The following is a 114,598-nucleotide window of genomic DNA, read 5'->3' as shown; positions in this document are numbered from 1 at the left end:
TGCAATAGGTTCTTGTCTCCTGACTGTAAAGAGAAAATTATTTTTAAACAACAACACTGTAAACCCGAATGTTCAAAGAAATTAAACCGTTTAAGTAGTGTAAACTTAATTTTAAATATATATTTTACTTTTGAGTTAGTTTAACTTAATTTCAACAAGTTAATTCATGACGATTTGTTTGAGAATGAAATTCAGTTCCCAGCATGCTTTGGGTGAGACTGCAATAGGAAAGCAAATTTTGAAGTTTTAAGAAAGGAAAAAGTCTTGTCAATGATGAATGTTGTTCATTTATCTTGGATATTTAGAAGAGTTTGTTGTATTTTTGTATTTTGGGGTTACCCTCGTTCAGAAGAGTGGTGCTTATGCTTGGGTTGTGGGAGGTGCAATAGCAGTTGTGTGAATTGCGTCACTCTCTGTGTAGGCTGTTTGTTAATTGTTGATGCAGCTGAAATGTTTAGCTTTTCTTAAAACCCTTATTTTATTTATCTTTACATAAAAAAAGTTACTTTGCATGATGTTAAAAATTTTAAGGAGTCAACAACAGTACAACAAACTCAAAACTTAATAGTTCTGCTTGCTTAAAATTAGGAACATCATAATAAAAAAATTGATGTAACTGATTACTTCAGTTTTTTCGGGTTTACAGTGAAGGGTACAATTGTTTTAATCTTAGTTGTCTTTAATTACTTGTGTGTTGCAACGTTACATACAACAAAGTTGTGTCAGGCTTGTGCCATACTTAGATTTATAAAACCTTATCTCTGTAATGAATTTGGGCAATTCCAGCGTAATGGATGTGACATTTTCAGTGAAAACTTTATACATTTTAAAAGGTAGTATTTCTGTGAATTAAAATGTACTAACCAGAAGCGATAATACCCAACAAATGGACAAGGGATGACTCTTTATAGAACAAAATAGTTAAGGTTTTATGTGCTTATAAGGAATATGCCTTTTGGATGTGACCATTCACTTACCTGACTATGAAAAACTATACTCATGAGTATTCATATTGACAGTATTGTGAAAACCATTGGTAAAAAAATATTTTTCATCATAAGCTTGACATTTGCATGGAATTGCCCATTAACAAAGTACAAACATAATTTATTTTATACTAACATTTCAAATTACCCATCAGTGTCCCCAAAACGTCTGTGAATAAAATCATTGGATTGTAGAGAACAAAATAAAGTAAAATAAAATGAATACTCGAATCATAATGTAGGAGAAATGTCATTACCAAATTAGTTGATAAATACATAAAAATCAGTTTAAATTTGTTAGCAACCCCAACTTGTCCTCTAAAAAGTAAAAATGTCATTACCATCACACCCACACTTTAGTAAATCAATACCATGACATGGTATGTATACTACCATTCAAGAGTTTGGAAATATTTTTCATCATTTAAAAAAGTGACAGTAAAAAGTATTATAAAATTGTGGCAAAATATGAACAGTGCCATAATTTTAATTGTAACGTTAAGAATAAAGATAAGAATAATTGACCCCAAACCCTCAAGATTTTCTAAACAGTTACAGCTACAGTTTGTCATTTGCAGATGTTTTCATATCAATCCATTCAACAACATAAGCCCAAACCATTACTGAATCTCATGGGAGAAACTTTATAAATAATGAATCAAATCTCATGCTGTACATGTGAATGCAGGGGAGGGTATCTACACAGACCGCATGCCTCCATTGGCATTATGAAGTGAGCCTGAGAGGGAGTGATCCCGTCCAAGGTGCTCCATAGCTCTAGGGCTAACAGTGATGAATGGAGCCCTTAATGTCGGCAAACACTTTATCTCTGCTTCATCTATTTTCATTAGGCAGGACCAACCTTTGGCTTGGACGGAGCGCTCCAGCACTCATGGGACTGCTGAAGGCAAAGCTGAGGTGTGTATGAGCTTCTCTTTTTTTAGGCAAATTTCTTGTTTGAATGCCAAAGTAGACTTAAAACTCATGACTCTTGCTGTTATCTTAAAGTCAGAGAGGATTTGGGGCATAAATGTGATATCTGGCTTATCCAAAATAATTCTGAACAGTTGAGGTATTGTGGACCAGTAAGGGGTTAAATATTTTTTTTAATGCACTATTGAAATGATGGCAGTTGAGCTCTAGTGCTATTTTCTGCTCAACGTGGCAAATCCCATCTAACCAAACACTTTACCATATTCTTATCACGATAACTATGACGCTGTTCTCCTCTTAAATAAAACAAATGCAGGTTATCAAAGTTCAAGACATCAAAGAAAAACATAAACTGATAAAATGGACAACAAGACCATTAAGGTAATATGTGATGTAAGCTTTACTTTCAAATCCTGTTACATTAAGAACTGGCAATTTGAACAAAAAGAAATGCGAAACCAAGAAAACCAAAATACAAAACAAAATAAAAAGTACAAATGATCTAATTACCAGTTATTGTCGCAAACAACCCTGTACAGCCTTAAGAATAAAGTAATAAAAAAGCTTTATACAGCACATAACAAGTTTACTGGGTGCCAAATAAGAAACGAAACAAAATGATATTTGAGCCTTATTGAGTCGTAGAGTACAGCAAGAGATAAAGCAAACAGATTGTGCAGAGGAACCCGCAAAGCTAAATGCAAAACGAGTTGGTCTTTTTTTCCTCGACCAAAATAACGTAAGTGCTACAAACTAGAGATCAAGAGCAATTTCATGCATCTTTTGAAGTGCTAAAAGGTAGTCAATCCTGCGTGACGCAATGATGCTAAAACAAAAATCACTGCTTTCTGCAATTAGGCAAACAGAACGCCAAGTATTTATAAATACTGGTATTGGAACAGAGAGCGGTCTCTGTCGCGCTCCTCGCGCCCACAAAACTGAGCTTGATCGAGCAGCAGCCATGTTTTTGAACATGATGACAACATGGTGTTCCAAGGCAGACGGACAGAAGGATGTTGCCCATTGGACATTCCACTTGTATTCATTCTATCACAATGGGTCCTGAGAATCAGTTTTACATCTTCTCAGGCTCTCGGGCCACTCCTTTCCACCAAGTGGCACTGGAGCGCAAAAGATATCGGGCAGGAGCTTTATTAACAAGCAAAGAAGCTCCATTCAAAATACAACATAGCACTAGAACGCATGCTGGGCATTTACATGAAGAAAACGAAACAATATGGTGATAGCAAAACATAGAAGTGTAAAACAAGGATATCATGTAGAGCAAGGAAACTGTAACTCATCTTTTATGGCTCTACTTCTAACCTGCGTTTCAACTGGCCTTGAATACAAATATTGTCATTCAAATCTTCTCACTGGGCAAGTTATGGGTGTTGAGGCTTTCAAGGAATTTTTGCCAAGAAAGATCTTTTGGCAGGTCAAGGTTAATCTTCACAATTGAGGCTGTATACTTTTCTTTTGAAAAAAAATGGGCAATGTTTTGAACTGATGTCCATGTGTAAATGGGGTTGAAAAGCACTGTGTGGATATGATTCAGTTGATTTCAAATTATTGACTGGATTCTGTTTTGTTTAATCAAAAGTTTCATTTAAAAACATTTATCTACAACAAACAGTCTTTTAGGAATTGACCGTGTGCAAATCCTTGAGCTTTGCATGTTTTTCATGACATGGTGAATAGATAGATATATATCTAGACTAGCCATAGACTCATAATGGCTGATATGTGGCCTCTTATCTAGACCAGTATTTCTCAACTTTCAACCCTGAAGACGACCTAATTATTTAAAGTAAGACAAAACAAGCTTAAACAACTAAAAGTCAAGATTTTTACTTAACGGTTGGTTATTTTCATAATAAAAATGTTCTGATTATATCAAGCTGTGGGCCTTTTAAGTCAGAAGGTTGAGAACCACCGGTCTGGACCACACACATGGCATGTTCTTCATCTTGCGCTTACTAATTAACAATGTTTCTTATATTCTTAAAATATATCCGTCTAGCTAGTAACTATGCAAAAGTGCAAAGCAAACATCAATTTGTTACTGCTCATGTATTTTGGACTAGTCTTTGAAAGTAGATTTCATAGAGGTTAGTTTTTATTCAAAGCTTGCCAACATTATGGACAATACAGCCTCTGAGTGCATTAAATATATGCGTTCTGATACTTTGATAAAAAAGTGCAACTTTTAAAGCACTGTGCAAAATTGCTGTTAAAAATTTAGCCTGGCACTTTGGTGCCCAGGAGGGTTTTGACCTCAGCTGTCTGAATTAAACGTCATACTATCCAGCTTAACAGGGCAGTCAATCACAGCTGTTTGGCAAATACCTACATGAAGAGGTTTTGAATTCATTTTATCAACTACCGTGGCAGACACTGATAAATAAACTTAACATTAAGGTTGTCTGATGAAGTGGTTGAACTAATTGGTATCAAGAACATTTTATATTGGGTGCTATTTAAGTGCTATTGTTTAAAAAAAATAGTAAGTGCATTAAAAAAAAACGAAATCAAAAGGGGAACATAGATCTATGGTACCATGTTTGCCCGCTTATGGAAAGCCATGCTTCCACAATTCCATCTCTAATAATGGCTGCCTCCACATTGCACTTGAAAGCCATTTTCCAATGGGGTTCTCATAATAGTTTGTTAGTACAGGATATATATTTTTCTATATATATTTGTATTTTACATTTCAAAGGCTCTTTCAAAATAATAGTAAAAAATAACAGAACAAAATGTTTAAGACAGAGAAGGCCACCGAGATACCAATGTTTTTCCATGTTCTCTCTCGCCGTAGCCCAGCTATACCTTTGTATCACTTTAACATTAACCAACAAAAAGTACATTCATTCAAGTCATTTTGGAACAGTTTTTTACACACAAAATTACAAAAAAGCTCCAAAAAGCACCATTGAATCGGCCTTTGTGACAGGTTTTGGGGCAAAACCCATTATTCTGTCACCATCTTGTTTTAAACGCACAAGTGCGATTACATACCATAGCTATGCACGGGGGCGCTTGACTGGTCACTCATCTCATGCCTACAGGAGACGGCCATCTCACCTTGGGCAGCCATGGCACAATTTGTGGTGACCAATAGTACGACGAGGACAGTGAAAGGTTCAAGGCTGCATAATGGGCTGACGGCCACTAGGGAAGTGGTAATGATTGCTTTTGCCATTAGCATGCCCCAAATGGCTTGTATTGAGAAATGCCATCAGCTGTGCCTCGTAGGTTTCGTAAAGGGCCGTATGCTTGTTGTTGAGGCAAGGTGGATGTACTGCCAATGGTCTCACCATTCTGCAAAACCAGTCAATGCCAACAGGCGTTGGGGAAGGAGAAAATAAAGACTTCAAAACTATGTACAGTTTGATAAATTAACAAGTGCGTGGTCTGAGGCTTAGCTTTGGAAACGAGACTTGTTGGTTTTGTCGTGCCATACTGTATATATTTCATATCGAGCCCCTAACATGACTTCGAAAAACAATCGCAACACATAGCGAACATGCTGCATACAAAAGAAAAGCTAATCAATTGCAAGCTTATATGTTTGTTGTTTGCTTCTCCCATCAAAACCAATACAAAACTTCAATAGGTAAAGCGCTATTATTTAGATTCTGGGTCATTCACAATTGTTATAAGACCTCTTAAAAAAGAGCATTATTTGTATCGATAGAACAAAAAAGGTCTGATAGAAATGCCTGGAGGATTTCCACTGATAAATGAATGTCTTACTAGAATTTCTACCTTTTGGGCAGCATTTCAGCCCGCCTATGGAACAGTTTGTGGCATCTGTGATTTACTATATGAGGGAAGGGGAAGGGTAACCGCTAAAGTCAAATGGTCTTAGCTCTCTCTGTCAGTCCCAGGTATGCCAGGAAGGAGTGTTTGAGCGATGTGGGAGAAGGCGGGGACTGCGGAGATGAGTCGGACCGGAATCTGGAGAAGGGAGGTGATGAGTTTGAAGGGGAGGGGCTGTGGAATGTGAAGCGTCGGGCCGTGAAGAGAGTGGTGAGGGGGATGAGATGAGCCAGGTCACAGTTCCTGTACTGCTCGAAGTAGCGAGCTGCCAGCGTGGAGAAAGTGCCGTTGGCCGAGAGGTAGCGTGGGCTTGGCGTGCCGTCTTGCTGCTTGCTGGTGATGGAGAGGGCGACAGACTGCAAGGCTTGAGAGGCGGACAGGATCATCAGCGGGCTAGTGGTCCCGCTGTCCCCGCTCTCGCAGCTGCTCCCACCCCTCTCAGAATGGCCCGGGCGCGGCGTACCTGGCTGGCCCTCGCCTTCCTCCGCGCTTCCCTCTCCGCCCTGGTGCTTTTTAATATGTCGGCTGTAGACGAACGGGTGGGTGGTGGTAAATGGGCACTGGCCGCAGCCGAAGGTCTGTCTCGGCGCATGTTTGAGTCGTTTGTGGAGGTTGAGATTGTCCTTGCGTTTGCAGCTGTAGCTGCAGCGGTCGCAGTGGAAAGGCCGCTCACCGGTGTGCACGCGCACATGCTCGATGAGCTTGTTGGCCGTTTTGGAGAGATAGCCGCACTGCTCACACTTGTAGTGGTTTCCCAGGCGGTGAGCGCGCGTGTGCCTTTCCAGCTCTGCCTGATTGGCCCACACGGCTTGGCAGATACGGCAGCGGTACTCCATCTTGTAGTGCGTCTTCAGGTGGCCCTCCATAGCGACTGGCCTGTTGGTGGAGTAGATGCAGAGAGGGCACCTGGTCAAAGAGACAGGAGGAGCAGGGTGTAGGACACAGAGGTGGGAGACATTTAATAATGCGCCTCTCAAACAAGAACACACACACTGTTCTCTGTAATGAGATGAAGAACACACAGAATGGACATAGGGTAGGATGACAGATGCATTTACTGTGTGTTACCCTCTGTTGTGACTAAAAGCTAGAGTCTGTGTGTGCTCTGATACACGTGAAAGGGTGCATGACAATGTGAGTGTGTGTATGGCAGTGTGGTTGCGTACAGGTTGGAACGGGAATCAGATGAAGGTAAATGAATAAATGAGTGGCACTTACATTTAAATAGCACCTTTCATCTGCTCAGGGCCCCAAAGCGCTTCACAAACCCTGCAGAACAGAATGACCTCAGAAAGCACACTGTGAAGGGCGCCTCACTACCTCAACACTGAACTAGAGCACTGTCATACTCTCTCACCCTGACAACAAAAGCAGCTGGGCAGCTATAATATAGCAAACTTTTCTCTAACAATGGTTCATCTACAGTATTTACCGTGAGCTCCAAATGTATTTGGTCAGTACTTGGATTGTACGTAGTTTATTCTGCTTGCATTCATACTTGAATTTGTATTGTGCAACGACTCTGGGGTTTGACTAAGAGTAGAGAATAAGTTTTGAATGCCATGTGCGTTAAATGGTTTTAGAGTAAAAGTGAAACAAAGCAGGACTGAGCTTGTTTACTCCAAAGTCTTTAAGAGTGCTATGAAAGAGCAACCTCTGAGCTATAACATTTTCCAGTGAGATGGATCCATCGTTGCTGCTCTGTGTAATTCTCTATATTTGCATTCCTCATTCTTATCTTTAAACATAAAAAATGTAATTCTGTTAATTGTATAAAACTGTCAGAATCCACCAAGACTATATGTCTAAAATAATGACTCTTAGGTACTAGTGTATTTATATCCAGAAATATACAGTCAAGTGTGACACCTTGTATGGATTATTCATAAGCAGACATTAGTTCAGCCTACTGGAATCCTGCTGCGAGAGAAAGAGTCTGTGAAAAAAAAACATGCAGTGATTTGTAAGAAGTCAGCTGCTATACATATAGTGTTATATTAATGCCGACCACACACACTTAAACCCTAGAGTCACTGAACTAATACACATTCAAAATATACGAATTTACAGCAAATACGTCCACCGTCCAAGAAACTGACCAATATGCACTTTGTGCCTTAATATATGCAGATAAAAAAATGATATTGTTTATATTTTTGTTGGCTTGAGGATGACAAATAAAGAGAATTATAAACTTTTGGATTAGATACTGATTCCTTGAAAAAAACATAAATGATATCGCTATGCAGTTTTAGTGGAAATATCCAAATAAAACAATGTCTATCCCTCCAGGATTTTACTAATCTAAAATATCTTTGTCCCTCTTAACTTGTGGATTGTAATGGCTAAGCGCTCTAATGAGTGATAACTATAAGCTGCCAAATGTGTCTAGCATGGAAAAGCATAGCCATAAATGACAAGATGAAGCAATGAAATCTGAAATACATGACCTTAAGACATGAATTATGTATGTCAAACAACTAGACAAATACAACAAAAAATATAGAAAAGACCGGACTTTGTTCTTGTTCAGATATCGATCTTCGGAGGTGATGGGGAGTCAGTATGTCTTGTAAGTGCTTGGGAATAGGGTGTCTATCTGCCTTGAGATGGTTATTCATGATCTCTAAATGTGTTGTTGTAACTGTGGTGGCGGTTATGACAGGCTGAGAAAGAACAGTGTGAACTGTAGCCTAATGGTCTTGGCAGTGGAGCTGCTCAACAGATGGACAAACACTGACTGGCTTGTTGTGATTTCTTCAGCTATATTTTCGCATGCGGGACCAGACCTTGTGCAGTAATGTCTACCACAGACTTTGGAAGGGAGGGGGCTGGTTCCTGAAAGTGCCTGTGATTTAGGTGCATTTTCGTCTAAAATATGCCTCTGTCAATTGCAAAGTGGCAGAAACTTGTTTAAAACGTTTGTTGTTCATTAAAATAACAAACTGAAACAACTAATTTGTTCATGTTTAATACATAGAATCTTTTCTCAGAAGACAGAAAAAACGTATTATTAAAACGTATTTTTCCATTAAGGACTGCAACTAAATACCGGCAATTGGGAATCTGAATGAAAATCAATTGCTTTAATACTTTTTCTGCTTTGTAAAACAGTAAATAAAAAAATTCACTGTTAACTACAATTATATTTTAGCATTAGAAATACATCTGTGACTAAAGTGCTTACAGATACTGGTGGATTAACCATCAAAGAAACATAAAAATATTATTTTGGTAATAGTGCAAGGCAGCTGTGGAACAAACCTTACATTGGGTGGTTGTCCAAGACTACGTTCAGACTGTCGGTTCAAATCCGATTTTTGTGCAAATCCAATTAAAATCGGATCACATTTAGCAAGTGTGAACAGCAAAAAATCTGGATAAAGCCACATAAACAAGCCTCATCACTTCAGCAGCAGGAAAATTAGACATAGTAATCCAGCGCAGCGGCTACATGTCGTCATATTGTAAGAAAAGTTAACCGTTTTCAACACTACAGAGCACTGTTCTGACTAATCAGCGTATGACATCACTATACTGCGAGAGCAACACAGAGCAGTGTGCTGTGGAATCGAGAGGGCACAACGGGACACTCGAATTGGTTCTGAACAGTTGCTACACACAGTGTGGACAATCAATCATTAAAGTAAGATTTCAATCGGATTTGCACAAAAATCTAATTTGGGTGACAGTCTGAACAAAGCCTACTAAATTTACAGTATTATGCATTGTATTTAGTACCAGCCAGACCAGATCAAATAATCTATATTTGTTGACCCCGTCATTTGTTTTAGACACATTCAGGAACTTTCTATGTGTATAACATGCTTCTGTGTGACTCTGCAGAGATGTTACCCTGAAGCACTGCTCGATGAGCCCCGCTACTATCATCTGTGAATCCAGCCTGATCCTTGAACAGTGCTTCTGGATAGAATCCTGCCTAAAACCGGGACTGACTGAGGGGATGGGGACTGAGGTAAGGTGGGGTTTTGTGAGGTAACGGGATTGAGTGAAGGTGGGGCCAGGGTTTTGTCAGGCATTGGGGCGGATACTTAAGGTAAGGAGGGGGTGGGGTTTCGTGAGGTACCAGGGGGTGGGGGCACGTGCTGTACTTGCTTTCCTTACTTGAGCCCTCCAGCGGGGACAGTGTGGCACTTCTTGTGCTCCAGGAGCTGCTCGGGTGTCTTCATGAACTTGTGGCAGATGTCGCACTCAAACATGCGCGTTATCAGGTGGATCTGTAGGTGCCGCTCGTACATGGCCCGAGTTTTACACACAAAGTTGCAGAAAACGCATTCAAAACCTTCAGGGTCGGGTCAGAAAGAGAGAATCAACATGGAGTTAAACACCTAATATCATGATCTTATGTACTGAATCAACCCTTTCTTTTAGAATGATTGCAAACTCATAGATGCAGCAGTTCTATTTAAGACGATGAAATGTTCAATAAAATGTTACAGAGATAGAGTAAATAATAATCAGCTGCTCATGAAATCTAACTAAATGCACCTCTACTAAGTTCTAAGTTAAATTTATTACCCGTAAAAGTGCGCCTTACCTTTCTCTGCCTTTTCATCAGTTCCTGTGCCTGAGCTTGATTGGCTGCCTGCAGAAGAAGGCGGAGCCAAAAGGCTTTTCAGTTCTTCGTTACTTTGGGCAACATCCCCACCTTCAGAGCTGTTTAGGGAGTCACTGAGAGCCGACAAAGAGGAGGAAGTGCTCTTGGTCTCACTGAGAGGGCTTCTGGAATTGAGACCTACGTGTGTGCAAAGAAAAGAACAGAAGAAAAAAGAAGGGTCACTTCCCGAATAAAAGATGAACCACGTATTTGAATGACATGACGATATCAAAGACTCTGGCTTAGCTTTAGCCAGCCGAGAATTGGATAGGAGCATCTTTCAACACTGAAGGTCTGATAACGAGTTCGGTAATGAGTGAAGCAAAAGGCAGAAAAATCCTGCGATTGATCGAAATCCACCCAGTTAGCTAGATTGGAATATGCGTGCCCAGAGCGGTGTGATATTAAGCCTTAAAAGTCGGGAGGCGGGCTTTCTTTCCTAAGAGGCACTCTTGTGGGTTTAGCCTGACTTCTGTATCCAAGCAGCCAGAACACTCGAGCCTGCGCTCTTATTGATCTACACTGTTCCTGAGAGCGGCAGGGGAGGGGGGCTGCCTAGGTCAGGCCGCCACAGCTAAGATGGCGGGAGATTCTCAGGCCATGGCTCTCCCCTAGGTCTTCAGAAGCTCGCGAAATGGCCGATGCCAGCTCACGTGCACGCTTTGCTCACGTTAAGACTTCCGTTCCTTTCAAAGCATGTGCACGGAATACAGAGTAGGCCGTCATGTTTAATCTTTTGTCAGCTGCAATGACATCTTTGAATACAGATCCGCTGTGCGACTCGTGAACTCCATTTCAGGAAAACGACTTTATCTCAGCCAGTGAACTCCGCACCCTCTATTAGGCTCCTATGGGCGGCGGATGTTGCCCTAAATATCAGGATGAATTTATGTTCGAGTTTAGCCGAACAGCTGCAGTACACCGCAAAGCATTTCTGATGGAAACAACAGCTGCCAAGCAGGCACCCCTTGGTGACGGCCGCAGCTCCCTGTGCAGAAGACAAAGAAGTGCGAGCTGGTAGCCGCTGACCTGAGGGCAACCAATCTGTAGCAAGGTGTCTTTGGCAGGGCGCTAAATCGCAGTTGACAAACCAACTTGTTCTTTTGGTGTCACTCTGAGAGCTTAGATTTTTGAGGAAAAGGTTCACAGGCTTAGTCGGAACACAAGTGGCGCATGGGAGACGTGGTTGTGTAGGGCTTGCTTAGTTTTCGGGGACTATGGCTATCCATTTTTCAGCTTCCTTGCAGTTCAATATGACTACGCACTCAATCTGTTCCTAAACACTTATACCACTCGTTCTACCCGTCCCATCTATTGATTGGATAAACATGTAATCCCACCCCAAACTTTTACTATTGCTTCAGCCAGAAGTTAAAGCTCTAGTGTGTATTTTTGGGAGGATCTATTGACTAAGCATTATTTTTTATTACCTTAGAATGTGCTATATCTATTTACACAGACAGCGGGTCTCCTTGCATGTAATTCAACATGGAATTCTACAATGGTCCTAAGCAGAGAAACTGCTCTACATAACTTGTTTCATAAATACTTGATCTCCTTCAGCACAGAAGCGAAAACGCACGACATCTTAATGCTGCGTCAGTCTGTAGTGCTTCGAAAGGGAGGGATGGAGGGAGCAGTTGGTTGCAATTCACAACCTCACCATTAGATGCCACTACATTATATACACTGGACCTTAAACTTGATGGACCACTCCAACCACCCCAACAATGGGGTTTCTTAACTTAAAAATGACTTGCAAGATGCAAAAAAAAACGATTTGAACATAAAAAATGACTGAACCTTTAAAGTCTGAATAGGTTCAAACCCACAGCAGCTGATATGGTGCGGTCATTGTGTTTGCTTGTCCCCGTCTTGACAGCTGAGGAAATTTCTTATCTAATTTATACCATCGCTCTCGGTCTGTCAATAAATACCCGCTTGTGCAGTTACCTATACCGATAAATGCCAGCAGAAACACTCCCCCCTCTACCGCGACATTGTTACGAATTTATCGCAAGCTAACAGCTGTTGAAGTTCCAGCTACACCTTGCAAATTGACAAAAAAATGTTTAGGTTATTGATGCTGTAAGACCGTAATCTTGTTATCGGGGTGGCAAAACAGAACAAATATAAATAAAACAACCGGCTGTTATATGAATTCTCAAAGACACTCCAGGCATTCAGGTCATAATTAGTTGAAGCTTCAGCAGCTGCACTTCGACATTCAAAAGGAAGTGCAAATATTACACAGACCAAGTATGTAAAATAACAGACTGGTATGTTATGTATGCTGGAAGAAAGACCAGCTTGAACCAGCATAGTAGAATGGTGTTAGTTCAGCTGAAAGACTAACATGGTCATGCTGAGAAATAAAGTCTGGCTGAGAAGGCAATGAACCAGCATCTCATGACACAGTATACTAGTGAACATAATGGTGTATGGGTGAGATCTTACCTGCATGTCCTGCACTGATGTGAGTTTTCATCTCGGCTTCGTCCACACCCACATACTCACAGGTGTTACAGCAGAGCGAGAACATCCACTGCTCTTTGTCTACATGGAGTGACATGTGACTGACAAACTGAGCGTTAAACTCCGTCTGAAAGCCGCAGACATGGCAGCTATAGAAGTAAGGGCAGTTTTTGAGCTCTGGGCCTTCGTGGGTAACAGCAGTAACAATGTGATCGGCGTCTGTGTTCACCAGTTTGACCGAGTGGATGGTGAGGTGCTGGTTGAGGTTGGCACGGCACTTGGCCGCATATGGACACAAGTGACACTTATATTTCCTCTCTTCTGCAGAAACAAACAAATGAAAATGTATACGGCAGTAAGAAACATGAAGGTCCCTTTCCCTAAAATAAAACACTGGTAGAGTATGTAACCGATGTCTGATAATAAAAATATCAAAGATCTGTAATGATATCCTTGGTTCAGAGTTGGTTTACTTACAATTTTAACCAGTTGGACAGAACAAGTAGCCTGACAAGCATTAATTATTAAAATGTATCAATTATTAGCTTGACTAATATAAATGATACATTTTAAAATATGTACATTTTTAAAGAATCCTGATCCACCCACATTCAGACACATTCTCATAATCCAAAGGCAATATAATTTTTTTGGTAGTGCCGCCTGAAATGTATTTAGCTGGCTCATGATCAAACACTCGTTGATGCTTGTTGGGGACCAGCGGGATGCGATTGTTCCAGGATCAGGTAGGGCTGGTCATGACGGTGATGTGCTCCAGGGGAGCTTAGCGCTATGGGAGTCTTGGGCACTTTTCCCACCAGGACTAATCAGTAGTCTAATCTCTTTAAAGGAATGGGAATCAAGTCCACTGAACCTTATTTACTTACCTAGGGCATTACTTTCTCCCACAAAAGCAATGTATAACGCCATGGGACACATATGTGTGAATATTAGAAAATCATTCCACAAATCTTATTTGTCAGTAAGTGGTGGTGCCTGTTGCGCTTTTTGTGTAAGTCCAAATGTAGTATGAGACACTAAAGAAGTCATACATTTCAAGCTCACCTGTGTGTAGGGAGAGGTGTCTGGAGAGGGTCTGTTGGCGGCCAAACACTTTGCCACATATAGAGCAAGGGAAGAGTTGTTCGTTGAGTCTCCACTGGGCAAGTCCATTACCTGGCTCTCCACTCACCTTCTCTGAATCTACAAAGTCAAAGCAGAACAAAAACAGGATGCTAAACCTTAATTTTAAATACTAAAATGTTAGCCCTAAAGTTTTACAATTGGTTTCTTTTCAACTAAGTTTGATGTTAAAATATGACTATTACATGGGGAGCGTATTTACATCCAATGAAAATTTCAGTGTGGTTAGGGCAAAAGTGTGCATATAAATTTTGTATTTATTAACACAAAAACATACACATACATGTGTGTATATATATTTTTAGGAATTATAAAGATTTATTTATGTATATTTACCAATAATTTAAATTATGTGTATGTGTTTATAAATAAAAACTGAATATTCACAGAAAGATATATATTAAACAAACAAACTTGTATTCCGTATGTGAATAAACGTTTGACAGCACAAAATTACATGCATAATAAAATAACTCTTTGTGGACGACGGTAGTTAAAATGAAAGGGATAGTCCATTCTGTCATGAACAGAATTTTTGGGACATCATTGACTACCATAGTAGGGAAAATTAAAATGGTAGTCAAAGGGTCCTCAATTCTTCAAATATCACATTTTGTGTTCAACAGAACAACAAAATGATACAATCATTTTTCCTCCAATGGTAGTCAATGATGTCCCAAAATGTCAGTTGCAAACATTTTTCCAAATATTTTTCTCTGTTTAACAAAAACAAAGAAATGTATACATCGTTGGAATAACTGAAGGATGAGTATATGATGACAAAATCGTAATTTTTAGTGGAGTATCATTTTAATTGCAGAAATAGCTAAACTAGTTGTTGATAAATCTCCAGCATCTTTTTGTCTAAACGTACTTGGTTTAATATTTAATAATTTCATGTAATGCTATTCATTTTTTCAGTATTTCTTTAATGTTTAAGAAACATGAGCGACTGTTTATTGATAGAATTCTTCTGATTTCATACTCCTGACATCCCGTGTTTACAAATTGCATGCTACTCCTACTTTGGACCTTTGTTTGAAATTGTAACATTTCACTCTTGTAAGACAGACGTACAGTAACAATTACAAGTACAACCGAGTTCATCCTATTCAACATGAAGGTTGGCAAAAGGTCAGGTGTATGTTCTGTCACAGTGTTACATATTATGTTGACTAGTCTGTACATCCAGATGAGGGAGCCAACAAGGTGTTTTTATCTTGACATTGGGCTCTGTGCTTTTTTCACCTTTCATTAGTAGAGCGAGAGAGGGAGAGAGAGGGAGAGAAAGCATGACACACAAGTGGCAGAATTAACCTTCTGATGAAGGTGGTTGGCTCGGTTTCAAATTAAAATGCAGCGCCACGCCTTCTCTCACTCAAAAAGGAGAGAGGGAGACTGAGAGAGATAAATAAATGAATAGATAAATAAATAAATATATAAACCAATGAGAAATTCCGTCATCATGCAACATCGCCCCTTCAAATGGATGTCTGGTGCAATATGAACGCATGGCCATTATTCTTCTGTGCCAGACAGAGGGAGCGAGGTTGCCAAATGTTAAGCGGTGTTTCTCCAGGAGTTCAAACAGCAAAGAAGCATGTATAACAGCATTAAAAAAAACTAGATTTTTTTTCAACTGCATCGGACTATAATCATCTCAAGGCATTCAGAGATTCATGTTTTGTGTTTGTAGGTCATACCAATGACTTAAGAGGTTTTCAAAGTTATGCATGTACCACGGAATTCTGATCCGTTCAATAAACATGCAAGGGGCTTTTTGGATGTGCGGTGGGGTGGGTGTGTGTCCATCCCTTTGGCTTTGTCGTTTGCTCATAAAAAGGCACATTTTTTATAAATGCTGTCATAAGCAATGTAGCATCAGGATTGATGGGGGCACTGCAAGGAAAAGGAGGGGATCAAGTGGTTGGGGAGACAATTTTTTTTGGCGTATAACAGAGGATTTAATGGTTGCAATTAAAAAGCAGATGCACTGGCCTTGGATGCAGGACCTGAAGGACATATTCAATGGGATGCTCATATGTGCCAGCGACCAAACCCAGAATTCTAGACGGGAAGCGTCTCAAAGTGGCCCAATGGGAGGGGTCTTCTGACAAGATGTCATCATTTTGATGCTAAAAGTACCCCGTTGCTCCTCACAGTGATCTTGGATGAAAGGTACTTTTGAGGCAAATATACATCTAAAGGGCAATCTAATGTCAGGGTGTGAATTTCTTTGTTATTATTCACAAAAAAGCCAAAGGCTATTATTGGTCCTGGAGTACCCGTTAAAACTAATGCGAGTCATCTATCCGGTAGTACGTTCTTAAATCCATCCTTATTTTAAAAGACATAAGAATAAGTGATGTTTTACTCATCTGCTTTATTTTACTGCTGATGTATTGCTCACAGCTGAAAATGTGGCATAATACTTCAGATATTCAGTCAATTAAATTAATACAATAGTAGCTTTAATTTTTTTTTATAAAATGACCTACATAACATGTGATCGATATTAAATGAAAATTTGGAAAAAGCTTGGGCCCAGCCAAATAAATAAATACAATTCAAATAAATAAAATTCAATAAATAAATGTTTCCCATTTTGGAGAACTAGTCCTTTAAGGGAAGTCTTTAGACCCCTTTTACCAAATCCTCATACCTTTGACACCTTTAAGTACTTGTTTATATCAAACTTCCAATCAAAGAATAAATTAACCACATCTGAATCTTAAAGCATCAACATGATTACTAATGCCACACTACCAGCATGAATTAGCATAGCTAAACCACATAATTAAATAACTGTGCCATGTGTGTGCCATCTCCCAGCCGTCCCCCGCAATGACCTGCGCTGCACAAGAGCCTTAATTAAAACTACAGTGGGTGTTTTGCCCTCTGCTTCAATCTACGTGTAAGTTTAGACACAGGGCACCGAATCAGCCTTGTCACCCCGAGGCCCACGGTTCCACTGAGTCGCAGCGCTCATATGAACCTGTGCGACTGACTCACGTCCCACCAAGCGGCAGTGCTGCGTGATTTGACGTTGACAGCTCTAGTGTGACACAGAGCCTAGAGACTGCCAGGAAAATGATGGCACTTTCCCATAATGTCTTGGTGGAAGAATGGATACCTAAGAAATGCTTATGACTCTTTTTTCACTTAAATCCATCAGTGATGGTGAAACATGAGCTTCTTAAAATAAGCTTATCCAAAAATGAAGATTCCATCCTCATTAATTCACCTTCATTGTCTGGATAAATTAGTCAGGAATTTAAGTGAATCCTAAAACTAATTTGTGGATGAGTAATTTGGACTGTTTTGAACTAAAGGTCCAATTCAACAGTAATTTGTACACAGTCAGACATTTCTTCTTCTACTGCGCCAAAGAGAGAGATCACGAATGTCAATATTTTGAATAACGAATTTCTAGCTGTACCCCAAAGAAAATATAGAAATATAGAGCATAAGTCTTTTTAAAAGAGTAAAAAAGCCTTACCGCCCTTTAATTGTGAGTACAAAGAGAATTAAATCTCGTAAAATTTTGAAAACATCCTCTGGCTGTTCACAGAAGAATGAAAATCATATAGATTTGCAGTGACATAGACGTCAGTAAATAATAAAATAATTTTCCACTACTTTACGAGCTTATTTAAAAGTTTGCAGGTTAGTCACCAAGTTTGGGGTCAAATATAAGGGTTACGAGTTCATGACCCTGCAAAAAAACCAAGGTCATGAAGATTAATTGAGATTCTACAGCATGTACGTCAAAGCCTTGAAGTGGTTAATGGTTTAATTAGTGTTATTATAGAAAGATGAGACATAGCCTCCGCAGTGCAGCTGAAGTTGACTCAGGGCAAGAGGCGACGACAGAAGAGCAGTCTTACACGCGCACAAAGAAGCCACACATCCAACAAACTTACATTAAGAAACACAAGCAATAAAGCGAAAAATATCAAATTAAGCCGTAAAAGCAGACAATGACATTTTTAAAGCCACAAGCAAAAGAAGATTGTCGACAACAATGATCAAATTAGCCATAGACACACTAATTAGATACAACAAAAAACAAACACAGATTTAGTCTATCTTTGGCATGCGTACAAAACTATTTCAGACCATTTGTTTGACGGCCGATTGCGCTGTTAAATGTAAAAATAATAAATAAGAACGCTTTTTAACCTGGTGTGGGTGGGAGTTACCACCCACACCAGGTTATAAGGTGTTAGACACGTAGAAATGAAAACGGCTAAGAAAAAATGAGTGAAAGAGAGATAAAGCGGTAGGCAGAGGTCATGGCTTTCCATATGTGATTTGTGTACATTCACTTTGTGTCTGCGTATAAAAACGAATGCACGTCTGACTGCGTAGTGAAATAACTTTCACGCACCCTAGACACGAAAAACTCAATCATTTTTTCATTAACTGGTGTAGGGAATCGGGCCAGGCTAGCGCAAACTAATTACCCTTTGCCAGAGGGGCCAGTAGAGGGAGGCAGGGAGTGCCAGCTGCCCAGTCCAGTGGTCTCAAAGCTGGGTGGGAGCGCAAGGGGCCTCGGCAGGCGTAAGTTTATGAGAAAGGCGGATCGTGTGGATAGATCTATGTAGGATTGAGCGTATAAAGGGTTTTGGTTGGTGCAGAGGAGGTCTTACCTTGCTGGGAAACCCTGTTTGAAGAGCCAGCTTCAGCTGGGGAAGAGCTCTTGGAGCGTGCGGTGAAAGGTGATTGTCTAAAGCGGTCATCTAGGAAAGGGCTGAAAATCAGAATCATTATTACACAAAAAAGCAGCTAAATGGATGAAATGATCACGACAGGTGGGGTGCATGATGGTAAACCTACCTGTGTATACCGAATGACGCATTGTCTTTGTTTTCATTAGCTTTACTTACTTTTTCTGAAAAAGAAAAACAAAGTCTAGTTAAAACTTGGAAAAATATATATTTTTTAATTCATATTTTTATTCCTGTTCAATAGGTAGATGGTTAAATGGTTACATTTTTGTTTTTGAAAGACCTACAGGCTCAGAAAATGCAGTATGGCTAACATGCCAACAATAGTGACCAAAACATTGTGTTTCTGTTTCTTTACTTGCTACAAAACATTTGCTATGTTTTATACTATATATTAGGCCATTGCTTTGAACTTAATAAAGAACATTGTGTGTTCGATTTTAGAAAAAAATGCCCTCATCAATTCCAGGAGAAATGATGCCACCTTAATGTAAAGGTTCATTTCCAACACTGGCAAGAACTGCAGTGGTTCATTGTTTTACCACATTTTGCTTAACTGCACTCAATTTAAAGATTCACAGATAGCAAAAGAGAACAGTATCCAGTCAGTCAGTCTATCTGTTCTTTCTCTCTTCTGGTGGTCTGGTAATGACCTTGCTCCCTGGGTGGCACTTCCTAAGCTCCCTCTCCCTGACACCCTCTCAGTCACATGGCTCAACAGAGGATGGAAGGGCTCTCTGCGTTGCCATGACGATGCTGCACAGGAGCAAGAAGGAGAGAGAGAAAGAGAGAAAGACAAGGGAAGTGTGTGCAACCGAGTGTGCTTGAGCCAGAATATTTGAGAACAATCTGAGGGAGTCGAGGGTTGAGGGGTTATACATACACACTGTGCAGCTACACACCACTCCCATGGGGAGGGGGACGGTGGGAGGGTGCGAATGGCATGCTTAAAGGTTTGTGCGTGTGCGCGAGTGGGGGTTGGATTTTTTCGTGTTCGGCTTTCGAGGTGCTAGATGGCATTTAAAGAGAGCCGTAGCTGGCAGCTAGGAGCGCTGGGGGCAGGTTCGTCTCGGCTAATCCTCAGAATGCTCTAGGAAGAAATGCTCAATCCTGCCATCATTTAACACCACAAACATCCTTGCACTCTGTAGTGTTTTACTGCACCAATCAGACAAGTTGACGGAGATAAACTGAGATTTTTTAAATGCTCTTGTTGAGGGAGACATATCCACAATCCATTTATTATGTTATACAGACTCACCAGACAGCTTAAAAAGGAGCTCAGAGGCCATTTTGACTGAGATGTCCTGGGAGAAGAGGTCGTTTTGGGGGCGGGGCAAAGAATCTGGGAGGTTGACCATTGGCTCCTTTTTCTCGCATGCCCCTGAAGTGCTAAAGCCCTGTAGATGAGATGAGGGTGGATCCACTTCCATAGGCTCCGCCTTCACCATAACTTTCTGGAGGCAAGTGTCCTTATTGTTCTCTGGAAAAGTAAATGAAATGAATGTCAATTGATTTGCAAATGTCCAACATGATTCTGATTCTAATTAGCAGTGCTTGCTAAGACAAGATTCATAATTAAAAACCGTTGCATACCACGTATGAATATTTATTGTAGATCTTTGGTATTAACATTTACATTTACATTTAGTCATTTGGCAGACGTTTTTATCCAAAGCGACTTACAGTGCACTTATTACAGGGACAGTACCCCTGGAGCAACATGGAGTAATGTGTGTCTTGCTCAAGGACACACTGGTGGTGGCTGCTGGGATCGAAACAGCAACCTTTTGATTTACCAGTTCAGTGGTTTAACCCACTAGACCACAAATATTAACAATATTTTGAGTAGAGAAAGCTAAGTCACACCAATTTTATTTAGTTCATTTGGTGTTTTCTCCTTTTTGGGTCAATGAATCACAGTCACGAGTGTAGGGAGACAGAGAAAGGGAGTTTTTAACCATTGTGGCTCTTAAAGCAAAACTTCAAAGGTATGTAATTATAATTTACAATACAGCAATAATGTGTTGATTGATAAATCTCTCCCTATTTACCACTGACCTTATATGACTAAACTCCTACAAATAAAATCTGCAAATGAATAAAGCCGTCACATCTGTATTTAATTTTTTATTGCATTGCTGAAAATTGACTATATATATATATATATATATATATATTTTATATATTAAACATATATTTTGTCTGAGTCCTATTCTTGTGCCTTCTTGCTTGTGATTTAGTCAATCATTAAGGCACCTTACCCCTACTTGCTCCCCCGGGCAGTGATAGCTGCCCACTGCTCCGGGTGTACGTGTGTTCACCACTTGCTTTGCTTGTGTTCACTACTCACTGGATGGGTTAAAAAGCAGAGGTCACATTTTGGGTTTGGGTCACCATACCTGACAAATAGGTCACTTTCATTTTCAGATGTTCATTTTACGTTTAATGCAAGGGCCTTTCTCTGAAGTTCTTTTTGCTTTTGTCATGTAGAAAAGATTTTACTTGCTACTGAACTATTAGGCCCCTGACCTTAAAAAACTTTGGTGGGTACCTCATCATGATCACTTGGGCTAGGAACATGAATAGAGATTGAAAAATAGTTTACCATACAAATGTCAAAACTGTCACTAACCTAATCCAAATAGACCTTTAAATGTTTACAATACACCAACAAAACCATTTGGCCTGTGTTATCTGTTTGTTTTTAAAAAAGAATGGAAGAACAATGGAATTTTACAAGTGATGGCAAGTCTGTTGATGGCACGAACACCTCAGAATCAAGACCTGAGTGGTGATGTGACAATAATGCAATCTGTGCCAAGTTATCCCATCTTTATTATACAGCGCTCTGGAATACTTGATTATGATTGGCTAGTCACAACATTCTAAGGTTATGTTATTCCCTGATTACAACCGTTCAAAACGAACAATACATGGTCATCCGGGAACTACTAGTCATCTTGACCAGTGATCAGCTTGTATGGGATAATGTACAGGCAGCCAGATGTTATCGCAGAAAGAAGCCCAGACAGTGTGATCAGGACCCAACGCGAAGCGGAGGGTCTTGTATAACGCTGAAGGGGCTTCTTTTGCGTTTTATTATCCCGCTTATTACACGGCTACTAGCCACATGAGAAATAATCTGGACATGAAATGTGAATTTGAAATATTTTATGAGCTAATTTTTACCGAATGCAGACCTTCCGCGAGGAAAAGCCATTTAGTTTCGGTTTTAAAGTAAGAAATGACGTTCAAACTTCACGAACAGGCAAATTGGTTTATTCATGCGTAAATATATTATCACATATGTTATAAAAATACATATTTATAATCCTTTTTTGTGTAATATTAAACTGCCCCTCTCAAAATGATTTGTATCTGGGTTACAGGGTGTTATTGGTTTTGAGCGGTTGTTATTTGAAAAGAACAACACTTGGAATGTCGCGACTGGCCAATCAGAATCAAACATTCAAATGAGTCGTGTAATAAATTAATATGACACATAAATATAAATATGCTTAATTAAATATGCACTCATATACACAAATGATTAAATCATATTGTGTGTTCATCACGTTTGAACTTTGTGTCTTGCATTCGTTACAAATTAACTAATAATATATTTCAAATCAGTATTTTATGTTCAATAATTTACTCATCAGGTAAGTAGACATGTAATAAGTGGGATAATGTATAGCCAATTGTTTTTTATTGCAGAATAAACCCTTTCAGTGTGATCCAAACCCTCCGTTTTTCTGTAAGGCTGTATTTTGTGATACCAACTGACTGAATGTACAGTATTTTATATTACTAACGAAATGTCAAAGTAATCTTTTCTGATGTATCTGTAACAGAATTCATTTTCTTTTAATGTAAAGCCTACTAATAAGACTATTCCAAGTATTCCCTCACTTGCCAAACCTGGACATAAATTATATCTTAAATCATGGGCTTGTTAAGGACAAGTGTTCTATTGCCTGTTAAGGCAATCTGCTTTGCAAGGTAAATGGTCAAACATGAAAATTAAATTAAAAAATCTGAAAAAAATCTGATCTGTTCGAGAGACCTGATTTAAATCTAAGGACAGGAATATCTTTGAGACCTTTGGATGGGCTCTTTTGACCTGGGGCTTTACGTAACCACGTAAAATCTCAATTAGCAAGCCACAACACCTTGGCAATGTTTAGCACGGGAACAGAGTGCACATATTGCCTTTAAACAACTCTTAGGATTTACATTTGCACTGTTTTTTTTCTGTTTTGTAACTCACAAAACCCCTGGCCAAGCCAGAGCAGATGTCAACTGTCATGTGCAACATATTTAAATTGAAGCCCGGTTGCCTGCTTTTTGCTTTAACTGCCATGGAGACAAGGGCATCGTTGAGATAAGCTTTAACCAAAGTCAGTTAAAGTTGAAGCAGATGTCTGTAATTTTGCTTCAAAAAACAAAAAGGTTTGAAATCTGGTCAAAGTGAGTCAGAATGTTGTCTTCTTACTTACTGCTCTGGGCTAAGCCAGGGCCCAAAAAGAAAAGGCAAAAAAGACCTCATCCCAACAAAATACATTTCTAAACAAGACGACAGGAGGATACATGATCTCCTCTCATTTCTGTCCATCGAACAAAATGCTAAATTGGAAAAACAATTCAAAAACATGCTATAACTGGGTTGGACTTGAGGCGTTTGCATGTTTCTTCACATTTGTGGTCATGAAATGCTGTGGTGTTGACCACAACATAACAATGAGGGTTGACCCGGCCAGTATATTTACAAACATCTAAAGATCTTTCTATGGTTAGCCTAAATCTCGAGCTCAGAAAATATGCCAGTGCCATGACAGGACAAACTTCACACAGTCAGTGAGCTCACAGGCTTCTACGGTTATTTTAATGAAATCCAGCTCTCGTGAACTCACTCGACCTTTTTGGTACTGGAAAATGAAGACGTCTGTTCCTATCCTTTACGACTGTAAGAAAAGCATGAAGCAAGAAATCCTTGCCTCATTTGTATTTATCAGATTCTCGAATTAGGCACTTTTGACTACTTGACACTTCTTGAAACAAGAAGTTTCAAACATTTTATACATTTTCTAGATGAGATTGATGTGATCACTATCAAGTAGATTTAGTAGTAGATGACATGTGATGGTTTGATGGGTTTTTTTGTTGCATTTTTTAGTTGGAAAGCCTTCAACAATTTAGGATGAGGCGAGTTAGCTTTGATTTCATAAATACAATTAAAGTAAATACACATATTGAACTGTTCTGTTATATAAAATATATATAATTATATATATATAATACAAATATCTTTTAATTAAAAATGCTTAAAGGCTGACTAGAACAAAAGAAACTCTAGAATCAAGTCATGATGTAAACATTTCATGTAAATGTGATTTTACTGTTTTTCATTTACAAGATAAAGCAAAATTTCCCTAATTTTATAAATCTTTTTTTTTAAGTTGCTGTAATGCTCGTCCTCTATTTACAAATAAATAAATAAAAAAGACAAAAAGTTAATATTTTACCATACATCCTTTAAGACCAGAACAGCCGTTTTTAGCAGTGAAACAATTTATAAACAGAGGACAAAAGTTTCCCAAATGAATAACCCTCCATATACAGTTGAGCAGTAGATGGCATATGCTTCTCAGAGGTAGCCAAGCTTTATCAGACAGCTGGGGGTGGGGAGGAGGGGCATAATCATATGAATATCGTCTGGCCGGGGACAAGAGAGCAAGAGATTGTGGGTAGACCGGGTGACCTCCGCCCCTCCCATTAACAGAGGGTTGTTGGGCAGTGTCTGTCGTAGTTTTGTTGTGTGGCTTTGACCTAGATTGCATGCGAGTACAGTGTATGTTTACAGTGTGTGGGGGGCAATGGTATGCCCAGGTGTCAGAAGCTGGAGGAGGCAACGTCACACAGGGACACTGACAACCACTACCCCGCTAATCCCTTAATAAAGTGCCCGGAGCCAGATTGAGGATCGGGGTCATTTAGGGGACAGGCAGTCTCACATACACACAGTGTTGCACTCTCGCCTTGGGTTCAACAACATCCCTAACTGCTCTCAAATGCATTTATACACATGTACATAGAAACGGTTATGTAGAGAACAGCTCTACCTCTAATCTGCAGTTTTTGCAGGTCAAAATAGCCAGCCAGATTGTAATAATGTCATACAAAATAGCCATATGTGCAAATACAGAAAGGAAAGAACACACACACACAAACACACATTGAGAGCACACCGAGGTTAACCAGTGGCAACTATCTGTCTAGCCATCTGGTCTATCAAAGATTTCTCCCTGGTAAACCTTTGAGTCTTAAACCAGCATAGATGTATGTCAAACAGAAAACAAAGATATGATGGTTAGTGCATGTGCTCCATAAATGTGCTCATGTGGGATTTGAATGCTGTAGAACTCCACATGGCCAGATCAACTTTGTTTCAGTGCAGCTTATTAAAGAGACTATTCACCCAAAACAAAATTTTGTCATTGTTTAAACACCCTCCAATGTTTTTTTGTTCCTTTTATTTTGGAGTTTCTGTTTATGGTTCCAATAGAGACATAGACTTTAAACATAAAAAAACAAGAGTTTTCTGATGAACATCAGTTTATAGTCTCGTGTTTAGCGCACCAACATATAGCACCCACACACCCAATCTCCAGCCCAAGCTTTCCTGCCAGGTCTCAACTGTACTAAAAAAGCATGAAAAAGCCACCAAGAAATAAATAAATAAAAATCTAAACTGAAGATCATAAACAGCAAATCAGAGATCTATGACTCTTTCAAATGAAATTGTGGTTTTGGGTAACAAATCTCAAAAAAGTAAATCAAAATTCAAACACATATCATTGCTCATATAATATAAAGTCTCCGTGAACCAGAATAAGCAATCAACTTTACTTCAGTATTGTGAAGCAAAATAACAAATGGGAAAAATAGACTGCTTGTTTTTTTCCCTTTACAAATTCGTTGGATGTAGAAAAGTAGGCGTTTAAAGGAATAGTTCAACCAAAATGACATTTCTGTCGTCATTTACTCACCCTCTTGTCATTTTAAAACTGTATGACTTTCGTCCGCAGAACACAAAAGTAGATATTTTGAACAATGTTGGTAACCATTCGCTTGCAATAACTTTGTGTGTGTACAATACAAGTTAATGGGTTACAGCGTTGTTCACTTACTAACATTTTTCTAAATATCTTCTTTTGTATTGTGCTGAAAAAAGTCATACAGGTTTGAAATAACAAGATTAAATGATGACAGCATTTTCATATTTGGGTAAACTATCGCTTAAATTTAGAAATGAATCAGGCCGCAGACTAACATTTGGAGGGACTGATTGAAGGGATGTTCTACCCAAGCCGTCAAATTGACGTAATAAAATGCTTTGCCACTCATGAGCAATTTATGGTCGATTGACTTGCACAGCTGACCACAAAAGTAATGTACAAACAAAGTTAATAGGATCAACTTTCATGGGGCCTTTAAAAACTTTAGGAACTCACATTAATTATTCATAAGGCTTATCCAGTGCCTGGTGGGCCAGAGGTAGAATGTTTCTTCCTAACAGAAATAATCCTAGTTTCAAATCCCACTCTAGTTCACATTAATTCATCTTTTTGTAATCAACTAAACTTGCAGTACTATGCCAGTGGATGTTTTACAGGACTGGGATCAAATTTGGTTTCCTTTTCACTGACTTGATAAACTTAACCACAGAGCAGTAGTGAAGCCTTTTCTGTGCAGGTTTGCCACAGTGCAACTATCTATAGCTACGTCACATATATATCTCAAAACTGAAATACAGTAATTATGGTAATTTAAATTATAGTTTCGAAATAAACAACACAGACACGAACGTACACATATTTGTGTCACTTGAATTTAAAAAGTTACTTTTTTTGTCTGTGTTGTTATATTATAACAATATCTCAAAGGCAACATGGTGAATGTTGATAAAAGACACGCACCACAAACTTCATCACTCTCCATTATACAATGGAGGCATGAATCAACCATCATTCCCAAAGCATCAATTTGGCATACTAAACACTCGGACAGCCTGAGAGCATTAGTCATTCAACACATGCAAACCCACCACGCCACGTGTCCTTCGATGCATTGTACAGTAGCCTGAGAATATGAAACCAGATGTGAGATGGAGACAAAGAGAATTGATGCGCAGAAAAATGAGGAAGAGAAATAAAAGACAAAAGGCCACAGACAAACACAACCGCAGCTAATTATAACTCTCACACCTTCTGATAACCGGATCCGGTTTTGAACAGTGAATTTTTACAGTGATGACAATTTTAAAGCTTGTATGGCATTTATGTTTTTGTTATTGCATTTATGTGGGGGTGCCACTCCAAAAATCTTGCATTGTGTACAAGACATGAGAAACCGGAAACAACAGTATGAGACCTGCACCACAGAGTCAGACACAGGGAACAAAAAGCTAGAGGTGAAGAAAAAAAAGTAAAAAAAATAGGGTCATGTAAAGTCGGAGGAAAAGGATAGAAAACAAGGTTGTCATTCTGCACTACGTCTACTCTGGCCCGACAGAAAGGATGACCCGCTTAGACACAAGGTGAAGAGTTCAGGTGCTTCAAAGAGGTCCAGTGCAACCGCAGCCCGCAAAGAGACAAGGGAGAGCTGATCCCAGACCAGCGTCCAAACAGCTTCTCAATAATTCAGCACATCATGATGCAACGCTCACCTCAGCCAGCGAGACAAAATCAGCGGTCCACATGCCCCTGAACAGGCTACAGTAGGGTTGCTCGGCTTGTGCATGGAGAGAATTGTTAAATGGCCAGGCAGGATTCAGTTGTTTTATTTGATGTGGGGCAGCACGTACACCCTAGATGGTGAAGACTGTCTTATTGGAGGTCATAAAATACATTTTGTGAGGATAATGATTTAAATCAGGGATGGGTGAGGATGGGCATTTACTTCAAGAAAGCAGAAGAAAGCTGTTCGAGATCCTATTCATGTCAACTGAAAGCAGTGGTGACCGGCTACTTTTTGAGATGCACAGGATGTTTTGAATGCCCTTCGGAAAATATCCCTTTAGGTCTAGATGGTGTAGTTATGGCAGCTATTTATAAGCATTATATAATGCAAGGTAAAACTCCCCTGAAGAAGTTTTGAACTCATTCAAAAATATCAAACCACCACGTCTGTAACAAATAAAATTACACACAAATTTTGTTGTGAGCTGTAAGCTGCTGTAAGCAGTTCTCACAGACAGACTGCAGAGTACACAGAGTACAGACTGCAGTATTTTTGTGTGAATGATCATATTTGGTCATAAATGTTTATCACAAAAATACGGGAAATTCTGTAAAATAAAACGGTAAAATTCCCTAAAGTGTCACATCTCACTGATTATTTTCCTCACGTTTTTATGAAAAGTTCTATTTAAATAAATGTCTGCTCTCGTGATACTGTGATGTCATACCATGATCAATCTATGTAGTGCTGCAGTAGGTTGAGCGGACGCTTTCAGCTCTGACGGAGAGGTCTAGCCATGAATTTTAACATTGAGCAAGCAATTATAAATCAATGAGAGATAAAAGGGGTGGATTCATGGGATTTCACTTTTTCAATTTTAGAAGGAGGGCAGGGACTTCATAGAACCATGAACCCAACAGCCTGTTTCCTGAGAATTGATGGTGAAGAATTCAGGTGAAATATATAAAATATAAAGCATTTTTGAAAGATCTATTGTTGAGCACATCATAAACATAAGCAGACTCTGAAAAAATCAAGAAACGATCCCTTTAATCTGACAGTAAAAAACTGTCTTTGAAACCAGTGGGCTTTGTTTTTGCCAAGAACCCAGATTCAAAAGTCATGGTTTAGTATTGGTGTAAAACCACCATGACGGACTGTCAACCAAATACTGGCGCCAGATTATGGCACTGATCAAAGCTTCAAGTAGGGCTGGGCAATATGACCAAAATTGAATATAACAGTGTTTTCCAGATTTATACCGGTTTCCTTTCCATTGCGACGGGAAATATATATTTAACATAACCGCTCATGCGCGTGACGCATGCAAACATGCAAATGCACGTTTGCACAAAATTATGAAAGTAGTGCCGCGGCATACAAAGACGCATTCTGTGTGAATGGCCTGTCAAAGTGCAACAGTGAAAAGGGACCCCACTGAAACAGTTTCGCGCCGTGTTCCGCACATTGTTTAAGCGACATACACCTGTAATATTAAACCATTATACCATTAATTATCTCAGCTGTTTAATCAAAATGATGCATTTTTTAAGAAACCTACCCACATCTACGGAGTGATAAAAAACAGACAAATGAAGATAGAAGAATACGGTTTCTTTTGTTTAAAAGCTGATACTCTGTTCTTTCATTTGACATATTGTTTGTCCATATATTCTTTACAGAAAATTTACTGTGAGCCATTAAAATTGGGTGAAAATGTAAAAAAACGCTGTTGTAGGTTGGCAACTTTTTTTTAAGAGGCAGGTGGCGAATGAGTTAATTCGATTTATTTTATCCAAATTTTCTGTTCTCCTATTGTAGTGCGAGTCATAGACAGATTCAGTACATGTTGCTGTGAGAAGAGAAGGTTCACACAGTTCAAGATTGAGTGATTGACACCGTTATGCGATATTTCCACCCAACAATAGGCGTAATACAGTTTAGGTGTTACATGATGTTTTTTTATTGTTAATTTTATTGTTATTATTTTAGTTAATACAATTTTTCGTTACTACAACCTTTTGAAGTCGAATCTCACTTTTATATTTTATATTTACAAAAATACTGTAGGTTTATTTAAGGAGCCTGTTTGATTTGGGGTAAGTTTTTCATTTTGTTTAATGTTTTTATGCTTCTGAGCACTCTAGACTACATGCAGCTACTATCACTTGGATGGTGTTATAGATATATCATCATTTGTATCTGTAGCAAAGTTCACAGCAGGAAGGAAGGAGGTGGTGAACTGGCGAACATTAAACAAACTTTAATCAAAATAAACAAACAATAACACGTAAGCAAAACCTCACGGTCGACTGCCGGCCACAATAACATAAATACAAACTAAACACATGTCCGGGCCCGGTCCTCTCTCGTCCGTAGTCCTGTCCCTCATCCTTTTATGCTACCGATCTCCTCAATGAGATATTCGCCTCACGGCTCTTATCCCGCCTTCCTCGTTACAGTATCGTTATCGTAACAAATACCAGAAATTATCATGATAGAGTTTTAGGGCCATATCACCAATCCATACTTTAGACCCTTGTGACTTTGTCCATTCTGTTCCCCTATTGCTGTCTTTTTAACAGCAACCCTTTTTAAGACCATTAAATGTTCAATTGATGTTCATCCACGGACAACATAAAAAATTGTCTTAAAATGTTCAATATAATTCTGATTCATTTCAGTATGATTACGGGAGGTGTGATTAGTAAGGTCATGGCCACTCAGCAGCCTAACACAGCTTTCCTGGGTCAAACTGCCTTACTACCAAGCTGAAGTATCTAATTGGCTATGGGTTTAATAACAAAGGCAAAGAACTTAGCTAAGAAAGAGGTGGAGTTTACCAGGGCAAGAAAGAATCCTCATTGGAAAAGGTGCAGTTGGACATATTTCATTCGTAGGGGACAAAGACAGGTTGCGTGGTGAAGGATGAGAGGAAGGCTGTCCTCTTTAGGTGCGGCGTGTTCCCCGGAGCAATGCACCGCATCAGGTCCATCTGTTAAAGCCCAGGAACCATCAGTGTGGAGGGACCAACACAGCAGTTGTAATTAGCCCCAGGATGCAAACAGCTAGCATCAAACAGATGCAGGGAAGTCGACACGTTGTTAACTGGTATGATTGGGGGTGGGATAAGGTAGGTGACCTACTTTGAATCGAGTGATGCAATCATGCAACACCTCAAAATGGAAAGCTGCCATCTATACAGTGAAACCAAATAAACCACAGTCACTTCTTAAAGGGATAAAAATGATGTCATCACTTACCCTTTTATAGTTTCAAATCTGTAGATATTTTGAGGAATGCTGGTAACCAAACAACGGGACAGAAAGATGCATTGCAGCTTGCAGTGATCAAACCAGGAACGCGTCAGTTATTTGTCTGCGATTTAACCAATACCCCACATAACCACCATTGCATTTCATGTTGAGCCATGCTTGCTTTAAGACCTCGAGAACAAGACACCCAGGTTAGAGTCAGATTCAGGCAACCTTCCCCCAACTTACCTCCCAAGACTGCGCCTCTGCATCACATGTGTACACACAAAGAACCTCAGACGATGTCATTGTTTCCATGGCATTGATCCCCAGTCTGCAGCTAGCAGAGCGCAGCTTTTTAGATCCACTTGGTTGCATGTCTGCATGCGGCCGTGGTCGCGCTGAGATGGATCTGTGAGGCCATGTCGTGTAAAACTGCTTCACAGCTTGACAACAAACAGGCTAATTGGTCCCTGTTCCTGGCCTCAGGAGACGAGGAGAGAGAGAGGCTGAGGAAACACATCCTAAAGGTGGGGTATGTGGAAAAGGCGCTCTGGAGCGTTCTGATGTGGGAAGTCACAGAGACCCTTCAATGAGCTTTACACACATAAACGCTCAAAGACTCTGTGAGAGAAGTGTACTCCTTTTCTCAAGTCTTGCTACTTAAGGAACTCGTATGTGCAACCACGCTCAATTAGAAGTGAAAGCATGTCAGAATGTCTTCTAGTTCAGTAATTCCTAAAAGGTAGACAAACCTCAGGAGGTTCCCGAGTTCAAGGGAATACTGTATTTTCAAGATTACGATTTGCTATGTAACAAAAATGATGGCTGTCAAAAATGGATTCAAGTTTAAAAATCATGTGTTTACTCGTAGGCGCAGTTCCTATCTTGCAAAAATTATAATTCTATTTTACTGAAAATCACTTCACTATTGTTTATTGTTCCATCTGGATTTGTAACTTATAAATACATTTGCTGCTAATTTCTCTCAAAAGGTTACTGCATGGCTAGCCCCAGAACTATAAAAACCTGTGAAAGGCAAACAAGTTCAGGTGTCTCATTAAAGTGTTTTTCAACCAAAGTATCACTAGGTTTAGTCTAAAACTCAATCATTATAATAATGTGAACTTTAATAATACCGACACAGTGCTAAATTATGTTCAACATTATAAGTTTAATGGAACAGGTGTATGATTTGGTGTTAATGAAAGACTTGCTGATTGGACTGTGGGGGTAAACAAGACGGTTTACACCTAGTATTAAGATTTATCTCGGTAAATCCAATCACTACTGGTAAAGAAAAAAAGATTGCGGTTTACACCTGGGTAATATGGCCGTCACATGGGTTTACGTTTTAAAGGTCCATTGCATAAAATTTAGCGACATCTAGCAGTGAGATTGCGAATTGCAACCAACGGCTCACTTTACCCCTCCTTTTTCGAAACACTACGGTGGCTGACACAGGACTAAGATGTCGTCACATTTTCACTTCTTTCCCAAAGGAGCTAACATGTTAACGAAAGTTTGTGCGTTTAGGACTACTCTAGAAACAACATGGGAAATTCCATGGAAGGGGACCCAGGGTAAATATAGACGGAAATTTCTCATTCAAAGGCAGGGGTTCTCAAAGTTTATATTCAAAGGTCCGAATCTGAATCCTTGTCAACGTCAAAGGTCTGGTACAATTATTATTAGAAAACTTTAAACATTGAAAACAACTTCAAAATAATTTAAAAACAAATCAACTCTATATGAAGAGTTTATTTTGAAAAAAACAGATAACTTGGTATTGGAAATGGCGTTTTGTTCGGTCAGTTGAATGTGCTTCTATTTTTTCTACCAGTCGCTGCACAGATAGACCAAGAGAAAGATGAGCTGAATCGGCAAACGATGCACTAGAGGGGCTGTACCGGCAACATTTTATTTACGCGATTTACCTGCAGAAGTCAGTAAACACTACTAAAGACGCCAGACGTGCAAAAGCAGCGCATAAAACGCTCTCTGCCACCTGAAAACAATTAAAAAGAGGCGCGTCTAACAGCAATAAAGGCTTTTGACATGATCGGTCCGCCACACTGGTTTGTGCGCATGGCGCGCCTGTGTGTGTGTACAAGGGCTGTTATTAGGTAATAAAAACATTACATTATGTAATGTCATCATGAACCTTTGAGAACATAGTTATGTATATTATTGCATTTCTGTCAATAGATCCTACAAAAGATGACACACAGCACCTATAAAGAAAACCTTTTATGACCCCATAGATCAACCACTAGGTAACGTTGTTAAAGCGGCCCTAACACACAGGGTTTCTGCCAATCTCATATTAATCTAGAGTACCTATAGAGTAGTATTGCATACTTCATATCTTATATATCACATTTATAAAAGATAGATACAGCTATTCGATTACTTCCAAAATCATACGACGCATGCGGGGGGAGGGGTAGGCTGAACTAAAGCACATTGTCAACTAAACAAAGACATCAGTTTCACTCAACGCATGTGGTTCATGTCCGGCTTATTTGGATATTGTCCGGATATTTGGAGCGCTGGGGCGGCTCCAAATATCAGTTTCAGCTCCATATATCAGTTTCAAACGATCGCCAAATCCAGCGTTATATCCACAGTTTATATAACATTCATCACCCAGATGCAGTGAACAAACAAACACCTGAAGTTCGCGACCATATGCTCTCTCTCCCTCTTTCTCTCCTGCACAAAAGTGAAAGTGATGTCTGCGCCTTCTTCTCCTGCTCTCCATGCTGCCGTGTGCTTTTCCGGGAGGATTGTTCAATAAGGGACTAAGAAAAATTGTTACGAAACAGTTTTATATATTCGAAAAAAACTTTCCAAAACCTGACCGGAGTACAGAAATGCTAGGTAATACGCCCAACTCGTTTTTTGACAAGTTGACCATGTTAAGCATGAGAAGACAGCACGTTTAACATTGTAAAGAAGTCAGAATGCATGACACATCGCTGCAGCACCCCTTTAATGCATGTTAGAAGCATAAAAATGATGCACGCTGTTCTTGCTAAAATATATATTTAAGTAATCTTAGTGAAGCAACTATATTAGGTTAGCTGATAAATTAAGGCATAGGAAAGAAGCCCTATGAATTCTTATGTATATATATTTTGCGCAATTCCAAAACTTCAGACAAAACTTCACTTTCTTTTAAAGCCATGTGCAACCTGCAAAGTCTAAACCCTTTGTTTTAGTTGTGATAGTTGGCTGACGGGTAATAGGGATGCATCAGGATTAGTGCTGTGGTCGCATGCACTTGAATACCCAAGAATGAGATTTGAGTGACTGAGTTCCGGTCACAAAATATTTTGAGCCCCATTTGCAACCGTACTCGCGCTTTCAGCTTGCGATCAAATTGCCAAATACTTGATGTAAACCAGACCGCTCTCCAAGGAAACGTGACCTGGAGCTGTGCAGTCAGGAAGCACACGTGTTAAGACCGGCTCGCTCTATGAGCATCTGAGTCACCCTGAAGTGTAAGGCATGGTGGGGAGGGTACAGCAGCAGCTGGTGTGTGGTGCCCGTCAACTACACTGCTTTAGAGTGAATCACTTCCCATCATCCTCTGTAATAGACTACTCTAAATCTCTTTCTCTGGCAAGTGATTTTTTTCACTCATTTTGTGTTTGTCTCTCTCACAGGCTCTTTTATTACCTTGCAACCACATCTAAAATCTCACCCCTATGATCTTACAATTAGTGTGTCAGGGCTAGATATATAGGGTGAGACAAAAAAAGAAAAACGGGCCTTTTAAAATTCATTTATGGTTATTAAAATGTGAAAATTTTATTTCATTTTCTTCAGAGCTGTGGCTTAGGTGTTTATATGGTCATACGTGTTGAGCAGTTGCGCTCATGTAGGTGTATCAGCTTAACTGTCATGTTCTCTTATCCTTATCTTTATCCTATTTACACTCTACTATTGGGAAGAGTAGAGAAAAAATTATAATACAAAAATTTTAATAAATTGCAATTGCACAAACCGTTTCAGATACTTACAGAAAACCTGTCATCTTCTCTAGCGGATCCCAGAATAACCATTTTCTGACTGGTGACAGTTTTTGATCAGCTCTACTAAATAACAAACACGTTGTAGTGGAGTAGGCGGGGCGAGAACGTGAATCGAGGCCGGTGAGTGAGTGTTAATGAGGGCCTACTGTGCGCGCACCGGTCTCGTATCACAGAGGAGATCGGGAGAATAAGAGAACGAGCGACCGGACCGTCGATGAGAGAGGACCAGGCCTGGATTTTAGTTGTGGTTTGCTTTATTTTGTCGGCAGTCGTCCGTGAGGGGCTGCCGGCTGTATTTTTACTTTGTTGTCATGTTATTAAATGTTTAAATGTTTGCCGGTTCCCGTCTCCTTTCTTCCTTACTATCGAATTTAAATGCATATGCACATTTTAACAAAGTGTACCTTCAGGATTACCATTTTTATTCCCTTGTATTATATAGTTCAGATAAAGATTGGACCAGCAGCTCGACAAAGCAATCAATGGGTTTATTTTGGCAAAGGCTGCCTGAGATAAAAAAAAGTGCATTGACTGAACAACATGAAAAGGAATTGACCCTCTTCCTTCAGCCCACAACACAAGTGAGTGCTTGAGTAAAGGATGGATACAGCAGCAAGAAAAAAAACAAGCATGAAAGAAAAAAGCACGGAGGAAGACAAGCAAGACAGAAAATCAGGGACTGTCAGATTTTTACCAGATCCACATGGATTTTCTGCCTCAGAACTCTGCAAATTAGAGCACCCGTCATTCACAAACCTCCACACATGTAGCCTCTTGCACAATCGCCTTTTAAATATTTACACTCGTTTAATTACACTTTTCTTCTTTTTAACCTTCTTTTTAACCTCAGATTCCTCACTTAAGTAAGCCCAGAAAGTCCAGGAAAAAAGGAGCAAATAGAAAAATACTTTTAAAAGACCTGACACTAGAGCATTGTGAAAACTGTAAATATGACATAGTGTCAATTTTTGACGAAAGAAATGCAGACTTTTAAGAACACACTTTATAACACACACACCCACTCACTCAATCCTCCAGTTTTTGCATTTCCTCAATAGCATACTAGAAACAAGTACAAAGAAAGCACGCTTAGAACATAGACACGCATGTAAGCACTTGCACCAAAAAACATATGCTGACCTGAGAGCTTCATAAGCAGTTCAGAAGCCACTTTGACGTTGATGTCCTGGTTGAGAATGCTGTTCTTGCCTAACAGGGGGCTCCCTTCCTCCTGTGGCTTTGTGGCTGCTGGGGGCCCATCCTGGCAAAAGCTGAAGCTGGGTCCCCTCTGAGAGCGCAGGGGCTCTTCCGCCTGGGGTTCCTCCTTAACACAGAACGGACCCTTTAGGGCCTCCTTCTGATTCGCTGCTGCAGGGTAAAAGAAACAGAAAATAGGGTTATCAACTATTTTCTGTCTCTCGTTTTTTGTGGTGGCTTGGAGAACCTGTTCATCCAAATGTGATAACTCAGTCATATGATTATCTTCCTTAAACACATGATAGCCCTCTGCTATAGGTCTCTAATCTCACACAACATGCTTGCATGGAGTTTAAATACGTGCAAGATTTAGAAGATTTTAGCTACAGCAGAGATCAAGCAGAAGAAAATCTATGCATAATTTGCCTTCACTGGTGATGAATTTGTTTAGCAGTCTCGCTTTGACTTTTCAAAACAACAAGAAGGTAAATGGATGAAGCGGCAATAAGCTAAATTGTCTTTTCAGATTTCGTTGAGATGAGTTTGAGAATTGACTGAAAGACCAGCGGGATCCTTTTATGGGAAGTGATTTCCAATGTTATGAAAGACAGGGACCATGTTCTCTCTGAGTCTGCTGTGATGCTGTTACAGTGTATTTATGTCTGTAATTAGACATTAATGATCAGTGGTGTAATATTTTCCCAGGATTTTAAAACTAACACTGACCGTTTTGAGGATGAAGATGAAAGCAAGACAGATTTCTTTTCTCACTCATCATGCAGTAAAAGTGGGTCATTTCTAATCAGGCTCCAATGAATAATTAATATAAAGACATGGAGCCTCTTCCTATGAGTGCCTGAAAAAGAAGGCTCTATTGGCTTTTTAACAAACGCTTGTTTTTTCCGATCACAGCGGGAACTTCTTGTGGACTTAAAATTGTATCTTACAAAAACATACAGTAATTGTAAAGAAAATTCGATTTGATTTATATAGCGCTTTTTTGCAAACCAGTTTTACATACAATTCGGCAGTGGTTACTGTAGTAAAGAGATATAAAAATAAATAGATTAATAAACAAATTACAGAATATCTAGTATTATAATGCATGGTAATACTGCATTTTTTCTCAATACGATGTACATTGATGAAACTGAAATCCATATATTGAATTGTTAACCAGAAGCTGTCGGTTGTTTAAAATCAGATTAAATGTATAGTATTATGGGTCAATGACGTGTTTTGTATCCAAATTCATTATTTTCCTAAAAAGAATTTGAATAAATACATGTCATATATCAAATGGACTTACAATATGTCCTTTATAAGAAACCCTTTTCATTTTATTGAAATTCAATAGATTTTTTTGAGTTTTGGTGTTTGAAAGACCAAAAATGTCAGGTGGTGCGGCCGTCCGAACATACAAACAGAGAACAAAACTGAGAAATAAATGTTAATTTTCTCAATAAAATTCTTAATAAAATATTTTGGCATGATTTTATGTTAAATTTCTTATATATGAGGGGAAAAATACTCAGTGCTAAATACATTAAATGTATATTATTTTAATTAATATATGGTCGCACCACCTGACATTTTCTTATTTGTCATTGACCCTTATAACAATATCAGAAATCATCCTTAATATCATGATGGGTTATTTACAAAAAAAAAACTAACCCTAACCCTTTCGTCACTGGGGAAAAAGCAGATTGTACTAAAACGTACAAATGAGATTGTACAAATAATTGCAATAAACCTGCCCGTAAAATAATTACAAATGGGCATTAAATTGTGCTGCTGATATCTGCATCACATCTTCTCCTACTCTTCTGTCAGACTTTTTCACGCAAATGCCTACCCATCCTTTACCATGCCGCCCTCACTCCTCCTTTCATGTCTCTAACAGATCAGCAGCGATCACTCACTCCTCCATCTCTACCACAGCCCCCCAGCAGCGATCTGATCTCCTCTCTGCCCCGAAACCATGTACGTACACCATCCGCCGCAGCGCTCACCCTTCCCATCAATCTGCGTGAACCCACCGCCGCTCCACTCCGATGACTCTGATTAATGGTGACGTGTTTCCTAAACAGCGCTGAAGATCGAGGTTAGGGGAAAGGACGCGGCTACCCGAGATAAAGAGCGCAAGGAGCTATTGGAAGGGCTTGTGACCTTCACATGTAGAGTTCAGGCGGAGAACGAGGTGGTCTACGTGGGGGCACCGTCTGGAAATGTCACCAGTCAGATTTCAGCGGACGGACTTAGCGTAGCCCGGTCAGCACCTGGAAGGGCATCCTCTAATTAAGAGTGTGTCGGGTCGCGTGTCCTATCAGACAGGGACAGGGCACACGGAACACGCAGAAGCACCCTCTTTTTCAAAGACGCGCAGAAAAGTACAAGCTCGAGACGCTAGCGCGGAGATACAAAGTCACACCACTCCGGTGACCTTTCGGTTTGCCGCTAAAAATAGAGCAAAATTTCCATTCGAATTCATGTTACAGTGAGCACTGAATAATTTATCAGCTTAATCCTCCAGCCAAGTTTGTTTTTTTCCTCATAAATCTCAAACGGCTCCAAAATACCAAGATTAAGCTCACTGAAAAAGAGCGATTTCTGTTTACTGACTGCTTTATTAGACTTTCATAAAGGAGTAATCCCGAGTGCCTATCTTGATCTTTCCAATTCCGTGATGTCATCACATCACCTTAAACAAAAAAATGTGCTAATAAAAGTCTGTCACATTGAAGTCTTGCATTTTCATATTTCACTCGGCACCATTACCTCAACCTCATGTTATTCCAAACCTGTATGACCATCTTTCTGATATTCCCTTATAAACTTCCTTTTTAGCACTAAAAATAATATTGGAAAAGGTTTTTAATCTGCCTTTGCATCTATTTTAAAACCCAAGCGATTCTGCGCCCATTCACAGTAATTTCATTGCACAGAGTGACCAACACAATCTTGCTCTTTCTCTGTGTTCAACAAAACAAGAATAATAATATAGGTTTGCAGAGGAGGCCGAGTAAATAATGACAGAATTATAGTTTTGGGTTAAATTATTCCTTTAACAGTTCACCAAACAGCTGCCAACTCTCTCTCACACTAGCTGCCTCCATTCTCTATTCTTCTATTTCTGAGGCTGGCCTCACGCTCCCGGTCAGTGTTACATCAACACTGAGGTCTATCTCTGCTCTCACCGGTGAGGTTGTCATCTTCCGCTGCTGTCACCTGGCCTCCGTTTTTTTTGCCTCTGCCTCCTGTCCTCCTCTCTGCGGGCTGATTCGTCACTCTGTTGGGCTCTTGTCCAGTACGCTGTCACCTCTCAGTCTGCAGCGGCTGCCCACTATTGGACCACTTCATTAGCTTTCCACCTCTGTCACACAGCTCTGCTCTCGGCTTTGACAACTGGTCACCGCTCTCGCCAAGGCTGGCTTAACGTGGCAGGTTAAGGGGCCAACATCAGCCAACGGTTCGCTACGGTAGGCAAGCTTTGCAACAGGAAGCAGCAAGTGTGGAGATACACATCTCTGGATGCGGGAGTGGGGCTGCTCAAATGCACTGCATAGATGATGTCAGAATTGAAAAAAGTCCATTTGAAAAATCATGGTGGACACTACAAAGAGCAAATGAATGGAAGGTGGGGGATGGAGATATCGCTCCTCACCAATTTTAACACCTCCCTCAATTGTACTAGCCAATTATCTGCCCAGGACCATAGTCACACCCGTGTCAGTTTGTCAAAGAGGAAGAAAAAATGTGTGAACTGTTATTACTGAATTAGGTACAGCAAGCATGTGCAGGGGCCTGCATTTCAAAGAGCTTCCCTGGGCTTTCATCTCCAAATCAAAATGTGTATCGCAACTGGATGGCTGACAGTTGTGTCAGCGTGGAGGAAAATCAAAGCGGATTGGTCTAAAACTCAGAGGAGAACCAGGCAGTCCAAAGAAATGATAGGCCAATTATGTCAGAGGTCAGCGAGAGTTCACCCCATGCGTGTGTGAGGATGTGTGTTTCGCCTGGGGAACTCTAAAACACTGGTCTGCGATTTTTCACTTCATCTCCACCATCTAGTTCTGTAATTTCCATCCCATTTTTGCTTTTTTGTTACTCGCTGTTGAATGTCTCACTCTCCATAGTTTACTCAAGGTGGGTGTTTGACAAACCAATAGCAGAACACTACATTCACTTGCGTGTGCAAAATCAGAGCTTTATATATTTATAGATAATAGTTTTTTACTGTCACACCATAGGACACAATTATGGTTTATTTGTCAACTACTCCAAATTAACTATGATTTCACTGCAGTAACCATCTTTTTTGTTTTATTTGTTGTAAAACCACAGTAATCACAAATTTACCGTCGTCTCACCAAGTAACAATACAGTATTATTTTGTATTTGTAATTAACCAATGTTGTATGATTTTTGTAGTAGAACAATGGTTATACAAGTTGAAATTAAATTTGGTAATTCAATCACAATCCCCACAAAACATAAGAAATACACATTCAAATTCAAAATGGCAAGATTGCTCACTGCAAGCGATTTAAATTCTGGGGAAAAAATATTTTATTTTATTAATTTATAATTCACTATAGTTTTGTAAACGGCGGCAGTACTTTAAATTAGGTAAATGTAACATTTAGTTTATCCACACTAATACACAACACACTGTCCAAGAAGTCCTGACTCTTAATTCATCCTATTTAAAAACTATCTGCACAAAAAATATTAATAATTGACTAGTAAACTATCCTACCATATTCCTTAATCTCAATCTTAAAAGGTCATCTTCTCTAGTAGAGCACCCATTAACACATTCTTGAAATTCCTTGCTGCTGTCTCGAACACAGCAAAACATCTCAGCCGTCTATCAATTCCAGGTTGATGTTGCTGAGGTGCCTTTCTAATCCTCTGGGACTCAAACCCGCTTGTTTAGGAGTGTAGGAACATGGTGCCATGGTACGACGAAGGGGCAGCAGCATGTTGATTGTGAAATCTGCATGCTCCACCAAGATGCAGATGGAGTTAACTAAGCTGGAACAGTCCCTGCGCGTCCAAGCAAGAGGTCATGCGATGGAGCTGAGGGCGCTAATCATTTCCAATTACGGATTCTTTTTTAATTATGAATTATGCATGAATTTTTAATTAATGTAATGTTCCGAAGGTTTTCATTTTTCCCTGTGCAGAGATCTCAATCTAATTACTCTGCATTAAGTGCAGGAGCAGCGACCCTGTTGCAGACCTTTTGGGTAACCCCTGGTCAGCCCTCTCGCATCAATCTTGTAGCTGTCTCACAATTACCTTTTCTTTCCGAAATAACAACATGTAACTAATAGTCTGCAGTTTTGGTTTTGTTTATGTTAACTACCGAAGTTTTGTACTTTGTATTTTATCAGCCAAACTATGTGAGAATTCATCAGTCAACACCAGTGCTAATTATTTTCTGTTTAACTTTTCACTTTACCAAAGACAGTTTTGAAAACATAGTTTGAAACCTCATCCAGCAGTTCTTGGCCACCATTGATTAACATAGTATTATAAATAGCTTTGTTCTGTCTAACACAAAGGAAGAGTTTTTGAAGAATGTAAGAAAGCAAACAGTTCTGGGGCACTTTTGACTACCATTGTAATTTTTTCTACTATGGTAGTCAATGGAGGCCAATAACTGTTTGGTCACAAGGATTCTTCCAAATATCCTTCTCTGTGTTCATCAGAACTAATACATTCATACAGTTTGGGAATAACTCAAGGGTTAGATAAAGTATTATTTTGTGGTGAACTGTCCCTTTAACACAATCAGTTTCAGCTTGATTATGATATCACCTAAATGTTTACTGAATCTTGATTCTTATAAAATATTACGCAAAATTTAGACCTACTTTATCGGTTACTGTAAATACTATATATTGATTAAAATTAGACTCCTGTTAAACATGGCTTCAACAAGGACTACATTATCAATAAGTCACTGACTTCTGCGTTCCATTGAACATTTTTATGGCATCTTTAAATATGTCTTTAAAATAAACTGAACAGAAATAAAAAAATCAAGGTCTGACAGTACTGGGATGCAGGATGGTAAAGTATGGCTATAATAAACAGGCTCTCAATGGCAGATCTATAACTGAGGTTAAATATTAATCATGCAGAAACTCGGCCCTGGAGGATCTTAGCTACGGCTTCCCATCTAGCAAGACAATTTCTATTACCTTTGCCAATCCCTAATTATATTACCAATTCGGTCATGCTAAATGCAAATAATTGGATGAATTAAGTTGGTTTACGTAATCTTGCATATTTGGCAATTTTCTAATATTGTGGTTTAACCTTTAAAGGGGTCATGTGGCACGAACACACGTTTTTGGTGTGTTATATGTTGCCGATGCATGTATTAGACATGTAAAATTGCTAAAATTAAAGTTGCGGAATAAAAGGTGCATTATATCTGAAAGCTAATGCTCACCCAGACCTGCCCGAAACGCTTCGTGTAACCACACCCCCACAAATCTACGTAAGTTTGTGGTATGAGTTGACTAAGACTTCCCAAATTTATCTGCAAGTCAGTACTGTCAGTACACTTGCTTTGGAACCTGATGTGGTAAGAGGTGTTACATTTCCATCACACGCTTCATTCAACCAATCAATACGCACTGGTTCCTGGCCAATCATAGGACACCTTGCTTTTCGGAGCAATGAGCTTTGTGAAAAATCTGCGCAATTCAAAGCAAAGAAGAGATACCAACATGCACGGTATGTGTAAAAAACAGCGTATGTGAACCTTAAATCGTGTATACACATTGCATTACATCTAAAAGCCGTGTCATATCACCCCTTTAAACTGTGTGATATATTCTCTGAAAACACGGATGGAAAGATTACAGGACTGTATGTTAACTTTTTTGCACAATGCCCAGGTGTTACAGAGGTTGCAGTCTAGTATGTGTTGTGTGACTATTGGTTAACGTTGATTAGCTGCACCTGATGCGATTGGCTGATGCAAGCTAGACTCATGTTACTTGCTAGAACTGACGCTATGCTTGATTCCTGTCAGGACCACTGTCCTCAAATATGTAAACAAAAGCAATATTTAAGGTTGGTGGAATGAAAGAATGCAAACTCTCCGCCTGTTCATGTAGCCTTGTATGGACCGATTGCAGCAATACATGTCCCCCAAAACAAAATGATTGCCACCAAAACAACATCATTCCCTCAACCAAATTAGCATGTCTAAACAGCATTAACAACATGCCTAATTATGCAGACAACTAGGTTAAACTAGCAGTTGAGCTGGAAGGGGAAACATGCACCCTGTAGCTCTCACTATCATGATTGCATTCAATTGAAGGAGTTAACTACTATGCTTGCAGAAGGATCACATGATTTACCTGGACACACACTTTTAAATCTGTATAACTCGCGACATCCATGAACTAGGCAGAGAGCTTCCCTCCGTATTGGACCTCGCATGCTAAATGTAGCGTGGGAAATTTTTCCCCTCACTTTTCAGAAGCAGATCTGATATGTGATGTGAAAATTTTGAAGAGTGAAACCGGCGGATTCGAACTTGCTTTGCGGTAGAGTCAGAACTATATTTCATGCATCTTTCGCACTACACTACCAAAATTTCTTGCGCTTCCAACGTACATGTTCCTGCAATAAATACATCAATAAAGTATTACTTTGAATTGACCTGACCAGACAACCAAGGTATGGCAGTCACCAGCCCCCTCCATACCCAATTGACGCCCCTGGTGCGGTGTGTGTGAACTGCTTGATGTGTCTCACGGAAACTGAGAGCCCTATTGATGAGCTTAACAAAGAAGAGCGCAAACGGCAAGCACTTTATTAGAAACGCAGAGATTGTCACCCAAACGTTTTCTCTAGAGTAATACAATAAAACACTGTTGTGACTTATTGCTGCACGCGTATATGTCAAATACAATAACATCTAAGTTGATACTTTCTGGCTTGCAATATCTGAGACACGGTGTTTGCATTGTGCAGACAAGAGAAGAAATATCTTGCACTTGAGAGGACTGCTAAGTCTTGCTCTTTACATACACTCGACAGTGCGAGTTATTTTGAGCGACACATAAGCGGGAACAATATGCTATGTATAGACCTTACGCATGCTGAATACATAAAACATGACTGTTGTAGTTAACCAGCAGTCACTTTTGGAAATGTCATTTGTAATATGTATTCCTCGGTGAGCTTAGTACGGTCAGATCACTGCCGCTTGCTTAACGGAACAAACGCAGAGAGAAAAGCACCAAGGCTGGCAGCAGTAGCAAAAGTAAAACTAAAGATCATCCAGACAGCTATCCATATGATTTGGAATAGTGCATCGAATGTCCGAGCTAGTGAGCATATCGAGTAAAGTAATTCGTAAACGAGGGCTTAAACTGCTTACATACGCCTGGATGAGCTGCAACAACGTGGATATATCTAAAGAAATTGCGAGCTGAGAGAAGAACAAATTAATCATGAAAGGCGATGACAAGCAGAAGTGAGTGCGGCACGATTAAGCAGCTGATAAGGAGCAAGAAAGGCAACCTAAATAGGACTCAGTCTAGTATGTATTGTATGACTATTGGTAAACATTGATTAGCTGCACCTGATGTGATTGGCTGATTCAAGCTAGACTCATGTGACCAGCCAGAACTGACGCTACGCTTGATTTTCCATCTGAGTTTTCAGGTTAACAGGACTTTTATTTTGATTGGTTGTCCCGAAAACGTTTGAGTTTCACTGTGTTTGATTGTAGCTGTACTGAAACTGTAAAATGCTTGTGAAATAAACTCTCAGAGCAACTCTGGAGATGAAGTTCATGTGTTCATATCTTCATAAAGTGAGCCGCAGACAAATCCACGACTCTCACGCTTGTAGTATGTTAAACTGTGCAGCTCATTCACCCAGACCAGCCAGATGACAGATTTAAACAGCAGGATTGCGTATCCGCATCTAGTTTTATGGACTCAATGCAGCCAGAAAACGAGTTTCACTGGCAAAATAGACCAAAACTAAGTAAAATAGCGGTGCGCCATTGATTAACGTCACACACGAACAAGCAAAACGACAAACGCGCTTCACACAAAAAAGCAGCTGCCAAACTGTATTGCAGGTGTGTTACACTGGTAAATTTATTCTGCGCAAAGACCGATTATTCCATAGTAAGTTTTTAGGTAGCACTGTAGACCCATGTATGGTACGACTTTTGTAATGATTGTCACTGTTTATGGCAAAAGAAAGCCATCTATTTATTGTCTTTGAAGTATTTAAGACAAGTGTACACTTAATTCAGACTCCAAGCTCACAACTAAAAGCTAAGCTAAAACATAATTTATTTTGTCGCAGCACTGTAAATTAAGTGTCACCACAGGAAACACTATTTAATATGCTGTTCCTTGTGCAGACTGCCAGGCATATTAAAAGGTTAAAGGGATAGTTACCATTAAAATTCTTTCATTATTCATTCACCCTCATGTGATTCCAAAATTGTATGACTTCTTAGTCCGCTGAACACCAAATAAGACCTATTGACCAAACAACATTGGCTCCATTGACTTCCTCTGTATGGACACAAAACCACTGAGACATTTCCCAAAATATAATATTATGTGTTCCCCAGAGGAGAGTCTTAAACAGATTTCGCACGACATGATGCCGAATTAATGTTGACAATTTTTCTTTTCGGGTGAACTGTCTCTGTAATAACCAAACTTTATGAGAACCTTTTTGTTCAATTTAAAAAAAAAACATGCTTTATCCCAACCTACCTGAGAGCTTTATTAGGAGGTCTGTGGCCGTCTTGGTGGTGATGTCTGGGCTAAAGAGCGAGGCAGCTGTTGGTCCAGGGCCTGGTGGACTGGACTTAAGACCAGATAGATCCAGAGAACTATTGCTGCTACTGGGCCGTTCCCTACACAGGGCGAAGGGAGACATCACAGACACATCCCTCTCCTGGGGTTCCTCCTTAATCTGGACGTGGTTTGAGGGTTCTCCAGGGGAGGCCAGCAGACGTACATCAGGCTGGCTCAGTGAGGGAGACGTGGAAGTATCTGTGTTCAACACCTGATCGCCAGTAGCGCAACCATCCCCCATGAGCAGGCTCTCGCTCTCCTCTGTGTCAGTGCCGGGTTCATCTTTGACTTTAAGGTCGTGACGAGGGAAGTGCTGATGGCAACGCATGTGCAGCTTGAGGCTAAAGTGGCGAGAGGATGTGAAGGGGCAGAGTTCACACTGGAAGGTCTCCCCGCGGTCCTGGTGCTGATGGACCTGAGAAGATGAAAAAATTTGATCAGATGAAAAATAAGCATATCATAGAGGAATACTCTCACAGGGTTGCAGGATTATACCTGCTACAATTAAATATTATTGAATTATGTGTTTTGAAGAAACTTTAACAAATCAGAGATAAGTAAATTGAGAATTTAAATGGTTTGGCAAATTTAGTTAACAGGCATATCAGTCCACATTACTGTGTTTTCCTGTACTGTGCCAAACGAAATTGAGTTATAAACAAATATCACCTAAACAACAAGTAAGGGATAATCCACAGGTAGCATTCCATTAAACGGTTTAAATGTACACCTTCCAGCCAATCAGTATCGAGTGCAAACAGATTATGGTATACATTTTTTTTCAAATATTATTTACAATCATTTAATATTTCATACATGTAGTTTTATTGGAATACATTTTAGACCAGTGGCCACCAACATGGTGCCTGCGGGCACCTGGTAGACTGCATTAATTTTGTGGTGCCCGCCAAGCAAAGGGCTCAACAAACAAAAGCTACACATGAGTGCTGCATCGTCGTATCATTTGCGTGTTTTTAAGCTTTGCCAATGTAAATATATTCAAGTAAACAAATATGCAAAAGAGCACTAAATGTAATCACTGTGAATTTGATGTGCATTCTGTGCATAGACATATCACACAAAACGCAAAGACACACATTATACTCATTGTACACCATCTGGAATGCTGTTCTAAAATACTTTAGCCAAAGTCTGACAGGAAAGTGGATCACTATTACCTCCTATAAAAGACTTATACAGTGCGTTTCTAAATAGGTATTCATGGTCACCTCCGAAAGCCGCACATTTATTGTGTTCCATATGTGCGCTCTTAGTAGGGTTGGGAATTGTTTGTATTTTATCGATTCCGGTTCCAATTTTGATTCTCGTTATCGATTTCAATTCTTATCGATTCCCAGCTCCGATTCCACAGTTGAAGTAAAACATTAAGAAACTACCTATATGGACATTAAGCCTGCTTATTGACTTGTTTGCAATATATATACTGCATAAATATATATATATATATATATAATATGTACACTCACCTAAAGGATATTAGGAACACCATACTAATACTGTGTTTGACCCCCTTTCGCCTTCAGAACTGCCTTAATTCTACGTGGCATTGATTCAAAAAGGTGCTGAAAGCATTCTTTAGAAATGTTGGCCCATATTGATAGGATAGCATCTTACAGTTGATGGAGATTTGTGGGATGCACGAAGCTTCCGTTCCACCACATCCCAAAGATGCCTTATTGGGTTGAGATCTGGTGACTGTCGGGGCCATTTTAGTACAGTGAACTAATTGTCATGTTCAAGAAACTAATTTGAAATGATTCGAGCTTTGTGACATGGTGCATTCTCCTGCTGGAAGTAGCCATCAGAGGATGGGTACATGGTGGTCATAAAGGGATGGACATGGTCAGAAACAATGCTCAGGTAGGCCGTGGCAATTAAACGATGCCCAATTGGCACTAAGGGGCCTAAAGTGTGCAAAAGAAAACATCCCCCACACCATTACACCACCACCATAATTGCATTAATGAGAAATTGAACAGGTGTTCCTAATAATCCTTAAGGTGAGTGTATATATATGTGTATATATATATATATATATATACACATAGAACCATGTTTTACCTGATTTATTACAATTTGTATTACCATAGCTGAACTATATTATGGTTAAACCGTAGTAACTTTAATGAAACTATGGTTAATTTGTGGTTCCTGTGCTTTTTAATCCAACTACTATAGTTAAAATATGCTTACTTAAGTAAAAATATTGTTAATTTTTAGGGCTATTATTAAGATATCAGCAGATTACGCAACACGTTTACTTTTACTTTTCTGAACATATGCACACAGGAATTGATAATAGGAATTCAAATTATAATCTCAAGCATTCAATTCCTATTTCTTTTGTTTTTGATCCGATTCCTAGCCTTTCGATTCCGATTCCAAATTAGAATTGATTTTCGATTCCCAACCCTAGCTCTGAGCAGCAAATAATTTATAATATATAGCCTATTTATGAAATAAGACAACCTACAGTTATTCTATAGCAGAAACCTAAATTTTCCTTAGTGATTTTGGACGCCAAATTATAAAGAAGGTATGTTTTGTTCTCTTTGACTCACTTGACGGATACAGTGCTTGATAGCAAATGTTTATGTAGGCTAATTCTGTATGCGCAAATTCAAGTTAAATAAGTTTACTCCTCATGTGGATAACGTTACCAGCTAGACTAAAGACGAAAAACTATTTAATATGTATGATTAATTATAACTTAACCCTAAAATTTAAGTAAAATGAAAATATATTGCATCACATTATGCATCGCACATTTTACAGTTTGAAAGTATTTTCTTATTGTATCCAACAAGTAGCCCTCTTGATGATTTATCTCTTCAGGTAGCCCTCACTTAAAAAAAAGGTTGGAGATCCCTGTTCTTGACCATAAGACAACATACATATATTAAATTCACACCTAGTGACAAAACTAGAAGGTTCCCTATTATGATCAGCAAGTCACAAACAAAGATCTAGTTTAAAGAAAAGATTGTTTGTGGAGTGTACAGTTTCATTATTAATAGCGGAAATGTTTGCGAGAGAACAGAACTATGCAAATTCTAGAATTCAGTTTTTTCGACGCATCGGGATAATAATATTTGACACTGATGCAGAATTAATACATTAATCCACACTTGTCACAAATCATAAATAAAAATCATAAACTGAAAAAAAACTCTCTGTAAAATAAACTGTCCTCTCTCTCTGGAAGACTAAGATGGATTGAAATGTGACCATCTGAATTGTAAATAAATCGTAAGTAAAGCATTAGAGCAAATGAAGATTCACAGCTCTAAAAAAATATATTATATGATTATGTAAAATTGGTCTAAATAGTCAAAAATCATGATTCGAGTAATAAAATCCTGTGGCCCTACTTTCTATAAATTACGTTTTTCATTTGTGATTCTGCATGAGATGGAATTATCTACATATGGATGTCATACATTTTGGTGTGTGTGTTGCTTAGTGACTGGAGTCACCTTCATGTGTGACTTGAGATTGTCTTTACGAGCACATCGAAAGGGACAGAGGGGACACTGGTGGCTTTTCAAGCCTGTGTGGATCACCATGTGCCTCTTCCAGTAGCTCTTTCTCTTGATCACCAGACCGCATACTGGGCACTGAAAGGGTTTCCCTCCATCCTCAGGAGAACCTGGAGGGAAAAAATACTTATTGATCAGATTCTTTATAACACTGAGAGCTTGTGGTGAGAAAATTATGCTAAATATTTAAAACCATATTTTACGATTGCTATCATGATGGTTATACATTTTTAATGACTGTAATTTTTATATGCAAAGCCCTGTTCAAAGATGCCAGACTATAAGAGACTATTGATTGATATAAGAGAGATTAAAAAGGAGGAGACAAGACAATTGAAGAATAATTTTAAATTCCACAAAAATCTGATATTTGGACACAAGTAAAAGACATTTGTTCATATATGGCAATATATCAGATTTCTCTAAGGGGGGGCAGAAATTGTTATTTTTTATAATGCAGCAGTCTTTCACTCATAAGAATCTATTACCTTATAGACTGTATTGTTGATTTGACATGTTTTTTGAAGATTTACGTAATTACATATTGATGTAGTATGCCTAATACCAGCACAAAACATTACAGCACCTTAAATATACCTGCCAAGTGGACTAATTTGTCTTTTAAGGGAATTTTGGTAGATTTTGACTTTTTAAAACTATCTCACATTAAAAATATGTTGTTTTTATAAATAAAAAAAATTAGCTGATGCATCATCCCGAGGTGCAAATATAACTAGTAGAAACATAAACTAGTAGAAGGACAAAGACACTTAAATATTATATGTGCTTTAGGAACACAGTAACACATAGGCTAAAAAGCCTTTTACTCTTGTCACCTTTCCATCTATTCGTGTGAATGAGATAAATACTATGAGGCACGATTATGCCGATCAATGCCAAAGACACGTCTCACAAAGGAAGCCAAACACGAGGATGTTTTTAGTAAGCCGATTATTGTTGTTGGCTTCATATCCGGTGTCCATTAGAGCTTAATTGGTCTTATTAGAAGCTGGCATGATTGCATTACAAATTCTACTAGGGCCTGTCAGGATGGCTTAATAAGTATTCCAGTCGTGTTCCTCGAAAAACATCTGGTAATCAGTGTTTGGTGAAATTACCGCGCTCAGGCATTCATTGACCCGGGGTGTAAAACTTCGAGACTGCCTATTTGCAACAATAAACCACCATCTGTGGCTCAACCTCTCCCGGCAAAGGGATCACTGTGGAAACCGCTCGTGACGTACAATGACTGAAGGTCTTTGGTATCAAGGGAAAGAAACGCGAGCTGTTAGCGCCTTTTCTATTTTTTCTGCCTGGTTTGTACTGGACAGATATTTCTGTGGCGACCATCTTCCAAGCCAGGTGAAACTCAAATGGGATTTTAATTCAGTTAGTTTTATTTGGTATTTAGCCCATACATTTAAAAACCAAGCAATATCAGACTAACCATGTTTGGATCGCTGAGAGCATTACAGTCTCTCTTGTGTGTCAAATCCCAGCCATTCTAAACCATTTCAACTCTATTTCACTCTCCTTTCTACACTGACTAAGTTGAGTCTTTTATGACAGTCAGTCCTGACTCCAAGCCATATAACTTTACGAATTAGCCAAAGATCAGCCATATCTCTGGCACTTTATCCCAAGCCTGTGCTGAATGGAAACTCTGATGGCTGTGCCGGCTCTGGAGTCTGACCTAAATTCCGGGAGAATCTGCTGAGATGGTCTCCGACTGTTCAGGCTATAGGGAGCACACAAACTGCCGGCCTCCGTTTGGCAGGCTGCACATCCGCGGGAGATGAGCTGGGTCTGGGAACGTGCCGCCAACTCCAGCAAACCCCCACTGTGCAAACAGACCTTTCCCAGATTCAGCAGCCAACCTCTTCCAGACGAAGCATGACCTTATGGCACTACTGAATCACTACACAGTGCATTCTTCAGTTGTGTAATAATCAAAGCTATAGACACTATTACCTCAGAAAATAAAGAATAACTATTTATAAATGATTAAGGTCAAAAATATAATATAGGGTATATCCTTCCAGGATTGGGTGCTACACTGTAAAAAGTTTTGCTGCATTACATTTTTTAAAAGACTTATTTAACGTAATTTCAACTTTTAATAGTAAATATATTAGTCAAATTTATTTTACTAAGCTTGTTTTAATATTGGTGTTTTGATGCTAATAGCTGTAGTAGTTGTGGGCTCATTTTAAGCCAGTGTGATGTCATTAGTTTCATCCCACACCCAAAAAGACAAAATTGCATATATTTCAGGAAGAAACTCTTACCTGCTTGACTGCTGGGCTTTGCCCTTCCCTTGGGGATTGTTGGCAGCAGAAGGTCCATGGTCTGAGTTGGGGTGGGCACCTTCTGGTTCCTGTCTAACAGGGGCTTGACATCCTCAGTTGCTCCCAATACCAAAGCCGGCTCTTTCTTATCAGCCAGAAGGTTCCCTGCTGCTCGTGCCGCCACCTCCTTTAGCAGAGCTGCCGAGGAGGTCATGGAAACCAGGGAGAGAAAGGAACCAGCTGAGGCCTGATGCTCAGATGAGCCCACCTGCTGCTGACTCCTTTCAGACACCTTCTTTGAGAGGGCAGCCAGTGTGGAGCTGGCCGACTGGGGACTAAAGGGCGAAGCGAACGCTTCAAAGCGCACCGTGTCATCTGACCGGGTACCCAAGCCTGCCATTGAGGAGGAAGAGGTGACTGAAGAGGAGGAGGATGAGGAAGAAGAGGATGAAGATGCCGAGGTGGAGGATGCCACTGCGCACTTGTCCTGGAGCACGGCGTTAGCTGCTGCCTTCAACTTCTGGATTGCCGAATCTGGTGATAGACTGCTGCCGCTGGGCGCCGATGACCATTTGTCTGCCACGCCTACCCATACAAAGCCACTGCTTCCTGAGTTAGGGCCATTGCTGGGGCCAAATGGGTCACAGGGCTCTTGCTTGAGAGTCGCTACAGATGCGGGCGAGGCCGAGTTGGAGTTGCCACTGTTGTTGCTGCTGTTAGCCAGTCTCCTAGCGAGGGCACTCAGCTGCTGTGCGTGATGTGAAGATGGAGAAAGTACCAAGCTAATAGGGGGCGACTCTGGTCCTCTGCCTGTTCCACGGTCTACTCCTTCCAGCTTCAGCGAGCCAGCCTCTAGAAGACGCCGCAGGTTGCTGCTGAGGGGCTTCCCCAGGGCCTGGCTGGAATCTCCGTAAAGAGAAGACACCACAGAGGACAGAGTGTCCTGGGTCGAGAGGACCCCACTGTCCAAGCCCAGAAGCTCCAGAGAGGCACGTTGAACCGGCGTGGGGCAGCCCAGGGAGCTCTCTGCTGAGGTGTCATGGTCGGGTCGGGGGCCATTGTCCGGGGAACCCCGCAGCTCATCCTGCACATCACCATAGGACGATTCAGAGGGGCTGTCAGAGACGTTCCCAAACCAGCCATCTTCCTCGACTGAGCCACCTTCTGGTCCACCATCCTCTACCGTGTCCACATCTGTAATGCAGAAAACAATGAATGATATTCTAGCAAGACAATATAACAGTGTCTGCAATTTGACTTGTCTTAAGCAAATTAAAACTGTACATTATTAATAAATGCTATATATCCTAAAGGGCAAATTTGTTAAGACAAATTGCTGACAGTACTTCCCTTACAGCCATCCTTTGACCTTTTCCAACTGACTTTCTCATTACGACTAAAATGGATGGTGTTAAATAAATATTTTCTGAAAAGATGAGCAATGGAATCAGATTCAGATCTTCCTCTCAAGGCGTGCATAACTGGCTTTTTGTTCCTTTATAACCATTTTTTTCAGGGTCTAAGCGAGTCTAGTAAAAGAGTTACCATGGTGACAGGTCCTTCCGGGAGGCTAGACAGCAAAGATTAGGGTAATGGAGGTTACAGAACTGGATAAATATTCATGAGCCCGCCGATACCACCAGGGAGCCAATAAGGATAGGGTTAAGGTCACCAAGGGTCATTAATATACACTTCATGTATCAATATTCATAAGCAAAACATTACAGCTTGCCAGACAAGGGCGAACAAAAAATGTGAATATTCCTGATACATATTAACAAACCTTCCACAAGAGCATATTAAAAAAAGAAACAAGCTTGCATGAGGGGGATGTCAAAACTTATCAAGTGTGAGTTTTTTCTTTCACTTGAACAAATTAAATGCTTACGCCTCTGAGCGACAGAGAGAGAATAAGACCTGGAGGTAGAGACAAGACAGCCAGGGACTTCTGACTTCAAAATGTGATCAGTGAAAAAAATTCATTTGAGCATCTTTTCTTCGACTTCTGGTCGCACACATAAAAGCTGGTCTCACCTTGCTGACCCCAACATAAGTCTGGCGAGTAAAGCTCTCTGTTTACAGGGAAAAGGAAAAGCCGCTACCTGGCAACGGCATCCCGTCGAGCCATAGGGATCATTACAGTCAACACACATCTGGCCAGCACTGCTTACTTTGGTCCAGAGGGGTGGCAACCGCCACGACCTCGTACGATCGTGCACTATGATAGCGACAATGCAGCCTTTATCACCCGTAAGATCAAAGAAAATAAGATATAAACCTGACACACACAGCTTGATATATGGTTCTGTGTGCATGCAAGAGTTCTTGCCGGGCTGGAAGCTAGGGCTGGACCGTATTAGTGAACTTTAATGACTAAATCGCAATGATATAAAATTGCGCAATTTTTTGAATATTGCAATGATGGCGCAATGCGCTAATGATTATGCGCTTTTTATTTGACCATTATGTTTTTTAAGGTATCTGTCATTAGATAAGTTTTGCGACCCAGCGTCTCAGTGGTATGAGAACAAAAATATGTTTTAATAACATCTCTCATTCAAACTTTAAGCAAGAGTTGGTAAGTGTGATTCGCTTCCGCAAATGCGTTTAAACTGTCCGTTTTAATAATTAGAAGCAAAAGACAAATTTTAGGATTTCCTTGCGTCACTGATACAAAATGCTCCTATTTTTACTATACTGTCCTCTTTTTCTTTTAATTAACTTGGTACCAATGACTGTTTCATAACAACTGAAACACTGAGATGTTGTCAAAAAATTGTGATATCATTTGACCTATTCCAGAAAGCGCAAGTGCATTCTTCTTTCTATCTCCCATAATTCAACATTAAGAGGAGGGAGTTTGAACGTTTGTTACGTACTGCTGGTATGTTGAACTGACTGAGCTCACGGTCACCTGAACAAAACAGTGAAGTATGTGAGGCATGACCTATTTCCATGTGACACCAGGGAGGACAAGCAGTAATGGCCATAATGTTGTTAGTGAGAAATGGCTAGATTGTTGACCAGAGGTCTCTGGGGCAGTGGCAGAAACTCGGACTGAACCCTGCGCTTGCCACGCTAGGTTAAGCTAGGTTGTGCTACGCCCCGCCACTCTGGTTTCTTGCTGCACCAGAGAGGCAGACACAGCCAAGCCACTACGTGGGCGGCCTGACATTTCCCAAGGTCAAACCTCTGGCCCCAGTTCCGCATGGCTTTGTCTGAAACGTCCCCTCTCTGCCTCTAAAACACACTTGTACAGTTTCTTCATTTAAAAAGGGGAACAAAACCATACTATTTAGCTGCATTACTGGCATTATGGTAAGGATGAGTTTGTGTCCTCAGAAAAACTGCTGTAAGGCTTTGTAGTCCAGCTCCTATGAACCCAGCCACCACAAGTACAAAATACTAAACTCAACCAACTGAAATACAGAAAATAATGAAAGCTTATGTGTTATACACTAGAGCAAGGAGGTCAAACTCAGTTCCTGCACAGTTTAAACTTTGCAGAGCTGCGGCCCTCCAGGAACAGAGTTTGACACCTGTACCCTGTCATTGCTTGGGATTTACTCTTTATTTACTGCATTTATACTTTGTAACATGAACCCATTATAAAAAAAACAACAGTATAAATCAGATGACTGTACAATAATATTTAGTATCATGTTTATTTAGGTGCAGTTATATATATTTATGTGGCTAAATTATTGATTTAATTTAGTCTTTATTATGTTTATTAATTTCATAACATTTACACCAACAAACTCTTTGAAGAGCAGTCATTACAGGTTCAGCCTCATATGCTTGCGAGTTCTTATAAGGCAGGTAGTGTTTCGTGTGCACTTTGTTTTCTGTTCTCTCTTCTCATTGAAGTTGAATTGTGATCTATAAGGTAAATTATTTTGAGAAGTTCCTTGTGCTATACTTCACCACCCCCTCAGTTTCTGTCTGAATGCCAATAAAAAAAGTCTCTTCACCTGCTAGAATGCAATAGTGGTGGAGGTCTGGATGGAAGATAAAAGCATTACACAGTACAAGTCATGTTGACCCTCGAAATAAATGTCTCATATACACTATAATGTTTACTAAAAAGAATTACCCTCCAGGAACAGGTATATTTCTCCAGGAACTTGAAGCCTTTTACTTTTTATGACAATACCCTGGTTTCCATCACCCTCATTTTATGCGTATTTTGAAGTTTTGCATCAACGAGAAACGAAAACGGCTAATTTTGATATGAAAACCGTTAATTCACAAAAAAAAATAGTCTAGATTGAGGTGTTTTTACATTTTTTGCAAATAACAGTTCACACAAATAATGGGAAATGGAAACGCATTTGCCGAATAAATTTGGACGTAGTGAACGTTAAACCCACAAGACTGAGCGGTTGTTACCGATGATGGTGTCTTTCTGGTTTTCAGATCAATATCAGTTTCATCTGGTACAATAGGGATGTGGCATTTTACTTTCGGTTTTGAATTAGCGGCAATTCGGGAACGTTAATTGCTTGAATTAAAGCTCCAGTATGTAATAATTTTGTAATAAAATTTCAGAAAATAACTTGCACAGTGTGATATATTTCCTCCAGTTGTGTACTTACAATATTTCAAAAGTCTCTAAAGATTTTTTATTTCAGAGAAATTCCGATTTTAAATAAATGGCCGTCCCGGAAAAGAAATGTCGCCTCTCAGTGACGCAATGTCCGCTCTATACTTTGTTCCGGTGTAGACCAGAATATCACATGGTCAAATGCGGAAGTGGTTGTTATGGATCACGATTACTCTTTGGCGAGTATTGAAGTGCCAGTAAAACGGAAGCGTCCATATTTGGATACACGCAGACTGTGTGACAAACGGAGGAATAAAACCAGGATAAATATCGGCCAGGCGTTTTCGAGATGGAGAGAGCTGCGCGACAATCTTGGACTTGACAGAGACTCTGCTCTCGCGAGTGTATTGATAGACAGGTAAGCAAATCAATTATTTATTTTAGAACGATTGGTTTGAGCACGTTAAACAACACTGCATTAACCATAAACACGTAACACTGCACAACATTAACCCAACAAATCATTTAACAAATAGCTGTAAGTTGTAACGGGATAATATAGCATAACATTTCACGTTCCTTGCAGTTCATTAATTATGATGACATAAAATAATACGATCAGATATACAGGTAATACAAAAACAAATAAATTACCTCATCCGTGATCATGATTCGTTTATCCAATTTAGATACATCGCTATGGCGAAAACGCATTTAAAACGACATCTCCCATCGTCACCTGCTTCATAGCGTCATCAAGCTTCGCCTTTGTTATTGTTGGAAATGCGCCCTCTTGTGGTCAAATACCAAGGTTACATACTGCAGCTTTAATGGTGGGTTCAATGTCTTTCTTAATAAAAACACACAAAACTACAAAAACGTACAATGAACTTTGCTTATATTAAGCACACTGTACAAAACGAATAACCACACACTATGCCAAAAATAATAAACGAATATAAAAAACCTTAACGTCCGATAGGTTGCCTTTAACAAAACGAGTAATCACGGCACACACTGTGCAAAAAAACTAACAAATAAGAAACGAATAAGAAAGGAATAGCAGACACGAGAAACGCTAGTTAAATAAATAAGAAACAAATAAGAAGGGGAATACGAAATGAAAAACGTTTACGTTAAATAATTAAGAAACAAATAAGAAAGCAATAGCCGAAACAAAAAAAAATATGTTAAATGAATGGCAAAGCACCTGCTTTTTAAAATTAGAACAAAAATAAAATGTAAACATAACCGGCTTGATGACTGTGCTTACATATTCTTCTACGTGTTCTTTGAAAGAAAAGCCTCCGCCATCGTCTTGTCAGTCAGCACTTCACTCTCCTCACATGATGAATAAAATCTGACTCCTGCTGCTGATCTTTCCTGTGACACTTGTTCCGTTTACGCTAAATGCAGCAGCGGTGCAACAGTAGTTTGGTTTTAAGTGATTATTTATTACATCAAAAATTAAAAATGACGGTGGGATTCGGTGCCGCGGTGGCCAAGTGATGTAATCGGTTGGCGGGTGGACACCGTGTAAACCCTGCGCGGGACTGATTTTTTGAATCCCTCTCCCGGTGAATTTCTGACCAATCCCGCCCGCACCCGCAAATTGTGCGCTTGCTCCCGCCCGCACCCGCGAACAATTGAGCGAAACAATGTTGAGATATGCTAATGTTCATAACAACATACACAGAACATTTTCGCTTAAATAAACGCTCATTTTATGCTCGATAATCTTCATGTGATGGTTAAGCACCACGCTCTTCCATAATTTGACAAATGACGACATGTGACTAATTCAATTTTTTATTAGATAACACTTTTCGCTTCTGAGAGGCTATACGAACAACACCGGAACTCTTAGCCTTCAGCTGTGCCTATAACAGCACACACGCAGTATTCAAATGTAGCAATGTGCGTTGTGTATTAACACTTTTGCACATTTATTGCAATTTACGAATTCTAATTCTTAATCACTTTTGTCCGAAACAATACAGAAATGTGTCCGAATGTCGGACTTGACTTGCTTCCGTTTTGAGCAGTTAAGCCTCCCTTTAATCTTTCTCTCTCTACTTCGTTTACTCCATCGTTGCTGGCGGCTATAATTCACGGGACCCTCACTATTTGTTTTAACAGCCCAGTCCTGTCCGCGACAAAAACCCGCCGCTCCCGCGAGATTTACGTTGGGTCCCGAGCCGAACCCAATGCAGTCCTCTACCGTGTATCACCGGTGACACTGACTATGCCAACAAACCTAAGGCACAGGCATAATGACATCATAACAACGCAAATTGGCTTATAGCGTCACAGCAACGCATACAGTTCCAAACTCAACGCTAGTGATTAACCTGAGATAAGAAATATGTCCATCGTATGCTTTTATATGCCCCCTAAAAACAATCCAGAAACTAAAAATATAAACTAGAAGTCAGAGAGCAGTCATTTGTTATGTTAAAATCATTGCATTTTTATACATGGGGTCTAATAAATGGCCATCCTTTATTAAAAATGTTCACCCAAATCCAAAATCTGCCATTATTTAAAGGTTTTTTTCAATCATTTACAACAACATAAATTGCAGAAGTATGACAGAATTTTCATTTCTATAAATTCTGTATTCATTCTTTTGTGTTCTTTAACTCTGGTTTAACTGTATATGTGTTCATTGTCAACACCAGCCTTTAGTACTCATAAAGTTAAATCCTAAGTATCTCAACCGTGGGATACAATAAGCCAATAGGTCTTGGAGAAGCATGGGAGTGATCTCTATTAGAGCCAGCAGCCACATGACTTGCTTAAGGTTGCCTACCAATACACTGAGGCTATTCTGCGACTCAGCCGGGCATAAAAATCGGCCTGCCTGACCCAGAGGTCGCAGAAAGGGCACCAAGAGGCTCTACTGGGTGCTGGGTGGCTGCTTCAGCAAAGCGAAGGAGAGACGGAGAGGCCATTAGTCGATTAAGCCGGGGTGGAGCCATCAATATTCCACTGATGCCAATGAAAAGACACACTCATGCAGTCTCGCATGAGAGACCCGGGTCGAATGGCCCTAACGCTATCAGAGATATTGCCTTGCCTCAAAGTGAGCACTGCTATTGAATGTTACGGGCTAACTAACCACCACTTTGGCATCTATAGGTTCCCAGCATTTTCTGTTGATTGCGGAAGGTAGTGCCAAAGGAGTTTGATGGGTGGGGGTGTTGGGTGGTATTTGGAGGGGAAATAAGAAGTGGTGGTGGCAATTAAGTGTCCGAATCTGCCGCAGGCGATGGTAATGAGCCCATCCACCGGTCAGCGGTACCTTATTAGCCGGCGGCCAACAATATGGTTGAAAGAACATAGCACTACCGCCACCAGTCGCACGTTGCCATGAGTGACTAGAGCAGAAACCAGAGGTGTGGTGTAATTCTGTTAATTAGCACGCTCTCAGCATGACTCCAGTCCACATCTCGAAGAAAATAGGCGATTATCTAGATTAAATCTAGCTCACTTATTAGTGCATTTCGCTGGCAGAGCACAGGTTGTGGGTTCCATCCCACCGAACAAACATGCTGATTAAAGACATGTACACTAGGTAAGTTCTTTTGAAAAAAAGTGTTTGCCAAATGCATTATTAAAGTTTGTAAAAAGAGGACAAAACCACGCACATCCCCCTAAAATCGGTGCTAGACCAAAAAACGTTTTAAGTTTTATAGCATGGCTCTTCATCACTCAGCCTGTGTGCTCGAAAAGTTTACATGCAATGCTTTAGTCTTTTAATCAATACACTTTTGTATTTTTTGGAGGTTTGGTATGCCAACACCAAATATGTTGTATATAAAAAAGGATGTAGAAATTATTTAAGTATGTAGATTAAAGCAACAATGTGTCTTGATTGTTTATGTAGGACACGAAATTGTCCAAATATTTTTAAACTTGGATCTCATCCCATAAGAAGTCAATGTATTCCCTGATAATAGTCAAATTATGTTCTCACACTGAAAATAACAGACATCAAAATAAAAATTTAATTTTAATGGCCCTGTTCAATACTGATATTTAGATCTGATATCAGGTCTCTATTGTATAAGCGCTTTAGATAAGCATAGTTCATATTATCCGTCTAAACTGTGCATGTTGATTTTTAAATACTGTATACATTACTTATGCTATAAAACTTTCTTTCTTTTGTATAAAAGATGCATTTCATATGGCTGCCTTATGAAACCTCCGTTTCCATAATTCATGATTTTTATTTTTGCCATTAATCATTAATTATTATTAGTCACCCTTTTTTTGGCACTAGATTTAGCAAATTTCTAACCAATAACAGGATTAACAGCAAATTCTGACATTTTCAGAAAGACAGCAACAGTATGAAACTCAAAAATGTAAAGTCTTGTTTAATGCAGTTGTTTAATATTATCTCATACTATTGACACAGCAAGCAGGATAAGCAGGTGTAACTGTAAATACTAATATTTCAACCATTATTATTTGTCATTAAAAAATACTTTAAAAGTTGAATCGCTACTTGTACTTTTTGATTTGACATGTTCTTTTTTTCTCATTTGGGAGCAGAGCTATAAAAACCTTAATGGCCAATTTCCCAATCAAGATGAGCAGTCAATTTTCTAAATCTAAATGAATTTAATATACAAATCAGCATCGTATAATAAAAGTCTTACTTTCTACCGACAAATAATATTAGATACACGCCACAATCTATTTTAATAATTGGGGTATAGCAGCATATAAAAATAGAACCACAACAAGCATCATTTTGTGAACCCGTTATTATTGTAATACATATATAAAGATTTCCATAATATCTGGCAGTCACATCGGACGAATCCTTCGCCTACAATCTTCCACATTAGTACAGACCGTCATCAGCATGTATTAGCAAAGTATACTACATATCACCATCTGTGTATATTCCACATGGCCTCGGCAGTCTGTGGGCACGTTGGGCAGGATGCCAGAGGTGAAACAGGAAGGAGATGTGTTCTTGGAAGAGATCGAGACAGCTTTGGCTTCCAGACCTTTAAAAATTCCTCTTTGTAGATGAAGCGCCCTTTTGCCCTCTTGTTTATTTCCCCCAACTTTCATTTATGGACACTTAACAAAAACAAGAGAGCGCCTAGACTAGTCATCTCAGATGTACCATCAAAAACTAACTAATCAGGTTGGTGAATCTTTGTGTTTGAAGTCGACCACGAGAAGCACTGAGATTGTAAATAATGAGGTTGGCTGCTATGAGATGTTTCTTTAAGGATGTAAAGTGGGACATGTAGACCCAGCTCAACTGGGCTTGAAGATCTTACATTTCTACTAGAATAAGAAAGAATGGAAAACACTGGAGAGAAAGGATAATGAACAGATCGCTGTGCCCGCACCCCAAACAAAAAATGAGTGATGTTCTATGTACGTACCATTGGGGACAAGAAGCAGGGGTGGATTCAGCTAGGTGCTATGACGCTAATACCACAGTATGCTGTTGCTACAGCATTACTGCCGCCTACTCAGATAGACAGCAAGCACCCAGGTTAGAGCTGACAGGGAAACTCTCCAACTACTGTAAATCACACTTTGTCCCAGTAGCTCAGGCAAGGGATGCAGCCAAGCTTGACTAGCCAGCCACCCAGAGAGACAGAGAGACAGAGAGAGAGAGAGAGAGAGAGAGAGAGAGAGAGAGAGAGAGAGAGAGAGAGAGAGAAAATATGAGGGGGTGTGCGAGAGAGTGAAGGAGGTATGTGTGTAGTTGGGGCAGCGAAAGAAAAGAGATGGCTTTTTTACAGTTATACCGGGTTGACAGCAGCTTGGCAGTGGTGCCCACGCCACTGCCTGCTCAGATACAAGCCTGTCACTCAAAACAAGGGCACTAATCAGGATTGGTCCCGGTTTCTTCCTTACGAATGGGGGAGGCAGTTTTGCAGCTATTAGAGATGGAGAAGAGAGTGGGGGATAGAACTGTAGCACAGCATGAGAGGCTAACCTCATTTACATGCAGGTCCTGGAGGACAGCGAGCTGATTCCTTTTTCCAATCTCCATGTTAAACGGTGGCCAGGGCAGCCGATGGTTACCGTCGCATTGTTCAGTGCTAGCACTCTTTGTCACGCTGATACCCATCTTGGTTTGCAAAAGGTAAAGACACACACGCAAGATAACAACGACTGCTCCCTCGTACGACTGAAATTCTGCCATGTCAAAAGAGTAAACAGGAAGAGTTGTTCACCTCTCGTCTCTTCTTATGCGTCTAAGCAGTGAAACCAGTCGCCTCTTATTTAACCCCACAATATCCCATTGACAAATGACGGCAAAAAATATTATCACTATGACAACAGCCAACGTTGTGTGTCTAACCTTAGTCTTTACTTTAAGACTCTCTGCATAGAAGACTAAATGTCTGCAAGGGTAAACTGTACTTGTGAAAATGAGTGTGACTTACAGCTCTTTGAGACTATGAGAAAGATAACTAGTGTAAAGTTCACCATCTGTGGACTTTAGAACGTCTGTATACAAGTACATGTGTGCTAGTCTATAGTTGGTAAATGAATAAGTGCATAAAAATCAGCTATTACATCAAATCAATAATTTGAACAAAACCATAAAAACAGTTCAACAGTACAATCCGACAAGAATTGGGAACTGTTTTTACCTTACATTTTATCCACGTCAAAAATGAGAAATTTTACCTGACGCTTATATTCAAAGCGACATAAAGTTCAGTTATTACAGGTGAAAAATGTCTCCCCCCAGAGCAACCTGGAGTTCAGAGCTTTTGCTCGGTGGCAACAGGTAATAGCTCATGGATCACTATTGTGGCATCAAAACCTACAGCCTTAGTCAGCCTAGATTTCTAATCACTAAACCATACAATAAATAGCCAATGCAGATTAAAAGAATCAACAGAGTAACAAAATATGGTAACACTTCAGTATAGGGGGTAATTCTCACTATTAACTAGTTGTTATTAGCATGCCTGTTATTGGCATATTAGCTGTTTATTAGTTCTTATAAATCTCACAACTACCTTACTAACTATTAATAAGCATCAAATGAGTTAATTGGGGGAAAATTTGTAGTTAATGGTTTGTTAACAGCAATAATTGCTCCCTATACTGAAGTGTGACCCAAAATAATATTGGACAGTAACAGTTCTGAACAACCAATCTTTGAAAGGGCTAGAGTTAGGTCAATCACAAATTTGAATACCTGTACATTACACAAAAACAACTGCAATATTTTTCCCAATCTATCAAAATTATGCTGCACCTCCAGGTTTCTATGGTTCCCCACCCATAGAAAGAATATGTATTTCCTTCTAGTCCCTCATCAACATACAGGTAAGGGTGGACTCCTCAGACCATGCAGACGGTTGCAACAACTAAACCAGAATACAAGAGCTTCACATCAAGGTCGGCAGTAATCAAACAAGACTGTGAAGTCATCTGCAAATGCGAAGGACATCTTTTACACAAGGGCCCGAGAAGGTCTTAGGCACTCACCTACGTTTTAAGCCTCGTAAATCAGCGTAAGACATAGCGACAATAGCTTTCACAGAGATGACTTCACATCATGAATATAATATCTCGCCTTTGTAAAGCAGCCAAACACCTCGGCTCTTGCCGATGATATACCGTTTCCCTTGGAGGTTGTCAATACCTCAGGGTGCCACTACTCTGTGTCTGTTTCCTTCCTGGCACTTTTAATCTTCTCAGCTATAAAACAGCCCCGTCTCCAGAAAAACCCTTGGAGCACAGCTGTTAGTCCGCTAGTTAAACTCATTAACATGCTTACGCTCTCTGTGCTGGACACTGTAGTCTATCTTCGAGACATAATAGAGGTTAGCCTTGAGCTAGGAGAAGACTCAAATTTAAGGACCGATGTCCCACATCAAACACACTGGAATCATTTTGAGTTTGCACATAAACACATTTTCACTTTTCTATCTTGGCATTATGAGTGCCTCAAAACCTGGCGTATAAATGTATCCAATACGCTTTAAAACTACATTAGAATCCCAATATCTCTTGATGCTAATGATGAGAATGATGGTAATTGCCTTCATTATTATTGTTGCGTAATTACTATGATTATGATCGTCGCATAATTGTAAGCATCTCAGCATGTGTAAACTGTCTAGTTTAACATCTGAAAACTGAGTGAAACAGGCTACTCAAGCAGGATTTTTTTCAGAGCGTAAAATCCATCTTTATAATCGCAACAAGAAAATAAAAATAGGCTGCAATGCATGAATTTAAGAGGCCTTTGCTTGGTTTAGAAAGCACTTCTTGATATCTCCATTCTTTCAAGTTCTGAGTAGTGAGATTGATAGTGAGTTTCAGTCATTCATTTGTAATTAAAGTTGGCAATTTAGGTGATGTGAGTGACAGTAATCTTTCCCGCCATGATGTGGGTGTGTTCAGTTGTGAAGTTTAGATTTATGTAAATGAGCAAAAACAGAATAAGATGAATACAAATGAAGACAGTAAATAATATCTTTTAACATGCAGGGATGTCGTTTTTCAAATGCATGGAAACTTCAGAAATCTGTGGCATTTTGAGTAAAGTTGATTCGTGTAATGTTTCTCTTGTTCACTCATTGTGCTGAAATTGATAGGCAAATGACAATTTTATATTTGCAGGTGTTGTGTTAAAATATAAATGAGTAGTTGACAAATAAGCCATACATGTGTCCTATGGTGTGGCAGAGCAAAAATGTTGTTAAAAACTGACAATTAAGATAATTCTACACACACAGACAAGAGAATGGTGCTATATAGCACTAAAAGTGTTTTTTGCTCGTAATCATAGGGGAACCATTTTTAGTGCTATATAGCACCACATCTTGGTGCTTCAGAGGGTCTTCAGAGGTTCTTTGGGGTGACCGATGTGATATATAGCACCGTTTCCGTCTAAAGAAACCTGTATGGTTCTTCAGTTGTTCAATATAGCACCTCAGTCATCCCAAAGAACTGCTGAAGAACCACAAAAGCACCAAAATATAGTTTTATATTCTATGGTTCCCATATGATTACAAGGCAAGAACCACTTTTAGTTTTATATCATAAATATATTTGATATTAATATAAAAAAATATATTACTATTTTATTTTTCTTAGTTTTTAAAAATATAGGACACATGTAGAGTTGATTTGTCAACTACCCAAATGCTGTCGACTGCAACATTTTTAGCAGAAGACAACCAATTCATTCTCAGAAAACCATGACAGTTTATTTTACCAGCAATACACCTGATTTGTGATCTGATTTTCATAATCTTCAATCAGTTGCTATCCTCACAAATAAGGTTAGGTGACCTGGCTTAAAAAACACCTACCAGTAAACCACAGTGCAGCGACCTGGCGACCTCCAATGCTAAAAATGTTGTCAGAGTTAACACGACTTCTAAAACTGGCTCTAAGACACAAGAATTGAAAAAAAAATTTAAATGTCTTCCCTCTTCTCTGTCAGCTGCACATACACAGACTGCTCTTTGATTCTGCCCAGTAAGCCTCATCTTCTCTTTAAGACAGACACCAAGTACTAACTCATAAATCAAACCGCTGTTTGGCATTGCTCTGCAGCTCAGGCTTGTGTCAGGCCTGACCGTTCGATCCCTCGTGCAGCGTGGCCCAGCGTTAGCAGCCCGTTAAAGGTCTGTCCTGGAGGGGATGGATTCACTTGTGTGGTACAACACAGAAAAGTGCCTGGAGCTCTCCAGCAGAGAGCCCCCCCAATCCACCACCCACCCTTTCCCCAGCTGAACCAGCGAGCTGTTCCTTATGAACCGCTGCCAACAGAATGCCTGCTATGAGATGGTTATTACTCAGTACCGGGCTGCCACTAGCCAAAGGGCTGCTCTCCGAGCTGTAGATCTCCATGTTGTGACTTGTCAACATGCGGAAAATCGTTACCCAGCTCAGGCACTTTTATTCCACATAGGCTTTGATTGAGACTTGGGTGGGTGAAAGATTGTGTTTGGCCCTTTTTCACTAAAGACTCTGTAGTTCCTCATATAGCAGGCTGACAAAGTGTGTGTGTGCTGTAGTTACAGGAAAATAATACTTATCTATGAAGTCTAAAGTTAGGTGTATAAATTGGTATTTGCGGCTACGAAAGAGGTTTCTTAGCACAGTCCCATTTTGTTTGCAGTCACAGACTTACAATACTATCACAGGTCAAACCAGGCATCAGACTATCTGGTCATTTTAAAAAAATTTATTGGAGTCTGTAATAATACATTATACATCCGTGCACATAAATCTTCCACTTGATGAGGCGAGTCCGTCACAGTCATCAAGCCGTTCATCTCTTATTTTAATTATGTCACCACAATGCCTTTGACAGAGCATTCGCAGCTAGACTACACACCTGTGTGATGAAAGCCAAGGAAATCCAGCTAGCCAAATTAATCTAAATGTTCTGGTTCAGTATGTCTGGCTGAAGCCCCTTTCTGTGTAAGCACTTGTTCAGAAGAGTATCCACCACCCTTTCCCTGCCCTTTAATTCATTTCTGAGAGGAAAGCCTGTGTATCATTATTCGCTTGAGCTCAAATGGGCAGACACCGGTGAGAGAGGCTGATCAAGTTGGTGGGGCAGGGTGGAGGACGAGAGGGGGGGCTTCTTGGCAGATTTTCCCAACAAATCAGATGCCAAGAGCGAAATGGAAACCTCCCTTCATTTTCCTTTCCCCTTAATCCAATGTTTTCAAGCCCTGGCCCAGCCAAGGTCATTATAATCATAGATGAGTGGAAAGGAGCCAGTGACCCACCATTACGGTAAGGTGGAGAGTCACCCAGTCACACACACTCTGCCATCGGTGTGTAATGGAGAGCTGAAATCCATGCAATGCTCCAATTCCTCCATTTGCAAATGCAGATAACCTTAAAGATCATGTGTGTATAATGGAAAATGGCTGGCTCCCATTGGGAGACATTTTAGCTGATGGCAAAGGTCAGGGTGAAAGAATTATACCGGCTCTGTACTTCCACAAAATGGTGGCAGGCAAAAAAGACAAAGAACAGCACAGAGGGGAAAAAAGACGTAACCTCAGTCGACCTCTACACCTCAGAGACGAAGTCCAACGAATACAGTTTAACAAGGATGAAACATTTCAATTTAGGCTCCCTTTGCTGGATTAAATGGGTCATATGGTGCGAACACGTGTTTTTCTGTATCTTTGGTGTGTTTTGTGTTGCCGATGCATAAGACACCTAAACTCGCAAAAAGTAATGTGTCGGAACAAAAGATGCATTCTATCTAAAAGCAAAATCTCACCCAGACATGCCCGAAAAGCCTGGGGTAACCACACCCCCACAAATCTACGTCAGATTGTGGTATGAGTTGACTAAGACGGCCCCAATGTGTAAGCAAGTAAGGTGGGTTTACCTGTTAGTAAAATTGCTTTGGAACCTGATGTTCCAAATATGGTAAGAGGCATTTCATTCCCGTCACACGCTTGCAGTATTCGACCAATCACTATGCACTACTTAACTCTCCAATCATAGCACATCTCGCTTTTCAGAGCGATGAGCTTTATTAAAAATCTGCATTTTTCAGAGAGGCGGGCCAAAGAGGAGATACAAACATGCAGGGTATGTGGAAAATACAATGTTTTTTTTACCTTAAATCGTGTATACAAATTGCATTACATCTAAAACAAACGATAATTTATTAGTTTTTGTCGTCTCATATGACTCCTTTAATTTACAGGAACCCTTTACAGGTCAACTGTGAACTGTGACGTGCAGTTTGAACAAAATGAATGAATTCTTGAAAAAGGAGTGTGCATCAGTGTTATAAAAGCCATAGTTTTGTAAACCCATTGGATTTCATTGTTGCACTAAAGCCAAAGGTCATATTTAACTGTCAAGAAGATCATCTGACTGTATCAAGGCCTTAATGCCCTTTTGCAAGTCCTGACCCATGCACATCGTGACATAAATACTCATGTTCTCAGTATCTTTAAGAAAGGGAAGTAAAAGATTTACATGTCACAGCATTTACATAAAAAGCTTTATTTAAAAAAAATTGCAGACACAAGGCAAATTATTTGTTCAAAGAGCAAACAGGTAGTACACCTATTATGTGCGGTTTCTGAACTTTGTGATTTTGTTTCAAAAGCAGTATTAAACAAGTGCATGTGTAAGATCTATTAGGTCTGGTATTGTTATTGTCATCTGGCTCTCTGTTTGCAGGCGTTAAAGCATGCTGAATGCAAACAGAAAGTACAAATGTGAAGTGTGACATCACTCCTTCATGGCTGTGTGTAGTGCCACTTAACTTCACATGAGCTTATGCTGAGCAAGTGATTTCGCTGCAGCATTGATCATAGTGGATTTTAAGATATAATGATAAGCATCAATGATTTAATAAGATTATAAAGGTGCTTGAAAACATTAGTTGTAATAGACTAAGCTTCATATCCTGAGTTTCAATTAAGAGATGATTTCCATATTTCACCGTTACATTCAATGGAACATACTGATCAGATATTAAATACATTCTAACATCGTATTTGTACCTTTTGTTAAAGAAGCTAAAACGCATGCAGAAACTATTTCCTATTCCGAATAAAGCAACCAAACTCGCAAAAGAAAATATAGAACTTAATTTATGTTCGTGCATACGTTACTTTCGTGCTCTTAAAGCGCCATCGAGCCACATTTCACCAATTCCTCTGACCAATGCCTTCCACACACTACACCATACCCCATCTAGCGGCCGACACACGCAACTACAGTTCTTCACTGCCGAGCTGATAAAAGCACATCTTAACATCCAGTTACACCGGGTCAAATGAACAAATATCGTTATAAGTAATTCCAAGCGCAACCGGCGTAATGCAGCAGAAGCTATACAATTTTCGTCGTATTAGCCTGTGATGCGAAAAGAAAAAGCGTTTCGCGATTGTGCGTATCGATCGCAGACCGTCTGCAACGAATGGCTGCATGAGGAAGGAAAAAACCCTGAACTTCAGGTGACCGACCATGGCTTTGACACAGGCAGCCTGCAGACATGAACCCCGCTGAACTGGGAGGGGTGGAAGAAAATACCTCAGCTCAAAAAAATCCCGCTTCGCCCGCGAAGTGCTCGACAAACGAAAGAAAAAGTCGCGCGCCGAGCGTCACACACACACGACCGCGGAAGGGGGAAAGTTACACGAACGTGTTTTAGGGCGATTTTTCAAGTTGCGGACTGGTGCTAGATAGCGCTAGAGCTAAGTAAAAGCAGGGGCACGGATGGAAGGCTGAGTCTGGCTCTCGGTCTGATCCGACTGACCCTTCATTTTATTGCGACCAGCTCCACAGATCCTCCCCTTTCCCTTCCGCGAGTCTCAGCTTCGCTCGCGCGGATACATATAAGCAAAGACGCGCTGCTATAAGCGCCAAATAAGCGGCGATAACGCGAGCTTTACTGGCCGCAACCTTTAGGCGGAACGGGACCTTTATCGATTATCTGCAATTAAAGCCACCGCTAGTGCACTCGCTCTGCTAGCCCCCTCATCGCCAACATGGCTGCCTAGCACAGACCTAAAAAAGGAGAAATAACCTACGCCGTGCCTTTGTCTGTTTCACCTCTTTAACCCTAAACTACTGCGCAAAACACACGGAGAAGCGCTAAAACCGCGGCGATAGAGAAAACGACTTACGTGAAGGCAGGCGCTTGGGTTGCTCCTGTTTCCTCCTTGGCATTTTCCCCCTTTTATCACATTCTCCTTCTTGTTTAGGGATAAGAAGAAAAAAGGTCTTTTCCCATTGAAATTTCGCGAGGGAGCCTGATGGCAGGGACTTGTCGTGCACCTGGCTGTCCTCGGTTAAGTGTATTGTTGGGAATAGGGAAGAGTAGAGGAGGAGGTGCTGTTGTTGTTGCCGTGTCTTGACTATGGCTGCTCTCTGTAAGTGTGTGTCTCCGAGCCCCTAACTAACACTAATGCAGGGATCAAAGGGCAGCAACAGCAGAGCACACACGCTTGCGCGCGCGCGCACACTCGCTCACGGAGAGTAGAGCTCGCCCGCCCGAGCAACGAGAAAGGGACAAGGTGCCCCCAAGCTTTCAGGGTGTATACTTGACCGACCGCGAGGTTTTTTAATATGCATATATCAAATGGTTTATGCATATTTAAATCGATCGAAAAAAAATCTACGCAAATTCGCTTTTTGCAAATGTTTAAACATCACGGTGCGATATAAATATGAACAATTTAATGAACAATTTGGTTTTTTTTAGAATTTTGTATTAATGTGAAATATTTGGTCAGGTATTACATTAAGATTGAATAGATACATAATCCACATACACGCAGAAATCCCCAAAGCAGCACAATTTATTTTTTTATGTACATTAATCGTTTTTTTTATAATTGAATTGTAGAATAAATAAAAAATAGAGCAACAGAAACTGAAATAATATTAAAATAAATATTTGTTTATTAATACTCTTTATTACATGCAAGACCCAGTCCATTAAAATTATGTTAAACACAATTTGTAGCCCCCTCCCATCCACACACAAACAATATTAGGTTCTATGCATAGTACTGAAGCAGCCGGCTGTTCCCCACTCAGGGCTGGTCTCCAGCAGGCTGCATGCTGTTGGACAAGTTCGTTCTTTCACACCTCTCTGGTGTTAGGAGGACTGTATCCTCCCTCATGCCATGTTGCCATCCTCCTCGCAACCATCCACACATGCAGCTCGTTACCGTGGCAATTAGCACAGACCCAAATTAGCCCACTTCGCCTCTGCACAGGTGACTGACACGCACACATACTTTGTAGCTTGCTCATTAGAATACGGCTGTCTCATGAATCCTCTGCTTCGTGGTCCCTCTTAAAGTCCACAGAGGGGCTGCTCTGCTGACGTATGGACCTTGGTGGTACAGTGTCACAATCAGTGTCGTGAAGTTACTCTGAAAAAGTAATTAATTACTAGTTATTATTTACATATTCGATAATGTAATTTGATTACAATACAAATTACTCTCTTCAAAAAATATTTAATTACTTATTACTTTCTATATCCTATTTCTATATCAACCTTGATTAGTTGAGTGATTCAAGGATAGACATGAAACAGCTCTTTTAATTCATTCAAATAAATATTGTAAAACTACATAAAGTAGTATTATTAACTGACCAAAGGATTACAAATGTGAGAATTATACATTAAAGCACGGATTTTAAAGTTCGAATTTTGATGTCAATTCCACTACTGCACACACATATATTACACACAGTATTTAGTTTAATTACATCAGATGTAACTGTAATTAAATTACAGTAACTAATTACTTTGTAACTAGTTGCGCACAACACTGGTCACAATACTTTAAATGTGAAATAGGTATTCCACAAATAGAGCTGTTTTTATTTTTAAATCTATGTTTGTATAGCTCGATTCGCAAGACTTGTCAGTCCAATATCATTCCTTGCTATCTAAAACTAGTATTTTATATGTATTGCAGGTGTAATGTTAGACAACACATTTACATATATTCCAAATTTTCTCCTGTATGTGTGTGCTTGTTATTGTTTAAGATTAGTTTAGTCTCCATGGCGAGGTCACGGTCTGTTCTGTAACCCCACCGATGCCAGGCAGCTGAGGTAATGCGTGCGCGCAGACAATCTGCTGATAGTAGTCATGGCAACAGCAGCATGACCTCACACTTGGTAGCAACCTAAAGGTCACCCAACAGACATCATGTTTTGGTGGGCTTTGTACAGTTTCAACTGAATTTGACAGTGACAAACATCTGCAAAAGAAAGAAGACCGTTTCCAATGACATCTGTTTCCATTTGATACTTTTATCTCTTTTGTTCACTCTAGAGTGTTGCTTTACAAATTGCCCAGATAATTCAGACGTACATGCTTACAAACATTCACAAACCTTAATGAAAATAGAACTTCTATATTACACTGTCATAAGCTTATAGGTAATACCCTTTCATATTTTTCCTAATGGACAAGATGTTAATGGCTTACAAAAATACCATTCTGCTATTATTCATGCTAAATTAGTCTAATAACTTTCTTTGCCAAACAAATTATAGTTAGCCTCAGACCGTTCATCTTATTATGATTCCTTTACGTTATTGATAAGCATGATTGTTCCTTCGGCTTTTGAAAGCAACTCATTTTGTCTGTTGGCGTTATTACTACTTATTAAAATGGCTCCCCTGTAGCAGTCCGGGCTGTTAGTGCGCTAAATGAATTTCAGGTGCTTTAGTAGCGGATAAAGAAGGTTGGATAAAGAGATATATCTCTCCCTGAGGCCAGGCATAGTAGTGTGGGTTACCTCTTTTGCAAATCCTTGTTGCCTCTTCCTCTTTGTTAGGATGTTTCAAGATTGTGTTAGGAACTCTCAGTCAAGCATGCCATTAGAGGACTAGTGACGTGACAGGTTTTTGAAACGGATGAGTTTATTTTTTGAACCCCCACTCGTTATATATGCATTCAATTTAAAAACACTTCTGTAGCACTTATCACAATTCTGCATTGATGCAAAGCATCTTTGCATAAATAAAGACATCAGAAACAGAAGTAGGGGGGATTATGAAAGAAATCATTTATGTAATTATTAGATCATCAGAATCAGAAAGAGCTTCATTGCCAAGTATGTTTGCACAAGGAATTTGTTTTGGTGACGGAAGCATCCAGTACAAAGAGCATATAATACAATATAATACAGTACACAGATGATTTAAAAAAGGGCCTAAACATAAGATAAGATATAGAGAGAAAAGCTATGTGTGTATGTAAATATTAAAGTAAAACATAAGAATAGATTATTGTACAAGGTATATGCACAGCAGAATGAATGAAATATAATTTTCAGAAAAAGTTTTATAAAAATGGTTAGTGTGTTATCTGGAGGATATAATTAAGTAATTATGAAAGAAATATAAAAACTAAGAAGATTACATAGCAAAACTTTTTTAAGTTTATAAATTGAAAGTTTGTAACCGGACTGTCCTACTCGTAGTGGACAGATTAGCGCTTTATGTGTCAACGTGGTATAGTAAGGTGGCTAATAGACTCTATGCACAAAGGGTGATGACTTAAAATCTTAAAATTCTTAAAAATTCTGTCATCATTTACTCACCTTCCGGTTGTTCCAAATGTGTATAAATTTATATGTTCTGATGAACACAGAGAAAGATCGTTGGAATAATGCTTTAAACAAACAGATCTCTACCATAGTAGGAGAAAAACAATGCTAGTCAAAAGTGCAACAAAAAATGACTATGGTATGGAAAATTCTACTATGGTATTCAATGGGTGTTCAGATATGTTTGGTTATAAGCATTATTCAAAATCTCTTTCTCTGTGTTCATTCTCTGTGTATTCACATTTGAAACAACTAAATGATGACAGAATTTACATTTTATAGGTGAAGTACTACCAAGTGATAAGGCTGTCCTTACTATGAAACGTTTAAATTTCAGCGAATTGACAGCACTACAGCTCAGCATTGTTGAGTGCCTCTGTGATCAAGCCTTAAGTAAGTGCAAAAGTTTATACTTTAAACATTACTTTGTCAGGCTGTGTAAAAATGTTCACTGTAAATTTAGTAATGCAATCAATTTGTTGATATATCACCACCTTTTCTGTAGTGTATTAAGAGATGGACCTGGGTAACTAAAACTGCTCTTGAAAAAAAATGTTAGGCAGAAAGCTGGAGCCACTGTACTTCCCAACATGCCACCTGTCCCTGCTCCCTCTCTTCTTCAGCAGTATGACAGAAGCAGGTGGTTGCCCCTGCACATGATCTCTGACCTTTTGCACTACAACCACACAAAAGAAGCTACTATTCCTCGTCCTACAGACCCTGTTCAAGGAACTCGTCCAGCTTATTTTAACTGTTGCTAGTTTTGATATGACTGTAAAACACAAATTTTCTATGAATTAAGACAAAGTAATATATGTTTACGTTCCAATTTGTGTGTTTTTCTAAGCACAGTAGTTAATGACTGACGACCCCTGACCCATCATCTTTCCCCGTTCTTTGACCCGCTGCTACATTGGTTCACTGTTAAATAATATTAGCTTGCACTGATGTTGGAAATGATTATCATATTTTTTTGCATGTGTACAGTGTTGATATTAAGTTTGGTTTGGTGAGTGAGGTTTAGTGTTTTTAAGCTGCCACTCAGTTATGAATGTATCAGTTATCAAGAACAGTTATGTGTTAAAATAGTTCTCTAATACATCGAAAATATCCTTGTTTATTTTATTAAATAACACGCAAACACACACTATATAACACAAACATATCTAATTACTTTATTGAATTTAGAAATAATAATTTATATCAAATGTATTACATGTCACTTTTTATTCACAAGTACATAAATTAATAATATGGTACTGTCCATCTAATCATGACCTTTTTAATTTAGTCTAAGGCCTCTTTCTCTGGCCTATTCATGTTGCTCTTTAAAGCTCTGTGACCAAGAATAATGTTATAAAAGACAATTAGATTGAAGTCATTTATTCTACCTTATGAAGGGGCTGACCCTCGGAGACTTTAATTGCTTTAATTATTTGATTTCTATGCCACATTATATGCTTCTTTTTTCTGATGATAAGCCACTCAGGCAAAAACGTACTTTGACCTAAAAAACACCACAGATGACATGCAAATTTAGAAAATTTGTGCATTTCTGTTTTTGGCTTATGTATATGTGTATGTACTGTTTATGTGTGTGTCTGTGTGTGTTTGTGTGCGCATGCCTATGCGTGCATGTGTGTGTGTGTGTGTTTGTGTGTGTATTGTGTGACTTGACATCGGGATATAATTTTTTCAGATGAAGCTTAGATGACTGTTATTAATAATAAGAGGGCTTGGTGATGCTTGGAGTTTTAATGGATTCATTTCTTGGTTAAAATTTCCAAAACTACTAAAAATAGTAGAGTGTTCATAATAGGATAAAAAATGTGAAGTTAAAAAATAGGCTCAATTTGGATTGTTTGCATTTTGCAAGTGTTTATTTGCGGTAAATTAGTTCTCAGTTCAGTGTCTTTCTCTCTCTCTCTCTCTCTCTCTCTCTCTCTCTCTCTCTCTCTCTCTCTTATTAGACAGCTCTCCTTGGAAATCTCATCTGCTTCTATCAATTTCAATCAAAATCTACTGATTTAATACATTCTGAATACATTATACTGTCATATTGGTGACACGAACAAAATGGAAAACCTCTCAGCTGTGGATGCTAAGAAGCAGGGAACAATCTCATCCCATAAAACACACAACGCTGACATTTAGCAGTTGAATGCAGGCTCTATAAAGGTAATTATTTTAACATTTGCTATTCTTGCATCAATTTGACATTGGAGCAAGTGCACTTCTAAAAAATATTAAAATAATAGTATTTACAGAGTATTGCTGACATGTCATTCCAGTCCTTTGGTGGTTCGCATTGCTTTAATGTGTATGTAAATGACAGACTTTCCTTCTTATTGACCATTTCTCCAGGACTGTAAATGTGTCTGAATGTGTTGTTCTTGATTTGCATATGGGAAATACTATCAGTGAAGCCTATGGTGATTACAGTTCTCTTTTGATCCACACACTGTAACGCGAGTCCTCAAGCTTTTGTGTGGCTATGGCTTTGTCTCTCTGATGGGATTTCTGCCCTCTCTCCATTTCCCTTTGTTTCTCTTCAATTCTCTCCCTCTCTTCAAAGCTCCTCCTCTTCACTGGGCCCACCAATGAGAGACTCTTCAGGTGCTGACCTTATCAGGTGGAGGTCAATGCCAGGTCAGGGATCTGTTGCTAGGCTACCATCAGATAAGTGGCGGGAAGACTGAGCACCGGGTTGCGCTGTCATTCAGTGCTTGTCATGTAATCTCATTCATTTGCTGACAATTGCCTGAACGTCACAGAAGGTTATCAAGCCTATCCTGTCATAATTAAACACATTAAAATATTAAACCAACACAGCCAAGTGCTGGCAGCTCCTACCCGACTGAATGGCAAAATTAAGTTCTTAATTTAGATTTGATAGTATAATGGCCAGTATTTGAAATCGAGAGATCTGAAACATGAAAAAATGTCATAAACATGAGGAAATTTCATATAATCCATCCGTCAAATGAAAGAAATATTGCATTGATACACTAATAATGCATCATAAATGTTGTAATAGACTATCAGTGTAGACCAGTGAGTTGAACTGGATCACTGAACTGATCCGTTAATGAAGGTCAAATCAATCTGAACTTCTTATTAATAATAAATAACAGGTCAATTTAATCTGACTACATTTACGAATTAACATAAAGAAGGGATTTAAACGTATCTATGTAGTCATTTAAAAGTTTTTCAGAACACAGTGTACAAACTTTTCACCAAACAGATCTCATCCTGCATTAACTGGCATAGTAGGGAAAATAAATAACATGGGAGTCAATGTGGGATGAGATCTGTTTGGTTATTGACATTCTTCTAAGTATCTTCCTTTGTGTTCAGCAGAACAAAGACATTTTTACAGATTTGGAACAACCTGGGGTGAGTAAACGATGTCAGAATTTTCATTTCTGGGTGAACTGTCACTTTAAGAACCTTAGACATAAAGATTCTGTAGAACCAGAAATGATTCTTTATGGCATGGCTGCAAATCCTTTCAGTCCTTTTCAAAAGTGCACCTGAACATATGATTTAATGACCAGTCTCGATAAAAATGGTTCAACTTTTGATTGATATATGTCCTTCTAAATGTTGCAATTCACTTTTGAAGATACTGTACATGCATCTATATTCTTTCAGATACAGACAAACCCAAATATTGATAACACATCCTGCATGCATCACATTATTAGCCAATCAAATTTTGTTCACAAAATACAAAATAAAACTAAAGAAGGTCTAATTATTGATAAATAAACTATTCTCTCAATCTTGAGTTCCTTTCATATTTTATACACTATTCTAAAATGCAAATGTTTATGTAAAGCTGCTTTGTAACAATCCACATTGTGGGGTACTGTAGGAATCTTTGTCATGTCTAAACCCATGGCAAGCCTGATGCATGATAAATTCCAACATCATCTCATCCCTGTAGGTCTCCGTAGTCTCCCAGTAGGTCCTCTCCACGACAGAATATTCCGTCACTGTCGCTCTGAGTCTGGTGGGTTAACGGCAGGTCAAAGGATTTGGTGATCAGAGGTTCAGTGAGCCGTGAGCCCTGCTGGACAAGCACTTTGATAAGAGGACTGCTGCTTCTGTGCTTGCCCACTTCTGAGGCTCTAATGTGGAGCTTGGGTGAGACTGGCACGTTCTGAAAGGCTAAGTCTCAATGTCTGGGTACTTGCCAGCTGACATTCCACTAAGACAAGCTAAGCGAGAGACAGAGAGTGGGGTAGATTTATTGCGACATTGGACTTGCGGAATGTTCTGTAAAACGCCAGTTGAGAGAATGAAGAAATTAATGTCAGACACTGTGCTGTTCAACATACAGAATCTACCCATATGTACCTTGTTGAACACTTGCAAAATGAGCAACTTTAGGATCAAGTACAACATGACTTCCCATTCCAATGAATATTCTGATAGTACACACCCCTATTTGTCTGCTTCTGAGTCAGAACTTCTCTGTGGTAGGGAACACTGGTGGTCAAAAAGGCAGAGTGGGAGTTTGTGTATGTGAGTGTAGTGTTTATAAGAGAGATATAAGAGATAGAGAGAGAGAGACAGAGAGAGAGAGAGAGAGAGGAAGAGAGAGAGATACTTACCGAAGGAGAGAAGAGTGTAGGATTTGAAAGTCTAGCCTCCTGGCAGCCGGGAGTTGTATCTCTTTTATAGAACAACCAGTGAGGTGTTTAGAAACCAGAATACCATCGCTATGTTAGACGGTTGCCTATAAAAGCAGAGATGTTTCTCTCTCCTCAGAGGCTAAAGCTAAATACTGTAAAAATAAATATCAAGAATATGAGAAGAATGCCATGAAAGGATTTTCATATATTACTGCCACACTCCTGTAGTCAGACGCAAATTACGCACATCATTTTACTAATCCTGAGAGGATAAAAAATATTTTTAAGAGGTTGCTCTTTTATAGCTCAGGTTATGAAATTGAGTTATCTATTATAGATCTTGAACTGTATCTTCCATGTACCAGGTAAAAAAAAAAAAAATTAGCAACTATTGTTGACATAGAGTAAAGATCTGAGATGAATTGAAATAGCATTGCACAGTTCATTTGGATTTAACAAAGATGCTGGTTGAAATTAAATTCTTTAACTTCTTTAACTCAGTTTAAGAATCAATTTGAGCCGTTGAAGCGTTTTCTCTGGAGTAAAATGTTAGAAGCATAAAAAAGCAAAAATCTTTCATGTATATTTTTGATTTAAAGGGGATATGTGTAAGGTTTTGAAAGATTATGTAAAAGACCAAACACAATGAAGCGTTATGTTTTACTTTCCTTAGAATGAGCTATTTCTATCTTCATGCATTGCAGGTCCCCTTACATGGAAGTTGCCATGTTGTTTCCACAGTAGTCCTAAATGGACAAACTGCCGTACAGTGCACGATTCGTAAATATTTTATCTCATTCGACAAAAAAAGGAAAAACGTGACGATATCTAAGTTCTGTGTCAACCACCGTAGTGCTTCAGAAGAGAGGGATGAGCGATGGAGTAAACCGCTGGTTGCAATTGACAACCTCCCTCCACCAAACCATAAAAAAAAATGTATTTCATTTGTTATTTTTTTTCATCTGCTTTAAAACTTGGGCAATGGTTTCCCTGTACGTAGCTTTAATAGTATATCTTTTCTATGACCACAAACATTTTTGAAATGAGCAAACCTGATGATCTGGCAAGTCTGTAAAACTGTATGGGCAATATGTTACAGGATGTTAGCTGAACTCATCGTGGAAGTGGAATGAGGGGGCTTTGTTCCAAAATGTCACAATGCATATTTATGGCTGTGAAGTGCTCCTTTTGTATACTCAATCCCCCTGTCCTTCAGTCGCAAACATTTTTTCTTACATCACTGTCATGACAATTGCAATCAAACTATGCAGATACGCATGCTATGCATATACAGTGACTGAACCATCTTCCCATTAGCCTTTAAGAGAATAGATCTCAAGACTGAGCCATACCTTGTCCAAAGACCCAGACACTGCTCATCTTATATCTAACAGCCTTAACATTGGGTGGCCCGGCTTGAGTCCCACTCTCTGTGCCGTGCCTTTTGAGTGGGTTTGTGGTGAACCTAGTTGCAGGGTCTGAAACATTTGAAGCACTTGGCATTAGACTTGAATTTACAAGATTGAATACATCCCCAATATATCTTGTTTGAACATATAATGTTTTCTTTTAAGAATGAAACTCAAAATTATTTTTTGAACCTGTACACAAACAAAAAACATTACTCTAGCTTGTGGTAGCAGTGCAAAGGTTATGGGGACATTCAGTGCACATTTTGGATAAAATTACCTGGTAAATTAGATATTATTTAATTTTCAGGTTGTAAAACTGCAGGACAGCGCTTAAAATTAACATCAAGAGCATTCCAAAGATGCTTAAGACACAGTAAGGTCAAACAGATGCACGAATCAGGTAATAGTATACATAACAAAATCAAATAAATATCCAACATCTCATTGTGCCCTGCTGGTACAATTATTTGAAATCCACATAAAAAAACTCTGAATTGTTCTCTGAAAACTCTGAAAACACCTTCAGCGAAGGTGCAGAAGTCAACCATAAGCAGGTCTCTCAAGTCTCACGCATTCACCATGAGACGCACATTTCAGCCTGTTTACATGCCACACCTTGTATTTTTCACGCTGAGAAATAAGAGATAACTCGTACGGCAAGTGAAGATAAACGAAACGTGTCCGTTACAGCATCACTTTCACTTCAGATCACTGTGCATCAAAGATCTGTTCTGTGTCCACAGCGCTAAGGATCACAACCAATCATAGACAGAGCATGAACGAAGTAACCAATCAGAGGTTTAGATGAGTCACAGGCGTTGAGTTTTTTTGCAGCTCAGTCGCAGAGTACAGCAGACATGATCATTCAGACACAATTACTGTATTATAACAGGAGTTTCGTGCAGTCTGTTTAATCTTTTATTATGTGAGATTATAACTGAAGTTAATGTTTTTCACTTGCTTTCTGTTTATTCCCAGTTTAAATAAATGCTTAATTTATATGCTGCTAAGAGACAATGTTAAGATTTACTAATGCAAAAACTGCAATATAATCACTAATAAACAGTTTGTCTGCCAAACCTATAAGAATATGACATGCAAAATGATTTTAATGTGTCCTTATAATTACAATACCAAGAAAATATTTTTTATGTGTGTTTTTAAATCTTGCCGTTTGTTCTTTATAGCCTATTTATGACATGTGATCATATGCTTCTCTGACTCAAAGACACAGCATCAGCCTTTAAAGAATAGTTCACTCAAAAATGATTATTCTGTCATCATTTACTCACCCTCCAAACCTATAAATGTCTTTGTTCTGCTAAACACAAAGGAATGTATTTCGAAGAATGTCAGTGACCAAACAGATCTCATCCTCCATTTACTGCCATAGTAAGGGAAATAAATACCGTGAATCAATGGGGAAGCGATTTGTTTGTTTTTTGTCTTTTTCATCATTTATGGTTAATGTATATCTTGCACTTTAAATTACAATTAAATTACATTAATCTTACATTATGTAAGTTTGGTGTAAATATGGCACATTTGACCAACATTACCAACAGTAACAAACCATGCATGCTGGTGGAGTTTAAAGATTGCTTTTGTTGATGTTTATAACATTTAACTAGTTTGTCATTATTCTTATTTGTTGAAATAACTGATTCAATATAATAATTTGAAAACAATGCATGTAAAATACAATGCATATTTAACACTTTACCTGAGCTTTGGCTACCTTAAATTAGGAAAAGTACTAGAGATGTGTTTTAAAATTTTAAATTCCCCGGATTTTCAGCTAAGACTACATCTCTTTAAGCAGAGCACTCTGGTTAATATTTCAGTAATGTTTTACACAATCCTGCTGTATGTTTACAGTATGTACATGTACATTTTATTTTTGATAAATAATAAAAAAATATAAAATTATTTTATTTGGATTCATTTGTCTATCTTTTGTCAGATTTAGCAATTTGTAAAAAAAAAATGTGCTGGTCAATTATAACAACAGTAAAATTGAACTGCTAGAAAACTGAAGAGAATTGGGTGGTCTGAGGGGCCGATGCTGAAACTTAACAGATGTGATCTCACTCCAAACTTTTGATAAAACTTGAGAGCCCTGTTAAAAGCCCTGCATAACACTAACATAAAAATATCACAAAGAACAAAATTTCAACATTTTGGACTTTGGTAATATACAAAAATTGTTTAAGTGTCTGAAAACTTTTGCAAGGCACTGTATATTATCCACGCTAAAGATGTTAGAGTGCACAGAGACTAGTATATTGATGTGTCACATTAGCTTTAATTGGCAATTAGCTATTTAATTAGCAATTAGCACTTAAACTCACCAGTAGACAGACAGTGCTAATACTTCATTGTGAGCACTATGGAATATCTTCACTCGAGGTTAGATTCTGAAATGGCAAAATTAACGTTACACATTTCCAATTTTGTAAAATGTTAGACTTTTGTAAAAATGTGTGTACCTTTCAGCTAAATACCTTCAGTAAAATCTTGGTAATTCAGGTAAATGAAGGTAATTCAAAAACAAATCTAGTATCCAATATTTGTCATAGATTCGCTAAGAAAGGATTCCTTTATATAAGACTTCTAACATAAGACAGATTTCAGCGCAAATCATTTCTGCTAGGGATACGACGAAGGTCCAGTGGTTGCAACCAGTGTCTGAAATCACATTTGATAACGTGGCTGCAGTACAGATATATAGTGGGCGTGCATCTTGGTGTTAGAAAAGGTGAGGAAGGTTCCACTGCTCATTTTTGATCAAGGCAATGCTCCCCCATCATTTCCACACTATTACCCCCATGCAGTGCAGGGATTAGGGAGAGAGAAGGGGGAGGAGAAAAACTACACGCCAACAGCCAATCTGGATTTCATTTGAAAACTCCCGTGAGGTTTTTCCATTATCCTCCCTCCATATCCAACTTGACCCTGTAGAGAAAGCCCTGGCCTGCAAAGGTCAGCCTAGTCTAGACTCTCCTCTCCTTGCCTTTCTGTCTTCTTTCTGGGGACAGCCTGCGGCAACTGTGAGGTCCCTCCTCCCATCTCACACCCTTCAGCCTGATGTCGAAGCTGTCTCTGTAATCTTTTCATTTTTCCTGCACTCCCTCTCAGGTCTTTGGGGGCTTTGAAAGGTGAGGCAGGTTGTACCAGCAAATCAACTGTGCCACTGTCCATCTGAGCTCACCAGCATCTTGAATACAAGGTGAAAAGAGTCCCATCTGGTATTACTGGGCGACTATTACCCACATGTTACTGTTTTCAGAGTAGCTGTGGGGTTTTTCTCGGCCTCGCAGAAAGAGCAGATTGTCGATGCCGAGTAAATGTAAAAGTTTTTTCTTTCTCTTTGGTTAGTCAGTGTTGTATATCATAGTGTTCACAATAACATAACTGTATATTGCTGTAGATGGAGCATGGAGCTTGCAAGGTCATGGGTTTGATAATGTAAATCATCAAATATGTAAGACCTTGAAAGTACGCCATTGAAAATCAAAAGTACGTTCAATGTCTGAAAAACAGGTCAGTAAAGAGTTTCTTCAGTTTGGGCCACAAGTCAGAGAGATACATTCCCTGTGCTTTGCCAAGCAACAGGCACAATGATGAAGAAAAAAGCTTGTGAAACCCAAGATGTCTCTATTGTGATTTTTAGTCCGTATCCCTTAACAAGCCAAGTTGTTCTCGCTTTCACGCTTTTCCAGTTAAGTCAAGAACGTGCTGCAATGATACACCGAGGAGGTCATCACATCGTATAGAGCATATCACACCGCTCAAAATATCTGTAGACATTAAGCACGAAACAGAGATCGTCTGTTATTGAAAACTATGATCACATATGAGAGGTTTTGATTCAAATTATCACTTTGATAGAAATACACATTAGATCACTATTCCCTACTCGTTTCTCCCCTTCAGGACATGAACCCAAGATAGGCAACAGGGAAAAAAATACTCATTGAATATTCATTAACTTGTGCCTAGGTGTGTACACGGCTCTTAACCACTCTTGTTTATGACTTAAGGACTTGTAGCGCTGACCTTAGTTTAACACGGCGCCAGATACCAAATTAACCTCTAGCCTCCTCAGGGCTACCAATGCCCTGCTAACAAGCAAACTGTCTGGATGCGCCAGAAATGCTTTATGATTCTGTCTCACAGGTGCATGCCCTCCTCTTCCTATGAACAAAAGACAGCCTTTTCTTCCTCATATATTATATTTTGTTGGCCACTAAGGATATTCTTTCTCTGACTCTTTTCTCAGTTTTGCAACTAGCCAAGGCTTACAGTGGACTTAACAGTGCACATACATTTCTGTTTAATAACTGTAACTTGCATCACAGTTCATTTTGTAATAACATTCCTCAAGCAATTGAAATTGATTAAACAATCTAATTTCCAGATACAGCGAAGATTTTATGACCAACGTGGATCCTGCACATTTTCTCTTCGCTTTCTTAATGTCAGAATGATTGTTCCATAGCGGCTTCCGTACGATGACAGTTTAACGAAGCCTTTGATTGGCTGTGCGGTGTAAACACTATGTGAAATAGAGTAACGTTAGGCGCTTCATTCCATTGGTCATCAACACTCCGCTGAAACGTGCAGTATACGTCGGAAGTCGATTAAGGTAACGTTGCGTGGCTGTTTAATGTTGGTTAAATAAACGTGTTGTGGTTTATTTTTCAGGAGGTTAAAATCAATTTCACATAAAATGCAACACTTGTATATAAGTGTAAAGTGTTCATCGTGCGCTACTACTGTGGATTGTAAAGCTAACAGGCTAGGTAGCTGCTCATGCTAACAGATCGGTATTGTCACCTTTATTCGATTTAACGAATCCACCCAAACCTATTGACAAAATTATTTTAAATCTTGACTTGAATAGTCTTTTAGACATAGTTTTTTTAATAGCCAGGCACTGGTAAAATAACGTTACGAAGATACAAAACTCATTTTTTTGCTAGCATTGTAGCTGAGCAAAATATTTATTTTGCCAACGTGCTATTATTTCTTCTTTTGCAGTGAAAATGAGTCTCCGTAAGCAGACACCGAGTGACTTCTTGAAGCAGATCATTGGAAGACCAGTGGTGGTGAAACTAAACTCTGGTGTGGATTACAGAGGTAACGTTATAACCAATGTTGTTAAATAGCTGCCACCTTGCAGTTGTGTTCTTTTTTATTATATTTATATCTTAAAGAATGTAAGACCATTATAAGATGTTTATATGTGTTTAATGTTTGTGGGGAAAAGTTACACGGTAGTTAACACGATTACTTTACAGTCAAGTAGATTACAATTACTTACACTTACCCAATCACAGAGCAATATTTTGTCTAATATGACATGAAAGCTGCACATCTGCTTACCATGATATGTGCCTGACTGTCTTAACATAAACTAAATGCGTCCTATATTACTATACTAACATATTAGTAGTTTACAGGACAGGCTTTTGGGCACAGAGTAGACAAGCGCCAAACATGCTGATATGCTTTATACAACATTTCCACACTCCATCACATGCCACGCATGGCACTTTAACTCAAATCACCACTTTATCCTACATGGTTTATGGACTCTGATGTACTATGCAATGCACATTAATAATCCGCTTTGCCATCACGTACCTACCTTGTAACTTGTTGTACATGTGCATTGAAATATATGATGTGTACCTTGTATGTGTTTTTGTTTTGACTTGTATATTCTGTTATATTTATGTATGTTTGAATATATACCTGGTGAAGCACCTGCACAAAGCTACTGCTGTTGGCGATGTGATATTGATTTGGTTGAGAGAGTCCCCTTTTAATAGTTCCTCTGTTAGCAGAGATTGTATGATGGAACTGCTGCTGAACATTCTCCAACAGGCATTAAAAGCTTATCTCTAGTATGTCTCTTGTCCCCAGGGGTTCTTGCTTGCCTTGATGGCTACATGAACATTGCTGTGGAACAGACAGAGGAATATGTCAATGGTCAGCTGAAGAACAAATATGGGGATGCATTTCTCAGAGGAAACAATGGTATGTAATGTCTTTGTACATTTTTAGTATTTTTCCTTTAAATTTTGTATTTTAGCTTTAGTGTTTTATTTGTATTATTGTTTGAGTTCTTTTATCAAGCTACCTAGGCAGTCATTGTACTTTGTTTAAGGATAAGTCTACCCCAAAATTAAAATACCTTTGTTTACTTAAAGATTGGGTAACATGCTGTTTTATGCATTCTGATTTCATTACACTGTTAAACGTGCTGGCTTCTCATGCTTAACATTGTCAACTTGTTAAAAAACGAGTTGGATGCATGACGTAGTGTTTCAGAGATTGATACACTCCCCCAGCACTCCATCTTGTTTCAGAAAGTTTTTATATAAGTCTAGATCCCTGTTTCGTGACAGGGATCCTATTCCTTTTACTGGGCAATTCTCATTAAAAAGCAAGGCGAAAGAAATAGCCCACCCCACACAGCAACCGACGAGCGATAGTAAGACCCGCCTAAGATTGGCTGTGCTGCGTCAAAATCGGCTGCGCTGTGGGCCTGCAGCTTGTTACTCTTGCGATAGTGTAAAAAGTTATTTGTTTGTTCACGGCATTTCAGTGATGGATGTTATAAAAACGGTGGATATAACGCTGGATTTGGAGATCATTTGAAACTGATAGATTGTGCAGTTCCAGTGCTATAGATGCCTGCCATGAACCGCACTTAGTAGTGAAACCAAGTCATATGTCTTTGTTTTGTTGGCAATCGGTGCGTACATGTGTATAATGTGATAAACACAAAGGGATTAATGCGATGATGTAATGTTAGTGTGTGCTCATGCTCTAGTTCCGTACACTCTCCCTGCCTCCAGCAGCTCCTGTTTTTCAACCGTACAGCTGTGTCATTCTTTTATATATGCGATCAAACTAAACACTCTTCGAAGACATGGTGTATGCAGTACTACTGTATGGGTTCTTAAGATTAATATGAGATTGGCACAAACTGCGTGTGTTACCCGATCTTTAAATTTATGCAATTCTTAGTTGATATTTTCTTATTATTTATTTCTCTTGTCGTGCACAAATGACAATAAGATGTTCTTATTGTTTACTTTGTTCTGCAAAATATATTTTCGCATTTGAAACAGTATTGAGTAAATGAAAGAGAATTTTAGTTGTTGGGTGTAAATGCTCTGTATTTTTTAAATTTCTTTCTATAACTGATGTAATGTTTGAAAAGCATTTAATAGAAATGCATTTGCATTATTTACTGATTCATTTTTTTCCCCTTTCTTCCAGTGTTATACATCAGTACCCAGAAGAGGAAGATGTGAAGCCATTTTACTTGTTTCTTCATTCAATGTTAGATAATTGAATTATTGTTTACTGTATATTCTTAATCCTTTGTTGCATGACAATAATGTCCAAGTTTGTTTGATGTTTTGTAACACAGAGTTGGTGGTCTGCACAGTGTAATTCAGTAAATAATTTCTTTTCCAACCATGGATATTGTTTTTGGGTCTTAATAACTTCATATATTTGCTTTTCAGATGTTTCTGTGAATTTAAAGTTTTTGTGATTTATTAAGTCGTAAGAAATTAATTGATTCGCAAAGTCTGCAGAGAAACACATTGCCATTTATTTACTGGTCTGAGAAAAATTCTCCTTGTGTTTAAAACACTTTTATCATTAATTGTTAGACTTCGAACCCCAAATCTACTTTAGCTCATGTGGCCATTTCTATATATTTACTTTTTTAGGGGTCTAATAATCGTACAAATGATCTTGGCACAGTAAAGGTTCGGTAGGCTAATTAAAAAAATGTAACTCAAGATTCATTGGGCTCCTAATGAGCTGTATGGAAGCTTCAGACTTTTTCTTTATGTGATAAAGAGATTTACTCAAATGCATATCTTTCTCCATACACATATAAATGCTCTTTGCCCTCATTTAGGAAACAAAAGGCTGCCAAGGTCGGCCCTGAATGCAGGATGAAGGACACCGTATTGATTAAACCTTGTCCGTAACCGGAGTGAGTGGGGGCTTTCTAGCAGGAGCTCGGTATCATTATGGCGACCACAGCAAATGCTTTTCTACTGTAATCAAATACCAGAAACCCTCTCGCGAAGGTTCTCTGAACGCTGAGATTAATTAGCACTGTTCACAGTAATGACCCAATGACTAAATAGATTGAATTATGAGGGCTCCTCTAATGACCTACAGCAACAGTCTGCAGCATCATAACTGGCAACAAAGGCTGGCTTCAGAATCTGTGCAAAGGTTATTTTGGGGGTCTGCAATACTCGATTTGATATCGGAATTAGTTGGGTTGTAAAACAGACATATAGGTTGTCAATCTGCTCCCCATTGGATAATTCTATTTTGATGGTAAATCAACATAGTGTGTTTGATATGTATGAATAGCTTTCATTAGACTGGGTTGTTTTATTCATGTGAATGTTGGTTCAGACACTGAGGTCTGCAGCTCCACCAGGAGTTTGATCTTGTCACTGCACCAGAAAACAATGAAACAAATTGGAAAACAGAATTAATAATTTATTTTACAATGTGGGCATATATCCTAAAAATAATGTTTTGATTTTACTACTTTTCTATGAAATGCATAATGTGTATTCTAATCTTTTTTCTTTGTAACATTTTAACAAAAGTTAAAATCATTTCTGCTTATAGACAGTTTAAAAGCAATAACAAACGTTACTGTGCATACACACGATTGTTGTCCAAATTTAACTTTCGGTACAAATTCGCAAAAAATACAGTCCCTGCAGATTTTTTCTGAAAACAAGCAAAAGAAATAAGTAAATTACATTAACAAGCAAGTTAAAAGTATGTCTAGCCATTATTATGTTCGGTTTCCAATATAAGAACCTACTTTGCTAAACTTGTGTGTGACAAAGTTGCACAACCCATTCAACAAATTATTTAACAAAATATACAATCAAATGTAAAACATTTTTTAAATCATAAAACTGTTATTTATTATACTATTAAAAATATATAAAAATAAAATATAAAGAATAATATTTTTTGCCCATAGCCAGACCGACCAACAAACAGTCCGGAAGGTAACTTCCGGGCCAGGCGTGTGCGTCCGATTCAGAATTATAGTTTTGATTTTAGTTTCATTAATATTTTAAATTACATTTTTTTATGTTAAATTTAGTTAAAGCTTTGGCAATTTTGATATATGCCTTTGTTAATTAAGAAATATTTTTTTATGTTTCTGTATAATTTTTCTTTGTTTTATTTCAGTTTATTATTATAACTGTATTGCTTTGAACTTATTTCAGTTTATTTTTAAGGCAACATTTAAATGTTTCTTTAAGTTTTTTTCCAGTAATTTTAGGTCAATATTTAATTTGATTTCAATGAACAGAAACGATTTCAAAGATTTAATTTTAGTAAACTAAAACCTTGGTCTGATGAAACCGTCTAAGTACACAAATCTAAATTCACATTCAGGAATGAAGGACATTTGTTTGGATATATAGCAGGTTATAGTCATAAGGAGGTTTTTGTGCTTTCACAGTATTTTGTGTGTAATGTTATGAATGAGTCGACCAAAGTTTGAATATACGGTTCCTCTCCAATTCCTTGAAGTAACACTGGCATTTCCAGAATGTTCATGCAGAGCCAGCAGTGTTTGTAAGCCGATGTCATACCTCACAGTTTGTAAACTTGATCTGGTGAGACCCTGCTCTGCCAGAGAGGGTAGAAATGAAAGAGGTCAACTTCCATGCAATTCCTGCACAAGTTTTCTGTACAGCAAACGGAAGTTTGTTATTATATAACTGTTTCTTTCATTTAATTGTCTTCTCTCTGCAGCTTGTTTTAATTTCATGTGATAGAATATTTATTTCATTAAATGTATGTTTTTTTTCCAGCATTAAATTTGAATATGTGGGCCATTAACGCTCATAGACTGTTGATGACTAGCATAACACATGCAGACTCTTAATTTAGACTCTAATACTGTCAACCTTGGCCTGGAATGTGCTCCCTGACCTTATTATCTGAAAGGAACTATTCTGGATGTTTGCAAGTATGGGTTGAATGATTTATCTGGACCAACCTACAAATGGCAAAGTGAAGCTGCTTGGCTAGAGAAAGTGGCATTCATTTTGGGAAAAAAATAAGCCTTGGGGGTATGTTGGCCCTGACAGCACTGCTTACTATTGTGTATATCGTCCTCTTGTGGTTGTAAATTATACCTCTCTGATGTAAACAGATTATTTAAATGTATAAGAAAGTGTTAGAGCAGCAGGGATATTCATTGATTCTGAGAAGAAGAATATTCTGACTATGGGTTGTATATGAACACAATGCAAATTTGTGGATAAATCCCCACAACACAGGATTTCAATCAAATGATTTCCTTAAGGTTCATTAACGTATAATTTATTTGCTTCACATTTTGATGATTTAAGTCTCTTTAATAATTGAACAAGAAGGACAAGTGTGAATTAAGATTTTGGCTCATTAACAGCACACCGATAAATATCGACAGACATCAGGAGGTTTTTTGGCATTACTTTCCTCTTAAAACAGGTGAGGCAGTACGGTCAGCACATCTTCCTGCGCATTTCGAGTCTCATGTGAAATACAGGCTAACCCTGCACTCAAGCAATTAGCCCCCTTCACAACACCATTTTGACTGCCAATTTGTCTACCATAGAACATAATGCAGAGAGTTGTTGGCAAGCACCCAACATTCTAATGGAATTGCCAGAGTGTTTTGTTTCTCCGTGAGTAACCACGTTGGCTTTGTGCTGTCAAGTCTCTGAGTTGGCCAATGGTAATTGAGTGTGTCCTGTAGCTGCAACATTTAGGAATCACTGAACATCTTTGGCCCTCCCATGATGTCTGGGACACACCTGGGATTCAAGAATGTGTGCCTATATGACAGGCAGGAGATGAAGAAAAGAGTAGCAGATTAAAATGGTCTATTACGCTGAAGTATGTTTTGCAGCATTAGTTTTATCGAATGGAAATGCAAAAATATTTTTTTCTGAACTCTTCCTCATCAGCCATTGATCAGAAAACAAAGAGACCCACCCTAAAGTCATACAGTTAATGTCGGGTTGATCAAACAAACAACTTTTTTTATGGTTCCACAAGTGTTTCCAATTCTAATCTGAACACAAAAATCCAGTTTAAAAAATGGCAATAAGGGTCGCCAGAAAAATATAACAAATACAATTTAGTAAATTAGTTTTTTATGTTTGGCTATTTTACACCCAACTTGTAAATTTGCTGTCTTTTCACGACATTAAAATTCATGTAAATTGTTTAACAGTCTGGCCTGTGTATATTTTGTTAGGAAAGGAGAAAGTATTTTAAAATGATCTTTTTGAGAATTTGACATGGTTTTCAACTTCTGGTCATTCTAAAACAAGGTTTCATTGGTATGCATCATGGCCATTTAAAGTACACTGTGAAAAAATTAATTTTACAGAATTTTCAGGGATAATGTATGAAAACTGTAATTTTACAGATTTGTCATGTATTTTTAAAATACAGTAAAAATCACCAAATTTACAAGAAAACGTACTTGTACATAAAAAAGTGTTATTTTGCGTTATATTATGTTTTTTTTTACAGTGAAATATGTTAAAAAGATTAAATTACATAAAAGACTGAACGTTGACAAGAAAAACATTGTAGGTTATTTTATGTGAAAACTGTTGTTTTATGGTATTTTTCGGGCGCATTCCTTTTTTACAGTGTAGAGAGAAGAGCAGAGGGCAGGTTACCTGGTACATCAGTAAATCTATTCACTTTCTTTTATTTGTCCTGGCGTTAAGTAAAGTCAAAGGCTACTCAAACTACTATCATGTCTAAGGCTGCCGCCATATATATGTGCAAATGCTAAGCTGAATGCACTTTCTCTTTGTCAATTATGATCTTACAAATGTTTGCCTGAGTTATTCGATGCATAATTGATTTCCAATTATAAAACAGAGAACAATAGAGATACAATAACAAACCATAGGCCTTTATAATGAACTGGGATATGAGAATGTATTTTTACAGCTGGCATTGTTTCAACTCTCTGGTGATGCTGAGACCGCGTTAGTTCTGTTATGAGATGCTGTCAAATCAAGATGAATTTTGTGAACACTACACTATGAAATGAAAGTTGCTGGGTTCACAGAGCTGTTCTGATTCTGCTCAAGGGTAGTTAAGTATTATGAGCAGTATACACAGAGCAGTACTATGATGAGGAGTCTATGTGTCAAATTGGCCTGCAGAGAGCATTTCTCTAAACATAATTAGGTATAATCAGTAAAGCACGTTTACCTCGTGACAGACTCACAAAGGCTACTGACTGAAGATTGGACAGTTAGGGGCCGTTAGACTCAAAGTGACATGGCGGGTTGAGCACTTATGTCTGCTGTGCGGTGTCACTTTGAAAATTTTATCGACCGGGATGTCAGAGGGGAAGATAGCAGCTCTCTGCTTTTACTACAATGGATGCTGTTAGTGAGCTTCCAAAACTGTGTCACTGTGGCGTACAAACATAGCTTGAACAAATAGTGGGATACCAATAAATAACATATACTAAATGAGAAATAGCTGTTGTCACAAATTTTTCACTTATTGTAACATTTTGTTTATGAGATGTTTAAATATCAATGGAAATTTTTTATGGAAACCTTTGAATTTTTGAATGACCATTTAAGGCCTATCAGACTTCTCATATGTGTTCAGCAGATGGCAACCCTGCTGAAATAAGTAGAGCCAGTCACCTAAACTTCTTGTGTGCTTTCTTTCCAGCAACCAGAAAGCTATAAAAGGCTGTTAAAGATCTCAAGTTTTACCGTGATTTTCACCATTGACATTGCATTGTGAACAGGAACAGTAAATACAGTAGCTCATCATTAAATAAGGAGGTTAGCCTTGAAGATCTCTGCCATCAAGTGGTCAAACTGCACAATGCATTAAGCATTATTTATATATTTCAGGAAAGAGTACAATTGTGAAGTGTGCAGAAAACATAGAATATATTGGTAAATACAGTACCAATCCTAGACATCAAGGAAACCTTTTTGAAGGGCCATTGTCATAATAGTTCAAACTAGATATAATCATAACTGTGAACTGTAAGGAATAAAAAATAATAAATCAATTAACACACTTCAACAAATAAAGACTGAAAGACAAAAAAACATTAAACTGAGAGTAAGAACATTTTATTTAAACTTAATTTAAACTTTGTTTGACATGTAAATTATTATTTACTGTAATTAACATGTATCTTGAAACCAGCTGTAAAAATATAGGCTTTTTCTAACCAAATAACAAAAATTAAACAAAAAAAAATTAACAAAAATAAAGCATAATAAATGCAGTTTACTTAATAATGCTATGTTTACGAAAGCACATTAATAATTATCTAAATGTGATGAACACACTTAAAATGACATATTATGCATAAGCAAACCAAATGCAGTGGATTCTAGTGGTGTGCACTCCAAAAAATTATTTGTTGGATTTACATAAAAAGTGATGTCAAGTTGCACAAAAGTATTGAGTAGTTTCTGCAATTAACAATTTAGTTGAATGAACAAAATAATTAAGTAAAGTTGACAAAACCTTTTTGAGTAAAACCAAACCATCCGTATTGTACCAGTAATTGTAAGTTAATCTAATTCAATATTTATCCGTCTCAATGGTACTACACTCAAAAACGTGATTTGTTGAATTTACTTAATATTGTTGTGTGGAACCACTTGATGCAGCTTTTTTAAAGTAATTTGAACAAATAACACTTAAGTTATATATAAAAAACATTTTTTTAAGAAAGGTTGACAAAACTTTTTTAAAATATTCTGATTGTACCATTAGTCGTAAAACGTGATTAAACTAAATACTTTGTTAAATATATGCGTGTGCAATAGCTTAATTGACTTCAAAATTCAAAGTCTTACTTTAAAATCTGTGCTTTAATGTATAATTCCTACATTTGTAATACTTTGGTCAGTTAATAATATTATTTGAATGAATTCAATAAGCCGTTTCATGTCTATCCTTGAATAACTTAACAAATCAAGGTTGATGTAGGATATAGAAAGTAATTAGTAATGAGTTAGTAATGAGACAGAGTAATTTGGACAGTAATCTAATTACACTATTGAATATGTGATGAGAAACTAGTAATTAATTACTTTTTCAGAGTAACTTACCCAACACTGTTTCTAATGCCCGCATGATCTCTTCCCCAAGTCAACATGGAAAGACACGCTGTCGCAGCCGACGGCATCTTTTTGCACTGTGAAATATCCATTGCAAATCTATAATACAACGCTAGTGGCCGCTGTAAATCAAAAACTGCGCCTTTAAATGCTACTGAAGATAGAAAAGTGTATTATTGTGTACGTAACTTTGTGGACAATAATAGAGACTTTGACAGACTTTGTGATAAATTGTTTGTCATTACCTCGTACTGCATGATGTCAGAGTATGTCACAGTAATTAAATACATGAAGTACTATTAATGAAATTCCCAAACTTTTCAAAAAATAAACTTTTCATTTTGGAAGTTTACTTTTTACTATTTATTGTTTATCTTGTTTACTTTTTTTACACGCTAATTTCTGCCAATTTCTGATACATTTTAGACTTTGCAAGCTGATATCCGTTGAATTACAAAGTAGCATCCATGTTCAAGATGTGGTTCAAGATGTCTCCCTAAATCACAGTTTTTATTTCTAAAATACATTCTTTTTATGATCTCTCTCTCTTTCCAGTGGAGGAAAGATTATATACTGTATTTCAAAAGTTTACAGTCACTGGAATACTATGAGCAGACTTGATGAACAGAGCAATCATCCAAACAACTCTGAATTCAATTTGAGCTCTGGCTGGGTCATTCCACAATATTTCTCTGATTCATTTCAAGCCGTTTTCTTGTGTTGTTTGTGTTGGTGTGCTGCTAGAAAAGAAATCTTGACCTAAACACAGATTTCTGGCTGACTGAAAGAAATTCTCCTCGAGGAGCATTCAGCTTTGGCACTTGATGCCAAAAAGCTTTCCAATTTCTCTTGCCTAAAAAACCTGCAGCGCATGATGTTTGCGCGGTACCTGATAGAAGGTATAAACGTTACCTCGGTGTTGGGCTGAATTTCGTTTTTGACAATCACAGCACTTTGCTGTCATGGCAAAAGAGTGTAATTTTTAACAACACATTCCTCTCACAAAGTTTCAGGTTTTGTCACATGGATCACATGGATCGAAGACAGAACTGATGTGACTTAATGTTGGCCTTTCTTAAAATACAGATTTTTCATAACCAATATCCTAAAAAGGCAAAACAGTGCAAGATTCTCAGGTCAGTGTTGATATTTGGACAGTTTGTGCCATTTAATTCAAAGAACACTGTATGCCTCTTTTTGACCACATCACTTACAATCGCCTTTGTTGCTTGGTTGCTCAGTTTTGTATACGACAGCCTGCTCTTAGCAGTGTCTAGATGTGCCATGTGTTTTCTATTACATTACAATGGACATTATGGTGCTTTTGGAGACATTCAAAGCTCTGCCAAATATGTTTTAACCTTATCCCAACTTTTCGTCAACCTCACAAGTTCATATTGAAGTTACAAAAGCAACTCTTAAGGTTTGACAAGTGCAAGATAGATCTGATGTGAAATCAATAATGTTTGTCATGCAATCAAGTAACTGAACACAGCTGGATTTAGGAAAATGAACATGAATTTAACATAATTTGGGTAGTTGTTCAAAATTGGCATTTCCTGTAGCTCTCATCTGTCAAGAGTATGGTGCTAACAATGCCAAGGTCACAGGTTTGATTCAAGGGTTACACTGTGATGTGTTTATTTATGTGTATTTTGTATTGTTTGTACAGTATATGTTTTTTTTTCGGACCAATTTACATATATGGGGCAAAGACAATTAGAAAACCTCATTTAAAAAAGTATTTATGATGAAACCACACTAAAATATCACTGAAGAACGTAATAATTGTACAGATCACCTTCTTGCTAGCTCCTCCTTCACTGTCATACTTTGCCAATACACTTTTACATAGAACATAATAAGATTGTTTACGACAGAGATTGTAAACTGTTCATTTGAGGAGTCTTGTATAGTTATGTAAACAGTTTTTCATCTCGTGGTTATATGGAATCTAATGCCATGCGTTTTCCATTATGTCTGGCCTCTGCGCCCATGTTCTGACCTTTATTATGAAAGACATGTGCACTGAATCATCTTTTGCTGCCCTCTAGTGATTATAGATGCAACTGCATGAAAAGAAAAACAACCTATTTACTGTAGTCATGTCTTTTTTTCAACAGCTTCCATGTAAATGTTGTACCTAAGCCCGACTCTTCTTATTCAACCAGTACTGTTTAATATCAGTGCAAAAAGCTTTATGGTCTCTATCCCACAACAGAACCTTGTGACCTGGATGTTATTGCTCTAGTCACCTCTTGGCTGAGCAACAGAGAGGCCCTGAGGCTTAAACGGGATAAACTAAACAAGGAAGGGCTGCAATATGCTAAGAGATAAAGGGTTTATGAAGGTTGGGGTTAGGGGTCGGATCACCCTGCCAGGGCTACCCACAGCAGTGGCTTCTGCCAGGCTGCCCCAGGCATGGCTCTAGGACTAGAGAATGGCCCAATCTTTATTTGGCGACCATAAGAGAGATGTTTATATGCACATATTAATGTGTGTTTGTGTGTTATTCTGCAGAAGTAAGTTAAAAAAGACTAATGTGAAAGGATGTAATTCACTCTCTGCTGGACTACTGGGTCTGATAAAGGGGCAAAAGTCTTTCAGGCTCATATAAATTGTACATATATTTAAGAGATCCTATACATGTTTTATCATTTTCATTATCTTTGCTGTCTTATATTTAGTGTAATTTCATTCAGATTCATCCAGCAGTCGAGCAGATGACATATTAATAAGAAAAAGCCAGTGCTCTGTCTTATTTCAGTCTTTGTAATTATCTATATGTGCACTGGCTAAATAAATGAGGAAACTTTTGAAAAGTTAATTACAGCATTTTTAAGTTATATTACATCTAAAGCATATTTATGGATTATAATTTAACTCCCTAAATAATTCATAAATTTAATTTAATTTTAACCTTGAATCTCCTGTAAATTTAGATTAGATTCGTTAAGTGGAGAAAAATATAATTTTGCAAGCATACGTGTTTTTTTTCATGACAAAACAAATATATATATTTTTTCAAATGGATGACTTTGACTAAAGGAAGAAAGAACAGCTAAGAGCACAGCATACAGTAGATGGAAACTCCTTAATTATTTTTATTAAGCATGTCAGGGTGAGACCTCAAAAAGCTGCTTGATAAAATGATAAGAAAACATTTCTTCAAATTTTAAGAGAATGGTATTTACACTGAAGATGATAATATACAACATATATATTTTTGTGTTACAACATCATTTTCATAGTTCATTTTGTTTTATTTCATAATTTTGAGCCAGTTTATTATAATTCTAAAATGTGGAAAAAAATATGAACACATAAGTAAGTAAGTGTCCCAAAAGTATATTTGATATACTTTGATATTGAATGTCCAAAACCAATTTACACACTCACCATAGTTTTATACTTTTGAACTAAACTTTTCAATCTCCACCTGCGGTTCCACATAAAATCACTAGAGGGCAGGGCTGCACAATCCAACTCCAAATTGCATTCCGAATTTGTCTGAAGGGCATCCAAAAATTGCACAAAACAGAAATGAGCATGAAGCTTGCTTTGCCTCTTGCCTTGGTGACATATGGTGTTATTAAAGGCATTTTTATCATTGTTTATAAACCATGTTTAATGTTTGATTCTTTAAACAACAATTCTATTTAGAAATTGAAATATAAGAAGAATATTTATACCAGAGAAATAGCAATACACAAAAAAAAGCTTTGAGATTGTGTTGGTTTAATTGGTATTTTTGCTAGTTGTCGTCATCTGCAAAAGCCTGTAATTCTTCTCTGGAGTGTAATATTGTATTCACGTAGTTAATATTTATCCAAACGTGCCATCAGTCTCGAAATTGTATTCTCTGAGCTCATGTTGGGTTGTTGATAAACTTCCAGTGAATCATATGATACACACTGGAGACTTAATTAAAAAGGCTGCAGGGCAAGGCACCCTGAGCCCATGAAAATAGATGTACATTTACATGTAATCATTTAACAGACGCTTTTGTCCAAAGCGTCTTACAGGTGGGATAGGCAATGGAAGCAATTGGGACAGCATAAGTACAACAAAAGCATAAGTGCAATCATATATATGTATCATGAGTCTCAACAGTAAAATACTATTTGGATTATTTGAAACGCTTTTTCATAAATACATTGGGACTATTGGGAACAAAAGGCTTTCCAGTGTAATTCACAACCTAAATTTTCAGTTTGAACAGAAATTACTCAGATATTCTACAACCCTACCATGATTCTCTTAGAACCCACTCTAAGAAAACAAAAAAATAAACGTTTATGTTCAGCTACAAACATAAAAATGATCCACGTTATAGAGAAGAGAAGAAAAGGTTCCAGGTGAACCAGTTTATAAAATGAAGAGTTTGGAAGAAGATGAGAGAAATGAGCTTTACGAGCAAACATACTGGTTTGTTGTTTGTCATATATTATCAGATCCCATTGGTTTGCGTTTTATGTATATATATATATATTTTTTTTTGAGGGTAAGACCTCAAAAAGCTGCTTGATAAAATGAAAAGAAAACATTTCTTAAAATTTTAAGAGAATGGTATTTACACTGAAGATGATAATATACAACATATATATTTTTGTGTTACAGCATCATTTTCATAGTTCCTTGTGTTTTATTTCATAATTTTGAACCAGTTTATTATAATTCTAAAATGATTGGATGAGAGGAACATGATCACAGAAAATAATAACAAGCCGGGACTTGAGTTGTCTGAAACATTACAGTCCACAGTCCACTGTATGATTGTAAAGATCAGCCAAAACCGGATTTGAGGGTTTGAGGCAAGCAAAGTGTTAATCCAAAGCATCATGGGATTTTCAGAAACAACGTGGTGACATTAACAAGCTGTCAAGCGCTGTGGCATTACTCCTACAGAGTGTTTAAAAACAAAAGTAAGATCACCTCAGGTAGCGCACATAACTTTCCCTCTCTATCCCTCTTGCTCACTTACTCGTTCTTTTTCTCTCTCTGCTACACACACTGCTCTAATGGCGCATAGTGTTTGTGCTTAATGGAACCTGAAGCAGGAGAGTTTTTTGTTAAGGTATAAAGGGCCCTCAAGGCAAGAAGGCATCAGTAGAAGGTAATTTCTAAATGACGTTATTAGGGATGAGCTTTGCCACCTTTTGCTCTCCTGTTCAGGGTAGTGAACCACCCCTTTCGTTTGATGGGTGTAGAAGGCATTTCTTCTTCTGAAAGGGCTACATAACGGCAACAAAGCCAATTTAACGCATGGACCATCAGCACATTTTTGTGTTGTTTGAGTTAACAAGGTTTAGCCCGAACCTGCAACATTGCACTTGAAAGCTGCACATTAGAGCAGCTTTTGACCCAACTTTATACCGTTATAGGCACACTGACATTACCAGATGTTCATTTCAGGTATAGGGAAGCACACTACATTGAGGGTGAAACCTATTTGTTCTAAAATATGTCCTTTAAACTTCCTTTTTTTGTACTGGTAAAATACTTTCTATTCATTTAAGTACTCTTTAGAAAACTACAATATGTTTCTAGTAACAATAGAAATGGTGCACATACAAAGGACACAATTTTTTACAAGGAATCTTTAAATAATATTCATTTAAAAAATGTACCATGGCTTTTTGCCATTTCATAATTAATTTGAAAGAGTAACAGCCTAACAGGTTAAATCACACAAAAAATGAATTATTCAGTAACAAAAATGTGTAATTCCGGCAACTGCATGCGGGGAGCCAGAAAAAATGCTAAATAATACTTTTGTAAACTAAAATTACATGTTTTCATGTTGCATGTTACATCCAACCTTTGAATCTGCATTCCTCTGTAATTTGACATTCTTATGCAATTCCGTAAAATAAAACAATCAGTTTTTTTTCACAGTCTGTTGAATGTTGCACTTGACAGGCTCATACTGTGTATTAGCTAAACATCACCCATGACGTTACTTGACAACATTATGCTCCTGAGCTCATGCTCAAAGCAACATCTGAATGTCTTAAACGCTCAACTTTCCCAACTTTACCAGTGACACTTAATTCAAGACATTATCCCTAGTTTCAGTGCTCAGAGTTTCGCAAATCCATAAATCCTTCCTCTCAATAATTCAGAATGCAGAATTATTTATCTTATATGTATTTATTATTCATATTTAAACAAGGAGGTCGTCTTCTGGGACCAGGTCTCATTTTCAGTCTCTTATTTTGTAAACAGACAGCCACAAAAGCGACAGTTCTGCTGATTTAAAGAGACAAGCGTCTATTTGCGAGTATGAGGTCTACCTTGAGTTAAAATGGAATGGGATCAAAATTTAATACCATACATAATTTGCATCAACCCTCTTCAGAATCCGTACCCCCCAACTCCCTCAAAAATGGACAATGGAGTATGTGTGTACAATGGAAGTGGGAAAAGAAAGCTAATACGGAAGATCCATCAGACTAAGTAACGCTTGAAGAGCTGAGCTGGTTCTCTAAGTGAATGAGTGGAAACCCTAGTAGCACTTTCTAACAATAAGATAAGCTAATGAAACATTTAGAGAGGGCTTTTGCCACTGCCCTGCACTTGTGAAGGTGCTTCAGAAATTACATTTTCTTTATTTTTTTGTCTTTATGATGCCTTGGATGGAATAGATGGTGTGCTTTTTCAATTAGAACGCATTTCCAGCCAGTGTCATTTACTTAGTTGAGAGCATTACTGTGATCTGTATCTATGAATTAAATAGATTTCTTTCTGTCCATCTTTAGGACCAGAACTACACGTTTTTGTATGTTAAATGCTTATTGGCAATAAAATTTAGAAGTTTTATTGTTGCGGAACCATAAGCACAACAAATATTGTATAATTTAATGATGTACAAATTCCAACGTTGCATCAAATAAAAAAGCAAGCTGTAGTCACTGCACAGCTTTGGTGGCCAGCATCCTTGTTGCGTCCCGGCTTTGTTGCCCACAGAATTTTGGCGGTGAATAGATTGAAATAGGCTGTGGCATGTATTTGCGAGATAACCTGTGTCTCCATGTGTGCCCGTGCCCTCTTGTCACTTATCTCTCAGTATCCTTAATGCGCGCACAGAAGCGCGTTTCAAAGAGAATAAAGTGGAGCGACGTCATGTCAACCTTTGATATATTTATTTTGCTGGCATTAAATTTGAAGCCGCATTGTTAAAGGGGATGTCAAAGAAAGGAAAACTGTGTTCCAATTCAAATAGCAGAAAACAGACAGACAAAAGTTATGCAAATGAAACAAATGCAGAGAATCACAGTGAAGAATTGATGAGGACATGAAATTGACTCGGAATCTGAAGGCTGTACGAGCTGGTGGACACATGTCGCAGTTCCTTTTAGTTGGGAGGGGGCGGCTGCCGTCGCCATGCGCTGTAGCTGTGTGCGACTTCAGGATTAATTTTAATGCCCCACTCAGCGGGTTCCGTGTCACTCTCCCTTCAGTCTGAGGACCCGTCGAGATGACATCTAAACAGTCGCTCGCTACACTGCGAGGAACTCAGAGAAGCCTCGGTGCCGGAGAAAGTGTTTATGAAAGATTCATCACAAATGTCAGTCTAATCTGCCATGCATTGTCAGGGAGCTGTTCCAAAGCACACACTGTAAATGGATTCTTCCTCTGACTTAAGTCGTCTCTGGCTAAGAGTTGTAGATGGGATGGAGATAGTGTGGGTAGATTGTGCGTGGCGAGGGAGAGGATGAGTACATTGTGCGAGGAGATGAGGTGGAGCACTTTGCGAGCTGCATTACCGCACGTCTGTAGAGAGATGGATCTTTAATGGATCTTTACAGTCGGCCACAGTCAACCTCATGTGTGCACAGCAGAATTGAACCCTTGACTGTTTCACGTGGACAGTAGTGGGCAAAAGTGATGTTCAGGACAACACATGGCTCTTTATTCAAACAGGCTATTTAATTAAAGATGCACGTTGGATAGGTTTGGTGTATAAACTAAATAAAGACTTAAAGAAGACTTGGTAACATAAGTAAGCTGTACAATTATCATAAAATTGGCAAGAATCCATTGCATCGGATGCATTCAACTCTCTCTGTAAATTATCTTTCAGTCTGGCCAGTGGCATGCAAAATATCAGATTATTTAATTTAATTTATAATAATAATTTGTTTTATATTAATTGTAATATATTAAATGAACATTTGTTTATGTTGTTGCTGCTGAAAGGTCTATAGAATCTAATCACACAATATAAAAAATCAAGTAAACTCACAGTTTAGGTTAAACAAAAGCAGAAAATGTCTGTCCATTTATATAACCACACTCTTTAAATATTTTCAGCTGGAGCTCTGAAATTTGATTCAGTGCCTGTGCTTAGAAATATTTGCTTCTTGGAGCATAATATATCCTCAGAGTGTATTTGGCAAGATATAGCCTAACCCCTCAACACTAGTACAGCAACATTAGTCTTTCAAGCTTTTAGTGCCACTTTGAAAAATAAAATCTTGTCGAGGGGAAAAGGAAAAAGTCAGAATCGCTCCTTTCAAACACTTTGCTTTTAATGTGACACCTTTCTGATTCCTGGGCCTTTCCCTCTCCATTATAGGGGTGACAATATTAAGCATGACTTATTTATATCCTGTTTTGCGAGAGGCCCTGGGTGATGAAAGGGATAAGAGTGACAGCGAGGTGAGTCGGACCCGTCCCAGTACCTGGAGTCAACACTAGGCACATTTTGTCGTGCTTTGATCTGAGGGCCCCTTCGCGCTTCTCCTTTTCTTTGCCTTCCACTCCTGATAAGAATTTACAATTTTCTCTTTCTCTCACTCTTCTCTCCCTTATCGCTATAGCATCACAGGGGATGTAAACAAGTCATCTTCATTTCAATGAGTGATACTGACATGCAGTAGTGCTTTCTTTAAAGCTACAATATGTAAATGAGTGGACTGTGCTTGCTGTCAGGGCAACTCATAAGTGCACGTAAATTTACAGATAAACAATTTCGAGGACGAAGCAATAAAAACGTCAGCATTGTGTTATCTAACATTCTAAATGAGCTTTTTGGTTATTTCACTTTAAGCACCACTTGCCCCTCTTTCACACATTGCTCCTAAAAAAACGGACTAATAACTGAAAAAGCCTTTTGTACTGTATGTGCTTTATTTATCTCTATCTCTACCAAAGCAGATCAGACTATTAACAATATAGTTATTCATATAATAATTTGATTTACAACAATAATTATCATTTCTCATTTAGCTTTCAGAGTTTAGAGAATGTGAGCCACCCCAATTACAGTTAAAAACAGAAAGTGAATATTATAATAATTCATAAGGACTCGTCGAATGTAACGCACGTAATAGTGAAGTCCTTATTGGATGATATGAGCATGCACAAAAATTATGTTACACACTTGTTATGAAGGCATCTTTTATCTTTATGATATTCACAGTATAACCAGTAAAACATCCCTGCACATATTACACACATGCAATATATTTACATTCATGCTGTAAATTAGATTTACAGCATATCAATTATATTCATGTAAAAAGTGAAACATCTTTAAAATCGTCGCTGTCCTTCTGAAACCAAAGACATCCCAATTTGCAGTTTTTCAGGAAATGGAAAAAACACTTCTGATTAATGTTATGTTGTCAAAGTTGACAAACACTTTTTAATACTTTTTATTGGTTAGTTATTTACAAAACACAGCGACAAACTTAAATGCTGACTTATACTAATTTATGGTTAAAAATAGAAATATGGAGATGCAAGATTTCAGAAGGACAGGAGAGATAGTACTTCCATTTAGATTAATCTCTCTTCTAAAGAAGTCCACAGGCATTTAGCTGCTCATTCAAAAACAATTAGTGTGTTTCTTGATTACCGAATCAAGACCGGTTGGAAATAGCGAGCGGAGATTGCCAATGTTAACTTGAAAAGGAATGACAGTTAACATTCATGCTGATTTATAAATTATAGGGTGCTCTTATCAGCTCTGGCACATCTGAAACTACCAGATGTGGTTTGTGCCTTTCACTTCTGCACTGAGTGCCATCTTTCATGTGAAAGTGTAGATAGAAAGAGACATGCAGCCAGATGACCCAACCCTAAAAAGTGTAGTGCAGTTATTTTTCTCACCACCAGTGTAATAGAAGCCTAAACATAGCCCTCGCTTTGCTTACTTGACTGACAGATATATTTTCAAGAGCCATGCAATTCTATCTTACATGGAAATTGGCCAAAAATGATAAAGGATGTTCAAAGAAACATAGAGTTGATGAAAAGGTTCATTTGTATTACTTACTGACAATTAATTACATGTCTATAGAACTGTACTGGACTGTTATATTCAAAGGTAAGAGAGGTAAGTGTATAAAAACTTTCATAGATCCATAATTTGTGTTGATTGTACAACCCAACAAATTAAAATAATTATTAGTAATTAAAATTACAGACTTTTCTTTTATGCAAAACATCATTTGGATGTTGAGTAAAGATCATGTTCCATGAAGATATTTTATAAATTTCCTACTTTAAATGTATAAAAAACTTTCTTTTTGTGAGTGGATGACCAGCTACAGTCCCCCAGATTAACAACTTCAAAGGCGATTTTCTCAATATTTCGTTTTTTGCACCCTCAGATTCCAGCTATATAAACAGATATTGTTCTATCATAACAAACCATATATCAATAGAAAGCTTATTTCTGCAGCTTTAAGATGATGTAAAAATCTCAATTTAAAGAAATTGACCTTTAAGACATGGTTTCACCGTCCAGGGTGAATATATATGTGTCAGATCACCTTAGGCCACTCGTGTCCTGTGTAAATGTCTTTTTGACATTTTTATTTTGTATATTATGCAAATAAACTTTTATCGTGGAACAATTTCTATACCCTGCTGTTTTGAACAGACTTTCTCAGTTGTTTTGATGCGACTGTGATGATGGTTGCCTCTGAAATAACAGCTCACAGTACTTTGCACCTTTTCCCATGTGGCATTATTTCTAATACGTTTCTGTTTGACACAGAAGACAATCAAACTCAAACTCTCTCAAGTTGTGAAAAAATCGAGGAGAGTACAAGAAAAATGCCTTGGGTAGTAATCTCTTTGTTGAAAACGTATGACTTAGTTCTCTACTTAGCTGGAACAGACAATCTCCCAAAAGAAAACACTTCACCGATTGTATTCTGAGAAACATCTAGATGGTTATAAATACTTGCCATTTTTTGTAATAATGCTTTTTATTCAAGTAATTCACTTTACATTTAATAAGACACATCTTATTTGCTGAAATGTTTGTTCACTTTTGTTACTTTTTTGTTTCAACATGTCAGATTTATATTTATACATTTAGATGTTTTTATACAGTGCATTTGGAATATACACGTTATCAGTCCTTGTGTTCCCCAGATCGAAACAATGGTGTTTGAATTGTTAGTACTAGAAACTATGTGAAAATACTTATTTTAATTCTGTTACTGTAAATAAGTACCTCATATGAGTTTCAATGCTGTTGTTTTGGTGTAATTGATATGAAAAAGCACAAAAAAAGAAAAAATTAATACAAATTTAAATTTCTAAAACTTTAAATAAAGCTAAAACTAAAAATATAAATTATCATTGGACCATTGGTATCCGCAATTACAAAAAGATTTGATAGAACCACATATAAAATAAATAGCTTCATAAACATTAACCTGATGTTACTGATAAAAACACATGTAATGCTTTGATTAAGACAAATATGTTGCATATTTTTCATCAAGTGACGAACTTTACCGAGCATGCAGAAAACCTTCCAATCCCATTGTTACTTTCAAATGGAAATTGGGCCTCATTAAAAAGTGTAAGCGATATTCATTAACTCTCGGACTGCCAGATTTTATTGATTTATCTGCTTGCAAAACCTAATGCCCCCTATGGGCAAGCGAGGTACAAAGGTTTATCTAAATGCTTATTTAAATAATGTGGCTCGGGGGTGGCGGAGAACACTGGCTTTAGGCTGTGGCATCTGGAGAGGAAACATTTACATAAGCCTTTCTTTCTGCATGAGGTGCTTCATTATTTCACTCATGATATTCACACTTTGAACTTCGCCACAAAACAACAAGGAGAAATAAAGGAGTCATGTGTGAAAAGTGCATGCCTTTAATTTCATAATGTTTGGATTTGTTTGAATCTAAGGAAGTGATTGGAAAACATTCTATTATGTTTGTATGATGGCATTTCGCCTAAATTATAGAAACTAAATAGCATACATTTAAATATACAGTACTGCAGATTTTTTATTCAGCTTTTTAAACCTTTATTCAGCTGTATTCAGTGTTTTGGGGTTTTGTGAGTAGTTTTGATATTTTTCTAGGGTTTCATAGGAGGTCCTTGCAAACACATTTTTTTATTTTCTTTTTTTATTTCTTGACTAAATGTAAATGTCTTCTTTTTAAATGGACAGGGATTTATATTTTCATTCATACTGTCATATCCACCATGTAACTTAACAACATTTCAAAACATAGTATTAAAGGTGTCATATGGCGCATATACGTATTTTTCTCTGTCTTTGATGTGTTAAAGTTTCCCTTGCATGTATTAGACATGTCAAATTGCTAAAAATAAAGTATCGGAACAATAGATGCATTCTATCTAAAAGCGAATGCTCACCCAGACCTGCCTGAAACGCCTCGTGTAACCACAACCCCACAATTCCACGTCAGTTCATGGTATGAGTTGACTAAGACTGCGCAAATGTATTCGGTGGGTATACCTGTCAGTACAACTGCTTTGGATCCGGATGCTCCAAATATGGTAAGAGGCATTACATGTCCGCCACACGATTGCAGAATTTGACCTATCACTACGCACTGGTTAACTGGCCAATCAAAGCACACCTCGCTTTTCAGAGCGATGAGCTTTTTTAAAAAATCTGCGTGTTTCAGAGAGGTGGGGCAAAGAGGAGATACAAACATGCTGTATGTGGAAAATACAACATTTTTTACCTTAAATTGTGTATACACATTGTATTACATCTAATACAAATCATAATACCCCTTTAAAAACTCTAGCATCCTGAGCGTTTTACTGTACATGGAACTGGTATCCCCAAAACAGGTATAAACTTGAGCATAAAATAATGTGGAACATAGCACATTAATGCACATACTGAATATGCTTGCAATGCCAAGCCATTAAAATACTGTTGATATACAAAGTTAAATCCTGTACATTACTTTTTAATTATAATCAGGGCTGGCCCGTGGCATATGCGGTTGCCTAGGGTTAGGGAAAATGACCGGAGGGGCATATGTAACAGAGACCAGTTATTGTCAGGAGTGCAGGTAAAGCAGTGCAAGTCGCTACTGCATCTCACTACCCAACTTCAAGAGGTGCAGTAGCGACTTACGCTTTAGTGTCCTTGGCCTTGTTCGAGTGCCTGCTTCCCTTGATGGGCTGATCGCCGTTTAAAATATCGCAGGAAGTAGGTTGAGATAAGGCCGGTTAACATTACACATGTCAGCACAGAATATGTTCATTGTGTTCATTTTGCAAACACAGAACCTTTATACAAAACCGTTATACAAAAGGTGACTTAAATTAAAAGATATAGCTGCAAGCAGCAATTACAGGGTCAAGCCCTACAAGGGCACATAGGCAAGGCAAGGCAAGGCAAGTTTATGTATAAAGCACATTTCATACACATGGGCAATTCAAGGTGCTTTACATAGAATGATTGACAGAAAGAAATAAAACGTATCTTTAAAATGCAAATGATTTAAGATCACAAATACTTTAGATTTTAAGAAACAATAAAACAGCAATACAATTGATTACAAATGTGAGTGTATATATAAAAAGAATAAGAGCAAAAATAAAATAAATTAGAAATAGAAGTGCAGTTGATGTAAACCAGCACAGTGCTCAGGTTGTGAATGCACAGCTAAACAAGTGTGTTTTTAATCTGGATTTAAAAGTAGTTACTTTTGGTGAACGTCTGATGTCTTCTGGAAGCAGATTCCAGCTACGGGTGGCGTAATGGCTAAACGCTGACTTGCCCTGTTTCCATAGGAAAATACATGTGAAGATTTCTGAAGATTTCTGCACAGAAGATATGAAAAAGCATTAAGAGCACAATATAATATCTTATAACTTTTGCTTGGCTCACCAAACTTGTGTAAGGAGAACAGTCGTTCCAGTGAATTGAAGAAAAGTGTCGTGTCAATAAACAAAAGTGTCGTGTCAATACACAAAAGTGTCGCAAAGATACAGCCACATGACCCTTTGGTGTGCTCACCTTGATTTTGTTAAGGCTCTTTTTGAGAACCATTTGATAAATCAAAAAGCTTTTATTAACTTTTTTTAGGGGTGTCCCTAGAAATTATATAAAAGAAATCAAAAGACAGACAGGAAGTATGGTGGAATATGAAAACTTTGATTTCAATGAACTCGGCTTGATCCAACAAATACACTAATGTGAATCGAATAACATTTTGTTGATTTCCTCGTATGTTACAAGCAGATTAATAAATGTCATTATATCTCTTGACCACCTATAACTTGACAGGTCCTTTCAGAACATGACCTTGATGAACCATACAAAGTCCATAGCGATCCGCCAGTGCATTTCTAAAAAACTGAATTTTACGCCAAAGTTACAAATGGGTGCGCCCACAATGGCAGACCGAGGAAATATTTTGGTCATGTCAGATTATCACATTTTGAAAACCAAGTTTAAAAACACAGGGAAAGGCAGTTAAAACATAAGAAAGTTGCTTATAACCTTTGACCATTAGGTGACGCTGTCACCAATTTTCAATGGGGTGAACAAGATGTGCCAATGTGTCAATACACAAAGTTTTGCAGTATCAATTTTGAAGTCAATCAGAATGTTTTTATTAAAAGTTTTTATTAAAAGGAGTGGCGTTTAAATTAAACAACGTTTAATAAGTTCTGATTGTCGGTGCCAATAGGCTTGTGGGCAGTGCTCCGACACGTGGCGAGGTTGCGCATCGGATGACTCATGCTCGATTCCAGTCTCGTGGTCCTTTCCAAAACCCACCCCTTTGTCTCCCTCCTCCACTTCGCTTCCTTTCCTCCCTATCACCAAGCTGTACAATTTAAGGCAAAACGCCAAAATTAAATCTTTAAAAAATGCTTTGATTGAATTCAAAATGACACTGCAAAACTTTTCTTACGGCGCAGCCCCACTACCTTTTTGTGTGTTTTCAGACCGTTCCCATAAATCCATTCCATTCCATTTTCTACCGCTTATCCGAACTACCTCGGGTCACAGGGAGCCTGTGCCTATCTCAGGAGTCATCGGGCATCAAGGCAGGATACACCCTGGATGGAGTGCCAACCCATCGCAGTCCCATAAGTCAATGTGTAAAATTTGATATACACTTGGAGAAGCAAAAAAATAACACGAGCCAAACTTTCAAACCAGACCATTCTGCTGGACTTGCCTTAGTGAAAATTAAACATTTGTAAAAAATTATTTTTATTTATATTAATGTTTATCTTCATGCTCTGATCAAAACAAATGTTTTAGATTCAACAAGATTTGCCCCCACTATAGAAAAATCCCATAAAAATCTGATTTTTTTTAGCAGCTGCATGGGGTGCGTCAAAAATAACACATACAATTATTTGATATTGGTCTTTTTCTGTAATTTGACGTGTTTTTGCCGTATTTAAAAAATCTGTAAAAAAACCAACAGTACTATTCTGTAATATTACAGGTTTTTACATTAAACGTGAAAAATCTGTAAAAAATAACTGAATGAGTATTGTTTCAGTGGTTATATACGAACAAATGCTCTGTTTCTATGAATATAATTTAATTATGTTTTTATTACCAGGCGCCACTTTCTTGTGTAGCTCACGTCATTGTTTCTTGTCCACGTACAAAAATATGACTAGTCTCCACCAGGCAGAAATACCTGTAATACGTTCAAATTGCAATTTTACACGGTAAGGGAACCAATTAGATCTGACCTTGCTCACAGCTGAACTGTAAATGTCGCTCTCTATCAGTCTGATCATAAGGATTTATATCATGAAAAGGCCTCTGCCCACACACACACACACATAGTTCTGTGTCTCGTTCCTGTTCAGTTTCATCCTTTTAACCGTCCCTTCCATTGGTAACAAGGCGCCCCTGTGATTAAAGGCCAGTGCGTTGCCACCCTTGTCATTAGAATAAAAGAGAGAGAGAGAGCATGCGTGCGTGATCTACACGGTAGCTAATGAACGCCATGCATCACACTGGGCTTAAGGACATATCTGTGGCATCATTAACTAACAGTGCAGAAAGGCCAGGGCGAAGGTTGGCAATGACAGGTCCCTAATCATCATCCAGTATCCATTGCACTAGGATGTGGCTCTTTAGCCTCAGCTTTAAACTATTTGAGGTGCTTTTACATCAAAATGGCTCCCCAAAATAGATGTATTGTTTAATTATGTATCAAAGCACCAAACAGATTAGAAAGTCAAAAATATCTGATTAACCTTTGGGTAATACTGGTAGTATCACGTTTTTCCATTGAAAAAAAACACATGAATATACGTCCAGGGTCCAGAATGAGGTGTAACCTCACAGCGAGGCTTTGAAGCACTTGTTTTTCACTCCACAACGTTCTCAGAGCCTCTATAAAGAACCGGTAAAGAATGGACGAAGACTCATGAGAATAATGTCATGTTAGGGCTGCCATGTCTCTTCCAAGCACGCCTGCCCCGGGAGGGTCCTGAAACCCTCTGGCACGAGAGCATCGTCTCAGCTCTCATTAGCGCGTCATGATGAAACGAGTTGTAACGCATGTCATCAGCGCAGGCTACGCTAAGCTAATCCGACGGCCTGCCTTGTGAATCATGCATGACCCCCGTCTGCTTGGGTGCTACTTGGAGACCCAGAAGAGTGTGGAAAGGCTCACCTCGTTGGGAGCATCAAAGATTTACAGTCCTACGTAAAGGCCTGTCTTCCTATGAACTCTCCCCAACCCCTTTCCTCTGCTATGAGATCTTTCCTATCCTTCCTGGTTGTCTATCATTTCCTTTCCTCTTTCTATATATATCTTTTTTTGCCTGAGCTGAATTGCTAAAATTTTGCCAAAAATGTGGCGAGAGTATAACCGCGTTTGAAAGAAGGGAGCTCATGAGATTACATGGGTGTTACGGCATGGTGTCATTAACATTTCAGACCCCCAAATCTCTTGCCCGGTGGCTCAACACATGCTACAATAATATGGATCAGGATTTCCCACGACACTGAAACAGTCAAGTGACAAGTGTCAATGGGTGCGTCTCTCCAACACTTAAAAATCTAGATTTGGATAGGTTAGAGTTCAATGTAATGGAAAGCTATGTCTGAAACCTGCCTTTATCATAAAAGAAAATAATGATCATGACATGATGGAAATAAAGATTTTCTACTTAAAAGGAAAGGATGATCGGTTTTTAGGATGTACAAATTCTCCTGTAGAAAAAGGAAACAGCTATGTAACTGAACTATTAAGATGAATTAAATGCAAATGTATTACTGAAGAATCCCACTAGTTATCCACTCAGCTATAAAGTGCTGTGCTAAGTTAATTAAGATGGTCCTCAGTCATAACATTCAAATATCTTCAGGCAAAACATTTCTTCATACCTCTTTTTTACACCTTGACTTAAATCCTAATTCTCAGATTAAAGCCAGTTTAAGGAACCCTAATGTTATATTAAAACTGAGTTAATCATCGCAACTGCTTTAGAAATCACTTACCATATATTAGTATGCAGAAAAGAATGTCTGGAATATGCTAAAAAGGCCTAAAAATATATTTTTGTGGTCCACCGAGTGGATATGTACATATATTACTACAGGTTAATGAAACTGCAGATCTCTTCATTTTTCATATGGTTAGTGCAAGTGTAAATATTTAATGAAGGCTTTATGCTCCAGATATTTTAACATAAAGGTTGAAAAGACCTGATGTAGTTTATAATCAGATGTTGTTTCTGGGTAGGGCTAGATTATGGGTCATTGTCCTAGGTCCTGGACAGGGGACTGGACCGCCAGGGGACTGTGAAGCCTCAGACCATATGACCTGAACAGTGGAACATCAGGGCTCTTGTAGCAAAGTATTTGAGATGTCCCAGCACAATCTCACAAAGTTGTATGAGGTGGCTAATTTGTATAAATTTGTACGATTTTATTTGTACGTTTCAGTACGATTTGCTTTCGCATAATTTTACGTTTTTGTACAATTCACATCGTATGAATTTCAGTTTTTTCATCTGAATTTTTTATAATAAAAAATGATATTGTGCAAGCTATTGAGCACAAAAACGTGCTCCTTATTTCATTCTTAATAGTAAGATTATAATAATGTTTTACAATGTGAGCTGCAGACGATATCGCAGGACATGTCCATTTAACTAGTCTAATCTGACAAAAATGTGTAATTATTCTATGAGACATTTGTGTACAAAACGTATGATTATCAAGAAAAAAGCAACGATGAAGCCCCAGCCAAACATCACTGGCGTAAAAGCACATCGTACTAAAACTCACTAATGAGATTATTTGAATTGATACGAATTAACGACCTTATAAAATATTTACAATTTCCTAAGAGATGGGCAATTTCATGTTTAAAACACAGAAAGGCAATCTAAAGGCAAAAGTTACAGATTGCAGCTTTAAAATCAGCAATGATCCATGATTTTAACCCATGCTCACCACAAATCTACTATCTAGAAATGTCGAAGTTACTTTCTGAAAACAGTGAATCTGGTTACAACCAAAGTGTGGCTTCAATTATATCCCTGACTGACTTGCCAGAGTAATCTTAAAAACAACAGTCCAGTTTCAGTCTGGGCACTTTTAATTAACACAAAAACGATGCATCACCCGGTTTAATGAATATTTCAAGACCCACTTCGCTCCCGTTTGCCACTTAGATAAGGCTAATTTGGAAATGACATACCCATAGACCATGAGCCCATAAAAAATGCACCAACCACTTTAAAGCAATGGACATCCAAGAGAAAGACTCTTTACCCCTTTGCTATTCCCTGATGAGTTTTGACTTTTACTTATAGTCAAACTGGATCATATTTTCAGAATGAATGTCCCAAACTAATGCAATCGTTTTCTGCTTCGGCCTGACAAGGCGGAACAGTTTGATGGTAAAACATTATCCTCTTTTAAATCTAACGCCTTGCAAGTGTTCTTCAAATGTAACGCACGGTTAATAATTTACTGGTCACCCCCTCATTACGTTATTTATCGCCAGACCGCCTGTCGTCTTCTGAAGTTCCACGGACACATAAAACAGGTCTTGCAGCTTTGGACAGGAACCCCGATCTACTCTGGTTAGGCTACATTATGAAGAAATGAACTTGAAGAGCCAGACTAACTTTGCTGCTGTCTGGAAGTTAGTATTTATTTCCTATATGGAGCTCATAGTTAATGCAAAAAGGTTACAGATTTCACACGGTTGTTGTGACAACAAATGTGTAAGTTTGCTTTAGCTCAGGGGCTATAAAGCGATTTGATCGTAGAGTGCGTGCGCAAAAATCCTTCATATCAGTTATATAAACAGTCTTTGATGTGAAAAATGTTCTTAGCTCCACGTCAGGGTCGCACTTTTGCTTGTTCGAATGCTGCAGGTCTTTGGAAATATAAGCCATTCTTGCCGCTCGTAAAGGATCTGGACGTTGACAGGTGCTCCTCTATATAACATTATTAAGACATCGTTAATAGGCGGAGATCCGAGAGCTGTTCATCTGCGTAAAATGTTAGCGATTTATAGATTTCACATCTCTAAGAGAGGCGTACGACGCTTTCTGTGCACACATCCGTATGAATCACACGTAGGCCTACAGTCATGGGCGCCGTAAAGGGGTGGAAGGTTAGGACTTTTCTAAGGGCCCAGGCTGATTAAGGGCCCAGAAGAGCAGACCCCCTTTTTATTTTCCTATTTGAAGGGGGCCCAGAAATTTTGGTTTCCATAGGGCCCAGAATTTCTGGCGGCACCCCTGCCTACAGTACACACTTTGAGAAAGGATTTTAAAATTAAATTTAGGACGGTTTCTATGCAACATATAAACGAGGCTCCAGGTTTGGTTCTGGTCTAAACCAGCTCTCGTGCTCCTTAGGAACCTGGTGACCAGGTCGTGTTGCCCTAGAAACTTTCCATCAACTGAGTCGTGATGAGTGGCGATAGCGACTACATACACTTTCAATGTGGAGGGGAGATGTTAGTCTCCAGTCTCGTAAGAAGGACAACACAATCCTGATCGAGCACCTCAGTGGGTCTTTCTCACTGAGAGAGACACCAGGACGAGAAGAGGCACCGTCTAGAGGCGTGTAACCGCCTAGTAGATGGGGCCCTAGCCTGGGTGATGGTCTCTGCCGTAGAGGGAGAGTAGCCATCTCAGGATCTTCTCGTCCCGTCTAGAGACCAGACATCCAGAGGTCTGTTCCAGAGGTCTGATCTGGGATGCCAGAACATGTCCTTCCCCTGAGAGAGCAGGTCCTCTGTCAGGGGAATGGTTCAGGGGGAGTCGCTGTCCAGAGCATCTACTCTGAAGCCAAGTGTGGTTAAACCAGTGCGGTGTAACCAATAACACTTGGTGCTCCTCTTCCCTGACCTTGCACAGTGTCTATGCAAGGAGGCTCCTGGGGGGGAAAGTGTGCTTCCGCCCATCAGCTGAGCGCCAGGGCATCTGTGCCGAGGGGGGCCTCGGTCAGGGAGTACCAAAGCAGACAATGGGTGGTGTCGCGGGAGGCAAAGAGGTCTATCTGTGCCTGTCGAACAGCACCCAAATGAGCTGGACCGGGGATGGAGTCGCCACTCTCCGCAAGGCGTATACTGATGAGAGAGCGCGTCGGCTGTCTGGTTCAGTTTGCCTGGGATGTGTGTGGCCGCAGGGAGCGGATCACATGCTAACTCCACAGGAGGAGGCGTCGGGCAAGTTGTGTTAGCTGCCGTGAGCGTACGCCACCCTGGCGATGTAAGGTACGGCTGTCATGCTGTCCCGGAGGACCAACACGTGC

The 114,598-nt window shown here is 38.6% G+C and overlaps 2 protein-coding genes across 5 annotated transcripts; one reads left to right on the top strand and one right to left on the bottom strand.

Annotated features, from left to right (window-relative positions):
* Positions 1–2,295: 2,295 nt before the first annotated feature.
* On the bottom strand, positions 2,296–70,175 carry znf827 (zinc finger protein 827). 4 transcript variants are annotated; one of them, XM_056768694.1, is made up of 14 exons: positions 69,853–70,175; positions 51,664–52,857; positions 49,313–49,485; positions 45,732–46,230; positions 35,890–36,117; positions 19,972–20,193; positions 18,820–18,874; positions 18,633–18,733; positions 13,903–14,040; positions 12,820–13,158; positions 10,303–10,500; positions 9,870–10,047; positions 6,963–7,013; positions 6,511–6,650 (listed from the first exon to the last, which is right to left on the bottom strand). In XM_056768694.1, exons 1-13 carry the CDS (start codon positions 69,893–69,895, stop codon positions 6,965–6,967), a joined length of 3,417 nt encoding a protein of 1,138 aa, XP_056624672.1. In that variant the 5' UTR covers positions 69,896–70,175; the 3' UTR covers positions 6,511–6,650; positions 6,963–6,964. The 4 variants fall into 4 exon arrangements, 3 of the variants coding, with proteins under 3 accessions (XP_056624654.1, XP_056624663.1, XP_056624672.1); XR_008909171.1 differs by having other exon boundaries at positions 6,555–6,650; positions 6,963–7,680; XM_056768676.1 differs by lacking the exon at positions 6,963–7,013 and having other exon boundaries at positions 2,296–6,650; positions 69,853–70,172.
* A 13,706-nt stretch (positions 70,176–83,881) lies between these two features.
* Positions 83,882–86,865, top strand: lsm6 (LSM6 homolog, U6 small nuclear RNA and mRNA degradation associated). The gene is made up of 4 exons (XM_056731652.1): positions 83,882–84,011; positions 84,407–84,505; positions 85,295–85,408; positions 86,660–86,865. Exons 2-4 carry the CDS (start codon positions 84,412–84,414, stop codon positions 86,692–86,694), a joined length of 243 nt encoding a protein of 80 aa, XP_056587630.1. The 5' UTR covers positions 83,882–84,011; positions 84,407–84,411; the 3' UTR covers positions 86,695–86,865.
* Positions 86,866–114,598: the final 27,733 nt, after the last annotated feature.

The sequence above is a fragment of the Triplophysa dalaica genome, chromosome 2, assembly GCF_015846415.1.
Source record: "Triplophysa dalaica isolate WHDGS20190420 chromosome 2, ASM1584641v1, whole genome shotgun sequence".
In the NCBI taxonomy this organism is placed as follows: Eukaryota; Metazoa; Chordata; class Actinopteri; order Cypriniformes; family Nemacheilidae; genus Triplophysa; species Triplophysa dalaica.
This window is presented reverse-complemented; position numbering and strand designations above follow the sequence as displayed.

Coding starts and splice junctions, on each gene's coding strand:
- lsm6 (XM_056731652.1), top strand. CDS start 84,412: ATGAGTCTCCGTAAGCAGACACCGAGTGACTTCTTGAAGCAGATCATT. Junction 84,506..85,294: donor CTCTGGTGTGGATTACAGAG/GTAACGTTATAA, acceptor TCTTGTCCCCAG/GGGTTCTTGCTTGCCTTGAT. Junction 85,409..86,659: donor ATTTCTCAGAGGAAACAATG/GTATGTAATGTC, acceptor CCTTTCTTCCAG/TGTTATACATCAGTACCCAG.
- znf827 (XM_056768676.1), bottom strand. CDS start 69,895: ATGCCAAGGAGGAAACAGGAGCAACCCAAGCGCCTGCCTTCAC. Junction 46,231..49,312: donor ATCTCAAGTCACACATGAAG/GTGACTCCAGTC, acceptor TCATCTTCTCAG/GTCCATCAGCACCAGGACCG. Junction 10,048..10,302: donor TGATGAAAAGGCAGAGAAAG/GTAAGGCGCACT, acceptor CCGACCCTGAAG/GTTTTGAATGCGTTTTCTGC.